The 144,179-nt window shown below is 43.9% G+C and overlaps 1 protein-coding gene across 5 annotated transcripts; it reads left to right on the top strand.

Annotated features, from left to right (window-relative positions):
- The first annotated feature begins 54,383 nt into the window (after window positions 1-54,383).
- On the top strand, window positions 54,384-130,082 carry LOC140212120 (ras-GEF domain-containing family member 1A-like). Of its 5 annotated transcripts, none has more exons than XM_072282685.1 (15): window positions 54,384-54,676; window positions 105,413-105,592; window positions 106,290-106,409; window positions 110,762-110,899; window positions 115,374-115,460; window positions 116,780-117,001; window positions 118,864-118,938; window positions 120,879-120,974; window positions 121,804-121,906; window positions 122,415-122,494; window positions 124,440-124,535; window positions 126,178-126,273; window positions 126,387-126,510; window positions 127,563-127,635; window positions 129,266-130,082. In XM_072282685.1, exons 2-15 carry the CDS (start codon window positions 105,419-105,421, stop codon window positions 129,288-129,290), a joined length of 1,509 nt encoding a protein of 502 aa, XP_072138786.1. In that variant the 5' UTR covers window positions 54,384-54,676; window positions 105,413-105,418; the 3' UTR covers window positions 129,291-130,082. The 5 variants fall into 5 exon arrangements, with proteins under 5 accessions (XP_072138786.1, XP_072138785.1, XP_072138788.1 ...); XM_072282684.1 differs by lacking the exon at window positions 54,384-54,676 and adding an exon at window positions 99,026-99,219; XM_072282687.1 differs by lacking the exons at window positions 54,384-54,676; window positions 115,374-115,460 and adding an exon at window positions 99,026-99,219.
- The last annotated feature ends 14,097 nt before the right edge of the window (window positions 130,083-144,179 follow it).

Here is a 144,179-nt window from a genome sequence, read left to right as displayed (position 1 = left end):
TTCCATCTGCCATTTTTTGCCCATTCTTCCAATTTGTTTAAGTCCTGCTGCAATTGCATTGCTTCCTCAGCACTACCTACCCCATCACCTATCTTCATATCTTCCGCAAACTTGACACAAAGCCATTAATTCCATTATCTTGAATTGACTTTATTTCTTACATCCTTCACATACATGAGGACTAAAAATATTTACGATACATCTCCATCTAAATGTACAAGGTGCAATCATAGTAATTTATAATAAATAGAACAGTGAATGTAATATAGAGTACACTGAAATCAGCGTGAGTTGCAGAAGCTGTCCCAGAGCCTTTTGGTCCTGGATTTTATGCTGTGGTACTGTTTCCCGGATGGTAGCAGCTGGAATAAGTTGGGATGGCTTGAGTCCCCAATGATCCTACGGGTCCTTTTTACACACCTGTCTTTGTAAATATCCTGAATCATGGGAAGTTCACATCTACAGATGCGCTGGGCTGTCCGCACCACTCTCTGCAGAATCCTGCAATTAAGGGAGGTACGGTTCCCATACCAGGCAGTGATGCAGCCAGTCAGGATGCTCTCATTTGTATCCCTGTAGAAGGTTCTTAGGGTTTGGGGGCCCATACCAAACTTCCTCAACCGTCTGAGGTGAAAAAAGCGCTGTTGTGTTTTTTTCACCACACAGCTGGAGTGCACAGACCACGTGAGGTCCCCGGTGATGTGAATGCTGAGGGACTTGAAGCTGTTTACCCTCTCACCCCAGATCCATTGATGTCAATAGGAGTTAGCCCATCTCCATTCCTCGTGTGATCCACAACCAGCTCAACAATGTGAAAAGTAGCAGTCCCAATACTGACCTCTGAGGAACACCACTAGTCAACCAAAACAAGACCTTTTTATTCCCACTCACTGCCTCTTGCCTGTCAGCCGTTCCTCTATACATGTCAGTATCATTTCCTGTAACACCATAGGATTTCATCTTGTTAAGCAGCCTCATGTGTGGCACGTTATGAAATGCCTTCTGAAACTCCAAGTGAATGACATTCACTGCCTCTCCTTTGTCCACCCTGCTTGTTACTTCCTCAAAGAACGCCAACAGATTTGTCAGGCAAGATGTCCCTTTACAGAAACCATGCTGACTTTGGTTTATTTTATCATTCGTCTCTAAGTACCCCGAATCCTCATCCTTAATAATAGACTCCAACACTTTCTCAATCACTGAGGTTAGGCTAACAGGCTATAATTTCATTTCTTTTGCCTTCCTTCCTTCTTAAAGAGTGGAATGATATTTTCAATTATCCATTCCTCTGGGACCATGCCAAAATCAAATGATTCTTGAAGATTCAGGACCAATGCATCCATTATCTCCTCTATTACCTCTCCCAGGACTCTAGGATGTAGTCCATCCGGTCCAGGCGACTTATCCACATTGAGAACTTCAATGAGAATGGCTTGGATCGAAATGCTGGAGTATCCATGGCATGGATCGGGACACGGAGAACCTGAGCACAAAACAAACACCAGACGAAATCATGAGTAGGCTTGCGATTGAGCACGGAACAGCAGTTCAGGTGCTCCTTAAATGCTCAGTCCTTGTTGCCCAAAACATGATTGTCAATTAGCGGGACTGTCCTGAATCTTTAAAGGGCCGCGCCAGCTATCCGTATTCTGGGGAGTTAGAGCATCTAAACCTCGGAAGCTGGCACAGATGGGCACGCATCGTAACAAAGTGACTGACTGGAATGATTGTTCGTGCCAGATGGGGTGGTTTGAATATCTCAGAAGCAGATATCTCCTGGGATTTTCACACACAACAATCTCTAGAGGTTACAGAGAATGGTGCAAAAAACATAAAACATCCAGTGAGCAGCAGTTCTGGGGCAAAAATGCCTTGTTGATGAAAGAGGTCAGAGGAGGAGGGTCAGACCAGCTCAAATTGACAGAAAGGTGAGAGTAACTCAAATAAATACATGTAAGAACAGTAATGTACAGAAGAACATCTCTGAATGGACAGTACATTAAACTTTGAAGTGGGTGGGATACAGCAGCAAAATCAGAATCAGAATTCTTGAACTTTTTGAAGCAAGAGGGAACTTCTGATTGTAGCAATGAGAGATTGAAGATTATGAACATACACTCAGGGGCTACTTTATTAGGTATAGAAGGCACCTAATAAAGTGGCCACTAAGTCCATTTGTGGGTGAGTGTTGTGGTTGAAACTCTCCCCTGTATTACATGGAAGGTCCATTAATTACCTTTAAAGTGCCAAAGGAAGCACAATTAGTGGCATTCATCCCCTGTTAGGTTATTCCAACCGCATTCCAGACCCAAGCACATAAAAAGGCTTACACTCCAGTCTGGTAAACTGTTGCCAGAATGGAAGTACACAGAGAATAACGGAAGTTACTTTACAAGACTTTGAATAATGTGGATAAAGGAACTAGATTCCTGGGAGGACTGGAATGGAGACTGTTAAGCATTTAGCCTTTACGGGATCAAATTTGGTTCTAATAGTCAGAAACACCATGAAGTCAATACAAAATAATATTTGATTCTAATGGCCGGACACACTAAGAAGTCAGTAAACAATAACAATAAGGTAGTCGTAGTGACCTGTCCTTGGTGACACTTTTAGGATTTGGAATTAAACTTAGATCCAGCTTTCTCTCCCAGATTAAAATGAAAGGTCTTACAACACTACCTTGAAGATCAGCAGGGCTTTCTATTCAGTGTCTTGGCAAATACACGTGTAGCTCACTGGCCACTTCATCACAGATGATATAAGAAACCAGATGAGCACTTTAAAACTTGGGTGCAGAATTTTCATTTATCGATGTTTTACCCTTGATATGTTTGAGTTTTTCAATGCCATCCCTGAACACTGCTGTGGCATCATCCAGTATCTCTTTTAATTTGCTTTCGGTTGTCTCTGTTGCTGGGGATGAGGTATGCAAATGGTGCATGGATCTCCAGTCAAGTTACACTTGTCTCAGCCACTCACAGCTCGACAATGCTAACCCTCCTGATTTTACCATATACAAGCCCAATGTGGCTTGTTGGTTGTTGTATTTCACTGTTACAAATGTCATTCCCATAGGAATGATCTTTTCTCCTGTATAAGTTCTTTGTTGGATACCTACAGGCTTCAGTTCGTATCTTTAAAATACCATTCAAAATCATTTTGTGGAATGCCAAAACAGCCAATCCAGTGTCCAATTCCATTTTAATTAATTTGCTGTTCACTTCTGGTGTAAGACATATACTTGTCTATTGTTAGTTTTCACAGTTAAATCTCAAGGCTACTCAATCCTGTGTCACTCTCATCATTATCAGATTTTTCATCAACAGTGTGCAGATGAGTGCTCTTTTTGAAACTGCAACTTGACTTTGTCTCTTTTTCTCTTGCCTGTGCAGTCTATTTTTTTTATCAACCCGACATGTTCTTTGTATGTGTCCTACTTCATTGCCTTTTCTGCAAATTTTGCCATGAGATCTGCATTAGTCTGGTATATGTGAGCCCCTGCCACAACAATAACACAATTTGTTTGGCCAGGCATGTTTCTGTCCAGACGTTGCTATTTTGCTCATGCTCTTGTTCATCCCTGACTGCAGCTGAATTGCATCCCTGTCTGCTGTTTCCATAGATACAGAGATTTCCACTGCTCTTTAAATACAAGTTGTGCTTCAGTTAGAAGCCATTTTTGAATGCATTCTTGTAATATTCCACAAACTAAATGATCTCTCAGTGCATCATTAAGCCCATCACTGAACAGACAATGCTCAAACTATCTCTTCAGTTCAGCCACATACACTGAAATGGATTCCCTTTCCTTTGATCCCGCTTATGAAACCTTAGGCATTCCGCAGTCAGCAACGATTTTGGGTCAAAATCTTCATGATATCATCAAACTCATTTCTGCTGGTTTGATTGGAGCATTTTCTGCAAGTTTCATCTTTAAACCTGCATTGGTCTGGTGAGACCCTGCCACAAAGGTAACACAATTTGTTCGTCCAGGCCTGTTTCTGTTTAGACTAGGGGTTCCCATCCTTTTTTGATGCCATATACCCCTATCATTAACTGAGTGGTCTGTGGACCCTGGTTGGGAAACCCTGTTTAGACATTACAATTTTGTTCACGCTTCCTTTCATTCCCGACTGCGACTTAATTGTGCCTCTGTCTGCTGTTCTAAAGCGATTTGAACTACTCTTTTAAATGTAAGTTCTGCTTCAGTTAGGAACTGTTTTTGAATGCTTTTTTGTAAGATTCCACAAACTAAATGATCTCTCAGTGCATCAATAAGCTCATTAATGAACAGACAATGCTCAGACAATCTCTTCAATTCAACCACGTACTGTAAGCTAAAATGGACTCCCCTTCCTTTTGATTCCACTTATGAAACCTAAAGTGTTCTGCAAACAACAATGGTTTTAGTTTTAAATGTTCCTGCATTACTTTCCCAATATCAGCAAAGCTCATTTTGACTGATTTGGCTGGAGCAGTCAAACTTCTAAGCAAACTGTATGCCTTTCCACCCAATGCACTCAGCAAAACACTTACTTTTCATTGGCCATTTCATTTGCTTGAAAATGCTGCTCAATTCATTCTGTGTATAAAATCCAGTTATCTGTTGTGAAATTGAATGCATCTATCTTCTTGACGTAGCCATCCATTTCTGCTATTTTAAAATTTATTATTACTATCACCCAGTACTCCTTGTTTATAAACCCATGAAATCCATACATTTTCTGACTTTTTTTTCTTAACTCAACTACCTCTCTTCTTTTCCAAAGAAAACACATGCTGCGCTGTTTTTACTCAACCATTTCTCTCCTCTTGCAAAGAAAGTGTTCTGGACTTTTTTAAAAAATCAAACGTCTCACGGCACTTCAACATGTAGGTAGTCTCAGGTTCATTTAAAACTTCCTCGTCACCACTGTTATGTTTTGTAACTCCGAATCACTAAGCAAGAGAAAAACACGGAGCCAGGAGATGAGTGTTTACCTCATTTTTATTTTCAGCGAGGCGCATGTTTATGATGTGGTGGCGTAATGACATATAGCATTCATGTACTTTTACATATAATCCGTAATGAATTATGTAAACAAAGAATGCTTAATCAAACAAAATATTTACAATATTTCTCAAATATTACTGAAATATTAAATCATAACAGATGGATTTCGTGAAGCACTGAGCCACGTCCATAACTCTACAGTTTCTTGCGATCTTGGGAAAGCAGTTTTCATCCCAAGCTGTGATGCAAATCTCTAGGTGTTAAAAATGTAAAATAACACAGAACCCTTGGATAGATGAGATCCTCCCACGCTTTATGTACACTTAGCAGAAAAAGGTTAGGACAACTCCTTGAAGCTGCCTATACTATTTAGAAGCGAGTTTATGTGTTCTTCACTATTAATCAAAATGACATGTGTGACCATTAACGATAATGTGTTATGACAAGATTTACAGTCTTTTATTGAAGGTCACAATGGTCCTAGAGCTGCCTGCTTAGCTCTGTGTCTCTGATCACTGCTGCAAAGGATGACACCAGCAATGTGGATGGGAGCAAAAGTTCTCACAGGACCTGTGTTCTCTCAATTGTGCTGCAATAAGTTCCTCCTGGTGTCATTTTTAGGTGGGATGTTGGCAGGCCACTTCGGATACAGGAGGAGGATATTTAGCCCATTCATCCCGTTCTGTGGTTGCATTTATCTCTGAGTTGCAGGAGGAAACCAGAGCAACCAGAGGAAACTCACACAGTCACAGAGGTCCATGTAAACTCCATATATATAAGCCGTCAGGCAGATCAGCACCTCCACCCATTAACCACCTCGTCACCCCTATATCCACATCAGCCACTCCACTCCACAGCCCCTCAGCACCCTTCATACCACAAAGTACGTAACTTTACACTTATCACTCCACACTTCATACCTGCACTGACACAGTCACCATCCTACTGCGTTTTCATATGCCCTGCTGAGTTCCTCCAGCATTCTGATGCCTGCTTGTGCTTCAATTTCTTCATGAATCCAGAGGACTGGAAAATAGCAAATGTCACTCCACTCTTTAAGAAGGGAGGGAGGCGGAAGAAAGGAAATTATTGACCAGTTAACCTGACTTCAGTGGTTGGGAAGATATTGAAGTCCATTATTAAGGATGAGGTTTTGGGGTACTTGATGGTGCATGATAAAGTAATCTAAAGTCAGCATGGTTTATTTAGGGGAAGTTTTTCCTGACAAATCTATTGAAATTCTTTGAGGAAATTACAGACAGGATAGACAAAGGGGAGTCAGTGGATGCTGTTTACTTGGATTTTCAGAAGGCCTTTAACAAGGTGCCACACATGAGGCTGCTAAACAGGATAAGAGCGCATGGTATTACAGGAAATGTACTAGCATGGAGAGAAAATTGTCTGACTGGCAGGAGGCAAAGAGTCAGTATATAGGGGGCCTTTTCTTGTTGGCTGCTGGTGTGCCACGACGATCAGTGTTGGGACCGTTTCTTTTCACGTTATACGTCAATGATATGGACGATGGAATCGATGGCGTTGTGGCCATGTTTGCAGACAATATGACGATAGGTGGAGGGACAGGTAGTGTTAAGGAAGTGAGGAGTCTGCAGAAGGATTTAGACAGATTGGGGGAAATGTGCAAGAAAGTGGCAGATGGAATAGAGAGCAGGGAAGTTTGTGGTCGTGCACTTTGGTAAAAGAAATAACACATAAACTATTTTTTTCTAATCAGGGAGAAAATTCAAAAATCAGAGGTGCAATGGACTTGGGATTCCTTGTGCGGGATTCCCTAAAGGTTAACTTGCAGGTTGAGTCAGTGGTAAGGAAGGCAAATGCAATGTTAGCATTCACTTCCAGAGCACTAGAATATAAAAGCAAGGACGTAATGTTGAGAATGGTGAGCACTGGTAATCCTCACTTGGAGAACTGTGAGCAGTTTTGGGCCCCTTACATTAGAAGGGATGTGTTGATATTGATGAGGGTCACGAGAATGATTCTGAGAATGAATGGGTTAACCTAAAGGAGCTTTTGATGTCTCTGAATATTGAAAGATCTGAATAGAGTGGACATGGAGAGGGAGTTTCCTATAGTGGAGGAGTCTAGGACAAGAGGGCACAAACTTAGAATAGAGGAACACACATTTAGAACAGATGAGAAGGAATTTTTTTAGCTGGAGGTTGGTGAGTCAGTGATATTCATTGCCACAGATGGCTGTGGAGGCCAAGTCATTGAGGTATATTTGAAGCAGAGATTGATAGATTCTTGATTAGTCAGGGCATCAAAGGTTATGGTGAGAAGGCAGGAGAATGGGGTTGAAATGGATAATAAATTGGCCAGGTTCAATGGGCTGAATGGCCTAATTCTGCTCCTATGTCTTATAGTCTTATATTTATATTTATATTTATTGTGTCTTATGCTTATTGTGTTGTTTGTGCTGCATCAGATCCGGAGTAACAATCATTTTTTTCTCCTTTACACTTGTACTCTGAAGAATAACCATAAACAATCTTGAATCTTGAACCAAACATCGGGATTAAACTCGTTCCACCGTTTACATACACGGAACACTGTGCTGCTCCTGTGTTCATTAGTCTGCGTCACGCATGATTGAAGGTCAGCTTGACAATATCAGAATTTATTTTTGCAGATCTGTCAGGCCACACATAAAGGGAAGATGTGGCGGCATAATAATAAATTCCATTTTTGTGGTTGCTGCTTTGTGTTAAGGCCTGTGCCGACAATGCCGTGGCTCTCAGCCTGGTGCAGAAGGCAGAGGTGCCTCTTCATTACACCAAGTCCTAGGTTCAATTCTGACCACAGGTGTTGAATGGCGTTTGCTCTTCTTGTGGGTTTCCTTCCGGTTCTCTGGTTTCCACCCACATCAAAGCACGTATAGCTTGGTAGGGTAGCTGACCTTAGTGTGCTCGAGGGTCATAGAATCTGTGGAGAGTTGATGGGAATCTGGGGATAAAATGGGACTATTGGAAGACCAACATAAATGGATGGTTGATAATCAGCATGAATTTGGCAGGCCAAGGGGCTGGTTCTATACTGTGTCTTTCTATAACTCTATGTTAATGTTACAGAGTGGTGGAGAAGGGCTGTTCACTCTACTTTGCGACCTTCCTCGATAATATTACTAACTGGTGCACAGACTGCTCTCCCTCGCAAACCCACCTCCCCCCCCCTCAAATGCCAACCATCCACCAATCCTGTCCCTGCAAACCCTGCCCCTCCAAACCCCCAACACCCTCGTCCCTGGCTCTGGGTGCACACGCAGCAACACAGGCCTAGAGTCCAAGTGTGCATGTGTAGGCCCAAGATTAGGTGATATGGAGTTTGTAGCTAAACCCATGGAAGTAAAGTGATTTTCTTGAATTGCCAGCTCATAGACCTCCCTGGTGTTGTCACAAGTCACAGCACTCCCTGCAGATCAGGCTGCAGCAAGCCTGGAGTTGAGGCCAGCAAAATAGGTTCCATAAACCTATCATTCAATAAATCAGAATCAGCAACAGATTTAATAGCCCTGGCATATGTCATGCAATGTGTTGTTTTGCAGCAGCAGCACAGTGAAGTACATTATAAAAACTATAAATTACAATAGGAAATTCATATACACTCACTGAGGTCTTCTGCTGCTGTAGCCCATCCACTTCAAGATTCAACGTGTTGCATGTTCAGAGATGCTTTTCTGCACACCACTGTGGTAATGCATGTTTTTGCCACTCAATGAACCTTTTTCTTTCACTATTCTCTGTAATGATAGAGACTGTGGTGCATGAAAATCCCAAGCTCTCAGCAGTTTCTGAGACACTCCAACTGCTCTGTCTGGTACCAACAATTATTCCAAGATCAAAGTCACCTAGATCACATTTCTTCCCCATTCTGATGTTTAGCCTGAACAACAACTGTACCTCTTAGTCGTGCCTGCATGATTTTATGCAGTGAGTTGCTGCCACATGATTGGCTGATTAGATATTTGCATTAATAAGCAGGTGTACAGGTGTACCTAATAAAGTGGCCACTGAGTATATATTACACATTTAAGTTACAATGTAGTGCAAAAAGGGAGCAAAAAAAAAAATAGTCAGGTTGTGTTCATGGGTTGATTCATTATTAGTTCAGAAATCTGACAGTGGAGGGAAGAAGCTGTTCCTAAAAAAACATTGAGTATGTGTCTTCAGGTTCCTGTACCTCCCCTCTGATGGTAGCAATGAGAAGAGGGCATGTCCTGGGTGATGGGAGTCCTTAACAATTGATGCCGTCTTTATGCGGCACCACACTTTGCGGGTGTCCAGAATGCTGGGGAGGCCAGTGCCCATGTTGGAGCTGTCTGACTCTCTGCAGCTTTTTCTGATCCTGTGCACCGGCCCCTCCATACCAGACAGTAATTGCTGCGTATGTGCCTTTTAAGAACTGCGATATATCCTCTGATTCACTGCTGAATTCACCACTGGTGTTAACTGAGCGCTATTCCCCATCTACAATGGAAGCTGGGTTGACAGTGCTATCCCTGTCGCTCACCTTGTTAAACAGCGACATGGAAGAAAATACAAGCCCAACATTACCTGGACGATTATATCTCCCTGTCCAATGTTGAGGCAGTGCTGCACTATCAGAGATACCAATCGGAAATTAAGTCATCGTATTGTGAAGAAATTTTAACAATATGAATTTCTCTTCAAAAATGCTGTCTTTTTCTGTTTTTTTTATTTGGAGATGCAGCACAGTAACAGGCTCTTCCAGTCCAATGAATCTTCACTGCCCAATTACACCCATGTGATTAATTAACTTAATAACCCAGAAGTCTTTTCAATGAGGGAGGAAAAGGGTGCACTTGAATGAAACCCATGTGATTATGGGGCAAACACCTTACAGACAGCATTAAGAACTGAAACTGGATTGTTGACACTGTAGTAGTGTTATGCTAACCGCTACACTACCATGATACCCACAATTGTTCAGTGATTTATGTGTTGTTTCTTCCCCTGTGTCCTGCCCAATTTATCTCTCAACAAATAATCTGCTCTTTGACTTGCTCTGAGCTGTGGGAGCTTGCTGTGCATTCCCCCCCCCCCCCAAAAGAACAGAGCCACTTCAGAAAAAGTAGGCGCTGATTGAAAAGTGTTCTGGGATGTGCTGTGATCGTGAAAGGTGCTACAGAAGTGGAAGTTCTTTCTTTGGACTTGCCAGTGGGAGGTCATTGGCGGCATGTGACCTCTCACCACTGGGACAAATGTGGAGTTCAAGTTCAACTTGTTTTCTAGTGAGACGGGAGCTATTGAGCTGGTGATGGCTATTAATGACTCAATTGAACGTGCTGCCAATGGTACCTCAGACCTGCTTCAGGGGCAGAAACAGTGGCTGGCTTCTTACATCCAATCCTCCTCTTTGTCCTTCCATTAACCAGCATGACTGCCTTCTCTCCTGCATAGTTTGTCCAATTTCTACGTGAACATTGTGGCCTCAAGCTGACTTTATTTGGCCCAGGTCCAGATGCTTGGTTTAAAAGATTAACTTTATTTGTCACACGTACATCAAAACATCAAAACATAGAGTGAAATGCATCGTTTGCGTCAAGTCGAATCAGCAAGGATTGTGCTGGCGACAGCCTGCAGGTGTTGCTCCAACATAGCATGCCCACAAATTACTCACCTAACCCACCTGTCCTTGGAATGTGGGAGTAAACTGGAGCACCCGGATGAACCGAGGTGGTCACAGGGAGAATACACAACGCCTTACAGACGGTGGCAAGAATCGAACCCAATCGGTGATTGTCGGTGCTGTAAAGTGATTGCATGAATCACTGTGTTACTGTTTGCCTGGCTGCCCATGGCAGCTTAAGCAATTTTCTTCTGATATGAGGCTCCAGTAAGTTGTCACGCTGTTTTGGAAAAGTTCAGCTTTCACATCCATATGCAGTTACCAATAATGGGTTTTACTTCTTCCTACGTTCCCAGATCAAGCCAGAGCGACTCAGAGAGAAGATGGTTGTGGTTCAATCACAAGATTGTACTGTCTTGCACAATAAATTTGCTCAGATGCAAAATCAAGGTTCAAAATCAGATCTCACCTCAACGCTGGAGCAGATATTCTTGACAGGTGGCACTCCCACACTCTCTTAGGGGGTGAAGAATAAAAATTTTACCCCATCTATTATCTTGTGTCAATGTTTATCAAAGGCTTCAGGAAATCCATGGACTGTAGGTGTTTAGTAAACCTGTCAGAGAGGACTGTCCTCCTTGACATTCAGATGCCTACTGCTATGTAGCTTAATGTTACCACCTAACAAATGTCTAATCAGCTCACAAGTTCCCATTTCATCCTGTTCTCCAGAAAAGGAATCAGAAAACAGAAAAATATCAGCTTCAGTCTGGATAATTTCATCTGGTAAATCATCAGGATATGTAACATCAGCGGGCAAAAGCAAGAAAGATTTCAATTTTGATAGCAGTCCTTATGACTTTACACTCAGTGGCCACTTTATTAGGTACACATGAACACCTGCTCATTAATGTAAATATCTAATCAACCAATCATGTGGCAGCAACTCTATGCATATAAGCATGCAAACATGGTCAAGAGGTTCAGTTGTTGTTCAGACTAAACATCAGAATGGGGAAGCAATGTGATCTAAGTGACTTTGACTGGTATGATTGTTGGTGCCAGATGGAGTGGTTTGAGTATCTCAGAAACTGCTGATCTCCTGGGATATTCATGCACAACAGTCCCTAGAGTTTACAGAGAAGGGTACAATAAACAAAAACAAAAACATCCAGTGAGAGGCAGTTCCCTGGGAAAGATGTCTTATTAATGAGAATGGTCAGAGGACAATGGCCAGGCTGGTTCAAGCTGACAGGAATGCGACAGTAACTTAAATGACTACACATTACAAGAGTGACATGCAGAAAAGCATCTCTAAATGCACAATATGTCAAACCTTGAAGTGGATAGGCTGCAGCAGCAAAAGACCATGAACAGACACTCAGTGGACACTTTATTAGGTACTGTACCTCTTGTACCTAATAAATTGGCCACTGAGAGGTAGGCTGTTCCACACCCAGCAAAGTTGCTGTGATGTTAATCACTGATGGAAAAATACAGTCATATATGACGCATCAGTTCCTACCAAGAGCAATATGATAAAGATTACATAATCACTAGCAAGGCTGGATTTAATGGAGTGCAGAAACAGGCCCTTCAGCCCACCACTACTACGTCGACTCAGGCCTAGGGGGCTGGCGTTGGGCATGATGATGGACTCTCCACTTCTCCCTCTCCCTCATCAGTGTGTTCAGTTCATCTACATTAGCCACGCCGCTGTCTTCTAGGAGCGTGTTGACCACAGTCTTGCGAGGGCGCCCAGGGTTCATCCTCGCTTGGGCTCCCATATGATGACTAGGCTGGCAGGTAGCTCGGGGTGGCGTAGACAGTGCCCCGCTAGTTGTAGTCTTCACGCCTCCATTTTAGTGCTGAGCATCGGTAGGTCATCATAGAGCTCGACGTTCGTCACGTGCTGTTGCCAACTCACATCAAGAGCCATCCAGAGCATTCGTGTATAGCAACCACAGAGTCATAGCAATCATAGAGTCTTGATGAGTGTCCACGTCTCGCATCCGTACGTGAGAATGGACTCTATGACTGCTATGAAGATTGTCTTTTTAAGCCCTCTGGTCAGGTTCGACTTCCAGATTTCCTTCATGTCATTCACAGCCCTCCACGCCAGCGCCTGCCATATCTTTATGTCCTTCTCTGAACTCATCATTCTTGACCCGAGGTACTTGTAGTCAAAGACTTTCTTAATGGTATCATTCTTTACAGTCTTGAGAGTACCTTCGTCACAGTTAAGCACCATGTACTCTGTCTTTTTAGCGTTTAGGTGAAGTTCAACTTCATTGCACGCAATTTCCACTTTTGTCAGTAGCTGCTGTGCTTCCTCCATCTGGTCAGGGAACAGGACTATGTCATCTGCCAAATCGAGATTATGTCAGGTCAGGGCCTTTTGCCTCGCTACTGGTACCACGTAGCCCAGTACCACCTGTCTCGGGTTGGGTTGTCGGCAACTCAACCGGCACACCCCCTGGTGAACTTCGGTTAACCAGGGAGGAGGGTGTGTAGGCACCCAGCAGGACTAAAAACAAAACCTGTCAAAGGGCGAATGAACTCTTTGTGAGTCAACGGCCACCCACTGTCTGTGTGAGGAGTGGCGCGCCACACAGTCTTTCGTTTCGCATCTTGCAAGGCATTATTATTAAGGCATTAGACCACCAAGTCCATGCTAACTATTAATCGTACATCAATCCCATTTAATATTATCCCCATATTCTCAACAGCCCTCCCCTAGATTCTAGTTATCTACACACTAGGGTCAATTAGCCATGGCCAGTACTAATCATGTCTGATACAAGAGGACACATGCTTAAGATGTGGGGGGATGTCGTTGGAGAGTTCAAAAGAGATGTGAAAGCAAGATTTTTACACAGAGAGTGCCTGGAACATGATGATGGAAGCACATACGATAGAGACATTTAAGAGGCTTTTAAATAGATGCATAAAAATGCAGGGAATGGAGAGGTATTGATTAAGTGCAGGCAGAAGGGGTTAATTTAATTAGGCATCATTTGCAGTTAGTTCGTGGGCCAGAGGGGCTGTCCCTGTACTGTACTGTTCTATGTTCTAATTAATTACTAAACATCATATCTTTGGGACGTGGCAGGAACCAGAGGAAATGTCTATGCAAACTTCACACAGATGCACCCAAGGTAGGGATGGAACCCAGGTCCCTGCCATTGTCGACAGCGGCTCTACTTGTTGCGCCACCCTATCCTCCAGATTCTTGAGTAAAGCCTGAACCCTCCATCCTTTTGACAAAATTGAGAGTGCCATCCAGTGAAGTGAGGCCCACCCAATGATTCATTCATGTAAAGTCATTGCTAAAATTATATACAGTAAATGACCTCAATTTTAAAGATATTTATTTTCCATTTCATGCTTGTTGTTTAGAAGGCTACTAACTACTGGAACACTTAAGCCTGCCCTCTGTCCCTCTTCCTCATCAATTGCTTTGGCCTTTAAGCTAACAGTGAACCATCTGCTGAGGCCTCCCACCATCAAAGCAAGTGTTTTTTCTGACAAGGATTAACCAGCACAAGCATTCCTTGACAAGGTTTAACCAGCCATTTGGTCATATCACTCCACAGTTCTCTAATAAAACTGTAACAGATGTAATAAGAGTTCTGCCTAACCTTGGAAACACAAGGCAGTGCTCGGATATCAAGTCTGCTGAAACATCAGATGATAATGGATAGCCTTTAGGCAGCATTGAATTCAAAACACAAGAGGTTCTGCAGAAGCTGGAAATCCAGAGTAACACATACAAAATGCTGGAAGAACTCAGCAGGTGAGAAAGCATCTTTGGAAAGGGATAAGCAGTTGACATTTCAGGCCTAGTGCCTTCATCAGGACCTAATGAGCCCAAAACATTAATTGTATATTCATTCCACTGAACTTGTAAGGTGTTATGGGTCATTTTCTGATGTAGGTGAAGCCACATTCAAACAACAAATATTTTTGATTTCTGATCTGGGATGCATCACCTACTGCCCTCGGGAACTTTTCTTCAATCTATCAATAGAGTCAGTCCCTTGAAACTTTGCTGGCAGATATCAAAGGCATTTTTCCAATTGTTCTTCAAAGATCCTGCAGCAACCTCACAGTTCCTATCTTGACAGCAATCATTCCTCCAGCTCAGGTTTTAAGGTGTTTTCACTTCTTCATCTGCCAGGGCTTTAAATTTTGGTATTTCCTCTTCAGACTCACTACTCTGTTAAGACACCTCTGATTGTTGGTCATCTATCCTCATACGAGGTACAGTAGTGTAGTAGTTAGTGTAACGCTATTACAGCACCAGTGAGCTGGATTCAATTCTGCCGCTGTCTGTGTGGGGTTTGTACATTCTCCCCGTGACCGCGTGCATTTCTTCCAGGTACCCTGGTTCCCTCTCACGTTCCAAAGATGGGTGTGCTAGGATCAGTAAGTTGCAGGCATGCTACACTGTCACTGGAAGCATGGAAGTATGCACCCTGACTGCGTTGACACAAATGATGCACTTTACCGCTTATTTCAATGTTTCAATGACAGTACTGTGCAAAAGTCTAAGGTATGTATATACAGGTAGGGTGCCTAAGACTTTGCACAGTACTGGGTTTGGCAACATGGAGTGCAGAAAGAGTTTGTAAACCTGGCGGGAGCAAAAGATGCTGGGAATATCGAAGGTGGGGCACCACGGGAGGGGTATAAGACGGGTAGCAGAAAAGGAGTGGCAGGGATAGTGGTTGGCAGATACACCCAGCCCCGAGACACTAGGCAAGGTTATTTGATTCCAATCAATTGGTTTATTGATCATTACAGAATATCTCTCTGGTGCTTCCCGCTCCCTCCCCTCTACCTTCCCCTTTTCCAACCATGATTCCCCTCTCCCTGCCCCCTTCCCACTCTCTGTCCACAATAGAAACCCACATCAGAATCTGGTTCATCATCACTCTTAATGTCATGAAATTAGAAGTTTTGCGGCAGATGTAGCAGTACAGTGCAATATGTAAAATTACTACAGTACTCTGCAAAACTGTTAGGACCCTATATAATATATATATATAGGTATAGACAAAGATATGTTCCTAAGCAATATATATGTGCCTAATGTGCCTAAGACTTTTACACAGTACTGTACATGTGACAAATAAAGCTAATCTATCTTTATCTCCTCACATATCTCATTCTCACATTTGATCCCAGAGAATGTTCATTGAATTATTTCCCCTTCTGGGCTGTGGATGTTAGACCAGTACAGCTACCCAAGAAGGATGTGTATCAACTTTTGAAAGATTAGGGAATTAAGGGTTATGGGGAATCGGGACAGAAGAGGGTTTGAGGCATGGGGCAGACACGATCATATTGCATGGTAGTGTAGGCTTGAGGAGCCAAGCATTCTCCTCCTGCCTCTATTTCCCTCATGCTCTTGCATTAAAGGCAGTATATGAATGCAGGTTGTTGTTTTGAGGCTGTTGGATATTGGCCATTTGGCACTGTAGAACATTTCCATGAATGGATCACTGGCACTCTGACTTGGAAAGCACAAAGCTGCACATGGCAAGCTGTAAAGAGATACCACATTGTCTGAACTGAGAGGGTCAACATTCCAATTACTTAAGCAGGGAAAGAAGTGTTAGATTTCCATCAGAGCTGTAATGAGCCAACAATTTCGGGTCTGAAATACATTGCATATCATTGTTATAAAATCCACTGTTCCCAATCACAAAACCTTTATCCAATAGCCATTACGAGAAATGATTAAACGTTTACTGGAAATTACACACAGTCGAAAAATGATAGTGCTAAAATCAACTTAATGCCAATTTTTGCAAGTTCGGTTTCACACTGGAGGGGGAATTCCCCCACTTTGGCCCAAAGTTGGACAAGTTCCTAATATCTAGTAACGTTCACACAGAGACGCCATCACCACGGCCATCATTCGGTGAGTGTCTGCTAGATTTCATCCTGTGTTCATAGAGATTCATTGAAATTGTAAAACTACTATTGAATGCTTTCCCCAGTACACAAGGCAGGCCAGTGTTAGTGTCACGCCACAGCAGAAATATGACCTTCTGTCATAGAGTCTGAGAGATCACACGAAGATTTACTCACTAGTGTGTTGTTCAGTAAGGATAGAATCAGAATTGTTTCTGAACAATACAAGGCTAAGCCTAACTTTAAAGTATTGGGAGGAAAGTATAGTGGGGATGTCAGAGGTGGATATATTATACAGAGAGTGGTAGGTGCTGCCAGAGGTGGTGGTAGAGGCAGATATATTTGGGGCAGATATATTTGGGGCAGATATATTTGAGACTCATAGGTATGCACAAGAATGAAAGGAAATGGCCGACTATGTGGGAGAGAAGGTTATATTGATCTTAGAGTAGGTTAAAAGATCAGAACAACATCATGGGCTGAATGGCCTGTAACATGATGTACTGTTCTATTTCTATGTTCTGTGTAATACACATGTTTGGTAGGGAAATTCAGGACTGTTATTAGGATCTCAATCACAAATAAGTGATTATTATAATCAATGGATTCAGGAACTGAATGACAATATAGAGAGGTGTAGGATACGAGGAGGTTTTAGGTGAAAGTTAAGAGTTGCTTGGTTCTTCCTCTGGTTGACAGATACCAAGTATGGGATCTGTAGGAAGCGCAGGATGGGGTCCATAAGCAAGCAACGGTTAGACTTGAGCTTTCCATTCATGAAGAAAACATGCATGTCAACTTGATAATGTTCTGATGCAAATCTAGCATGCCAGTCATAAACACAGGAGATTCTGCAGATCCTGCAAATCCAGGGTAGCACACACAAAATGCTGGAGGAACTCAGCAGGTCAGGCAGCACCTGTGGAGAGGAACAAACGGTTGACATTTCAGGCCGAGGCCCTTCATCGGGACTGGAAAGGAAGGGGAAGAAACCAGAATAAGAAGGTTGGTGGGAGGACGGGGAGAAGTACAAGCTGGAAGGTGATAGATGAGTCTAAGTGATAGGGAAGGTGGGTGGGTGGGGAAGGTGGGAGGTGATAAGTGGAAAAAGTAAAGGGCTGAAGAAGAAGGAATCGGGTGGGTGAGGAGAGCGCACTTTGGAAGAAGTACTCGGCCATGTGGGTGTTTTGATAAGACCAACAAGAGAACTCAGTGACAGTGTGTTCTCACAGTGAGTGGACAGCTCCAGGCTTCGTTTCTGACTTCTGCCGTCACCTTTCCGTGTGACTATATGAGTTCCCCGGCTAATGGGTTAACGGTTATTGTAACTTATCCATAGTGTGTGAGGATGTGGGAGCTTGTGGATAGTTGGTGAGTTTGTGAGGGGGGGATAGGTTAGAGGAAAGTAAGCTGCAGAATCAGACTGTTGCTATACACTGTGAGGTAGTATACACATGATGGAACAAATGGCCTTCCGTATTTTAAGAAAATAGAAATAAATATACCAACTGTCATTCATGATTTGCAGCTGCTGGAGCTATGAAGTAACAGACACAAAATGCTGAGGGAAATCTGCAGGTCAGGCATATCTATGGAGAGGAACGTTTTTGGAAGGAAGAGAGCAGAAGCCAGAATAAAAGAGTGGGTGGAGGGGGAGGAGCATGAACAGGCAGATGGTGGGTGAATCCAGGTGAGAGGGGAAAGGTAGGTAGATAGGGTAGAGGGTGAAATGAAATGATGTGAGCAGCTGGGAGGTGATTGGTAGAAGAGCCAAGGGACTTATGAAGGAATCTGATAGGGACTGTGGCTGCTTCCTGAACCGGTGGGATATTGGCTTGGTTCCATTGATTATCATAGCAAATGGACATCAATGACAACAAAAAGCAAGGAGTCATTTCCAGGCAATGCAACACCAACTGATGAATAATGAAGGTCAGTCTGAATTGCTCCTCATTTGCTTACATCTGGTGAGTAATAACGGAACAAACACTCAGTGGCCACTTTATCAGGTGCACCTGCACGCTTGCTCGTTAATGCAAATATCTAATCAGCCAATCATGTGGCAGCAACTCAATGCATAAAAGCATGCAGACATGGTCAAGAGGTTCAGTTGTTTTCAGACCAAACATCAGAATGGGGAAGAAACGTGGAATGTGGAATAATTGTTGGTGTCAGTTGGGATGCTGATCTCCTGGGATTTACATGCACAACAATCCCCAGACTTTATAGAGAATTGTGGAAAAAAACAAAACAAAACATCCAGTGAGTGGCGGTTCTGTGGGTGAAAATGCCTTGTTAATGACAGAAGTCAGAGGAGAGTAGCCAGATTGGTTCTAGCTGACAAGAAGGCAACAGTAATTCAAATAACCACATGTTACAACAGCGGTGTGCAAAGGAGCATCTCTGAACGCACAACATGTCAAACCTTGAAGCAGATGGGCTTCAGCAGCAGAAGACCACGAACTTCCTGTACTTAATAAAGTAGCCATTGAGTGTATACCAAAGGCTGCAATTCAGTGACATGACGTATGCAAAGGATGGATGATACTTTCCTGCCCAGACCTATTATGACACTAACCTCACCCTCCTGAGAATAAGAGCTAAGCAATCAGCCCTAGCTCAGCAACCATATAGTTCGACTATTACTGGCGCTGGAAGGTGAACTGACTTATAAAATATTCACTGGGTGGATTAAGAGCTATTCACTCCATCCACACTCCAGCCTCACAACGCAGCCTTCAAGATAAATGCTGAGGGAGGGGAAGCTGAAAGGGATTCCTGACTCTGGTTAGCAGAGTATTAAGGTTTATTTATCAAACATTTATTTATTTAGTTGTTTGTTTGTTTGTTTAGAGAAACTGCACGGAACAAGCCTTCCCTGCCCAATGAGCCATAAACTGGTCTAATCACAGGACAGTTTACAATGGCCAGTTAATGTTTTAACCGATACACCGATGAATGACGGGAAGAAACTGGAGCACCGGAGGAAACCAATGTAGTCATGGGCAGTACGTACAAACGTACAAACATCTGGCCCAATGAGCCCATACTGCCTAATTACACCCCTGTGACCAAAGAAGCCTACTAACCCATGTATCTTTGGAATGTGGGACGAAATCAGAGCACCCAGATGAAACCCACTTGGTCAAAGGGAGAACGTGTAACCACCTTACAGACATGGGCAGGAATTGAACACAGGTTGCTGGCGCTGTACTAGCATTATGCTCACCACTACCCTACCATAATGCCCCAATGTGGCAATTAATATGGTGCCCTTAATTCAGGAATAGATCCCAGGCTGCCAAGAACCAATCGTAAAACTTTCCTTTAAGTAGTGCGTATGCGCCGGTCGTGCATGCAGCCTGTTACAGCTGTTCCGATTAGTTTTCTTACTTTTTTCTTCCTACTTTTTTAACTTACTTTATTTGTTGTATTTTTTTCACGGTAACACGTTGAAGCTGCACCCTCTCTAACATGCTGGTGAAGAGAGTTTTATTTGGGCTTTTAGCGCTGGAAATAGTTACATTCGGACACGTCTCGTTAGCGGGGCAGCAGTATGGTTGCATTGTTTATTCCAGGGACCAGCTGATTGCGCTTATGCTGGCCGGTTCAGTGAACAGAGCGGCGGACACTCCTGCTGTAATCTGGAGGAAAACACACAGAAGATGCAGGGGGGATCACAAAGGCGAGGAAAGAGGACCGGGTCGAGACAACAGAGACTTATGGAGAAGAGGAGTTCGGTGGGTAATAAAATGGACGAGTTCACGGCGCTAGCCAGGCGTCAGAGAACATTTCGGGAGTGCAGTGTTATGTGCTTCACTGGAACGGGGCTGCACGAGGACATACCCAATCAAAACTTTTCTGAAACGTCGACTGTACCTCTTCCTAGAGATGCTGCCTGGCCTGCTGCGTTCACCAGCAACTTTGATGTGTGTTGCTTGAATTTCCAGCATCTGCAGAATTCCTGTTGCTTGCGTTTTTAAAAAAAAAACTTTTCCATGGATGGCTTCCAGATTGTTCGGGCTGACTGGAAATGCACTGAGAGCAGTAAACGTAAAGGAGTTGGGGGCTTGCTGTTCTGGTTATAAACGAATGGTGCAATCATGATCATATTACGATCGAGGAACGTGTTTGTAGACCGGATATTGAACTTTTTGCTGTTGGACTCTGGCCATATTCCACCGAGATACAACACTGGGCGTCATGGAGGTTGTTCCTGCCTGTAGCCATCGAACTTTGCAGCTCCTCCCGTGGAGGGTCAGACACCCTGAGCCAATAGGCTGGTCCTGGACTTATTTCCATCTGGCATAGTTTGCATATTGTTGTTTGATTGTTGGTGGTTTTGTATTGCTATATTTATGCTCTATTCTTGGTTGGTGCGGCTGTAATAACGAAACCCAGTTTCCCTCGGGATCAATAAAGTATATCTATCTATCTATCTATTATTGTTCATTTTAACAGTCCAATAGAAAAGGAGAAATAAAGAAAATTGTCTATTTGACTCTTTCACATCACTATCAGACTTTCAAACCACTGTCTTACTTTTGAAAGGTGACTCATGTGATGTGCAAAACGTGGTAAATTGCAGACAGCAACCTCCTTCGACCATCAGTCAAAACACTACCATATATCAGTGACACTGGAAAAATTGTCCAGCTCTTCTGATGAGATTTTTTTTTTACGTTTAACCTCTGAAGGAGGATGGCTTGCAATTTGCCATCAGAGCTGTGAGATGCTCCTCTCATGGGGCAGGAATCCTTCATTACAAGTCTGGAGACTGATACTCTCTCTGCTCTTTAAAACTAATGACTAGGTCAACATGAAGAATGTAAGAGTTAAGATTGGATATCTTGTGTTACAGATTGATTGCGTTAATGCATGGCAGAGGCTAAACCCACACTGCTCTGTTGACTAGCCAAGTGCAAGTACACAGAATTAAAGAAAATTACTATAGTCTATTTGGGCCAGATCATACAATGACTATAGTCATAGAGTACTAAGGCTCAGAAAAAGGCCCTTTGGCACACTACCTAGTCTGTGCTGAATGACTGTTCTGTCTAATCCCATTGACCCACACCCAGACATAGCACCCCCATACCCCTCCCATCCATATACTTATCCGAATTTCTCTTACAGGTTGAATCGAACCAGCATCCACCACTTACACAGGCGCTCATTTAACAGAGAGAGCCTGTGGCATGTCGCATTGGGCAGGGTGAACGATTAGATTTTCTGTACTCCTGACCACAGTCTCCCTTTGGGGGCTTTAAATGCTTGCTTGGTGGATGGAAGGAGCTGATGCTTTTTGCTGAAATAAGTGGGGGAGGGAAGGGTCAATGCTTTGCTTGTGTGTGGGAGTGGAGAGAAGGGGTTTTGGGGTTCTGTTTTTACTGTCATTCATTCTTTGGGGTATTCTTCTGTTTGTGTGGATGTCTGCGAAGACCAAGAATTTCAGGATGTATATTGCATACATTCTCTGATATTAAATGGAACTATTGAACTATTGAACATTATCACTACCCTCTGAGTAAATAAGTTCCTCCTCATGGTCCTTTTAAACATTTCACCTTTCACCCTTAACCCATGACCTCTAGTTCTAGTCCCACCCAACCTCAGTGGATAAAGCATGCCTGCATTTACTCTACCTATCCCTCCATCAAATCTACCCTCATTGTCCTATACTCCAGGGAATACAGTCCTAACCTAGTTAGCCTTTTCCTTGTAACTTAAATCCTCAAGTCCCAGCAACATCCTTGTAAATATTCTCTGTACTCTTTCAAAGTTATTGATCTTTTCTCCTGTAGGTAGGTGATCAGAACTGCACACAGAACTCCTCATTAGGCCTTACCAATGTCTTACAAAACTTCAACATAGCATCCCAGCTTCTTACTCAAACCTTTGATTTATGGAGGACAATGAGAAATATATCAGCTAAGTGGTTAATAGTTGTCAAGAGATCAATCTTACTTTCCTGAACCTTTAAACAAAGAGCCAACCCCAGAACAGCGGCCACAGACTTTGAGTTCTGGAGGTGATGGCAGACAATCTACTTTGTAAGACAGTTACTGAATTGATCAAAGGTTCTTCACCACATCCACAAATCCAGAAAAGTACTCCTTGTGACAAAAGTAAACTAGTAAAACTAGTAAATGCTGAAAACATCTGCAAAAAGTCAATATTACAGGTTGTCTCTGACAGGTTTAGGGAACCTTAGTTTTCGAGAGTTATTGAGGCCATTAAGGAGAAGCAGGAGGTGCATCTCAGGAACAGATGAGAAACATAATGGGTTTAAAATACAGGAGAACAGTTAAGAGGGAAATCAGGAGAGCTAAAAGAAAGCATGAGGTTGCTCTTTTGACACAGTTATAATTGGGGAAAAGAGACAGCAGGGTAATTTTAAGTAACAGAGAAGTTGGAGAGATTGATAGACAAGGCAAAGGAAATATCTATGAGAAGGTGAGACCAGGTGGAATGTGTAAATAGTGCAAATCGTGCAAATAGCATAAATGTGTAAATAGTGTAAATGTGTAAATAGTGCAGATAGGGGGTGATTCTTCTCTGTCTGGATACTTGTAGTCAGATTTCACCCTGTCAGGGATACTACCTTCGTGCTCTCCATCTTCCATGAATTTAAGGTTTCCTTTTTTTCATCCCTCATTGTCTGTTCTGATGAAGAGTCTCAGACCTGAAGCATTAACTCCTTTTCTCTTTCGATAGACGCTGTCTGGCCTGGTAAGCGTATTCCAGCATTCCCTGTCTTACTTGTTTCCCTGAATCTTCTTTTTTTTTTTACTTTTAAAGGAAGGAGAGTGTTGAGAGTTGGTTGGGGAAGTGGGAGGTAGTGGGGGTCCAGAGCTAAAGAGCTTTAATGGTTAATCAGATATCCTAAATGATTGTGGAACAAATAAATTTCAGATTTCCACCATTTGTGTGCTTTTGTTTTAGTTTTAGTCATTCATTGATACACACTTTGTTTTCCAGTTACATTTCATTAAGCAATTGGAATTTATCCACCATGGTGTCAATTGGTTTGTTCTTGCTGAAATTCTGGAGTTTTGTGGTATCAGAATGACTTGAGGACCTTTTGGTTGGCTATGAACAGTATGCAAGACAAGCTTTTCACCAAACCTCAGTACATGTGACAATAAGAAACCAATTCTAACTCCAATTCCAATTAAGGCTGTTACAATTGATTCTGTTAACATCTAATAACATACTAATCTAGGTCTTGAATATACTCAGAGATTGAGTTTCTCCAGCCCTGTTGGGTAGAGGACTCCAAAGATTCTCTACACTCTGTGACCCTGTTTTGAGGCACCCCAGCTGGGAAAAGACCACTCCCATGTCAAGTACTGCAATTAGGTAATCTCTCATTTTCCTAAACTCAGGAGAGTATAATTCCCAGTCTGCTTAGTCTCTCCTCATAGGGCAGACATCATCCCAGCAAATTAATTTATATACTTTTTATTATTTTAATTTAGAGATACAGCGCAGAACAAGCTATTTTGGCCCAAAGAGCCATACTGTCCAACTCCTGTATTTAGCACTAGCCTAATCACTGAACAGTTTACAATGACTGATTATCCTACTAACCAGTGTGCCTTGGGACCATGGGGGGAAACTGGGGCACCTGAAGGAAACACACATGATTCACAGGAAGAACGTACAAACGCCCTAAGCCCTGAGTGCAATAGTGTCTTCCCTACTGCTATGCTACCATGGCTACCATATTCTGAAGAACCTTCATTACACTCCCTCTACATCAAGCAAATCCTTCCTTCGAGAGGGTGAAAAGACATGTACCGTATTTTCTAAATGCAGTCTCACTAGCGCTGTATATAATGAGGGCAAGAGTCCTCTTGTACTCAAATCTTCTTGTAATAAAAGCAAACATACTGTAGGCTTCATTGCATATGTTGATGTTGTCACACTGTTATCATTGGAAACAGTGACAGAGAAGTTGCTGGTGGAAGATTCAACAGTAACTTTTCAAAGTCAATTAGATCAACACTTAAAGATGAAAAATGTGCCAGGCTGTAGGAGTGGGAACAGTTGGAGAGCTCTCTTAAAGATGCAGCACAGACACGATGGGTCAAATGGTTTCTCTTCAGAGTTCTGACTGATTGCTTTACCATCTGGTATGGAGGCACTAATGCAAAGGATCAGAAAAAGCTGTCAAGAATTGTAAACTCAGCCACCTTCATGGGAACTAGCCTCCACAACACTGAGGACGTTTTCAACAGATGATGCCTCGAGGAAACAGCATCCATCTTTATGATCCTTCACCATCCAAAACATCTTCTCTTCTCATTAACCTCATCAGAGGGGAGGTACAGGAGCCTGAAGATACACATGCAACGTTTTAGGAAAGGCTTCTACCTTGCTGCTATTGGATTTCTAAATGGTTCATGTACACATGAACTCTACCTCACTATTTTTGCTCTCTTTTTTGCACTACTTGTTCATTTATTTATCCTTTGTGTACTATTTATTTATTGGTCAATTTATTTATCTATTTTATATCTGTTATTGTATCTTATTGCAATTTTTATTACGATCTACACTGTACTGCTGCAAAGCCGCAAACTTCATGACATAAGTCAGTGGTAACAAACCTGATGCTGATTTATATCAGCTTTTGATTCCATTGTTCCTGGCTCATTCGCTACTTGAGATACATTTAGTACTGATTCCAGAAACTGGCCACCTGATCAGTGCCCCACAAGTCCCGACCTCTTGTGTCAGGGTCGGGGCAAGTACTCTGATAATACACTCAGATTCGGGTTAGGCCAGACTGTGCGGGCACAGTTAAACCAGCACAGGAAGATGCACTTGATATTATCATCTCTGTGCTCTGCTCTTGATATATATATTTGGTGCTCCATCCTCAGAGAGACTGTATACTTGAGACTGCTTGTATTTACAGTGGTAACTGGGTCAGGTTGGAAATGGATGAAGTTATGTTGTTAGATTGGGGTATGATCAGCTTCAGTCATTTTGGAATTTGGTCTGGTTTTAGAATCAGAACGAGATCTGTAATTACTCTCTAGACTTACAGTATCCCTTCAGGAAGGTAACAGGTTATAACTCCTGTTGGAGTTCAGCAAAGTAGATAGGTAATGAATCAAAATCAGAAATAAGATCAGAATCAAGTTTATTACCACTGATATATGTCCCGATACATGCAAAAAAATTATATAAATTACAGAAATAAGTAAATAATGCAGAAGATGAATAATCAGGTGGATGTTATGGGTTCATGGACCATTCTGAAATCTGATGGCAGAGGGGAAGAAAATGCTCCTAAAACATTGAGCGTAGGCTTCGGGCTTCTGTACCTGCTTCCCAATGGTGGTAACGTGAAGAGGGCATGTCCTGGATGGTAAGGGTCTTTAACGATGGATGCTGCCTTCTTGCCGCACCTCCTCTTGAAGGTGTCCTCGATGGTGGGAGGCCTGTGCCCGTGATGGAGCTGGCTAATCCTGCGACCCTCTACAGCCACTGGTGATTCTGTGTATTCGGAGGCTCCACAGCACAGCAGACGCTGATGCAACCAGTCTTTAAGATCTCCACCATATACCGGAGCAGAAGAGATTTTCAACAGACTTTGCATGACATGCCAAAATTAGAAAATGCATACAGCATTCAGAGTACCAATAGAGAGGCAAGAACCTATCGGGATGAGTAACCTTTATACATGAACACATGGATGAAAGAGAAAGAGGAAAGATTAGATTGATATGAGAGAAGTTTAAAAGGTTGGCACAACATCATGGACTGAAAGGCCTGTACTGTGCTGTACCATTCTATGTTCTATCGACATAAAAAGTTGGTATTGAAAGAGAGTTGTTATATTTGGGAGCATTATTTTGAAATATTTCTTAAATTGATTGTAAACTGTTTAGATAATTCAATTAATCTGTAATGATGCAGATTTGTTGTGTTAGTAATTTGTAATTGATTGTCTACTGTTAAGATCTGACACTGATAATGGACGTTGGCAATTAGGAGATAGGAAAGGGTGAAGGAAACCACTTGGTCCATCCTAGTTTCTCTATCTAGCAGTCTGTCTAATCGTAGCATGTGTGAAGGACATCCTGAATTTGATCCATACCTTAGCATCACCTAGTTTGAATTTCTTCCCTTGACATAAGGGGAAACGGTGATGTAATGCTGAGGCTATACAAGGAATTCGTTAAACTGGATATGGGCTGAATGGCCTTATTCTGTTCCTGTGTCTTATGGTCCTACGGCCTTAAGACACTTGGTTATGCCTCAATTTGATTTTGATGTTTCAGGTCCATTTTCTCCCCCTGCATTGCAGTAATCTCTATCCCTCCTTATCCCTCTGAAGTTATCTCTGTCATTCCTTTCATGAACACCCCCAGGTATTTGAAACTTTTTGTCTTTTATGCTCCTTTATATCATCTCGTGCTTTATTTGCTTTATCGATCAAAACACTGCAGCATCATCACAAGGGCTTACTGTAGACACTGAGCTGTTAGTATAACGGATTGCTTTTAGACCATTACCATTTTGCAATTGATTTAGACAAGCCGGTGGCTGTAATTCAAGCACAGACTCTTCAATAAGAAGCACATGAGATTACCGTCTTTAAATAGAAGTGTTTTCTGAACATCACACCTTTTTTGCTTGCATGGGTGCATATGCAGCTATGCGACAAAACTGCAACTTTTCTGATTTATTTAAAGGCGGCTGTGAAACAAGTGTTCCTTCCTTTCCACCTTTATTTTGACACTTCTGCATCAGGTTATAACCGGAAGTGTGAATCCTGCTCCCAACCAAACTAGCCTGCCAAGAGAGCAACCGTGGCCACCTCACCTGCTGTGAAGGCACTCGTGGCTCAAGATACACCCTGAATTACCTCAAAATGTTCAAAACTGAGTGATAATTTAGTCACCCCAAGACGTACACTCAGTGGCTACTTTATTAGGTACATCTGTACACCTGCTTGTTAATACAAATAACTAATCATGTGGCAGCAACCCAATGCGTAAAAGCATGCAGACATGGTTGTTGTTCAGACGGAACATCAGAATGGGGAGGAAATGTGATCTAAGTGACTTTGACCTGGAATGATTGTTGGAGCCAGACGGGGTGGTTTGAGTATCTCAGAAATTGCTGATCTCCTGGGATATTTATGCACCACAGTTTCTAAAGTTTAGAGAATGGTGCAAAAAACACAAGGCATCCAGTGAGTGGCAGTTCTGTGGGCTTAATGCCTTATTAATGAGAGAAGTCAGAGGAGAATTGACAGACTGGTTCAAGCTGTCAGGAAGGTGGTAGTGACTCAAATTAGATTGCATATCAACAGTGGTGTGCACTGGAGCATCTCTGAATGCACAACATGTTGAACCTTGAAATGGATGGGCTACAGCAACAGAAGACGCAAACATACACTCGGTGGCCACTCTATCAGTTACAGAAGGTACCTAATAAGCTGAAAACTAAGTGTATATACACATTGGGATGGTTGACGGTTGATAGGTGCTATATAAGTACCCTCTTTCTTGAATTTGCATACGTGAGATAACCAAACAAAATGCTGGAGGAACTCCATCTGTCAGGCAGCTCTGAGGAAAGGAAATGGCAAGTTGACATTTCGTTGAGATTCTTCATCTGGACACTTCATCAGAGAAGTTGAAGGTCCTGACCCAAATCGACAACTGCCAATTTCCCTCCACAGATACACACTCTAAATGCTGGAGGAACTCTGCAGGTCCTCCCACAGTTGCTGCCTGACCCACTCAGTTCTTCCAGCATATGGTTTATTGCTCCAGATTCGAGTGTTTGCAGCTTCTTTTGTCTCCATACACGAAATACAAGCAATTACTGAGACAAACTCAGTGGCTACATGAGGTGTTTCCTTGGTGTTTCATTAACTTCCAACTTGCACAAACTTCAGAGGACAAACCGTTCACCTCATGAATTCCATCATCATTTTGCAGATTCATGATGCTCCATCACACTACAGAGGGAGTGCACCACTCCCAGTGGTAAGACATTTACTTGAGTTCCCACCTGCATTCTCAGATCCTATGACATTATTTTGAAGAAGAACACCACATTCTTAACATCGCAAACACGAGGAAATCTGCAGATGCTAGAATTTCAAGCAACACACATAAAAGTTGCTGGCGAACGCAGCAGGCCAGTCAGCATCTATAGGAAGGGGTACACCCGAAACGTCGAATGTACCTCTTCCTATAGATGCTGCCTGGCCTGCTGCATTCACCAGCAACTTTTATGTGTGTTACATTCTTAATATAGCAGTTAGTGTAGCACTATTTCAGCTTGGGGGCATTCCGGAGTTTAGAATTCAGTATTCAGTTCCCACATTCTCTGTAAGGAGTTTGTGCATCCTCAACGTGAATGCGTGGGTTTCCTCCCGTTCCCCCCACCCCCCCACAGTCCAAAGGCCGCCGCATTAGCTGATTAGTTGGTCATTGTAAATGGTCCTGCTAATGTTAAGTAGGTGGGTTGTTGGGCTGGGCAGGTTACTGGGCCAGAAGGGCTTGTAACGTGCTGTATCTCTAAATAAACAGAACAAGGGAGATGATTGTGCTAGGTTATTGGAGAATTAACCACATTGATGTTTGCGGGAACTTGTTACACATAAACTGGTCATCACATTTCCTACACTGGCATTACATGTTTAAAATATTTAATTGGTTGTTAAACATATTGGGATGTTTGACAGTTGTGATAGGAGCTACACAAATGCACTTCTTTCTCGAATTTGTGGTTGTTTTTATTTCTGCTTTTCTTCCTTTTCTCCCTCTCTCTCTCATTCTGTCTGCCTCTTCCTCTCTCTTAGTATTTCTCCTTGTCTCTCTCTGTCTGTTTCTCTCTCCAGCTCTCTCTGTCTTTTTATTTCTCTGTCACTCTCTGCCACTCAGTCTTTCTTTCTTTCCCTCTCTCTCTCTCCCCACCTCGCTCTGTATCTCTTTGTCTCTATCTCTATTTCTCAGCCTTTTTAACTCTCTCTCTCTGTCTATCTCTGTATCTGTCTCCCTCTCTCTCCACTTTTCTCTGTCTCTCTATCTCTATCTCACAGCCTTCCTGACCTTCTCTTTGTTTATCTCTCTCTCCCTCCCTTTCTTCTTCCTTTTTGTTTTCTTTGAGGATATTACAACCTGCAATCTATTCCACTGCTCATGCAATCTGCAATCCCCAACCCAGACCTATTAGCAGAATGAGTTAGTCCATTTACTAAATCATCACCTCATCTCAAGTGGCCAATAAATATTCACACCCATTGTGGTGAGGACAACATGATTCGTGTGGATAATCCATGTGTTGACAATGAAGAAAATCTTCCTGGAAGAAGGGCTGATCAGTTGCTTGACTGACTTCCTGGTGAATGCCTCAGCTCTCTGGAACCACAGTTAGAAGAGTAAAAGTTCAGAGCATCAGATATGTTTAAACGTAAGCTTGCCAGCTTCCCATCCTCCCATCCATGGCCAGAAGCCAAGAATACTACCGGTCAAGTTAAGGAATGATAATCCCTTTTACTTGCTTATGCGATGTGGGTGTTATGTGCAAGATGAGTATTCACTCCCCATTTCAATTTGCTCTTGAGAAGCTGATGAAGAGATATCTTGAACGATTCCAAGTAGTTGTGAGGAAGATACTGCTCAAGAACTATTGGGCAGGGAGTTCCAACTTTTAGACCCACTAATAATAAGAGGAAAGCCAAGCTTGAAGTCAGGATGCCCATGAAGAATCATTGTTTTTGTTTGCAGACAGTGCACATTGAACTAATGGTGGAGGAACTGAACATTTATTGTGCTAGGCTGGATACAGATCAGGCAGCTTTGTCCCAGGTGGTCTTGATCTTCTTGAGTGTTGCTGGAGCTACAGCAAATGAAGACTATTTCAGAACACGTCATTCTGCTGAATGATTAAAAGACTATAGAGGGTCAGAAGATGTCACTTGCCACAGGACACCCATCCTCTGACCTGGATTTGTAGCTATAATATTTACACAGGTAGATTTCTGGTCAATGGTGGCCCCTTCTGTCAATGAGGGGAGTCTCACTCTCTCAAGAGTGAGCAATTTGACGATCCTTTGTCAGAAATGTTTACTCTCTGGCATTTGTGTAGAGCAAATTGATGGCTTTCTCCCATGGATGACTCATCTCTTGACTCACCTGACCCTCTCCACTAACTACAAGGCGCAGGACAGGTGTGTGACGGAACATTCACTATTTGACTGAATGAGCACAACATCAAAAGTGCTCAAGAAGTTTGACATCATCCAGAACAGAATGTCTGCTTGACTGGCAGGACAAACCCCACCCTAAATGAGTATTTCCTGGTGCAAAGTGGTTTCAAAGTATTAAAATTAGTTTATTATTGTCACATGTAACAAGATACAGTGAAATGCCTGTCTTGCATGCTGATCAAATCATTACACAGTGTACTGAGCTAAAATAAGGGCAAATAATAACAATATGCAGTGAAGTGTAAAAGTTACTAAAAATGCATTGCAGGTAAATGATTAGATTAGATTAGATTATGAGGACACGCAGTCCTCTTTTATTGTCATTTAGTAATGCATGCACTAAGAAATGATACAATTTTCCTCCAGTGTGATATCACAGAACACAAGACAGACCAAGACTGAAAAACTGACAAAAACCACATAATTATAACATATAGTTACAACAGTGCAAGCAATACTGTAATTAGATAGGAGAACAGACCATGGGCATGGTAAAAAAAAATCTCAAAGTCTCTCAAAAGTCCAACATCTCATGCAGACGGTAGAAGGAAGAAAACTCTCCCTGCCATGAGCTTCCAGCGCCGCAAACTTGCCGATGCAGCATCCTGGAAGCACCTGACCACAGTCCGACTCTCAGTCCGTCCGAAACCTTCGAGCCTCCGACCAGCCTTCTGACACCGAGCACCGAGCACCATCTCTGCCGAGTGCTTCAACCTCAGCCCCGGCCGCCAGCAACAGGCAAAGCTGAGGATTTGGGGCCTTCCCCTCCGGAGATTCTCGATTGCGCAGTAGCTGTGGCAGCAAAGCGGGCATTTCAGAAGTTTCTCCAGATGTTCCTCCGTGCTTCTTTCATCCATCTCCATCAAATCAGGATTGTGCATGGCCCCTATTTAACAAATACAATATCATTTCACCGGAGAGGCCGTGCACGCTGTGTCGCGCCATCAACTTCTCCTCCTGCCATTTTGATTGTAAATTGTAAGATCATAATGAGGTAGATTGTGTGGCTAAGAGGTCCATTCAAGAGTCTGATGAAAGTGAGATAGAAGCTGTCCTTGAGCCTGGCGGCAAGTGCTTTTAGGCTTTTGTATTTTCTATCCCATGCGTAGGGAGAGAAGAGAGAATGTGCGGGATGGGTGGCGTCATTGATCATGTCGCAATGTGTATCATCTCTACTAAATTAACTGAAGCAACTTGTTGAAATTTCTCCAACAACACATATTCCAGCCTACAATCTCCGTAACCAAAGACAAGGGTAGCAGGTTTCCTTCCAAACTGCATCTGTCCTGATTTGGAACTGTATCCCTTTCGCTACATCATCTCTAGGTCTAAATGTTGCTTGGTGTCATTCTACGGTTGACTGAACCAGTCCTCGTTGTTTAGAGATGCTGCTGAATGACCCTTGGTGAGTCACTGGGGCTTATTTTGTAGATGGCATGCAGTACCGCATTATCACAGAGGTCGTGAGTTGAATTGAGCTTTATGCACTTATTGGAGAACATTTCCATTCAAGCCTTAACATAGAGATAGACTCATTGATGAAACATCTAAAGTTGTTTGGGTCTAAGTACAGGTAAGGTAGCCACAATAGGTATGATTGATCTTTGGTTTTATGTTCCGCAATGTTTTTAAGACTTGGCTAAAAGTGGACTTTGTTTTGACTATCACACTTCACACTCTCTGTGAAGTTAGTCGAAGTTTGGATGTGTAATCAGTCTTTATTCTCAGCAATTTCTCAGTCCAGCTTTGACAAAAATGTTGACTTAGGAAGTATGTGAAAGTTAACTTGTCTAGCAGAGTTTACAAAGGACACACTGCTGAATTGTGCTACTGTATGATTATATAGTGCGCATTAAAAACATGTAAGTGTCTAGACTGCTAAAGGGAAGGGTAAAGTCTTAAACATTGATAAACAATGCTAAAAATCAAAACTATCAACTACTAAGGTGATTAGATAATTTAAGGAAAAGCTAGATAACTACATAAGACATGGCAGTGTAGCAGTTAGCACAATATTTTACAGCATCAACAATCCAGGTTTAATTCTGCTGTGGTTTGTAAGGAGTCCCTGTGACTGTGTGGATCTGCTGGAGGAGGTGATGGGGGAAGGTACAATTACAACATTTAAGAGGCAGTTGGAAATATACTAGCATGGAAAAAGCATAAAGAGATACAGGCTAAAGGCAGGCGAATAGACTCAGCATAGGTCAGCATCATAAACAAAAGAAACCTAATGGGTCCATTTTTGTGCTGTATGCTTCTCTGATCCAATTAAATTCATCCTATCAAAGGCCTGGCTACATAGTAAAAGCAGCATACTCTACTCTGCTTCTGAAAAAAATATTAATTTTATTTGTCACATGTACAGTGAAAGGCATCATTTACGTCAATGGCCGCACAATCCGAGGCTGTGATGGGGCAGCCCACAAGTGTCGCCATGCTTCCGGCACCAACATAACATGCTCAAACTTACTAACTCTAACCCTTCCATCTTTGAATGTGGGAGGAAACTGGAGAACCCGGGGGGAAACCCATGCGGTCACAGAGAGAATGTACAAACTCCTCGCAGACAGCAGTGGGAGTTGAACGCGGGTCACTGGCAATGTTACACTAACCGCTGCACTGCCGTGTATAAAAATCAAATGAAGGAATTTTGGGGGCAGATTCTAGCTTGCTCTTACAACTGTAAAGCATGTTTGGTAATATAAGATGGAGATGATGTTCTATATCTTGGCATCTCATAACAGGACGAGCCCCTAATCGTGGCAGGAAATCAAATGCAGGGCTGAAGACAGACTGAGGTAGGAATGGAGGTGGGCGGATTCAGGAGAACAAGATACCAAGGCTGCACTCAATGAAGTTCATTCTAACCAGGGTCTGGGTGAAGAATGGAGTGGGTAATATTCCAAAATGCGCTGGGCACCAGGACAATATTTGACCCAGTCAAAGGTTGCTAAAAGGCTAGTACTCCCTTGTGTTTGGAGGCATTCAGTGCTGTTTTGCATCTGATTTGAAGGAGCCAAACAGGAAATTCTGGGAACAGTTAACACAGGCATTAGGCATTGGAATGAGAGGTGATTTTCGGAAATAAAAATTATACAGTGTGTTGACGAAATCTGGTATGTGTTTCAAAGATGATGGGAGCAGATTCAGGCAGAATTCAAAGGATGTTGGTTAAAGGGGAATAATTTTGTGTATGCCAAAATACTTTACAGCCAGCAAAAATACTTTAGAAGTGTAGTTTACATTGCGATGGAGGGACATGTAGCAGCCAAATTACCCATGGCAAGCTACCAGAAGGACCAAGAACAAGAGATTTCATTGCACCTGGGTGAATGTGTCAGTAAATTTACCTGAATCTGAATGAGGGAAAGGGGGTGAATGAGGAGGGAAAGTGAGAGGCAACTGGAACTAAGTCGAAATCTCTTTTAGTGAACCAACACCCACAGTCAGTGGTCACCTTATTAGGTATCTCCTGTACCCAATAAAGAGGTCACTGAGTGTGTGTTTGTGGTCTTCTACTGCAGTAGCCCATCCACTTCCAGGTTCAACATGTTGTGCATTTGGAGATTCCCTTCTGCACACCACTGTTGTAATACGTGATTATTTGTGTTACTGTCACCTTTCTGTCAGCTTGAACCAGTCTGGCCATTCTTCTCTGACCTCTCTCATTAACAAGGTGTTTTACCCACCGAACAACCACTCACTGGATGTTTTTTCTTTTGTTTGTTTTTCACACCATATTCTGTAAACTCTAGGGACTGTTGTATGTGAAAGTCACAGGAGATCTGTAGTTTCTAAGATACTCAAACCATCCCATCTGACGCCAACAATTTTTCCATGGTCAAAGTCACTTAAATCACATTTCTTTCCCATTCTGATGTTTGATCTGAGCAACAACTGAACCTCTTAACCATGTCTGCATGATTTTATACAATGAGATGGTGCCATATGATTGGCTGATTAGATATTTACATTAACAAGCGGGTGTGCAGGTGTACCAAATAAAGTTGCCACTAGAGGCTGATTTATACTTCTGCATCAAATCGATGCCATAGGTACGGCGTAGCTGCAAACCTTACGCAGAGCCTATGTGGATCCCTACACCGTAGCCTGATGCGCACCTCTCCTAAAATGTAACTACGCGTCGCAGCAACGCAGACCACAACAGCTATGATTGGTCCGCTTGGCATCGCACTTCCTCCTACGCTGCAATAGCTTCCCATTGGGCGACTGAAGGGCAGGGAAGGAACTCTGGCTGCAATGCTTTCCATAAAGCTTTACAGACCTCCGAAATTATGGAGGACATATTTCGCTTTTACGAGAAAAGAAGCTCGCTTTAAACTTGTTTACCCCGAGAAAGTCTACCATGACCATGAAGCCTTGCGTGGGCAGGCGTGTGCGCATGCGCGACGTGCCCGAATTGCAGAGCGATGCAGACATACCAACACACAAGTATAAATGCTCACAACACACGTTACCCACTTGCGTAGGCTACGGCATCCATTTGATGTATAAATCAGCCTTAAGTGTACAATAATTGTCTCTTGCTGTGATGTATCATCCAATGCCTCCAAGGTCTGAGAGGTAAGGGCAGACAGGGAAAATGCGTAGACACAATGGATTGCAAATGCTGTAGTCTGGAGCAAAAAAGAACAAAATACTGGAGGAACTCAGCAGGTCTGCAGCATCTGTGGAAAAAATGTACAGCTGATACTTTGTCTCGATCCAAAACATCATTGTCCATTTCCCTCTGCATATACAGGAGGGAGTCAGCAGTTGAAGTATCCTTCATCTAGCTGTGGCTGTGCCCAACCCCCAACACAACCTGCAATTTATTGAGAACAGATCAGCCAGTTTGCCTTTAAGTAATGAGCTATCCTCTGAGGACCGCCTCCAATTCCATCACAGCCCATTGGGAAGAGGTATTGTCGCCTGATTGATGTGCCTGACCTGTTAACCTTTGGTTCCTGAAAGAGCAAAGCAAGATCGTAGTTAGGGACTGTCCACAAATCCCACTTCAGATTTAGAATGTGGGAGCAGGTAGCATGCAAACGTGGTTACTCTTTTGCATGGGCTGGAATTCAAGAGGGTGACAGAAGTTCAAGCCTTCTGTGCTCTGTTTAAACAATACAGTAAGCAGGATATAGACAGGAATCTTCAGACAAGTGTACCTGAATCTACTCTTACTGTAACAGTCTAGTTCTCAGTTCCAGAAATGTGAACACAAAATCCTAGACAGCAGAAATGAGAAAGTTCTGTCAGACACCAATTTTCCTATGAGTCATTAAAACCAAAGTCTCATCTGCTGTATCAGGAGAACATTAATGATCACTGCTCTTCATCCTCAATTCTCTTCAATGTTGTGGCCAAAATGCATTCATTATCAGCACAGATTTAATTCGCTGCTATTTGTGCGAGGTTGCTGTGCAAAACGTGACTGCTTAGATTCCCACGTTACAACACTAACCATAGTCCAAAGGCTGTAAAGTGCTCTGGGATGTTTGGAAGCCACAGAAATTGTTAAACTTTCCAACAGCCTCCATGTCACTGTCTTTCTTCCACTCTGCATTGGCTTCCTGGTGGAAACCCTGTAACACCATTGTGACATCCGGAGGATGTGATAGATTATACAGCCGTAAGCTCCTCCTTAACCTGTTTCTTTGCATCTCCATCATACCTATTTTCCTCCTGAAAAATCATCCTTTTTTGTCACAGGTCTCCCTTGGTCATGGTTATGATTCTTGTCAAGAAAAGTTTAAATACAAATCTGCTGTCACCAGCAAACATCTCTGTGTATCCATACCATCCTTCTGCAGGGCAACCCCACATCTCAGTCTTTCAAAAGCAGGCAAGTGAACTTCCTTTAAGACACAAGAGACGGCAGATGCTGGGATCTGAAGCAACAAAGAAACAATCCACTGAAGGAATTCAACGACAGTGAAAAGAAATGTCAGAATCAGCTTTATTATCGCTGGCATATGTCATGAAACGTATTGTTTCAGAGCAGCAGTACAGTGCAATGCATAACAATAAAAACTATAAATTACAGTAAGAAGCATATATAAAAAGAGAAAATTAAATTAAATAATCGTTGCAAAAAGAGAGGAGAAAGAAAATGCTGCAGTAACGTTCATAGGTCCGTTGTCCATTCAGAAATCTGATGGTGGAAGGGAAAAAGCTGTTACTGAAACATTGAGTGTGTGTCTTCAGGTTCCTGTACCTCCAGCTTGATGGTAGCAATGAGAAGAGGGCATGTCCTGGGTGATGGATGCCACCTTCTCGAGGCATCGCCTTTTGAAGGTATCCTGGATGCTGGGAGACTAGTGCCCATGATGGAGCTGGCTGAGTTTACAAGTTTCAGCAGCTTTTTTCACTCTTGTGCAGTGGTCCCTCCATACCAGATGGTGATGCAACCAGTTAGAACGCTGTCCACCGTACATCTGTAGAAATTTACGAGTGCCTTTGGTGACGTTATCAATTCACCTCAAACTCCTAATTAATGGTCACTGTCATGCCTTATTTGTAATTGAATCAAAATGTTGGTCCCAGGATAAATCTTCAGTGATGTTGACACCCAGAAACTTGAAGCTGCTCACCCTTTCCACTTCTGAACCCTCGATGAGGACTGGAGTGTGTTCCCTCGACTTCCCCTTCCTGAAGTCCGCAATCAATTCCTTGGTTCTACTGACGTTGTGCGAGGTTGTTGCTGCAAAACCACTCAATCAGCTGAACTATCTTGCTCCAGTATGCTTCCTCATCACCATCTAAAATTCTTCCAATAGTTGTGACATCGACAAATTTGTAGATGCCATTTGAGTTGTGCCTGGCCACACAGCCGTGGGTGTAGACAGCGTAGACCTGTGGGCTAAACAAGCATCCTTGAGTTGCGCCATGTTGATTGTCAGCAAAGAGGAGATGCTTATCGCAATCTGCACAGACTGTGGTCTCGCGGTGCGCAATTCAGGGATCCAGTTGCTGAGGGAGCTACAGAAGCCCAAAGATTTGGACCTTATTGATTATCACTGAGGGTATGATTGTGTTGAACACTGAGCTGTGGTCAATAAACAACTTACTTGTATGTAACAAAATAACAAAGTGTGCAAATACAAACAGAAGAACAAACACTAATAATTATAGATAAATAAGTAATAAATAATATTGGGAACATAAATTATAGAGCCCTTGAAAGTGAGTCCATATTTGTTCAGTGTTGAGGTGGGTGAAGTTATCCATTCTCGTTCAGGAGCCTGATGGTTGAGGAGTAATAACTCTTCCTGAGCCTGGTGGTGTGGAACCCAAGGCTGCTGTAGCTGCTTCCCAATGAGAGGCAGTGAAAAGAGAGCATGTCCTGGATTAAAGGGGTCCTCAATGATGGATGCTGCCTTCCTGTGACAGTGCTTCTTGTAGATGTGCTCAATGGTGGGGTGGGCTTTTCCCGTGATGGACTGGGCTGTATCCACCACCTTTTGTAGGCTTTTCTGTTCAGGAGCAGTTATGTTCCCATTCCAGGCCGTAGTTTCCAAACCAGTCAAGGTACACTCCACTGTGCACCTATAGATGTCTGTCAAGGTTTTGGATGACATGCCAAATCTATGCAAAAACATCTAACAAAGCAAAGGCACTACCGTGTCATCTTTGTAATGCCACTTACTACTGGTTCCAGGACAGATCCTCCAATCCAAGTTAGTCCTTAAATTATTTCTTTGCATCTGCCTTAACTGCATTTGCAATATATTCTTCACCAGTGACTATGTTTTCCGTCCCCAGCCACTTCTGCATCCATGTGTAACTCCTTCCTTAATGCCATCTGCTTTCATATTCACAACGAGCTTCTTATCTGGACTTTAGCTGACATGCACTCAAAATCCATTTCTACCTCCACCGTATCCCTATATTCATTCCCAATGATTTCCTCAAAAAATTCAATTAAGTTAGTCAAGCACAACCTGCATTTTAAAAATCCCTCACTGATCGGAAGCTCCCCTTTCACCCAGTACCACATTTTCCACTGAAGAAATACATGTGACCTTACGACTGCAATTACTTTAGAAGTCTCGTCACTATTGCGTTGTGATTTGACTATAAATTTTTCACCCATACTACTTCGGTTTAGGAGTTTTGGGTCTTTAATAATAGTTTACAAAATTAGACAGTTTCAATAATTAATGGAAAATCCACCTACTAGACATTTTAACTGTTAAGTGCAACTAAATCAGAATCAATAGCAATGACAATTAAAGACTGACTCAGACTTTAATTATATCTTTATTTTCGTTAATAATACCTTTTGTTTGTTGCCTCAAATCTGTGAATTCAGCCTTCTGACCTTCCCTCCACTGTAAAGCACTGAGCGGCAACTCCTGTAAACATATGAGATTATTCAGTGGTCTGTAAGAATATTTCCAAAGTCAGGTGTGGCATTCATAATGCAAGCTAAATGAAAATGCAAATTCTCTAATTGGTAATTGATTTATTATTATCACCTGTTCTGAGGTACAGTGAAAAGCTTTTACTTGCCTGCCATGCAAACAGATCATTTCAAAGATACAATGGACTGAATTCTAATAAGAAGAATTAATTACTTCTTATGCACCAACACATTTTAATTCAAATTTTTTCCAATGTTATACATAAATGAAATCAATAACTTGGCTTATTATTTCATATGTACTGAAATACACTAAAAGGCTTCTTTTGCATGCCACCATACAGATAATTTCATCATATCAGTGGTGGTATTTAGTAGTGCAATCACGCGAGTCACGTCTGATGCTCTCCCAAGGGGTTATTCTCTTAATGTAAAACAGCTGTGAGTGATTTTGTTTAATGTCGGGATGCTGATACACGGGCAGCCCGCACACAGACCTTGACAGATCGGGGTCAGGGTCCAGTGGCACTACATGCAAGATGACTGGGGACCCTTCACTACTGCAGCCTTCCTCTGCCACTACTGACATTGGGATGTGTCATCTTCCGCCAGCTCCACCGTTGAGGTCTTGGTTGGATCTCTCTTTGTCTGGAACCTCCTCCTTGATCTTACCACCATGGGCTACCCTACCAGGAGCTAATCTCCAGGCAGCATTGGTTTTGGGATCTCAAGAAATCACAAGCCTCTCCTCCACAACAAAGTGACATTCCTCAAAGATCATATGGAGGTACAAGAGAAAAATAATAACAGAGTACAGAATATAGTGTTAAATTTGCATAGAAAGTACTGAGCAGGTACACAATACAGTTCAAAGCCACAACGAGGTACAGGTCGACCTTCACTAATCTGGTGCCATTGGGACCTGAGGAGTGCCGGATTAGTGAAAATGCCAAATTACAGAAGGATCATGTTAAGCAGAATCAGTGCCGGATTATCAAAGGAACCGGATTACAGGTAGTCGGATTAGTGAAGGTCGACCTGTAGACTGTGAAGTCAAGAGTCCATATCATTTTACAAGAAGTCTATACAATAGTCTTATAACATTGGGGCAGAAGTCGTCCTTGAGCCTGGTGGTACATACTTGCAAGCTTTTGCATCTTCTGCCTAATTTGGGTGTGGTGGGGGGGGGGAAGAAAGAATGCTTGGAGTGGGATGTACCTATGTTGGCTGCTTTATCAAGGTAGACAGGACTGTGGACAGAGTCTATGGAGAGGAGTTTGGTTTCCATGAGGTGCTGAGCTGTGTCCACAACACTGCAGTTTCTTGCGGTCTTGGGGAGAGCAGTTTCCATGCCAAGCGCTTGGATAGGATTTTCCAGTGGTGTATCAATAAAAAATAGTGAGGGCCAATAGGGACATGCTGAATTTCCTTAGCCTCTTGATGAAATGTGCTTTTCAGGTCATTGTGTCTATGTCATTGGACCAGGACAAACTAGTGGTGATTTTTACAACTAGGAACCTGAAGCTCTCTACCAAATCCACTTTAGCACCGCTGATGCAAATTGGAATGTGTGCACCGACCCATGGCCTGAAGTCAATGACCAGCTCGTTTGTTTTTCTGATCTGCTAAGCATTTATCAACAAGGATCTTGTTTGGTAAAAAAGAATAGAAATTGGTATTTCAGTTGCTATTTGGGAGAGTTACTTTTTGGTTATTTTTGGTTTAAACTAAAAGAATTCAGGGCCGATTTACGAATGAACACAAGTCAGTTTTCATGCAGTAATGATATGACAAATAATTCTTCAATGTTAATGCAATATTGATTTTATTAGATGTGGAATGGAATACAAAGGTTGGGGTATTTTGCTGCAATTTCTAGATGTTAGTAGAAACATACTCAGGGAACTGAGCAGTTTTGCACTCCTTAAGAAAGGAAATATTTTCATTGGAAGCAGTTCAAAGTTGAGTCTCCACATAGATTCCTGAGACAAAAATGGTTTCTTACAAAGAAATGGTAAGTTGGCTGGGTGCGTTTGCATTGGAATGAGATGTGATCTTATCTGAGAGGACTTGTCTGGGTGGATGTTATGAGGATATTAACCTCTCAAGGGTGGATTGTAGAACTAGGCAGCCACTAATTTCAGACAAGGGGTTATCCGTGGAGATGAGGAAATTTTTCTTCTTTCTAGATCAAGAATCTTAGAGATTCATTCACTTATCACGTACATTGAAACATACGGTAAAATTTGGCGTTTTAACAACCTTACATTGCGTTGGCTGTTAACACAACACATTTCACTGTATGGTTCAATGTCCATGTGATAAATAAATAATCTGATTCTAAATCTCTGTTCTAAGATTCTTAATCTAAAGAGAAGAAATTTCTCTTCATCTCTGTGTTAAGTGGATATCCCCTTAACCCCAAATGTACAGTAAACTTTGGAGGAATACCAGAGAAATCTTCTTATACAGCGATTGGTGAGAATGCGGATTTTCTGGGTACTTGGAGGGAGAACTATAAAGAGCTGACACGGTTAAATGGTGGGAGGAGGATTGTGTAAACTCTGCCAGACACCTGTTGGGCCAAGTTACCTTTGTCTGTGCTGCAGTTCTATGTAAACAGAAGTGGCAGGATCCACCTCAAGTCTAGAGAGAGGTTTGAACCCAAATCCATCTGATGTGCTAAAATGGTGCTGAAACCCACACTATGAATTAGGTCACAGTGATAGACAATGCAGAATATTTATAAATCGTGTCAGTCCAATGTTGTGTCTTCCATCACCCTTTTGTTCCCTCCAAGATTCCAAGCTGTCTATTTTAGATGTTAATAAGGGCCTTCAACCATTTGCAATCAATATACTGTTTTGATTTTAGTGTCTGAACTTCTGCACACTACGTTATACATATTCAGTTTTATGTTTTGGCACGTTGGCCAGTTTGCAAATGTGAATAATTATGCTGTTCTGTGACTCATACCGATTTAATTTCCTGTTGACAGCAGAGGTCTGTTTTCACATATTCACCATCAACCCTTTCTAAGAACTGTTAATTCGAACGTGTGTGTGTGTGTGTGTGTGTGTGTGTGCGTGTATATATACATGACTATGCCTGTGAATATCTGTGTACGTGTGTATGTATGTGTTTTGAATGAATGTGTGTGTTTGTATGTGTGCGTAAAGGCATCCGTTAGTCTTGCGAGACCATGGATCTGCGCCTGGAAAGTCTTCACCCTCCAGGGCGCAGGCCTGGGCAAAGTTGTATGGAAGACCAGCAGTTGCCCATGCTGCAAGAATCCCCTCTCCATGACACCAATGTTGTCCAAGGGAAGGGCATTAGGACTCATACAGCTTGGCACCAGTGTTGTCGCAGAGCAATGTGTGATTAAGTGCCTTGCTCAAGGACACAACACGTTGCCTCTGCTGGGGCTCGAACTCACGACCTTCAGGTCGCTAGTCCAATGCCTTAACCACTTGGCCACGTGTACATTTACATAATACATATATGTATACGTATGGGGCGGCATGGTAGTGTAGTGTTTAGTACAACACTTTACAGTACCAGTGACCCGGGTTTAATTCACATCACTGTCTGTAAGGAGTTTGTATGTTCTCCCGTGACTGTGTGAGTTTGCTCTGGGTGCTCCAGTTTCCTCCCACAGTCCAAAGACGTTATGGTCAGTAGGTTAATTGGTCATTGTAAATTGTCCCATAATTAGGCTAGGGTTCAATCGGGCGATTGCTGGGCAGCACAACTCAAAGGGCCGGAAGGGCCTATTTAACACTGTATCCCAATAAATAAATAAAGAATAGATTTATTACATTTATGCGGTAGCATTGTACTGTTGCCACATGAGCAACATACTTCACAATATATGCCGGTGATATTAAACCTGATTCTCATGCTTGTAAGTACGTGTGTGTGTGTGTGTGTGTGTGTGTGTGTGTGACTCTGATGTCTGTGTGTGTGTGTGAGCTCATGTGGTCACAAGGATCAGCTCAACTGAACGCACTCTGGCTATGTACAGTGCATTGTTGATACACTGCTTCAAGAAAGGCTGAATCAGGAATAGAAGCATCCATCAGTAAACAACCCCCTTTTGCATTTGAAGATAGACAAAAATAAAGACTTACCCTTCTGTAATGTCTTCCACATCCTTTTTAACTTCCCTAAATAATTACAACGAAGTGTGCATCTGGAGGCTGTTGCAGCCAGATTTGATAATGACCAGGAAACAGATTACAGATAGCGAGAGATAAATATTGACCAGGACACTAGGAATAACTCCTCTACACTTCTTGGAAATAGTGCCTCCGGTCACTTGTATCCACCTGATGAAGCAGACAGGAAACTTAAACTAACACATCACCCAACAGAAAACACAGAACTCCCTCAACCAGAGTTCTGTGCTCAAGTCTCCATAGGGGGATTTGAGATCACAACCTCTGAGCTTAAAGGTGAGTGTGCCACACACAGAGCCAATACTAAAAGAGTAAAAGGAATATTTACATTAATATATTTCATAAACAATTGAACATGACTCAAGTATTTAGAAAAATAAGGAAAAGAATCAGCTGGATAATTTTTCCTGCTCAGTGTATTGCAGGGTATGATCCGGCCAGTTGTGACCTGGGAACAGTTACACTGAAGCAGAGAAGAAGATGTTAAGCTCAATGGTCCATGCAAGTCTTTACACTCCACAACAGTCTCCCACTGCTCACCCGATTTCAAACAACTGGCTAATACGAGGAGCAAAATTTAGTATGAGGGGAGGAAAGTACGGAGCGGATGTTTTTTACGCAAAGTTGTGGATGCTTGGAACGTGTTGCCCGGATGGTGATAGAGGCTGATATATTAGGGACATTTAAGGGACTGTTGGATAGGCATACAGATGATAGATAAATGGAGAGCGATGCAGAACGGAAGGGTTAGAGTGGGTTAAAAGGTTGGCACAGCATCCTGGGCCAAAGAGCCAGTATGGTGCTGTATTGTTCTAGGTTCTTAACTTGGATCTGCAGAATGGTCTGTTTCTTTGTCCAGACTACAGAGAGCTACTTGGTACTTTGCTTAGCATTCAGACTACATTCCCAGGAAAAGGAAGGCTAATGGAGTCTGTGCTAAAAGGTGTCACAATAGCATTATGTATAAAAAGCGCAGTATTACTGGCAGTACCGCTGTGCCAAGAACCTAGGGGGAATCCTGTAATGAATCACCCACAGCTCATCTGTGTTTTAAATCAGCGCCCCCTCAGTTTTAAACAATGCTGCCCAGTTCAGAATTCTTCTTCAAGAGAAAACATCTTCATAACTGCCCAATCTATACCTTATGTGCTTCCATCAAGTTATAGAACATAGAACACAGAGCATAGTACAGGCACTTTGGCCAAAGTGAGCTGAACTTTTAATCTATTCCAAGATCAATCTAACCCTTCCCTCCCACATTGTTTTCCATTTTTCTGTCATCCATGTGCCTCTCTAAGAATCTCTTAAATGCCCCTAATGTATCTGCCTCTTCGGCCACCCCGGCACTGAATTTCACATACCGACCATACACCTTGTGTAAAAACATACCCCTGACCATCCCCTTCCCCCCCCGCCAGACATTCCTCCAAACACCTTAAAATTATGCTCCTTTGTATTAGCCATTTCCAGGCTAGGAAAAAGTCTTTGGCTCTCCACCTGATCTGTGCCACTTATCATCTTGTACATCTCTATCAAGTCACTTCTCATCCACCTTCACTCCAAATTCCTTCTCACTCTTCTAAACTTCAGTGGATGTAAGCCGAGCCTATTCATTTTTTCCTTATTAGGCAATCCATTTGTTCCATGTATCAAATCTAGTAAATCTCTTCTGAATTGCTTCAAGTTCATTAACATCCTTCATTGAAAAAGGAAGCCCGTGCTGTATGGAACTCCAGAAGTGATGTCGCCAATGCCCTGTATAGGTGAAGCATAACTTAACTGCTTTGGTATCACTTCACCTTACAATGACCCCAGCTACCTGGTGCACCCACTTACTGTTTTTCTGTACACCATGTAGCAGGGCTCCAGTACATTCTGCATCTCAGAGTTCAGTAATCTGGTTACCTCACTTCATACGAAAAGACAAGTGAGCAATCAACCAAGATTCCAACAGTCTGTTTCCGTTGGCTCAGGTGATTACATAAGATTCCATGGACCTAGTGAACAGGGACTGGAGAGCTTTGCTTGTGATCTGGTCAATTCCTGTTCCTCAAACAATACTTTCTGAAACTACATAGCAATGAGCCAAACATCTAACTGCATAGTTTCCTTGCGAAAAAAAAAATCCAAAGTAGCCTACTAAAGAATACCCAGTACACTTCAAGTTGAGGCATCAAGACATTTGTAAAGAGTGAAATGCTACAAAAGAGCATTTTTCTTTCCATAACATTTCAGGGAATTGTGATTCTGCATGCATATCACAGGGAAAAAAATAGAAGATATGTGCTTTAATATCTGTACTTTATTACAGGCCCATGAGTCTGACACCAGTTGTGGGTAAGTTATTGGAAGATATTCTAAGGAACCGGATACACAGTAGAAGTATTTGGATAGACATGGACTGATTAAGGATAGTCAGCATAGCTTCATGCGTGATAGGTCATGTCTAACCAATCTTATAAAGTTTTTTGAGGAAGTTACCTGGAAAACGAATGTTGAGCTCTATGACGACCTACCGATGCTCACCACTAAAATCGAGGCGAGAAGACTGCAACTAGCAGGGCACTGTCTGTGCCACCCCGAGCTACCTGCCAGCCTAGTCATCATATGGGAGCCCAAGCACGGGAGGATGAACCCTGGGCGCCCTCCCAAGACTATGGTCAACACGCTCCTAGAAGACAGCAGCGCGGCTAATGTAGATGAACTGACCACACTGTTGAGGGAGAGGGAGAAGTGGAGAGTCCATCATCGTGCCCGACGCCGGCCCCCGAGGCCTGAGTCGACATAGTAGTAGTAGTAGTAGTAGTACCTGGAAGATAGATGAAAGCAAGGCAGTGGATGTTGTCTACAATGGACTTTCGTAAAGCATTTGACAAGGTCCTGCATGGAGGCTGGTCAAGAAGGTTCAGTCGCTCGGCATTCAGGACGAGGTAGTGAACTGGAATAGATATCGGCTTTGTGGGAGAAGCTAGAGAATGATCGTAGACGGTTGCCTCTCTGACCGGAAGCCTGTGACTAGTGGTGTGCTGCAGGGATTGGTGCTGGGTCCTTTGTTGTTTATGCCAAACAATGATCTGGATGATAATGTGGTTAACTGGATCAGCAAATTTGCGGATGACACCAAGATTGGGGGCATAGTGGACAGCAAGGAAGGCTATCATGGCTTGCGGAGGGATCTGTGTCAACTAGAAAAATAGGCCACAAAATGGCAAATGGAATTTAATACGGACTTCGGTAGTACCAGCCAAGGTGGTTCTTACACAGGGAATTGTAGAGCATCAAGTAATGTGTGATAGAACAAAGGGATCAGGGTATATAGGTACATAATTCATTGAAAGTGACATCACAGTTAGATAGGGTTATAAAGAAAGCTTTTGGCACATTGACCTTCATGAGCCAATGTATTGAGTACAGGAGATGGGATGTTATGTTGAAGTTGTATAAGATGTTGGTGAGGCCTAATTTGGAGTATTGTGTGCAGTTTTGGTCACCTACCTACAGGAAAGATGTAAACAAGGTTGAAAGAATGCAGAGAAAATTTACAAGGATGTAACTGGGCCTGGAGGACCTGAGTTATAAAGAAAGATCAAATAGGTTAGGACTGTATTCCTTAGAACATAGAGATTGACGGGAGGTTTGATGGAAGTACAGAAAATTATGAGGGGGATAGATAGGGTAAATGCAAGCAGGCTTTTTCCTCTGAGGTTGGGTGGGACTACAACCAGAGGTCAAGGCTTAAGGGTGAAACGTGAGAAGTTTAAGGGGAACATGAGGGGAATTTCTCCAGTCAAAGGGTTGTGAGCACGTCGAATAAGCTGCCAGAAAAAGTGGTCCATGCCAGCTCAATTTCAATGTTTAAGAGAAATTTGGATAGGTACGTGGATAGTAGGGATATGGAGGGCTATGGTCCAGGTTCAGGAGTAGGTAGTTTAAATCGTTTTTGGCATTGACCAGATAGGCAGATGGGGAGATGAAGAAGAACAGAGAAATTATCCGCTAACATCCTGGTCAATATTTACCTTTCTCTTAGCACTACAAAATGTTCATGAACCAGCTAACAGAGCTGCTGTCTCAAAACACCATCTTGACTTCAAGTGCTTGTGGGTGTGGACTTCATACTGTCGCCCTGTGACTGTGTGGGTTTCTTCCAAGCTCTCTGGTTTCTACTCATTTTCCAAATATATGCAGGTCAGTGCACTAATTGGCCACTGTAAATTGTTCCTAGTGTATTGATAAGTGGTAGAATGGGGAGAATAAATGGATTAGGATGGGTTAATGTGAAAATGGATACTTAATGGCCAGCATAGACTTGATGCTGGGACCGAAGGTCCTCAGAATTGGAATCAGATTTATTATCACTGGTGTATGTAATGAAATTTTCAGCTTTGCAGCAGCGGTACAGTGCAAGACATAAAAAAATTACTATGTTATATAGATAGAAAGGCAGACAGATAGTGTAAAGAGCAAAATGACGTAGTGTTCCTGGGTTCATGGGCCATTCAGAAATCTGGTGGAAGAGGGGAAAAGGCTGTACCTAAAATATTGAGTGTGTGTCTTCAAGCTCCTATACCTCCTCCCTGATAGTATAAATGAGAAGACATGTGCAAGGTGCCTGTTCTATGATGTACCTCTCTATAACTCCACAGCCAGTTTGGAACTATGGTGGCTTGGTGGATAGTATTCTTGGATCTGAGTCAAGATTAAGAGTTTATGACTTCTCCCAGGGGCTTGTTCATGAAAATCTACCCCATCCAATGCCAAGAGAGAGAGGCACTGACAGAAGTATCATTTTATCAAACAGCACATTAAACCAAGACACCCTCTGTCTTCTCTAGTAAAAAAGGATTCTATGACACTGATTCAAAGTATAGCAGGAGTAGATTCCTAATTATAATGAATGGCCTTCAACCTGATTCAATGACTCTTTTTCTGCTCTGACTGACCTGCCAAGTATTTGTTGCATTGTCTCTCTTATTTCAAACTTCCGGTATCTGGGCCTCTGATCTCCAGTCCTTGGCCCCAGATTCTCAGGCTGACAGACATTGGACCTCTGGCCTCCAATTTCTAAGCCAGACTCGCAGATTGGTGTAAATGTTTCCAAGCTGCATTGGGACACCCTAAGAAAGGATATTGTCGGAGCTGTTTTGTATATCCTATGAACCTGTCCAAAGTTACCCACCATACTATAAATGTATCTCTGAATTTGTAAGAGAAGCCAGTAAATAAAGAATGTGTATTTCTTTGTAGCTTGCACTGCCTAGGAAGAACAAGATTGATCTGCGGGGAAATGTAACAGTGCAATATGTGCAGAGAGAATATTGTACTACATGGTACCAGAGAGGTGGTGTTACCTGTAACCTTATGGGCTTAACTGCTCCCTCTGTCCTGGGCTGATGTATGGTTTCTCTGGGTATTCATGAAGAACAAGCAGCCATTTTTAGTTTTAGTGTATGATGTTTAGGAATTTCAGTAAGCAACCAAAGGAAATGTATTCTAAAATCATATCCATAGTTATCGCCTGCAGTGATAAATCGATGTTACCATTACCCAGGAATTCTGTGTCTGTTGAACGCTCATATTTATAGCTCTGACCTACTGTTGTATGATTTCCTGTCTTGACATGAGATTATTAGAGAACCAAAAAATAACATTGACAATCTATTTCTGGTACAAGCAAGACAAGTTGCCAGCAAGGTTCATTGCTCATTGGGTTAAGATTGGTTCCTTGTTTTCCCCACAATTAAACTATTCATAATAGAGTGTGGACCTACAGTGTCAGATACTATGATGGATTTCTACACGAATGAAAGATGGGGTAGAGGGAAACTATTTCTCCTGAAGTAGGAGTGCAGGACCAAGCAACACGGTAGCATAGCAATTATTTGCACGACACTATTTACTGCTTGGGACATCGGAATTCAGAGGTCAATTCTGGCATCCCCTGTAAGAAGTTTTTATGCCCTTCCTATGAGTACAGGGGTTTCCTCCAGGAGCTCCAGTTTCCTCCCACAGTCCACAGACATAACAGTTCGCAGGTTAATTGGTCATTGTAAATTGTCCTGTGATTAGGCTAGGGTTAAATAGGTAGGTTACTGGGTGGTGTGGGCTCATTGGGCCAGAAGAGCTTGTTCTGCACTACTTAAATAAATAAATAAGTCAAAAGAGCTGGAGGAAAGTGTCATGTCTGGAAGCACAAAGTGTGGCAGACAACTTGAAATCTATTCCCAAAAATGCTGTCGAGGCTGGAAGTCAATTGGAAATTTCATAAACTGCTATTGATGTACTTCATTAGGGCTGGTTAGATCCAGGATGAGTAAGTAGAGTTTTGATAGTGGTTGGTCATAAACTAATTGATAATGGGTTAGCCTGCAGAGTTTAAATGATTAACTCTGCTGCTACCCTCTTCTGAGTGATTCACATCAGATCTTTCAACCATTTTAAGAACTTCAATTAGATAACCCATTAAGCAATGGGATTATAGACCCACAGGGAAGAATTTAAGCTTCATTTCATCTTGGTCATTTCATTTCCTCTCATATCATTTTCCAGCTGCAGAAGATTATGGACTCATACTCCGTATCAGGAACATGAAATCTGGGCTGACATGCATCTGGCCAGCTTGCAGTTGTTGAACGTGTTGATAGAAGCCTTTTCCATAGACAGAAGGGTTAGATTGATTGTGGAGTAGATTAAAAGATTGGCACAACAGCATGGGCCAAAGGGCCTGTGCTGTGCTGCACTGACACATCAGACACATCTACAAGGAACGCTGTCGCAGGAAAGCAGCATCCATCATCAAGGACCCACACCGTCCAGACCATGCTTTCTCCTCACTACTGCCATCAGAAAGGAGGTACAGGAGCCTCATGTGTCACACCGGTAGATTCAGTAACAGTTATTACCCCTAAACCATCAGGATCTTGAACCAGAGGGGATATCCTGACTATCAGGCTTGAGCAGGCAGTCAACTCCACCCAGCTAACAAGAGTCACCTGCCACTTATTCCATCTTATCACCTGCAGCCTATTTAAACCCAGCTCTCATCCACATCCTTGTTCATCCATCAAACAAGCCAGCCTCAAGCAGTTACTCGTAGCCTTCAGTTACCTTATTGTGTTAAATATCCACTCTCTCTTGTTTTATGTCCCCTCATGGCTTGTTATTTTGCAGTTTATTATTACAGTGATCGTTTACTGCTAAATTGTCTCCACTGTTCTGCTTTTGGGTCAAGCCTCCTCCACAATTCCTGACAGGATGGGCGCACCATCAAGTGACCTGGCAGAATTTCCTTGCCTAAAGGAACTCATCCACTGACATGAGTACACCATCCAGAACTAGCAGGAAACCATGGACCGTCTGTTGGCATTCTCAACCAACTTTTGATCTCAATAGAGCAACCCTGTGCCAGTCAATCCCTTCCCTCGAAGCCCTGAATTCCAGTGCCCAAACGCTTCAACAGGTCTCCGACCTGATGCGACAACTTCCTGTCCCAGTGTGCCTTGTACTTCGAGCTGTAGCCATCTCTGTATTCCACCGACCAAGCCGAGATCCATCATCTCTCTCTTGACTGGGCAACTCTGACCTGGGCTGACTCTAAATGGGACAATAAAACCATAATCTGCAATAAATATGAGGAATTTACTTCTGAGATTACTGGATTTTCAGTTTGGACTATCTACAGAGCCTATCTCTCACCCTTTCTGCATCATTGACGGACATCCATTTTGGTCTGTGATGGCTAGCGCGCACACGTGGCCTATGCACATGAGGACCACTATTCCATCCAAATCCTGATTGACTCACCCAATACTCCTCTCATCTTGAGTTAGCCCTTGCTCTCCACTCATGACCTTCACTTCACCTGGTCAGCCGATTCACTGCTGAGTTGGGGACCCACCTGCTAGACCACCTGCCTGCAACCTCAGTTAACTTCACCCCATAAATCTATGGAGACGGAGGAAATCCTCAACTTCACTGAACTCTCACAGGACACCGTGACTTAGGCATCACCTTCAGTCAAAGTGAAACCAGCACCCTGCCACGTTACTGCACAATCGACCTCTTCCTGGGCACTAACCTTCCAGGAGGCTATCTGTTCTCCCTCTCCCCTCCTGAGATGCAAGCCATGAATGATTGCATCACAAAAGCTCTGCAGCATTGCTTCAGTTGACTATCCCAGTCCCAGCAGGTGTAGGATCCTTCTTTGTCAGAAAGAAAGATGGGGGTCTCTGTCCCTGCATTGACTAGCATGGACTTAACAAAATCAGAATTAAGAACCACTACCCTCTCCCCTTGATAGGTAGTGCATTTGAAACACTCTGTGGGCCCAGATCTTCACCAAACTGGATCTATGGAATGCATACAACCTGATCTATATCTGCCAGGGGGATGAGTGGAAAACAGCATCCATAACACCCACTGACCACTATGAATATTTGGTGATGCCCTTCAGATTTTCCAGCAGTCCTGGTATTTTCCAAGCCTTGATTCACGAGATCCTCCGAGTTATGTTGCACAGGTATACATTTTTCTACTTCATTGATATCCTCATTTTCTCCAAGAATTCCCAACACCACATCTGTCCCATCCATTCGGTCCTTCAGCATCTCCTTGAAAACCATCTATACTGCAAGTTAGAAAAGTACCAGTTCCATACCCCATCCTGGAATCCTGGAATACATACATCCTTTTAACACATAACCATGGATCCAGAGAAAGTGTACAGCAATCACTGAATAGCCCCAAGCATGCTCCCTCAAACAGCCACCGTACCTCTTGGGCTTCTCCAACTTCTACCGTAAATTCCCACGGACCCAGAAAAAGTATGCACAGACTCCTGCAAGCTCTTGCCATGGTTTATAGGTCCCTTTAGGATTACCCATTGCATCAATCCCTTCATTTACCATCTCCTAGCTACCACTGTCCCTCAAGATCACACCCACCTTCCACATGTCTTGCCTCAAGCCCATTGCCCATGGACCATCAGCCCACCTGAGGGTGTACCTCTGGAATGTGATCCAGTGTACACGGTTCACTAGTTAATGGATTTATGTTGTGGTGGATGGGATGTGCAGTACGGGGTGACTGGGAATGGTATAGCTCTGAAGAGAGGTCCATTTTCATCTTGGATCCAATGCTTATAGAGGAGTTCCACTGGAGCCATCCGGATCATCCTGGGCTTGTTGGGTACCAGTTGTGGGGGAGGGGGGTCCTGTCAGACTTACACAAGAGGTACCTCCCAGTCTCCACCCAGGTGTTACCTGCCACTCATCACCTGCAACCTATTTAAACCCATCTCTCTTTCACAGTCCTTATCAAACCAGCCAGCCACAACTAGTTGCTCTGAGCCTTCAGTTACCTTGTTGCCTTGTTGTTAAGTATCCATTCTCCCTTGTTTTATGCCCCCCATGGCTTGTTATTTTGCAGTTTATTACTAAAGTGATTGCTCACCGCTAAATCTTCTCCACCACTCTGTGTTTGGGTCAAGCCTCCTCTACATTTCATGAGATTCACTCGACTTCACTCACGCCAGCACTGATCCCACAACCCATAGACTTACTTTGAAGGACACCTCAACTCATGGTCTTGATATTTATTGCTTATTCATTATTATCTTTTCTTTTTTTATTTATAGTTTGTTGACTTTTGTTTATTGGTTGATTGTCTTTGTTGTGTGCGGTTTTTCATTTATTTTATTGTTTCTTTGTATTTACTGTAAAGTGTCCACAAGAAAATGAATCTCAGGGTAGTATATGGTGACATATATGTACTTCGATATCAAATGTATTTTAAATTTGAACTTTGTTTTACGTTCTATAGATGAGGTGATTGTTAAGGATCCTCTCAGATTGTTGAAGTTATCAGTCGTTATCAACCATTGGTGGGCCATAATTGTTATTTGTTGTTCTGGCTTATATTTGTCTAGCCACCAATTTTGCCTAAAACCTATCAGCTTGTCATTGATCTAGCCGTTGTTTAGATCATTGAGTATACAAAGTTAGCTGCAGTCTGCCACATCAGAATGAGAGCTGATGAGTGGTAGAATTTGGAGAAAGCTGATGGGAATGTGTTAAGGATAAAATGAAAGTGCTTAGTGGTTAATATGAACTCAGTGGGTTGAAGAGCCTGGTGCTGCTTTGAAAGGATTAGTAAATACCCACACCTCCTTCAATCTGTTCTTGAACAACAGATAGGTGGGTATATGGAATGAGATGGGTACAATTAGTGCATTTAAAAGGCATTTGGACAGTTACATGAATAGGAAAGGTTCAAGGATATACAGGCCAAATGTAGAAAAACGCTCCTAATTAGTCTGGGCATCAACGTTTTTAGAGAGAAAGCAGGAGAATGGGATTGAGAGGGATAATAAATCAGCCATGATGGAATGGTGGAGCAGACTCTATGAGCTGAACAGCATAATTCTGCTTCTGTGTCTTCTTGTCTTAAATCAGACAGTTAGGCAATGGCTGGCATAAAGGAGTTGGGCCGAAAGGTCTGCATCTTTGCTGCATCGCTCTGAAAGGACAGGAAAGGAATTTTCTCACAAGCTCATATTTGGAAAACAAGGTTATGGAGGCTTCTCAGTCCATTTTAAGATGATCCTTAATCTTGGCCCTAAATTTAGATTGCGGGAAGCTTACAGCTAATGCAAAACGAATAAGTAAAAATAAAGGAACGGATTTGGCAGGATTGAGTAAGCAAGAAAGAGCTGATTAGAGTCAGCGAGAAGCCCCACATGAAAGGCAAGGTGCATGCCCAGGATTTGATGCTTAAATTATTTTTCTGTGCCAAAGCAAGAGGTGCTTCCGCGGATGGGGAGCTAAAGGTGCTACCTTAGAACAAGTTGGGTATCGTTGGGGAAGAAACGATCGTCTCTGTTGAATAGTCACCGACAGTAAGGAGGAGGGGACTGTGAGGCTGAGCGTGTTGAGAGCCGGAGAGGAGGCAGGAGCCGAAGTAACCAGGTACAGCAGGCTGAATCTGCCCAGCGCTGCCGATGTGTTTTCTTTTCCGGGGAAATACAACACGCCGAATCTCGGCATGTGGGCTGCAACGCGCTGTCACGGAATTAACCCTTTGCAAGCTGCAGCCCAAGGGCTGAGCCGAGCGCAAATTGTTTATTTACATCCGCTCGTTCTCTCTTTCTTTCTCCCTCCCTCTGCCTGCATGCGCAAGAATGGAGCTCGACCGTGAGGAGTTGAAAGGCTGGTCCGTGAAATGCACACTCGCGGGCTCAAAGTGTGAGCAAGTTCTCGGTTGATGCAAGCCACGAGGTCCGATTTCCCCCCGGACGCGGTGCGCAATTGTTGGATCCACCGGAGAGCAAGAGGGATCCGCTTCATGAAACGTTGCTTCAGGTGAGAGCCAGCTGCCGGTCTTTTTAAACTTTACAACTGCCCCTGTGCATCCATTGGAACCTATTTTTTGTTTGTTTGTTATTATTCGTCTCCGCTGTAATTGTGGGGAACATCTCTTTGCAGCTTTTCATCCGCTGTGATATTTCCAGGCAATTATTTAATTATTTTTGTGGCTCTGTGTGTGTGTGTGTGTGTGTAATCCCCCGCTAAACCTGTCCGCAGATTGTGCTTCCCTGAGAATTGCAGCAATCTCTGGCAGCTCCCAGTCACCCGGCGTTGGCTGACTCCCCCAGACCCGCTAGAACAGCGCAACTTCCCCGTTGTCTGTACCGGGGAGCTGTGCAAAGCTGTCAGGCAACGTAGAGCAGGACCCAGTTTCCCTCTGTATTTGACAGGGTACCCTTTTGGGTCTGGGGGGGAGGAAGAGCGAGCTGCCAGGAATTCGAGCAACTCCCTGCACAATGTTATTTAAAACACAACTCTCGTCGCAATCGTAGATTTGGATCGAGCTTGTGGTTGTCTGAATGATGTCCAGTTTGGCCCACTTTGGACATGGTTATCCTGCCCCTTTATTTGACAGACAGCTCGTATGTGCAGAGTGATTGACTATCCTCGTATGAATGGGCGGCAGTCCCATGTCGCCCCATCATGGCAGCTGGGGGGTCAGGCGGAGCTGCGGCAGCCCAGGTAGGTGGCTTCCTCTTGTCTGTCTGCTGGGGGGCGCGCTGCTTTGACTCGAGGGCAGCCTCAATACCCGCATCTCCACATGGGAAGAGTCTCTCCAGTTCAGCTTGTCTCGGGGATGGGGTGGAGGGGGTTAAGAGTGTGTTTGAGTCTCTGTTGGTTTTGGGAGCGAATCTGGTTTATTGCCTCTCAGTTGAGGGGCATCTGCTGGTGTTGGTGGGAATGACTCCAGGACTCTGTTGGTATTGAACAAGTGATTCCAGGACTACTGGTCTTGGAGTAATGATTATTGGACTCTGCTGGTGTTGGGGAAACATTCAGATGTCTGTTGGTGTCCAGGAACATCTCCAGATTCTGCTGGTCTTGTAGGAATGACTCCAAGAATCTACTGCTCTTGGGAGAGAGATTCCAGTTTCCACTGGCCTTGACAAGACAGATTGCAGGATTACTACTGTTGGGGTAATAATCATATGACTGCTGATGTTGGCAGGAACAATTTCAGTTCTCTGCTGCTCTTCCAGGATGGATCCTTGAACCCTGCTGTCTTGAGGTAATGATCGTAGGACTCTGCTGGTGTTGGGGGAGGGGCATAGATTCTGTTCTCTGATGGTATTGGGGAAAAGATTCCAGTGTGTGTTGTTAATTGTTGAATATCTGAGACACTGCTGTTCTTCAGAGAGAGATTCAAGTCTCTTCTGGTCTTCATGGGGGAATTTGATCCCAGATTCTGCTGGTGCTGGAGGAAAAATTCCAGGATTCTGCTGCTGCTGGAATCTTCCCTGAATATCCTGAATGTTGAATCTATGGCAGCAGCTTTGTGAATCTGCTGGTTTTAGGACAGATCATGGGCTCTGCTGATAATGGAAAGTGTAAATTCCACTGGTATTGTGCAAGCTTCTTGCAGGCTATGCTGATGTAAAAATAAAAGCAGGATCTTCTTTGCTCAGTGGGTGGTGCGAGTGTTGAACAAGTTGCCAGCGGAAATGGTAGCTGAAAGTTCAATTGCGACACTTAAGGAAAGTTTGGATATGTACATGGATCAGGGAGGGGGCCGGATATGGAGATCTATCCTCTGAGGGAAGAGTTACTCCTCAATGTAATCCTAAATAGCATTCCTCATATTTGAGATCTGAGAGCCCGAATTTTCAGCTCTTCATCCGAAGGAAACATCTTCTCTAAATCTACCCTCTTGAGGCCTCTGTAAATCTCAATGAGGTCATCTCTTATTGTTCAGAGCTCTAGAGACTGAGGTATAACCAATTCAATCACTCGTTAAATGATCCCAGGAACCAATCTCATGTGTCTTTGATGCACTCCTTCCACACTAAGTGTAGATTTTAAGGTAAGAAGACCAAAATTCCTTACAGTTAAGTCAAGGTGATGTCCAAGTCTTTGAGTCTTGGTGGTGGTGGGGGGGGGAGGGAAGAAGCAATGGGACAGAGAGCTCATCATTGGTCTGAAAGTTCAAACTTCCACGAGCTTTATGATAAAAGGATTTGGGCCCTGTTGGACTAGTGAGGAGAAGAAAAAAAAATCTGAATTAATGGTGGAGGTGGAGTCTGGTTCTCATGAAGCTCCAGATGAAAGGTCTTGACCCAAAATGTTGATTTCCTCCAGATCCATCCATTTCCCTCCATAGATGATGCTTGACCCACTGAGTTTCTCCAGTACTTTGTGTGTTGTTCCAGATTCCAGCATCTGTCATCTCTCATGTTTCCAATTCTCATAGATAGCTTTGCAGTGATTTCTTCCCCTTAATGTGTCAGTTACCCCAATGAGGCAAGAGGATGTATCCAGTTCCCTAATAGTCTGGTGTCTGTTTTACCTGATAAACTTTGTCATGGGGTAACTAGGAGGCTCTGGGATTGTCTAGGACAGGGGTTCCCAACTTGGGATTCACAGACCCTTCTGTTAATGGTGGGGGTCCATGGCATGAAAAAGGTTGGGAACCCCTGGTTGAGGAGAGCAGGTGCATTTCATATTCATTGCATAAATGGGCTATACACTTTTATTCATGGTAGAGGGAGATGTATAAAGGAACTCCCAGACAATTTTGCTTTATAATTGCTGTAGATATGAGGGTTGGTAGACCCACAATGAAATAATTTTCCAAGTCATTTACAGCATTGCCATCTCCAGTGTGGACAATGGCTGTCAGGTTTGTCAATATCAGCCTGAAATCAAAGTACAGTAATGGATTTCAAGTTATTAGATCTAGTATGGCATTCATGAACATGTTTCTGGAAATCTGTTACAAAAAACAAAACTGTTGGGAACAGCTTGTTTGTGAGCATCTGTGGAGAGTTGATAGTTCAGACATTCTATCTGTTTCTGTCTCCATAGGTGCTGCCTGACCTGCTGAGTGTTTCCACTTTTCTTTAGTTTTATTTCAGATTTCCAGCAACTTTGTGTTTGTTTCATGAAGGAATTCATAAACTGCTTACCCTGGAGAGTGTTGAGGGGGCTGAGACTTGCCACTGCAGGCAGTCCCTATTAGAGATCTGCTTGGCTTTGAAATACAAATGCCATCCAGCCCAATCATTGCCAGAAATAGAACATTTCAAACATGTTATTGACCTGCTTGAGGATATTGATCAAGAACAGAACAGATTGAATCATCAACCCAAGAGATTCTGCAGAAGTTGGAAAGCCAATATAACGCATACAAAGTGCTGGAGGAACTCAGCAGGTCAGGCAGCATCAGTCCTGATGAAGAGTCTTGGCCCAAAACATCATCAGTTTATTCCTTTCCATAGATACTGCCTGACCTGCTGAGTTCCTCCGACATCCTGTATGTGTTAGATTGGCTACTGATAAGCAAACCACCCTGATTTGGGTAAAGTGCTGAATCAGCTTACCATGACCCATTCCCACATCCAAGTCCCTCATCAAAATGTTTTATACACCCCGTCTGGGTGGGGGGGGTGGAGGTACATCCCTACCAAAGGAGGTGTAAGGTGCTCTTTCCCTCTGCTAGCCTGCAGGTCACCTTTGGTTGAGGTGTTGCACCTGCCTAGCGCCCCAATCAGGGACACGTGAAGCCATGGAGAAGGTGGTGGATGGTTGTATGAGCAGCTGGTGCAGATCACAAGTCCTGGTTATGCGATCACTAATGCCACTCAGACAGTACCTGAAGAGTATTGACACCGGCTGGGGTCACCCGTCTTGTAAAGACACTGTCCAGAAGAAGGCAATGGCAGGCCACTTCTGTAGAAAAATTTGCCAAGAACAATCATGGTCACGTCATATGACACAGCACGTAACGAACAAACAAACACCCCACTGGCCCAAACCTGTCAGGTATAGTCAGTATCCACTATACTCAGGTCAGGTAGCCAGCCGCTTTCTCTCCTGACTGTTCAGTGAGTGAAGTGTATTCCGTTGCTTAGTGATACAGACTGGTGCCGTTGAAGAAACACTGGAGACGGAGACAGGAATGTGCTACTGCCTGGGTGAGGTGAAGCTGGGTGGGTGGAGGCTGATGCAGCAATAAAAAGTGAGAAACTTTCAGCTAGGTAGCGCCCGGAACATCCCAAGGCTTGTCACACAAGACGTAGGAGCCAAAGACCATGTGGCCTCTGGAGCCTCCTGCACCATTCGTGGCTGATCATTCTACCTTACAGTTACTTTCCTGCACAACTTCACTCAAAGGGTCATGAGAATGTGGAATGAGCTGCCAGTGCAAGTGGTACATGCCACGTTTAAGAGAGGTTTCGATGGGTACTTGGATGATACGGTAATGGAGGGCTATGGTCCAGGTACGTATCGATGGGAGTAGGCAGTGTAAACGGGTCAGTAATGAGTAGATTGGCTGAAGGGCCTGTTTCCGTGCTGAACTTTTCTATAACTCTTTATCCCTTGTTTCCCATAAAGTCTAACTATCTTTTGTCATTGAGTCACAGAGAGACTTCCCTTGAACACTAAAGAAAATGAGATTAGGAATTAGTTTTATTTGTCATATGCATATTGAATCTTGCAGTGAAATGTGTTTTTTGAGTCAACGACCAACATGGTCCGAGGACGTGCTGGGGGCAGCCCTCAAGTGTCGGTATGCTTCCACCACCAATATAGCGTGCCTACAACTTACTAACCTGTAAGTCTGTGGAATGTGGGAGGAAACTGGAGCACTTGGAGTAACTCTATGAGGTCACAGAGAGATCATACAAACTTCTTCAACTCTAATCACTGGCACTGTGAAGCGTTACAATACCCATTCTGGTGATGGAGGAACACAGCAGGTCAGGCATCATTGCTGGAGGGAAAATGGACAGTTAATTTTTGGGTTGACACCCTTCATCTGGACTTCATTATCCTCCACGGATGCTGCCTGACCCACTGAGTTCCTCCAGAATGCTCAGCCCTTAATTATGGAATGGGTAGTCTAATTCTAGAAACCTTGGTCAGGGGCAAGCATCATTCCTTCATCCACCCTCTCAAGCCCTCTTTGAAATTTGTACATTTAAATACACTCACTTCAGTTCCCAGTCTATTTAATCTGTCGTCATAGAACATACACCAACACATCCCAAGAATCAATCTTCAAATAAGTGTTATTAAGGGGAAAATTACATTGTGTTTCATGCAGAGATATTATGATGGATGAATAGAAATTTAGTGAAATGGATAGTATTTAAATAATGAAGGTAGAAAAGGAGGCAGATGTAGAGAAGGAATTCCAGGGCCAAACATGATGAAGCAATTAATCCTGGGGACAGGTAGGAGGCTGGGTTTAGAGGAGCACAGAGATCGTGGAGGATTATAGGGCTGGAGGAGATTATAGTGATTGGGAGGGGAGGTCCCACGGAGAGAGTGGAAAGCAACAATGGATCACTTGAGACAAATGGTCTAAGCTATTGCAGTAAATTTAGCAGAGACAGATCCTAGCTTGTGAGAGCTGGAATTGTTGATGGTCTTTGACCCTGCAAGCAAATGTGTACTGTACCTGGAGTGATCGCTAACTGTGCCGGTCCTGCACAGTTACTAGACATGCCTCCTCACGGCTCCAGAGACTCAAGTTCATTCCTGAATGCTGGTTCTCCCTGGGTGGAGTTTGCACTCTCTCCTTGTCATAGATTACATTTCCTCCAGGTGTTCGGGTTTCCTCGCACATCCTAAAGGCATGTGAGCTGCTGAGCTAATTAGCTGCTGTAAATTGCCCCTCGCATGTAGTTAAATGGTAGAATCTGGAGAAGGGGCTGAGGAGAACGAGGGCAGAATAAATGGAGGAGTGGGATTTCTCCATGAACTTGGATAGACTCGGGGGTCCGAATAGCTCTCCTTCTTGGAAGGAAATGTGTAAATCCAGGGTGAAGTGGGATGATCCTATACCTGTTGACAGCACACAAGAAAAGTGACAGTATGAGACAGCCTCAAATGAGGCCTCCACATGATAACTCTCCAAGTGCTTTCGCCTTAACTAAAGATAATGGTGGCAGTGATGAATCCATCACCAGTTGGAGCCAGATGTTTGGTGTTTGCAGGTTTTCCCTGCTTCTTGTTCTTTGGGGGTGAGGGAAACAGCATCCCAAGAGGGTGAAATGCTGATTATATCCTTTTTTGGGGAGATAAGGGGTTGGAGCTGTTAACTGAACCCTCCCACTCCAACCAGTGTCAGGAATTGTTTGTCTATGGAGGCTTCATCGTTGTGTAACTTCACACTCTGTGGTTTCTTTGTAATTGCTCCGTAACCTCTTCCAGCTCGGTGAACTTCTGTGAAGTCTTCAACTCTCAGGATCCAGTCTCTCGTATATCACCCCCCCCCATTTCCTTTGATCTTCAGAGGTCTCCAGAAATGGTTCAATTGTTCAGTTTAATATCAGAGAATGTATAGTGTACAACCTGAAATTCTTACTCTTCACAGACATCCGTTAAACAGGGAAAACCCCAAAGAATGAATGACAGAAACATCAGAACCCCAACACCCCCTCCCCCCCACAAAAAAGCAGCAGCAAGAACATCGACCCTCCCCCTTCCGCCTCCCCCACGTGCACCAGCAAAAGCACTACCCCCCCCATCACGCAAGCAATAGCAAAGACCCCAAAGAGTCCTTGAACTAGAGTCCATCAAAAACTACAGTCCATCCCAACACTTCCGTGTCTTAGACAGGCTCTCTGCCCTAGCAAGGGAGAGAGGGAAATCACTCTTACAACAAGGAGAGCGGAGACCAGTAACTTGCTGTTTCTGTTACAGTCTTCTGTGTCGCTTCTTTGAGTCCCCCAACTCGAGGACCGACAGGCTCTCATTCACCAACAAAAAGAGAGAGGGAGAGAGGATCGCTCGAGTACAGGGACCTTCTCCCAACAGCAGCACACACCACTGCAGTCTCAATGTTTCCACCAGGCTGTCTTTTTGGTGTACAAGAGCATCTGGAGGCTTTCCATGGGAAAGGCAATGTATTGACTGACCCACACAGAGTCATTACAACAGGTGACTAGGACATTCATCAATGAAAAGAGAACAAAAGGTAGGGAGATGGAGAGGCTTAGAGTGAGAATGCTGGTGCCCTGGGACATTGGATAAAGATATAACTATCAGTGGTGGATTAATTAAGTTCAAGGATGAGCAAAATGCTGTAATTAGAGAAGGCAAAGACCCCAAAGGTTAAAGATGAGCTTTATTTGTCACATGTACATTGAAACATACAGTGAAATATATGATTTGCATCAGGGACCAGCGCAGTCCGAGAATGTGCTGGGGACAACCCACAGGCATCGCCATGCTTCCAGTGTCAAAATAACCCGCCCACAACTCACTAACCCTAACTCTTATGTCTTTGGAATGTGGGGGGAAGCTGGAGCAGCTGCAGAAAATAAACGCCGGCTTGTGGAGAATTTACAAACTCTTTGGAATGAGTTTGTTCAATTCCAGTGTTGGAACTGAACCCGGGGTCCTGGCACTGTAATAGCATTATGCTAGCCATTAAGCTACTGTGCCAGCTGTGTAATCAAGATGGAGAGAGTTACAGAGCTAGGGAGGAATGAGGCCACAGTGATTTGAAGACGACGATGAGAGGCATTACACTGAGCTGTTAAGAAGTCAGTATGGATTTGGTGTTAGAATGTGGCTTCTGGATGAGCTTGTGTTTATCTGAATGCAACATATGATGGTGTATCCCTTTAAAATTATCTGTCTTTGATATGATGCCACGGCTCCATGCAGAGGAGTATTTCTAGACCTTGGCTTACAATCAAAACATCCTTGATTGGCGGCATCAAGCAGCAACCGGTTTGGATTAACGATCAAGATTTCCAAGTTCACAAGCCAGTTATCTCTCCCTCTGCAGTGTCTAATTTTCATGTAGATCCGTCCTGAAATCTGTGAATTCTGACTTGTCATTTTTCAAAATGCAGCATGGTTTCTTTTCCAGCTTTTCTCCCACTCACAGACGTGAACTCCACTTCTCTCCTAACCAGCCGAAAATTGAGATAAGATTCCCTCTGCACTTAATCATCCTAGTCTCTATAGAGCTGACTACTGCCTTTGATGGCGCGCACGTGCATGTGTGTGTGTGTGTGTGTGTGTGTGTGTGTGTTTATGGAGAGTGTTCGTGTGGGGTGTATGTACGGGTGTCTATAAGAAGGCCATTTAGCCTATCGCAGTCATACTGTCAACTCATAGTTATGCAGTGTGAAGACAGGCCCTTCGGTCTGACTCATCCATACCAACTGAGAGCGATGTCTATCTACACTAATCCCATTTTCTTTTTGCCCACTTTCCTTTCCTACCCAAATTCGCTTATACACTTTGATTGAACCGGCCTCTACCATCTCCTTTGGCAGCTTGTTCTCTATTCCCAATACCCTCTGTGTGGCAAAATTCTCCTCAGGTTTCCATTAAATTTTTCCCTGTTCGCCTTAAACCTGATTGAGGGGAATCTGAAGTGATACAGAGTTCTGCTGCTGTGTTTCAGCAGGGTTCAGTGATATGAAACCGGATTCTGACTGGGATAGTATCAAGTGACCACAGAACCCACGGTGTTGACTGGATATCTCTGAGGGCCAGTTTTAGAACTCAGGTAGGACACTGTATAGAGGAAATTACTCCCAAAGTCCTATAGCAACACACACAAAATGACGTGATGAAGGGTCTCACTGTAGGTGTCGATGTTTATTTCCCTCCATAGACGCTTCCTGACCTGCTGAGTTCCTTTGGCATTTTGTGTGTGTTGCTCAAGAATTGTAGCATCTGCAGAATCTTTTGCGTCCCTAAAGACCATAAGGCTTAAGAGCAGAATCAGGCCATTTGGCCCATCGAGTCTGCTCCGCCATTCAGTCATGGCTGATTTTTTCCCCCTCTCGACCCTATTCTCTACCTATCTCCCAGTAACATTGGATGCCCTTACGAATTAAGAGCCTATCAGCCTCCGCTTTAAATATGTCCAATGACTTGGCCTCCACAATCTTCTGTGGCAATGAATTCCACAGATTCACCATTCTCCGGCTAAAGAAATTCCTTATCTCTGTTCTATCTTTCCATAAATGTGAAACGGACAAAAGCTGGTGGAACTCAGCAGGTCAGGCAGCATCTGGAGGGGAATAAACAGTGGACATTCCGGGCCGAGACCGTTCATAAGGACTTGGTCTCAGTCCAAGACATTGACTGTTGATTGTTCTCCACAGATGCGTCCTGACTTGCTGAGTTCCTCCTGCGTTTTGTGTGTGTTGCTCAAGGTTTCAAGCATTTGCAGAATCTCTTGTGTCCCTAAAATCTATACGACAATAAGACATAGGAGCAAAGTTAGGCCACTCTGCCCATTGAGTCTGCTCCACCATTAGATCATCTTCCCTCGCAACCCCATTCTCCTGCCATCTTCCTTCACAACCCCATTCTCCTGCCATCTTCCCTCGCAACCCCATTCTCCTGCCATTTTCCCTGGCAACCCCATTCTCCTGCCATCTTCATTCACAACCCCATTCTCCTGCCATCTTCCCTTGCAACCCCATTCTTCTGCCATCTTCCTTCACAACCCCATTCTCCTGCCATCTTCCCTTGCAACCCCATTCTCCTGCCATCTTCCTTCACAACCCCATTCTCCTGCCTTCTCCCCGTATCCTTTTGATGCCCTTAATACTATAGTCTTGATTTGAGTGATTCTCCTCCACCACAGAGAGGGTCTCTATGATATATTCTTGTTTCTGTTTTATGCATCATAAGAACAGTAGTACAGGCAGTCCCCTGGCTTCAAACACTCTGACTTATGAACACAATCGAGCTGCCATTATATTATTACATTCAAAATTCCAATGTATGTTCAAATGTCTGTCTATGTGAATGGCAGAATTAGATTTCCCTCTCTCCAATTTGAGTAATTATTCTTTCTTGTCAGTCTTACGTGCTCTGGATGCCACTCGTTACAAAGCTGGAGGTATGTTTACCATGTCAAACAAATATTGTGTATTTTCCAACCTATAGACAAAATTTACTTCTGAATGTCTGTCAAGTGAGCCTTCTCATTGCTTGAGATCAGCCACAGATTGTATGGTCCCTCGAGCTTGTACTGCCATTGATTAAGGTTGAGATCCTGATTTTCAAACAGCCTTTCTCTCAATTGACCAAAGTCTATATACGTTTCAGCAGTGAGAACATTTCAGGAGGAATTCATGGTTTCTGAACTGGTTTGGCATGTCCTGGGATGGAGAAGGATGTGAGGTGAAAATGTGCAATGGTTCTAAGCTCTGGAAATGACTCCCCTTTCTTAATGACACAGCATAGTAACAGGCCTTCTGCCCAATGGGCCCATGCTGCCCAGTTACACCTATATAACCTGCTAACCTGTATGACTTTGGAACGTGAGAGGAAACCAGAGCATCCAGAGGAAATCCATGTGGTCATGGGAAGAATGGTACAAACTTCTTACAGAGAGCGACAGCTGTGTACATACATCTATTGATGCTTCTGGGACACATCTTCAGTGATGTTCCTGGAATCATCAGGTGTTTCGGGTCTTTCAACATCATACAACCTCCTCCAGGTGACCCAGCCGGGGCTGATCAGACCCCAGCTTGTGTCCAGATGGCTAGCTACTTATGACTCCATGGCTCCCCTCTTTTGAGCCACAGCCATCTTGAGGCCCTCACTGCCGCATCGGTGGTACTGCGAATGGCTCTCCTCTTCCTCTCTCCCTCGATGCCCAAAATGCTGAAGGCTCTAACTAAAGAACAGGCTGTGAATCCCTTACAACCAACCTCCACTGGGCTTGCAGCTTCCTATCAACCCCACCCTTCACCATTGCTTCCAGAATTTGGTTAACATCGTCCACAGTGCTTCCACAGTGAAGTCATGTTAGCTGCAGGCCATCTGATCCGCCTCCTGTTAGACTTCATGTTCGAGGGATTAGTTTGCAGCACTTGGAGGTTCCGGGCACTATGGGGTGACTCCAGGCCTGGCACCTCCTTCATCTCACCAGGTTGGACACCTGCGCGTTGTGCTGCTCCTGCTCCCGCCAAACACTTCATCCTCGCTTGGTGGATCTTCAAGCCGCAATCGTTCTTGCAGATTTTGCCACATGCACACTGCTTCCTCATCGTCGTTTGTTCATTGCCTGGGTCTGATGTTGCTGTGTCCATCCGACTAGGGTGCTCATCCTCCCCCCCCTCTCGGGCACCCCTGGGGGTATCTTTTCCTTAGATTCTTTGTAGCTTTTGTGGGGGTCCTCCTCTCAGAGGACGCAGATTGGGTTGCCAGCCCGTTCTGCCCTGGTTGCCGTCTCTCTGGGCTGTCACTGACTCTCCAGTCGTCACCACTCTTTTTGTGGTTGTCACCCAGTCTTTCCAGGTTGTCACTGCAGGAAATTCTTCTGCTTGAATTTTAAGGGGCTTGAGGCACAATGTTGCTGCCTCAGTAAAACAGCCAGCATAATCAAAGACCCCACCCACCCCTGGCTCCTCTCCTCTTTGCTCCCCCCCCTCCAATTAAGCAGAAGATATAAAAGCCTGAAAGCATGTACCACTAGGCTCAAGGACAGCTACCCCCTGTTATAAAACTATTGAATGGTTCCCTAGTATGATAAAACGGAATTTTTACCTCATAATCTATCTTGTTATTACTTTGCACCTTATTGCCTACCTGCACTGCACTTTCTAGGTAGCTGTTGCAATTTATTCTGCATTCTGTTATTATTTTACCTTGTGCTACCTCAATGCACAGTGTAATGACTTGATGTGTATGAACGGTATGAAAGGCAAGCTTTTCACTCCACCTCGGTACATGTGATGATAATAAGCCAATTCCAATTCCACATCCTTTGAAAATGGCTTCTGATCAACCAAGCAACAGGAAAAGATTGTATGTCATGCTAAAGGGTTTGTAAGTGTGGGGTGTTAGGATAACCACACAGACAGGGCATCACAGTAGCATAGCAGTTAGTGCGAACCTATTACAGTTTGGGGCACTGGAGTTCAGAGTTCAATTCCTATGCATCTGCAAGAAGTTTGTACGACCTTCCCATGAGCGCGTGGGTTTCCTCCAGGTGCTCAGGTTTCCTCCCATATTCCAAAGGTGTACCAGTTCATAGGTTAATTGTTCATTGTCAATTGTCCTGTGATTAGGCAAGGGTTAAATAAGTGGGTTGCTGGACCATGTGGCTCGGTGGGCCAGAAGAGCATGTTTCACGCTGTATCTGTTTAAGTCAGGCAGTGTCTCTGGAGAAGAACAAATGGTCAATATTTTGGGATGAGACCCTTCATCAGTGCCCTCCATAGATGCTGCTTGACCTGCTGAGTTCCTCCAGCATCTTGTGTGTGTGTTTTGGGATATTTCTAATAGATTTTTCAAAGTGTTCTATAAAATGTATCTCTTTTGTTCTATTGTGGAGACGACAGGCATTTGGCTATCCAAACCTCTCTCCAGCGTACTCTTTCCTCGTTTCCTACTCCTGTAAACATGGTTATTAAAATCTCTACTGCTTGTATTTTATTTCTCGTCAAATCCTGTTTCCTTTGCTGGCTGACTGATATTAGCTCCAAACTGAGCAATTCTTTGATTGCAATATTGGCAAAATGGATGCTCAAATTTCTCACTGAAATTATCCCTCCCTATCTCTGCTACGTCCTCGAGTCCTGTACCTCACTGAGATGCATGTTCTTATCCAGTCTGGATGTCTGATCATGCTGAATTCCAATGTTGAGCTCCAAGGCTCTGGAATTCCCTCTCCAAACATCCACTAGAGCACTGCAGCACAGGACAGGCTGTTTGGTTCACCTAATCCATGACAAATTATTATTCAGCCTACTCTCACTGACCTGCAGCTGGACCATAGCCCTCTATACACCTGCCATCCATGTACTTCTCCGGATTTGTCTTGTATGTTGAAATGGAAGCAGCACCCAGCACTTCCGGTGCCGGCTCATTCCACACTCTTGCCACCCTCTGAGCGAAGTTCCCCCTCGGGTTCCCTTTAAACATTTCACCATTCACCTTTAAACCATGACTCATCAAAGCTGCTGGTGAACGCAGCAGGCCAGGCAGCATCTCTAGGAAGAGGTACAGTTGACGTTTCGGGCCGAGACACTTCGTCAGGACTAACCGAAGGAAGGGCTAGTAAGAGATTTGAAAGTGGGAGGGGGAGGGGGAGATCCAAAATGATAGGAGAAGACAAGAGGGGGAGGGATGGAGCCAAGACCTGGACAGGAGATTGGCAAAAGGGATACGAGAGGATCATGGGACAGGAGGCCCAGGGAGAAGGAAAAGGGGGTGGGGGGGGAAAAGCCCAGAGGATGGGCAAGGAGTATAGTCAGAGGGACAGAGGGAGAAAAAGGAGAGAGAGAGAAAGAATTATGTATATAAATAAATAACGGATGGGGTATGAGGGGGAGGTGGGGCATTAGCAGAAGTTTGAGAAGTCAATGTTCATGCCATCAGGTTGGAGGCTACCCAGACGGAATATGAGGTGTTGTTCCTCCAACCTGAGTGGGGCGTTTGTTTACAGTAGAGGAGGCCATGGATAGACATATCAGAATGGGAATGGGATGTGGAATTAAAATGTGTGGCCACTGGGAGATCCTGCTTTCTCTGGCGGACAGAGCATAGGCGTTCAGCAAAACGATCTCCCAGTCTGCGTTGGGTCTTGCCAATATATAGAAGGCCACATCACTTTAAACCATGACTTCTAGTTCTAGTCTCAGCTAACCTCAGTGAAAAAACCCTGCTTACATTTACCCTACCAGTATCTTCCTCTCAGTTTTCACTACTGTCAGTCATGCAAGTCCTGGATGGAGACTCAGGAATACTGTCGCACTCAGATATAGAAGAATTCTTCATTACTGTTTGCATAACAGTTTTGTTTTACCAGTAAGGGTTGTTAGCTGACCTCTACCCTCTAGCCTGTTTGGCGTGGATGACCCTACCAAGAGCAAAGGCCCAAAGCTCTGACTCCAGCCAACATAGCCCTCCGGGTCATTGAGTCACCAAAGTTTCCAATCCACGACAAGGTTGTGGTCCTCTTGGAGGATGATACACATGAACTTTCACCTTATTGCCCAAGGTTTTGCTCCAATATCTCCTTATGTATCTTGGCATGAGTATTAGTATAGTGACCCTGCTCTGCTGGAATGTTTAACTGCATTAATGGAGCTCCGTAAAGAGAAGTAGTTGCTGGTGTCGGTGCTTGGAGCAAACTTTACATTTAATTTTGATGAAAATTCTGCAATAGTAAGTTCGAGGTAGCAGCTGCAGAGAGAAAAAAGGCTAATTGCTTCTCAGCATAAAGATGATTGTAAGGCTGCTTACCAGAAATAATGCTGGCTGTTAAAAAATGCACAGAGAAAAAATGGTGTGCAGGCTACGTAAACTCCATCATCTCGGCATTAATGATGCATGTTGTTATTGTTAAAGGTGAAGTCCTCGACATATTGCAGCAACATTAAAGTGTCACCAATAATTGACTGCCTATTGAAAAACAAACAGTCCAGTGTATCAGAAATTATATATTAATCTCTTTTTAAAAGTCTTTTATTTTTGCAGCTTTAAAAGCCATTCCAATGGCTTTACTGAGCTGTGATGGCTTATTGAATTTCCTTCCATTTACCCACTGGATGACTATATATGTGTGGCGTTTTATGTTAAATGAGGGTTTCCCTGGTCAGCACTTCAATCCCAAACAGCTTGTAATATAATTTTCACAGTGTTGAGTGTCTTGGCTTCCTGGATTCTGTTTGGAGTCCAGAGAGACAAGGTATAAGTGGAGTTCACTCATACACTGCACACTCGGAGTAATTTCTCACCCCCCCCACCCCCACCAGTGGACAAGAAGAAATTAAGAAGGTTATCAAGCTCAGCTCATTTCCCCACCAGTGCTCCCTTCAGTCGTGGGCTCCTGAGGGAAAGTCCTGAAATTATCTCCAACGACCCTCTTCTAATCTATAAGATCTCTTCTACATCTTCTACACCTTTGGGTGTATAAGATAATGAGAGGCATAGAAAGAGTGAGTAACCAGATACTCTTTCCCAGGGCAGAAATGGCAAATACAAGGGGGGCTTCGTTTTAAGGTGATTGGAGGAAAGTGTAGGGAGGTTGTTGGAGGTAGGTTCTTTACATAGAGAGTGCTGGGTGTATGGAACGCTCTGCCCGGGGTGGTGGTAGAGGCAGATACATAACAGGAATTTTAAGAAGCTCTTAGATGGGCACATGGATGATAGAAAAATGGAGGGAAAAGTTAGAGGGAAGGGTTAGATTGATCTGAGAGCAGGTTAAGAGGTCAGAACAATATCGTGGTCGTGGCTTATGCTGTGCTGTAATGTTCTATGTTCTATCTTCTAACACTCTTGTTAATGCCATGGAATTCAGGAGACTGTGGAAACTGGTACTGGGATTTGTTTATCCACTAGAACTCATCCAGTTCTCTTTCAAAAGCTTGTGGTAAATCCATAATGCAAGATAATCCAAAGGTCAACAGCTTGATAGAACCTCAAGGAAAGGATCCCATCAGCTTTCTCTTTATGCAGCCAGCATCAAAGTGCTCTTCCTTAAATAGTCTTGCCAGTTGTAATTAGAGATATTTCGAGAGGTATCAACAGTACACCACAAGTGGATAACAGGCTAGAATTCTGGACTATTGACGTGCAGTCCTAGCGGATGAGGTAATTAGATCAATCTGAAATTAAAGATCTGCTCAAATCAGTTACAGTAAACACAAACTATTCGGACTTCTGTATAAACCATCCGGAACACAGAACACAGAACAATACAGCACAGGATTGGCCTGGCAGCATAGCGGTTAGTGTAACCCTATTATAGCACCAACTGTAAGATCGGCGGGGGGGGGGGGGGGGGTTCGATTCCTGCGGCTGTCTGTAGGGAACTGGTACATTCCCCCCCCACACCCAAATGGGTATTCTTCCAAACGCTCTGCTTTCCTCCCACATGACAAAGAGTGAGGGTTAGTAAGTTGAGGGCACGCTACGTTGGGCCAGAAACAGGGCAACGTAGGCCAGCTGCCAGCACAATCCTCGCTGATTTGATTTGACACTGGTGACACATTTCACAGTGTGTTTTGATATACATGTGACAAATACAGTTGGTCGCTTTCTAAGGAACTGGCTCTTCAGCCGACAATATTGTGCTGAACTAATTCTGCCAATGATGCCTAATTAAATTAATCTCGTCTGCCTTCACATGGTCCCAATCCCAACATCCTCTGTACATCCTTGTGCCTTACTGAGAGTTTCTCAAACACTTCTATCACATCTGCCTCCACCGGGCAGTTCATTCCAACCTCCCAGCAGTCTCTGTGATTTTAAAAAAACCTACGCCATGCACATCTCCTTTGAATTTTTCCCCTCTCACCTTAAAATGACGCTGTCTAGTATTAGACATTTTGAATCTCGGAAAAGTACACTTGGTGGCCACTTTGTTAGGTACACCTGTACTCCTGCTTATTGATGCAAGTATCTAATCAGCCAATCGTGGCAGCAACTCAATGCATAAAAGCATGCAGACGTGATTACAAAGTTCATTTGTTGTTCAGACCGAACATCAGAATGGGGAAGAAATGTGATCTAAGTGACTTTGACCGTGGAGTGATTGTTGGTTTGAGTATCTGAGAAACTGCTGATAGAAAGATAGAAAATTTACAGCACATTACAGGCCCTTCGGCCCACAATGTTGTGCCTAGCATGTAACTTACTCTAGAAGCTGCCTAGATTTTCCCTACTGCATAGCCCTCTATTTTTCTAAGGTCCATGTACCTATCTAAGAGTCTTTTAAAAGGCCCTATTGTATTTTCTTCCACCACCATTGCTGGTAATGCATTCCACACACCCACCATTCTCTGTGTGAAAAAACTGACATCCTCCTTGTACATACTTCCAAGCACCATAAAACTATGCCTCCTCGTGTTAGGCGTCTCATGTTCTCATGTGATTTTTGTGCACAACAGTCCCTAGAGTCTACAGAGAACAGTGCAATAAACAAAAACATCCAGTGAATTGCAGGTCTGTGGGTAAAAATGCCTTGTCAATGAGAGAGGTCAGAGGGGAATGGCCAAACTGCTACAAGCTGACAGGAAGGTGACAGTAGCTCAGATAACCATGTGTTACAACAGTGGTGTGCAGAGGAGCATCTGTGAATGCACAACACATCGAACCTTGGAGTGGATGGGCTACAGCAGCAGAGGTTCCACTCTTGTGACCACTTTATTAGGTACATTCCTGTACCCAATAAAGTGACCACTGAGTGTATGCCAGCTGTCTACCGCTTCCTTTCATCTGTTTCAATAACATACTTCAGAGAAGGAAATCTGCCGTTCTTACCTGGTGTGCTCTATACGTGACTCCCTACACAATCCCCCAATCTAGGGGCAATTAGGGGTGGACAGTAAATTCTGGCATTGCCAGTGATGCCCACATCCCCTGAACGAATAAATACGCGATGACCTCTTGACCTCACTCTTGCCCATCTGCCATTGGCTGCTGGCAATGATGACCTTCTTTGGCCCTCCCTTTACCCTAGTCTGATGGGTAACCGATCCTTCTCTACCAAAGGTAGGTAAGGGGCCGTGAGCTTGAATTACTGCCCCCCTCTCTGAGAAAGGCGGCTCTAGATGGAATCCTGACTCAGCACCTCCCAACATGAGTGAGGAAGAGCCAGGCGTAACAGAGGGGTGAAGGGCAAGCCATTTTGTGCTGAATGATTACAGACTAACCAAAGTTGCATGTTCGTCCTTATGGGGAGATTAGTGTCGTACACATACAGTCATTCAGAGGATTGGCGAAAGAATGTCCATCATTATATTATTAATTCAAGTGCCAAAGTAGCGTAGCAGTTAGCGTGACGTTATTGCATCGAGGGACGTTGGAGTTTAATCCCAGTGTCCTCACTAAGGAGTCTCTGTACGTCCTCCCCAAGGAATGCGTGGGCTTTCTCCATGTCCTCTGTCCACGCAGCAAAGACATGCCGGGTAGGTTAATTGGACATTGTCAGTTGTCCTGTGATTAGGTTAGGGATAAATCAGAGTTCTCAGGGCTTGTTGAAGCCCCAGAAGGGCCTATTCCACACTGTGTTTCTAAATAAGTAAAACAAATAAATAAATAAGTCAAGGTGGGTGACACTGTGCTACAATAGTTAGACTTGCTGCTTGATGTCTAGAGGGACCTGGGTTTAATCCTGACATCTAATTCTGTCTCTCTGCAGGCCAGGCAGCATCTGTGGAAAAGAGTACAGCCGACGTTTCGGGCCAAGACCCTTCGGCAGGACCCTTTCAAAGGACCTCTGCCTGAAACTTTGACTGTACTCTTTTCCACAGGTGCTGCCTGGCCTGCTGAGTTCCTCCAGCATTGTGTTTGTGTTGCTTGGATTTCCAGCATCTGCAGATGTTCTCTTGTTTGGTTCTGTCTCTGTCGAGCTTGCATGCTCTAATCTCACTGTCTGGGTTTCGACTAGGTGCTTGAATCAGAATCAGGTTTAATATCACTCATATATGTCATGAAATTTGTCTTGTGGCAGCAGTACAATGCAAGGTATAAAAAGTCACTCTGAGTTGCATTAAAAATAAATAAATAGATAGATAGGTAGTGCAGAAGGCACATAGCAGGCCAGATAGAGGCTCTTCTAGTCTTACCTACTCGCTGACACTGTGTGCCAACACAATCACTGCTGTAAGTACCCTGTCTACAGGTCAGAGTGCGGAGCAGTGAACAGGCCACTGTGTAGACATGCTGGACTGTTATTCTCATTATCAGGTAAAGAAAAGACTTAGAGAACAGTGATAATGTTCTGGTAGTTCTTTATAACCTCCAGGGCAAGGTTCAGGGGAGTATAGAGTACTACCAGAACATTATCACTGACATGATGTAGAAAACAGAGCTAGCAAACTATGACTGCAAGCTTCCTCAAATATAATAATGCCCAGATAATCCACATCAGTGATGTTAATCGAGGGTTAAGTGTAGGCCTTGGGGTGCCGGGAATAATTCTGCTGCACTTCAATAACATATCACCATGCAATCTTATATCCTCTCACCCGAAGCTGTGGGTGGGGTGGGGGTTTAACATCACAGCATAAAGTACTGCAATAAAACTCTGATAATCTGACACCCTCAGAAATTCGATGAGGCTAGACTGGAGAATTTTCCAGACCATAAGATATAGGAGCAGAATTAGGCCTTTTGGCACATCAAGTTTGCTCTGCCATTTCATGTTTGCTGATTTATTATCCCTTCAACCCCATTCTCCTGCCTTCTCCCCGTAACCTTTGACACCCTTACTAATCAAGAACCTATCAACCTCCACTTTAAATATACCCAATGACTTGGCCCCCATAGCCATCTGCGGCAATGAATTCCACAGATTCACCACCCTCTGGCTAAAGAAATGCCTCCTCATCTCTGTTCTCAAGGGGCGTCCTTGTATTCCGAGGCTGTGCTGTCTGATCCTAGACTCTTCCCCTCCATGTCTACTCTCTCTGGATCTTGCAATATTCGATAAGTTTCAGTGAGGTCCCCCACCTTATTCTTCTAAACTCCAGTGAGTACAGGCCCAGAGCCATCAGACGCTCCTCACAATTTAACCCTTTCATTCCTGGGATTATTCTCGTGACTTTCTCTCGGCACGCTCCAATGACAACACATCCTCCTTAGATAGGAGGCCCAAAACTGTTCATATTACTCCAAGAGCAGTCTGACCAGTGACTTTATAATGCCTGAGCAGTACATCCTTACATTTATATTCTAATAGATTCAACTCCACTTAGAGCGGAGGTGTTGCTAACCTTGGCATTATATAAGAAACTCTGCTGAAATGTAGGATTGAGACTATATTTCCATATTAATGGCATAGAAAGTACCCATTTCAGCACATAAGGTCTTGCCAATTAGAGCAATCCCATTCAACTAGAGATTTTCCCTGTGACCTGGTCTCCCCATATTCCCATCCCCATCAAATGCGTTGTTATCATTCATTTTGAGAGGACTAGAATATAAAAGCATGGATGAACTGCTGAGGCTTTATAAAGCATTTATCAGAAACTATTTGGGATATTGTGAGCAATTTTTGACCCTGTGTCCAAGGAAAGATATGCTGGCCCCAGAGAGGGTCCAGAGGAGGTTCACAAAAATGACTCCAGGAATGAAAGACTTAACATGAGGAACGTCTGATATCTCTGAGCTTCTACTCAACGGGGTTCAGAAGGACAAGGAGGGTTCAAATTGGAACTTACTAGATACTGAAAGGTGTAGACAGAATGGATGCAGGGAGGATGCTTCCATTAGTAGAGGCTCTACTACTTCCATTAGGCTCGGATCTGAGGATACAGTCTCAGAATACAGGGATGTTTCTTTAGGATGGAGATGAAGAGTTTCTTCATAATACTCAAATTCATAATGGTGAGTTTGTGGAATTTGTTAACCACAACGCCGTGGAGCCCAAGGCATAGGTGTATTTAGTGGTTGTTCAGTTGCCGATTGGAAAAGATTTAAGGTATATGGGAAGTTGGCAGGCAACTGAGATTTAAAAGAAAAGTGTTAACCATGATTAAATGGTGGATCAGAGTTGATGGGCTGAAAAGCCTAATTCTCCTCTTATATCTTAAGGTCTCATGGTCTAACTACCCACATATTCCACCATTCACCTACTCATCAGGAGCAATTAACAGTGGCCAATTAACCTACTAACCTATGCCCATTGGGATGTGAAAGGAAACAGGAGGACCTTGGGGGTGCTGGGGGAGAGTCCAGGCATTCCCAAGGAGAACGTGCAAACTCCACACAGACGGCAACTGACGTCGGCATTGCATGCGGGTCTTAGGAGCTGCGTTGCAGAAGCTTTGCCAACTGCACCACTACAGGGTCTCCTCCCTTGGATCAAGTGATAGTGGATTTAATCCAAGTTCAGACCTCGAACACGTAAACTGGACTACTGGTCCAGGTGAGGTCAGTGTCAATGTGGTCAGGCAGGTAGCACCCATCAGTGGAGTATCAGACACAAACCAAGCTGCTTCATGGTGAAGGACACATCAGTCCCAAGGAAGAGACACAATGGCCTGGCCAACATTCATCACTCATTTCCATCAAAATTCTATGCTTTTTTCGCGCTGACTGAGACCTTATTGTGTCTCACTTGCGACAGGAACCTGTTTAAGCACAATTACTCTGGCTGATTGTCTAGCTGATGCATTTTTGAGTTGTTTGAGAGACTTTATTGGGAGTATGCTTCCTTTTTAAGTCTGCCCAACTTGCAGGAGCAGATTCCGTGTGCACTGACTGGAAGGGTCTCATGTGACATAGCTTGGGCACTGGGGTTAAAAGTTAATGTCCAGTTGCTAATGCACAGATCCGCTGAGATTGGCAGTAAATCTGAAATCACACAGCTCACTTGAAGGAGTCACATAGGGGTGGGGATCTTCTGAATAGGGTTAAAGTAGGTTGTTGACCTAATTTGAAGAGGTCTTTACCATCTGTTCAATGTTGTTGATGTCTTCCACAAAACTGTGTGTGTGTGTGTGTGTGTGTGTGTGTGTGTGTGTGTGTGAGTGGGTGTATGTGTATTTGTGAGTGGTTGTGATATGTTTGTGAGTGGGTGTGTGTGTTTGTGGGTGTGCATATTTGCGAGTGGTTGTGGGTGTGTATATTTGTGAGTGGTTGTAATTTGTTTGTGGGTGTGACTGTGTGTGTGTGTGTGTGTGTACTTGTGAGTGGGTGTGGTGTGTTTGACTCCATGAACAAGCGAGTCTGTTTATGCGTGAGCTATTGTGTATGTGGAATGCATGTGTTAGGGAATGTGTGGTGCGAGTGTGTAGTTGTAGGAGAGAGCGAGAGAGAGAGAGAGAAAATGTGTGACTGGGAGGTGGTGCTGATCTGTGAGCGATGAATTACTCAGCAAGCCAATGACGAGCACAGGGGGAGAGGGACAGGAGCTGGTGTTGTGTGTTGTGTTGTGTGACAGGGTCTGACTGCTCGTTGGAGCTGGGCTTTCAGCTGCTTTCCCTGAAAGTGTGACTCAGTTAACATAATACAGCCACAATGGAAAGAATGGTAAAGTGAGCTCAACATGGTAGCAAATGGAAGATTATGGTTCAGAGGATGAGTCAGTGTTTTGAACAGAGATTTTGACAGTGCTACACTGTCAGATCAGAGAGCTGTGCAGAGGATGACACCATGTGATGTGCACCATCAACTCCTGTTAGTTTTGGCAGCTCTCTAGCTTTCTTCTTCTTAGGCAGTCCCTCAGCATCAAGGATGCTTCCAGTGCAGTAGACGCCTTTGCCCAATTCACTTCTTCCACTGGCCTACAGTACACACCAGCCTTCAGACAGCTTGACCGGCAAGCTCTTGGTTCAAAGGCAAGGAGGTCCAAGGTGATTGGAGACCAGGTTGCGAGCACACACTGATACATTCAAACAGAAGCATATTAAATAAGTAGTGCAGAAAGAGAGCTAAACGTAGTGAGGTAGTGTTCATGGGTTCATTGTCCATTCAGGGATTTGATGGTGGAGAGGAAGACACTGTTGAGTGTCGGTCTTCAGCCTCTCAGATGGTAGTAATGAGAAGGTATATAATGGGTGGTGGGAGTCTTTGATGATGGACGTTGCCATATTTTAATTGGCTAATTGTGATTTGTAAGTGATTACTGAACTTAAAGTGATTTCAGTATTGCTGCTAAGACGAAACTTCAGATATCTTCTTCATAGCATGATTCCATGAAGTCAGTTCATTATTATTATACCAGTCGCAGTGTTGTTGAGGAGGGATCATTCTCCGAGACATTAGAAGAACTTCCTGTCTTCTCTCAACTTCCCTTATGCTTATTGTAAAATATTGGCTTTCTTTGTCACGTGTACCAAAACGTACAGTGAAATGTGTTATTTGCGTCAACAACCAACATTGTCCGAGGACACGCTGGGGCAGCCTGCAGGTGTCACCACACCATGCCTATATCTTACTAACCCTCATGCCTATGACTTACTAACCCTCATGCCTTTTTGGAATGTGGGAGGAAACCAGAGCACCTGGTGTAAACACACACGGTCAAAGGGAAAATGTGCGAACTCTTTACAGACAGTGGCAGGAATTGGACCAGGGTCGCTGGCATGGTAAAGCGTTAAGCCAACCTCTACACTTCCTCAGGCTCTCAGATGCCTTACTTCCACTCCGGTTTTGTGGGCTCTGAGGTAGGTGCTACTGAGGCCAGTCACAGATGGGGCAGCTGCTAGGGGAGTAGGTGGGTGTGTAGTTTGGGAGGTGCGTCGGTCTTTCTGTAGTTTCTGCTAGGCCTCTGGGTGCTCCTTATACATGGGCTGGCGGTTTCTGGTATCATTCCAAATGTCCTTTCTCATGGACCAGAGAGCCCCATGCGTCAGTGGGGATTTTGTACTCAAGCAAGGCTCTCTGTATCAAAGAACTGCGTGAGTTAAGTGGCACCAGTCGGGTACAGCATGCTCCAAGCCCTGTCCATTGTGTGTGGTGTACACAGTGGATGTGCTGTTCCTCTCATTGTCACTCGATAGATTTACAACGCCGTGCGTCTACTGAGCATTGACTACAGGTCCTCATGTTAGTACAGCGCGCTCTGCAAAACAAAAACAAGGTGCTTTCGGAGAGCGCCGTGGGGCTGAGCAGGAAGCTGAGTTAAAGTTAAGTGAGGCATGGATGCCGTGTCGCAGGAAGTGCTGCGCAGGGGATTGCGGTGTTGTTATGAGTAAGAGCTCTGGTCATATTGGTGGAGAGAAGGGAGGGGGAACCAGACTGTTACGGGGTTTGGTGGGGGGGGAAGACAAGCTAGAGAAGAGAATGAAGGAGGTGATGTGATAGGGGGTGTGGCCAACTTTGTGTTTGAAGGTGGAAAGATTTTTGCAGCATGAAGCGTTGACTTGGCTGCCGCTAGAAAAATAATGTGAAGGACAGAAAATGCACTTAAAATGCTTGACACATTTAAAATGTGTGACGTTGTTGAAAAAGCCGAGACGAGTCATTTCAAAGCAGCAATTATGGGTGATTATTAAAAGGCAGTCAAGCCTCAGTTAAAACGTTGTATTAACTCTGCAGTGACATTGCTGCTTTGTATAAATAGCTGGATAACTAGGATTCCGGTGCTTCTGCCCAATGACTCTGCTGTGTTCCTTCTATAATTATTCATTGCAGTTATTCAGCAACTCCCCACAAACCTGGGAACTCTACCAAAGTTCAAAGTAATTTTATTATCAAAGTACGTTTATGTCACTATTCACTACCCTGAGATTCATTTTCTTGCAGGCATTCACAGTCGAACAGGGGTACAACAGCATAAATGAAAAACCACACACAAACAGAGACTGACTCACACCAGGAAAGATAACTGCAACAATTGCATTGGAACCTCACCCCTTGTAGATCCCCCTCCAGTTAACACACCACCCTGACTTAGGACAAAGGACAGTCACACTGCAGTGCAGACCCGTCGGCCCACAATGTTCTGCTGATTTTTTTTGTATTTTAGAGTTGCAGTGTAGTATAGGCAGTTCTGGCCATTTGAACCAGGCCATCAGCAGCCCACTGACTTAACCCGAGCCCAATCACAGGACAGTTTACAACGACCAATTAACTTACTAACTGGCCCATCTTTGGACGGTGAGAGGAAACCAGAGCACCCAGAAGAAATCCATGCATTTCCTGGAGAGGACATACAAACTCCTTACAGAGAATGCCAGGATTTAGCACCGAGCTCTGACACTCCACACTGTAATAGCATCACACTAACTGCTCACTATTATGATGCCAAATTAACCCTTCCCTCACACATAGCCTTCCAATTTTCTTTCATCTATGTGCCTATCTAAGGGTTTCTTAAACGTCCCTAACGCATTTGCCTATACCACCACCCCTGGCAGGGCGTTCCATGCACCCACCACTCTGTGTAAAAAAAAACTACCTCCGACATCTCCCCTACACTTTCCTCCAATCAGCTTAAAATTATGCCCCCAGTATTAGCCATTTCCACTCTGTAAGAAAGTCCCTAGCTGCCACTCTATCTATGCCTTTACCATCGTATACACCTCTGTCAAATCAATCTTCATCCTCCTCCAATCCAAAGAGATAAGTCCTAGCTCGCTCAGCCTCTTCTGAGAACACATGATCTCAAAACAAGGTCCCGTGGAGATATGCTGCTGGTGCTTCATAATTACTGAGCCTATACTGTGACGCTGCCAGTCAACACCACCTTTGGACCTACCTTTATCACAGCCTGCTTCGGCTCAAGTAGGTATCTCGCCACCATTTTCTCAATCTAGCACGTGCAATAAATGCCAGCCTTCCCACGTATAAAATAAATTGTAAGTGGTAACATGTTTTGCAGAAGGGGCACCACTTAAAGATTCAGGGTTGTTCAATGCATTTTCTGTACAGGAGAACAAAATAATTATTACTCCAGATCTGATGTAGTGCCAAACAAAACAATAAGATATACAATAGTTGATAAGGATTAGCTTAGAAATAGTTAACAATAAGAGCACAATAATAAAAAAAAAACACTATAGCTTATATACGTAGATTGACTGTATGTTCAATAAGTAATGCTAGGCACAGGAGTGTCAGAACATAAGATGACTCTGATGGGAAATGAGAAATTAATGGTGGTTGGGTTCTGGAGGGGTGTGTTAGTGGGTGGAGGTGTTGATCAGCCTTACTGCTTGGGGAAAGTAACTGTTTTAGAGTCTGGTCCTGGTGTGGATGCTACGTAGCCTCCTCCCTTATGGGAGGGGACGAACAGTTCATGAGCAGGGTGAGTGGGATCCTTCATGGTTACTGGCACTTTCCTCTATATATGTCCTTGTGGTGGGGAGGCTGGTGCCAGTCTTGCGTTGGGCAGTTTTGACTCCCCATTGCAGAGCCTTCCTGTCTGCCGCAGTGCAGTTTCCGTTCCATGCAGTGCCGCAGGATGTTAGGGTGCTCTTTACTGCACACCTGTAGAAGGACATAAATATAGATGTGTATAGCCCACTGCAGCAGTATTGTGTAAGGCCAGCACCAATGCAGTGGTGTACGACAGGAGCAGCGTTGCAGCTGAGAGCTGTGTGAGAACAGCACCAATTTGGTGATGTATTGCAGAAGTGGTACCATTTGTGCTGTGCAGGAGCAACACCAATGCAGTAGTGTACAACAGAAATGGCACCAATGCAAGACAGTGCTGCGTGGGAGATGTACCAATGCTGCAGTGCACTATGGAGGCAGAGCTACGTGGCACTCAGCAGAAGTAATATCACTGAAGCACACCACTGCATCACAGCAAATGCAGAAGCAGCACCAGTGCAGCAAGGTATCCTATGGCAGTTCCACTGTTACAGCTTGGTGCAATACAGAGGTAGCAGCAATGCAACGCAATACTCAGCTGGAATTGCTCTGATTCTGTACACCAGTCTGCAGGAGATGAACCAATAGTGCATGGCGCTGCGGATTGTCACCTGTGATGCATAGATAATCTGCATAAGAGGCGTCAATGCAGCATAAAACTGCTTTACGATGCTCAGTGATGGCGGCAGAATGATTGCCCCCTTAGCCGCACAGCTGGGATGCGCAAACACATTGTGGGCACATCAGCGGTCTCCTTATTCGCCCGGCAATAAGACGGTAAGAGACCTGAAGGGCTTGGGGATGGCACACAACACTTGTAGAAAGTACAAAGATAGGAGACTAACACAACAGCTCCAGCACAGGTATAAACCCCCAAATCACCTCCTTTGCTGAGTTGTTTTATGAGTCCCTGATATCCAGGATGTGGAAGTCTTGGAACAGGAACAATGGATGATTGGCTCCACCGTGACATTACAAAGGGGTGTGGCCCTGTGATTTCGTGCTCTCTTGCAATTTTAGCCCTTTTCACAACACCCATTTTAATCCATCCCTACTGCTCACTGTGACCTCATCTAACAAAGCCTTGAGCTCTGGAATTTCCACCCTAAGCTTCACTGCGTGCTTTAAGGTACTTACCTCTTGGACGTCACTTAATATCATTTCGTGTCAAATTTCATCAGGTCTGATTATCCCTCCTCTGAGGGATCCTGGGACATTTTGATATTTTAGAGATGTTATATGAATGCAAGCACTTGTTATTGTTGATGAAGAATGTTGGACACAATCATCCTCTATCTCAATTAATCTTCTTCAGGCAGTGAGTGGGAATGACATCTCACACACTGGAGAAGGGGTCAACTCTGTGAAACAAAGAAAACCACTGTAGTCTATGTGGACTTCTATTTTTAAATCCTCTCAGTTAGACCAGATAGACCTGTTCCTGATCAGGTCTGGTCCTACTTCACTGTGATAACACCACGCGATGCTCTGCATATTAGTGTATTTTTTGCCATTGCACGTTGTTTATGAGGTTAACAATGAAGGCGCAGGAACTAATAAGCCAGAACAGCACTTGGCAAACGCACACGGAAGTTGGCAGGTTGTCAGATCTCAACAATAGCATCGTAACTGCCAAAATGTTTATCACATTCCTTTGCATAACTCCAGAAGATCAGTAAGGAGGCCAGGCATAGGAAGAAAGCAATGTAATATGAAGAATTGCTCCATAGTGCACAGTACATGCACCACTGCCAATGATCTCCCACTACTGCTGATAGTGTAAGGGACCACCCCCCCCCCCCCGGTAGAGAGACACTGATGTCACACTGTTGGCTCATGAAGGCTGAGGCACAGCCCCTCATACAGTGCATTAATTTCACACCGTTTGTTATTGATGTTGGTTTATTATTGTCACAAGTACCGAGATACAGTGAAAGGCTTGCCTTGCAACCTGTTTATACATCATTACACTGTGCTTTGAGCTACGTTAAGGTAAAACAATAACAATGCAGAATAAAGTGTAACAGCTGCAGAGAAAGGGCAATGCAGGTAAATAATAAGGTGCAAAATCATAGTGAGTCAGATTGTGAGGTCATGGGTTCACTTTGTTGCACTGGGGCAGTGCAAGTGAGCTATACAGGCAAACGAATTCTGAATCCACACACAATACTGGAGAAACCCAGCAGGCCAGGCAGCATCTATAGAAAAGAGTACAGTTGATGTTTCAGGCCGAGACCCTTCAGCAGGATATTTTGGCAGTCCTGCTGCTGAAGGGTCTTGGCCCAAATTATCGACTGTACTCTTTTCCATAGAGGCTGCCTGGCCTGCTGGGTTCCTCTAGCATTTTGTTTGTGTTACTTGGATTTCCAGCATATGCAGATTTTCTCTTGTTTGTGTCTGAGTCCGCACAGTGGAGTTTCCCTGAATTCCATGCCTCCTGACGTTCTGAATGAGCCTACCATGGGAACCTTATGAAATGCCTTACTAAAATCCATACACACCAGGCACCAGTTCCATTCTGTATACCAGCACCAATTATTAGAAACACGTCTGAGTGTTAACATATTGAATGACCGATCCTGGGCCCTGTACATTGATGTTGGTCATCATTATTATGTGCCATGGGTGATTTTGGTCTTCCATCTGTCATGATCATGCGTGTTCTTGGCAAATTTTTGTACAGAAGTGGTTTGCCATTGACGCCTTCTAGGCAGTGTCTTTACAAGATGGGTGACCCCAGCCACTATCCATACTCTTCAGAGATTGTCTGCGTGGCATCAGTGGTCGCATAACCAGCATTTGTCATATGACCATCCACCACCTGCTCCCAAGGCTTCACGTGACCCTGATCAGAGAGCTAAGTGGGTGCTACACCTTGCTGAAGGGTGACCTGCAGGCTGGCGCAGGAAGGGAGCACCTTACACCTCCTTTGGTAGAGACGTATCTCCACCCCACCACCCATTAGTCTTGGTATTGATTCATTATTGTCACATGTAGCATCATACAATGAGAAGTTTGTCTTGCATTCGGTTTTTATGGATCAAATCATAACACAGTGCTTTGAATAAGGTGAAAGAATGTCAATGCAGAAAAAAAGCCTAAAGGCTACCAAAAAAGTTCAGTGTCTAAACAATAAAGTGCGAGATCATAACAAGGTAGATCGTGAGGCCAGGAGTCCATCTTATTGTACATGAGGTCCATTTAAGAGACTGATAGCACTGGGATTGAAGCTATCCTTCAGCCTGGTGGTAGATGATTTCAGGCTTTTGTATCATCCCTACGCCAGTCTGAGTGTTTGTTAAACATCCGTATTGTATCTGCCTCTATCTTAACCAAACTTCTTGCCATCTAATTTAAAATCTCTGTGCCTTTGTATCAAAGCAGTCTTACAAATTCTTGTTGAACAACTGAAAGCTCTGACACCGGGGTTGCTATGTAACTGAAAAATCCTGTGGAACCATTGTTACAGGTGAATCTTGTTGAACATTAGAGCAATGCAGGTACATTAGGGCACGCACACCTTTACAAACCGAGTTAATTGCACAATGCCAGGAACTTGGTCAAAGGTAGCTTCCCGATGCTTTTTTGGAAAAGGTTTGTTGCCTCTTCCTGCTTCTGGATGTTCCCTGGCTGGTCTGCAGATCCCATCAAGCAGGAGGTACATTATCCACCTTCTACAACCCTTCAGCAGAAGGTGGGCTAACCCTCTGATATCTCGCTCAGTGTTTGCCAGTGTCATAACTAGCCTGTGCTTTCTACTGCTGCTCCAAGGGATGCTCCCACCTGTTTTACTTCCGCGCCTCTTTCGTCAATTTGGTGACAGCTGCTCAATTACCATTATTCCACTGACTTCATCTGCCTGTCTTGTATTGGTGGGTCACAGTTAAAATTGTATCAAGGTACAGGCTCAGAACCTCTGCTTGGTATTAGTGACATGAGTAAGAGTTCAGTCTGGAGGAGGTGGCGTGTGACGTTGGCATCCTGTTGATTTGATTGATGTTTGCCGGCTGTTATTGGAATAAGTTACTGAATTAGCCACGCACCACGTGTCTTAAGTGTTTGAATTGTGCTAATTCTGAATAACACTGTTGAACCACTGAGCAGATTGTTGATCTGTCAGCATCTAGTGGGGAAGGTCAGGCCGTGGGTTTGGTACGAATGCTCCACATATAATTTCTTCGCAGGGGGGTTGGTGTCCAAGGTTTAACTATTCGATCACCAGAGTCCAGTTGACTGGACCGGGGGCGCCTGCGAACAGCGGAGAGTGTCAGGCATCTGTTCTCCTATGGGTTTGTTCTTCTAGTTGTTCATTTACAGGATGGAAATATAACTGGCTATGGCTGCATTAATTGCCCCTACACTTTTAACCCTGCTCTGAGGATACAGTTAATGGTAATCTGCAAAATGGCTCTGTATGCAAGTGAAAGGAGGCAGATTTCCTTCATGAAGAACATTAGTGTACCAGATGGTTTTAACAATAGTCTCCTAAACTCATAGTTACCGTAACTGAGACAAGCTTTATGTTGAATTCTTTATTTAATTACTTAAATTTAAATTCCCCAGCTGCTGTTGTGCGATTTGAACTTATGTTTCATGGTCAAAATATTGACAGTTAATCCAGTAATCTAACCCTTGTTGCTCCTTCTCAGTATTCTATGTGTGTGTGCATATGCGTGGGTGTGTGTGTGTGTGTGTGTGTGTGCGTGTCTGTGCATGTATGTGTATGCTCATTATGCATCTGCATGTCATAGGATCATATACCATAAAATCAGGCTCCCTGGCCTACCACAACCATGTTGACATGCCACTATATACCATAAAATCAGGCCCTTTGGCCCAGCATTATCATGCTCTTCTTTTTGCCCATCTTCATTAATCGCATTTCCCCCCATCAGGGCTGTATCATTCCATGTCCTGTCTAATTAAGTGTCTAAAAGCCTTTTAAACATTGTGATTGTATTTGATTTCACCACCTCTTCTTGCAGTGAGTTCCAGATGTCAACTATTCTTTGTGTTAAAAAAAATGATCCGCTAGATTTCCTTCAGAATTCCTTTCTCTCTTCGATCCATTGCCACTCGGTACCCCAGCTGTGGGAAAAATATTTTGACTGACTACTCTGTCTATGTCAGGCTTGCACAGGCAGGCACCTCACAGTCTCCACTTACAGAAGATACCTACCGCTCATTTCCAACACATCACCTGCAGCCTATTTAAACCCAGCTCGCTTCCATAGCCCTTTGTTCACCCATCAAACCAGGCAGCCTCAACCAATTCCTCCTAGCCTTCAGTTGCCTTGTTGCCTTGTCCTGTTAAGTATCTGTTCCCTCTTGTTTTGTGACCCCTTGTGACCTGTTATTTTGCAGTTTATTATTAAAATAATCACCCACTGCTAAATTGTCTCTGATGCTCTGTGTTTGGGGCAAGCCTCCTCTACATTTCCTGGCAATCTGATTTCCTCTACTTTACATGCCTCTCATAGTCTTACATACCGTACTTCTGTCAGATCACTCACAACCTTATTCACTTCAGGTCCTTATTCAAGTCCAGCTTAACCGCTCTGGCTGAAAAATCACACAGACATTTAAGAACAAGAGAAAAGCTGCACATTCTGGAAATCTAAGCAGCACACACAAAATGCTGGAGGAACTCAGCCGGCCAGGCAGCATCTATTTCGGGCTAACCTTCTTCTCCAGTCCTGCCATACTTTTTTCCGTAGATGCTGCCTGGCCTGCTGAGTTTCTCCAGCATTTTGGGTGTGTTGCAGAAGCTTAGATAGGCATGTGGATGAAAGGAAAATGAGGGGTTATGGGCTAGTCAGAAGGAGAGGTTTAGATTGATCGTGAAGTAGGTTAAAAGGGTCAGTACAACATTGTGGGCCAAAGGGCCCATACTGTACTGTACTGTCCTCTGTTCAAATTCCTTCCGTTACTGAGGTCCTCCAATCCAGGCAGCATCCAATCAAATCTTCTCTGTCCTCTGTCCAGTGCCTATGTGTGTTCACTTGGTTGTTTGTGTGTGTGTGTGTGTGTGTGTGTGTGCGCGCACGCGCGTGCATTTGATCATCTGTGCGTGCCAGTCTATTCACTTGTCTCAGTGTACATAGTGAGCGTGCATATGTGCACAGTTACATTTCATAACCTGCCTTGTAAAACCTCCTTGTCAAATCTCCTTGTCATACCACATTTCTGTGTGTGGATTTCATAATGCTGATCTAAGAGGAATGCTAACAGTTTGTTTGAAAGTATTTACTGGAGGAATTTGCTTATTGCACAATGAACAATGAAATTATCTAGATCTGAAATGCATTTCGCAAGGAAAGTATTGTGTTTGTTTAGCAAATCAGCGAGTTGTTTTCCTGATCATGTCTCAAAGCACTCTGAAAGCTTGTGAGGGTTGTGTATCAAAGCATTTTGCACAAAATAAGGTCCAAAAAAATTAAACTGTTTCTTACTGAGAAACACACACAAAAAGTTGGAGAAACACAAGTCAGGCAGCATCTATGTAGAGGAATAAACAGTTGATGATTTGTGTCGAGACCCTTCATTAGGCCTTACTGAGAAAAGAATGTTGAGCATCTTCAATAAAGTATTGAAAATATCTTGCCTTTCTTGACAGTGCAGGTACTTGGTATAATTTGCCTCATTTGTACATATGTGAAGGGCAGCTTACTAGTACGCTTTCAAAGATTAAAGATGACCTTTGTTGGTCACATGTACAGTACATCGAAACATGGAGTGAAATACATCGTTTGCGGCAGTACCCAACACAGTCTGAGGATGTGCTGGGGGCAACCCACAGGTTTTGCCAGGCTTCCAGTTCCAACATAGCATGCCCACAAATAACTAACCCAACTCATATGCCTTTGGAATGTGGGAGGAAACCAGAGCACCCATGTGCAATGTACAAGTTCCTGACAGACAGCAGCGGAACTGAACCCTGATCTTCTAACCGTAGTATCCAAGATGTCTTCAAGGAGCGGTCCTGAGAAAAGTGGTGTCCATTACTAAGGACCCCCACCACCCAGCACATGCCTCCTTCTCATTGTTCCCATCAGGAAGGAGGTACAGAAGCCTGAAGGCACACACTCAGTGATTCAGGAACAGCTTCTTCCCCTCTGCCATCTGATTTCTGAATGGACATTAAACCCATGAACAATACCTCACTTTTTATTATTTCTGTTTTTGCACTACTATTTTTAACTTAACTATTTAATATACACACACTTACTGTAATTCATTTATATTTTCTATATTTATCATATATTATGTTGTACTGCTGCCGCTAAGTTCACAATTTTCACGCCATGTTCCAGTGATATTAAACCTGATTCTGATTCTAACCCGTACGTCTTTAGACTGTGGGAGGAAACTAGAGCACCCGAAGGAAACACACGCAATCATGAAGAGAACTCCTTGCAGATATTGGTGGAAATTGAACACTGATCACTGGCACTGTGCTATGTGTAGTATGTTTGGGTATTGTACAGACGGAATAATGCTCCTCTGACCTACACGACATCAACCACAAACTTCCTAAATCTGTGCACTAATTTAAGGGCATTTCCCTGGGAAAAAGTCCAAGCCTTTTTCTTCTGTACAGTCCGATTGTGTTACACGTACTCCATTTTTAGTATCATTTCTCCGAAATAACTTTGAATTTCGTCCCAGTGAAGAAAACCCTCCAGCATTAAGCATCATCTCCTTCTCTGTACCTTCATACATCTCCTTTAATCTGCCAGGGCAAACCCCTCCCACATTTGCCACCGGTGTGGTCTCCAGTGCCCCTTTTCCTTCCCCCATTTCCCTGCATCAACATGAATGGTACCCAGATCTGATCACTGAGGACCCCTCTTTATGTTTTGACATTGCGGAAGGAACCATCTCCCTCTGTACCCTGACTCAGCTGGCTATTCTCATATTTAAGAGCGCTGCACTTTGATCTTATAATTGCCTGTGTGTTGCTGTGTCAGAGGTCATGGCTGATGTCCATGTAGATTAAACCTATTCGACTCCCTCACTGCTAATGCCAGCTGACAATGTTATATCATCAAAGCACTAAAACAGGCTCACCAAGTGACGTCTTCCACCTGTATGGCTGTGTTGGTAAATCTCCTCTATCTCCCTGACCCTTGATGCTACCCTGTCCTTTCTTGAATTTCCTAGTGTTAAAGTCCCACATCAGCTCCCCTCTAACTTATTGAGAGCACGTATCACGTAACCGAGCAAGCCCAAAGCATTAAGAAGGCATCAGGGAGGCTGTAGACTTGAAATCCCAGGTTGTCCTTATTTCTGGTTTGAAGTCAGGTGCACTGTTGATAAATTGTCAACTGTTGTTGACTCAAGAGATTCTGCAGCTGCTGGAAATCTTGAGCAACTCACATAAAATGCCGGAGGAACTCGGCAAGTCAGGCAGCATTTATGGCTGGAATTAAACGGGTGACATTTCAAATCGAAGCCCTTCATCAGGACTGGAAAGCAGGGGGACAGAGGACAGAATAAGAACACAGGAGATACTGGAAATCTGGGGAAAACACACACAAAACGCTAGAGGAAGTCAGTAGTTCAGGCAGCATCTGTGGAAATGAATAAACAGTCGATGTTTCAGGCTCAGATCCTCCATCAGGACTGGAAAGGAAGGGGGATGATGCCAGAATAAGAAGGTGAGGAGAGAGGAAGGAGGACAAGCTAGAAGGTGATAGGTGAAACAAGATGCAAGGGGGAAGGGGGATAAAGTAAGAAGCTGTGAGGTGATACATCAAAAAGGCAAAAGGCTAGAGAAGAAGGAATCCTATAGGAGAGGAGAGTGGAGCATGGGAGAAAGGGAAGGAGAAGGGGCACCAGGGGGATGTGAGGGGCAGGTGAGGAGAAGAGAGGAGGTAAAAGTGGGGCCAGAGTGGGGAATTGAAGATGAGGGAAGGGGGAGGGAAAAAAATTACCCTAAGTTGAAGAAATCGATGTTCATGCCATCAGGTTGGAGGCTACCCAGATGGGATGTGAGGTGTTGCTCCTCCAACCTGAAAGTGGCTTCATCGTGGCAGAGGAGGAGGCTATGGACTGGCATGTCAGAATGGAGATGAGAATTGAAATAGTTGGCCAGCAGAGAATTCTGCTTTTCGTGGATGGACTGGAGGTTCTCCACAAAGAGGACCCCCCAGTCTTTGTCAGATCTCAGAAGCGTAAAGGAGGCTGCATTGGGAGCACCGGATACAGTAGATGACCTGAACAGATTTGCAGGTGAAGTATTGCCTTACCATGAAGGACTGCTGGAGCCGTGAATGGAGGTGGGGAAGAAGTGATAAGTGGATAAGTGCCAGGAGGGAGATTAGTGGGGAGGGATGAATGGATAAGGGAATCATGAGGGAGCAATCCCTATGGAGAGTGGGGAGAGATAAAAATGTGTTTTGGTCAGAACTAAGAAGGTGGGAGGAGGGGGTAAATTACAAGCTGGCAGGAGCTTTACCCAAAATGCCTACTGTTTATTTCCCATGATAGATGCTGCCTGACTTGCTGAGTTCCTTCAGCATTTTGTGGGTGTTGTCAACCATTAGTTCCTCGATTTCCTTTGCCTCCAACTTTGTTTCAACTTTTTCAATGACTCCTTTGTTTCACCTTTTCCTCTCTCTTCAGCTGAACTTTCATGTTCAGTATTTCTCTGAAGACACCGTTCAAAGAGCGACTGATTTCACAGGCCCCATCTTCACACTGAAATTCAGTTTGAACCGGTTGAACTCTGTCAATGTCCCAATCTCTGATCTGCCACTCTGTGGTAACTTCTGCATTCATTGGTGTGGATTCCTCATTTCTTTTAATCTCCTTAACTCCTTTTTTGAAGATGCTTCTCAGATTGATTTGGAAGCCTTTACAAAAGGGAATTATTTGGAGTATTTTCTGGTTTTACATCACCATGCCTCTTCAACCACAATAATCCAGAATTCCATTGTCTCCTTTGACATCTGCTTTTTATAGGAAATTGTTACTTTCTATTTTTATACTTATCGAGATCCCAGCCTCTTTTTCTCCCTTTCATCTTTCCTGTTTAACTACATTTGTATTAAGGGATTTACGGGGATGAATTTCCAGCTGTACCAATATATGTCAGTCCATTGTCCCAAGTCTATCCTTATTCCATTATGGCTAGTTTAAACAGGCCATTCGGCCCAGTTTGTCCTTACTAGCCAAGTTGCCTATCTGAGTTAGTATATATTTTACTGCATTTTACCCAGTTCCTCTAACTCTCTATATCCACGTTCCTATCCAAATGTCTTTTAAGTGTTAGAGTTGTCTCTACCACTTCCGCTGGTAGCTCTCTCCTTCTACCCGTCACCCCCATCTGAAAAAGTTGACCCTCAGGTCCCCTTTAAACTTCCCCCTCTCACCCTAAAACAATGTCCTTCATTTTTAGACTCCCGTGCGGGGGGAAGATAAGAGCATGACCATCCACCTTATCTATGCCTCTCATAATTTTTAAATTAACTGGAAGGTCATCCTTCAACCTCCTATACTCTAGGGTAGCGGTCCCCAACCACCGGGCCGCGGACCAGTACCGGGCTGCAAAGTATGTGCTACCGGGCCGCGAGGAAAAGATACGATTTGGCGATATGAGTCAGCTGCACCTTTCCTCATTCCCTGTCACTCACTGTTGAGCTTTAACGCATGCGAGGTCATTACCCGCGCGTCAGCCATGTCAGCGCGGGAAGGAGATCAACTCCTCGAGCTTGCAAATGATGATGGGCTGAAAAGTATGTTTGACATAACATCTCTGCTGGCATTCTGGATCAAGTCGAGGCTAAATATCCTGAGATAGCCACGAAAGCACTGAAAACGTTGCTTCCATTTCCAACATATCTCTGCAATGAATGCAACGAAAACTAAATTGCGAAACAGACTGGACATAAGGAACCCCCTTCGAGTATCGCTGTCTCCTATCACCCCTCGATAGGACCATCTTGTTGCAGGGAAACAAGCCCAGGGCTCCCACTGATTCAGCGATATTGGAGCGTTGCAATGATTTTATATGTTCATACGGAGAAAATACGTGCTGTGTGTTTAATATCCAAACGTTACTTAAAATGTTATGATGCTATTGACTTATTTAACCATATAACAATTACAGCACAGAAACAGGCCACCTCTGCCCTTCTAGTCCGTGACGAATGCTACTCTCACCTAGTCCCACCGACCTGCATTCAGCCCATAACCCTCCATTCCTTTCCTGTCCATATACCTATCCAATTTTTCTTTAAATGACAATATCGAACCTGCCTCTACCACTTCTACTGGAAGTTCATTCAATACTTACTTCAAGCTCCCCTGTCCTCCCCGATAATTGTCTTAACACTATATTCATGCAAGGAAAATATGCACAGTGTGTTTAATATTAAATTCGTTAGATAAACCCTTTTAAAAACGAAATTGAGTGTATTAGCCACTTATCACCTATATTCCAGTCGTGATTAGGATCCCCCCCGAACAGAATCACCAAAAACGATTTGTAGAAAAAAATCGGCACGTACATGCATGCGCACTGGCACCCGCGCAAGGCTTCATGGTCATTGTAGTCTTTCTTGGGGTAAACACAACGTATTTGACTGCTACTCTTGTCCGTTGGCAATGCTACCCCCCCCACCGAAGGGTCGGCCAGTCCGCAAGAATATTGTCAATAATAAACTGGTCCGCGTTGCAAAAATGGTTGGGGACCCCTGCTCTAGGGAAATCAGTTCCAGCCTATCCAGTCTCTCCTTCTAACTCAAGCCTTCTGGTCACAGGGAGAGTGTGTAAACTCCACACCAACAGCACCAGGGGTCAGGGTTGAACTGGGGTCATGAGTTCTGAGTCCGTGGACAGGGAGCAGTTTTATGCAAATTCAGCCCATGAAACACTCACCCTAACCACCTAGTTCACTACATATCCTTGCACATGCCTTGTGTTAACCTGTTTATATAAGATCTTTCTCATTAATCCCCCTCCAACCCACTCAAAATCCCTTCCCCAGCCTGAAACCCACTTCAGATATATCGAACATTTCAAAGCTCAGCTGTCAGCAGTCTTGCCTTTCGGGGTTGAAAGTTGTTGTTCTGGCATGGATAACTTCACTCACCTCAACTCTGAACTGATTCCACAATCTGCGGTTTACTTCCATGGACTCTACGGCTAACGCTCTCAGTATTATTTAATTACTTATTTGATTGATTGATTATTTTTGTATTTGCACAGATTGCCTTCTTTTGCAAATTTGTTGCTTGTCAGTCTTTGTGTGTAGTTTATCAAAGATTCTATTGTATTTCTACTGTGAATGCCTGCAAGAAAATGAATCTCAGGGTAGCATATGGTGACGTGTATGTACTTTGATAATAAATTTATTTTGAATGTTGATTGAGTCCCCCTCCAGAGGGTTGGTGACAAAAATGAGTGCAGTACGAGGGGAGTTCAGCTTTGCCGGTGGTGCCATGGCTAACCCACAGCCTTCTCAGATGAAAGTAAATAACAAATAATAGATTGTTTGCTATTTGTGGGACTGTCCAGTGTGCTAATTCGTTGCTGTATTTCTCGTATAACTACACTTCAGAAGCACTTCATTAGTTGTTAAGGCCTCAGGGTCTGAGGTTAGCTGTGGGCTTTGTTAAACCTGGGGTGTTTCCACTGATTCACCAAAAATTCATGAAGGGTGCCATAAGAATGTAAGTGCTTCATTAGATTTAATGACACAAAATAAATGTTGATTAAAAAAAACTTGGAGTTTTTCCTTCAAGTTTGGTTTTGTAATGAAATTTGGGAGAAGATGGCATCCTCTCTCTCTCCAGATCTGAGGAAGATTTGTGAGTGGGGGAATTCCTGGCGTCAAAAGGATCTCCTCCATTGAGGCCAAGGATGGGGCGGAGAGAGGAGACTGGAGATGCAGGCAGTGGAAAGGGGCCACGTTCTAGTGCATCACTGTGGTGCGTGGTGGCATGTCATGACCTGGTGGCCAGGAAATAAACATTGCTGCTGTTTTCAAGGTGTTTTGAAGCACAGATTATTATAATTTCAAGTTCAAGAGTAGCAGACACTGCCCACGGCAAAAATACCTAGCATCTATATATGGACTGAACACCGGTTCCATGATGCTTTTACTTGCAAATGTGACTGGAACATGAAATCAATAACTTCTGATGTCAGAGCCAAATGCCAGGAGTAACGTGTCAGCCACATGAGACACATAAGGCTTGGTGTTATATACTTGCTTTTGCATGAGGAGGTAAACTATGTGCAGTTAAGGCACCATCACTAAATTGCCGGTACCTTCCACAGGTGTTATAAGAACAACAACCTTAAATATCAGGAAGGAATTACCTTGTATGCTTTGAAGGAGAAGTCTATAAGGCTGTTGAGGTCCTGGGGGAGGAATGGCATGTTATGGGTTGGTGTTGGTGATGGCAGTGGAGGAGAGACAAGTGCGTTATGCTTTCAAATCTAATCCAAGCAGGTCACAGGTATACGTCTTGTACAGGGACCACACAGGAGACTCTCTTCAAGTACTCAGTAACTCTCTGTTGCCCAGTTTGCTTCCTTGCTACCAGCAGTTCCATGGACCCTGCCTCATATTTCCCCACCTAGCTTCGGGTCTTCATAAATCCTGGGAAGAAAGGGGCAAGGAGAAATGGCAGAGGGTGATAAAGGGCAGCACAGTAGCGTAACATAGTTACACTGCCAGCGACCTGGGTTCAATTCCAGCACTGTCTGTAAGGATCTTGTATGTTCTCCCGTATCCTCATGGGTTTCTTCTGGGTTCTCCAGTTTCCTCTCACATTCCAAAGATATATGAGTTAGTAGGTTCATTATTCAGATGTGTAATTGGGTGGCAGGGGGTTCACTGGGCCAGAAGGACCTGTTACTGTGCTGTATCTCTAAATTACTTTCTGCAGAGTCCTGCATCTTCATTGCTGTTTCCGTAACAATTTTTGTTTTGACCAGTCTGCTCAGGGTTGTTAGCCTGAACTGAACCCCCCGAACCTGGAGGACTGGTGGACCGCTCTTAGTCTGGCCTCTACCCTTTGACCTGACTTAACAAGAATCAAAGTACAAGACCCTGACTCCAGCCAATATCGCTGTCTGGGTCATTGAGGCACGCAATCCTCCAAACCCTATGTGGTCCTCTTGGAGGTGTATCTCTAAATAAATAAATGGCACCAGCCCAGTTTATAGAATAATACAGCACAGAAACAGGCTACACACATAAAAATTGCTGGTGAACGCAGCAGGCCAGGCAGCATCTCTAGGAAGAGGTGCAGTCGACGGTTCAGGCCGAGACCCTTCGTCAGGACTAACTGAAGGAAGAGTGAGTAGGGGATTTGAAAGTTGGAGGGGGAGGGGGAGATCCAAAATGATAGGAGAAGACAGGAGGGGGAGGGATAGAGCCAAGAGCTGGACAGGTGATTGGCAAAAGGGGATACGAGAGGATCATGGGACAGGAGGTCCGGGAAGAAAGACGGGGGGGGGGGGAACCCAGAGGATGGGCAAGGGGTATATTCAGTCTGTTTATTTTATTCCTACCTGCTCCCAGACTCTAATCATTGTCTGAACTTATAGCCATCAGTTAACCAACTTAATCTTGATGGTGTGAGGGAGGCAACTGAAGCACCAAGGAAATCCCTACTGTTACAGAGAGAGCATGCAGACTCCACGCAGTCAGCACTAGGCGTCAGGATTGTTGTTGGAGCTGTGAGGCAGTAGCTCTACTGACTTTACTTCCTTGCCACCCATAGTGCAGCAACCTCACACCAGCTAGCTTTGAGTGGACCCCTTCCATCGGCCTGGGTGGGAGGAAAATGGGATATCATCTGTTGTCACTTGTTGAACAACCAGGTTGCTTTCTCATGGGTTGCAGCACTCCTTGATCTTCAGCTGAACTTAAATCTCTGAGGAATATTCACAATTCCAGAATGTTAGGAGGTACGAATTTACCTCTGTAAAGTAAGAAGTTGATGTAAATAGAAACACTAAGCGGCTTAAGGTCATTAGGCTGGGTAATGATGTGCAGGGTTCATTAATCTCATCAGAAGAGGACATCACACGTTAAGTGCTGAGAAGCTGTTTCGACAGCTGGATTGTTTTTGTTTGACGAGGTTGGCCACTTAGATTGGGGTGAGGAAAAAAATGCCTTCACTCAGGAGGCTGTGATTCGTCAAAGGTTCTACCCCAGAGGGTCAAGGATGGTCAGGAATTGGAGAGATTTGGGAATCAGGTGGGGAAGCAGACTAGCCTTGATGTAATTACAGGGTGGAGCAAGTCCACAGGGCTTAATTAGTGACTGCTCCTCATATTTCTCATGTTCTGATGATTGTTTTTAAATTCAGATGGTTTAATACAATTTCTACATAAATTGTTCCAAGAAGTTATAACGTCAAACGCTGGGTGTTGCTGGGTAGGACTGGGTTATTATTAATGTTGTTCATCAGCTGTTAACGTTTAACAGTCATTGCACTCTGAAATACACAGAGCATTATGATGATGCAGTGTGGAGGAGAATTCGCCCTTCTTCACTGAAACACCATTCACAAAATTTAGCCACATTCGCAAGCAACACTACTATCCAACCACTGATGTTTGAATCATGCAGGATACCACTTTCTCCCTCAGCCCAGGGCGGGAGTTGCATTATCAGCACTGCCCCCTCTCTCAGAAGGGCAGTCCAACCACACTCTCAGTTTCAGGCACTAAATGGAGGAAATAAATATCATAAAACAAGCACTTTATTTAGTTTTGTTTTCGTCAGCTTGGTTCTTCCCAGCACACAGGTGGTTGACCCTTCAATGAGGGTGCCTCAAAGCTTAGAGAGCACATTTATTTTTCATTATCAAATTTACATAATAGAAGATTAATTGGGCTAATCCAATAACATGTCATACCCAATTAGACTAATAGTTTTACTTGCCCAAGTTCAATAAAGCAGTCACTTTCTGTTATGCGGGAGAATTAGCTGATTTTTACATGTAGATGGGAGTTAATGAAGGCAGTTTGTACATTTGGTATTCCTGATCAGCGAATTATGATACCCTTTAACTTTCATTACTGCCTGTCAGGTTGGCTCTGTGTCACTTCAGGTCTGAACCAGAAACGTGAGTGCACAGGAAGGTGCAGTGCGCAGGGTGAAGTGTGCTGTCAAAATTGCCATTTGCTGCATTGTTCAGAACCCCAGGATAGGACAGCACAGAAGGAGGCTGTTTGGCCCATCATGCAAATCCTAGCTCCTGGTCTGCCTGCTCATTTTCGGCATGGCACGATAGTGTAGCAATCAGCGCAATGCTTTATAGCAACCAGTTGTAAGGTCGTGGTTCAATTCCCACCGCTGTCTCTGAAGAGTTCTGCCCGTGACTATGTGGTTTCCTTCAGATTCTCTGGTTCCCTTCCACATTCCAAAGACGTACTGGTTAGGATTAGTTGTGGGAATGTTACGGTGGCAGGGGAAGCGTGGCAACACTTGCGGGCTGCCCGGCACAATCCTCACTAATTTGGTTTGACACGTACGACGTATTAAGTTATATGGTTCAATGGACTTGAGATAAATAAAACTAGTCTTTCATCTTTAACTTGACGTATAATTTATTTTTTTGCAAGACACTGTTCTGGCCAACGCAAATGACTACTGGAATCTGGAGTAAAAGTGTAAACTGTTGGAGGGTCTACTTAGGCAGTCATGTTGTACCACAAGATCCAACAAAGTATGAATGAGGTAAATAAAGTGGGATTTCTATTTGTTGGTGGTTAGAATCGCGGCACTAGTGAAGGCATTCAGCCCACTATCTATCAGGTCTTGGTAAGGGATAGGGGCTGGCGGAATGTTGATTTGGATTCCTAAATCAGTGTGGCTGTGGGAGTGTGCACATCTTCCCAAAGGGGCAGATGGAACTTCAGACTAAATCCTAATCTGAAAACCTAACAATGCTTTATAGAAACATAGAACATAGACCACCACAGCACAGTACAGGTCCTTCAGCCCACAATGTCATGTCAACTTTCACTTAACCCTTCCCTCCTACATAGCCCTCCATCTTTCTATCTAAGAGCTTTCTAAAGGCATCCGTTAGTCTTGCGAGACCATGGATCTGCGCCTGGAAAGTCTTCACACTCCAGGACACAGGCCTGGGCAAGGTTGTATGGAAGACAGGCGGTTGCCCATGCTGCAAGTCTCCCCTCTCCACGCCACTGATGTTGTCCAAGGGAAGGGCATTAGGATCCATACAGCTTGGCACCAGTGTCGTCGCACAGCAACGTGTGATTAAGTGCCTTGCTCAAGGACACAACACGTTGCCTCGGCTGGGGCTCGAACTCACGACCTTCAGATCGCTAGTCGAATGCCTTAACCACTTGACCACGTGCCCACAAGAGCTTTCTAGCTATCTGCTTATCTAAGAGTTTCTTAAATGTCCCTAACATATCAGCCTCTAGCATTACCCCAGGCGGGATGTTTCATACACCGACTACTCTCTGTGTAAAAACTTTCTATACTTTCCTCCAATCACCTTAAAATTCTACCCTTTGTCTTAGGCATAAAGCCTAGTCAACAAATTCACAAGGACAATTTATAAATTCCTGAACCTCAGTTTTCAAAAGTTCAAAGTTAAAAGTGAATTTATTATCAAAGTACATATATGTCACCATATACAGCACTGCAATTCATATTCATGCAAGCACACGCAGTGAATCCAATACCCTGGTTCTGTGTATGAGTGATTAAATGATGGGAATACATTGGGCGCCAACAGAGCCACGCATTAAGAAGTCCTTTGGTTAACTATTTCATGGAGAGTAACAAGTGGGGGAGGTAGTCGTGTTTCCAGTCAGGAAATGCTTCTCCATTCAGGTGTGTGAGATCAAGAATACAGAAGAGGGAGGTGGTAAATCAGTCAATAAGAACAGCAACCTTCATTTATACAACAGCTTTAACACAGCAAAGCGTTTCTCTGTCGGAGTCAATTAAATAGTAATATGTTGAAATACTGAGGCAAAGAAGCAACAGAACAGATAGGGTCAAAAGCTTGGCGAAGATGTGGGATACAATAAATGCCTTAAAGGAGAAAAGGGTGGCAGAGAAAGTTTGGGAGGAAGTCAGAGTGTTTGATAACACGAGTTGGAGTTGGGGAAAATTTCCAATATTTTTCATTGAAGCTTCAAAATAGAGAAGCATTACAGTTTTGATCAACAGTGAGTCAAAAACCTTCCTACGCTGATTGTAAATGGGGGAATTTTGAGATAGTCCCTATCGTGGGTGTTCTGTTGTTCTGGCTGCCGCTTACTATCTAGGAGGTGCTAGAGAACATGATCTTTCTCAAACAGTGGAGTGCAGTCTCAAACCTGTTGGGTTGGTTACTTCGCAAAGGAGGCAGTAGAGGGGCGAGTAAAAGTGGGAGGGGCTAAAGTCTTATTTACAAAGTCTGGGACTATCTCACATACAGTCAGTACGAGCAGAGAGAGTGAGAGAGAGAGAGAGAGGGGCAGGGTAACACCACCGGGAATTTTTGTTTGGGGAAGTTAATTTCACTTCATCTGTGGCTCCCGGAGCAAAGCGTGTTCAGTGTCTTACTGAGCCACAACGGAGAGAGAAGTCAAACCTGTTACTGCGGAGGATGAGGGTAAGGATTCGTTTTCATTCGCTTCATGTTTGAGTACTAGCGTTAAGTCCTTCAAATTTTCTTTTCAGTATTCAAACTTCTTATAAACAGAATCTAACTCATATACTCCTCAGCGTTAACGTCTGTGTCTCTGGTACACACTGTGATCTCTCGTTTGGTTAATGTGTACTCTATGTTCCTTTGTACCAGTTCCTATATGTATACAGTAAACACTAAGCATTCCAATCTGGAGCCGTGTGCTCTGTATGTGTGTACAGATAGGGCAGGGTCTGTTGCCTTTTCCATTTGTTTTAACATAAAGAATAAAAATTAGGCAGGTTGCAAAACAGGTGCATTAACTAAAGACTCCATGACAACCAAAGCTCCAAGATTAACTACTTCTGTATGTTGGTTACTGGGTGAAAGGGGACTAGTTTGTACTTTACATCTGTTAGCTCCGGTATAAACACTCGGTAGATGTGGATGGGTTTTCCCCGCCTTCTCCTCCGTACAGCCTCCTGTTTGTCCCCGTTGAAACCCCCTATACATGTGGTGAAAAGATTGGTCCGAGAGAGTGACTGCAAAACTGAGAAAAATCATCACGGTAAAGGCACCTGATCCAGGCTAATAATTCATTGCGATGGCGGGGGAGCACGGCACTGTCAGAGGTGTGACCTTTCTGGTGAGACGTTAATCCGAGGCCCTTTTAGATGGATGTGTACGATCCAGTGGCAGAATTTTCAGAAGAGTACGGCAGCTTTGTTGCTGTTGCTGGTGCTGGTCCGTACTTAGTCCTGGAAAACAAAATGAAGTAACTAGCTCCTTAATATAGTTACTGCATTGGGGATCTTGCTGAACATCATAGGGTCTGCTGCTTAAGTGTGGAGCTGGTACAGGCCGCCCAAATAGCAGAACTGTTAATTCTCCCGCTCTGTTTAACTCATTGTTTGCTGGACTGGCGTCCGATGTGCTCAGTTCCCAGTTCCTCACAGTGTCGATAACGGTAAAGGCTTTGTATTACTGTCCCGCATCACAGCCCTGAGTGAGCTGGGATCGGCCGCCAGCTTCAGTCACTGTTTACAGTCGCTCTGTCAGCTGACTGGTTCCGAGAATGCTAGTGAGCATGTTTGGATATATTCAGTACGAAACTGTGAACCGATCCCCTCAGATGGAACTCCGGGTCGAGAAGAAGACTTGCGTTTAAATTGTGCTATCTCAGTCTTGGTCTAACTCAAAACTCCTTCCTTCCAGTGAGGAGACTGCAATTGCCGTTGTGATGTGGGGAACGTAGCTAATAGCACAGCAAGATCCCATGAACGCAAGTGTAGTCATGAGCAGTTCGTGCGTGCTCTCACTTTGGTTTGATCCAGGATTCAAGTTTATTTGTGTATCGATATGAGCCAGAACATCAGGGAAACCTGTACCTCATTCAAATAGTGCCACAGGGTAACCGAGGTTCAACAATGCAATATTGCATCGCACTGCTGTCAGTCTAAATCGGGGGTTCCCAACCTTATGTATGCCCTGGACCCCCTGCCATTAACCGAGAGGTTTGGGAACCCCTGATCTAAATGCTGTGCTGATTCCCAGGTGGAGTTGAATCTCACAATTTTATGCTATTATTTAATAGTGTTAATAGTCTCTGGCAGATAGGTTGGACTGTTGATCTCACAGTCCATCTAGTCATGATCTTGCACTTTATCGTTTACCTGCACTGCACTTCCTCTGTAGATTTTATACTTTATTCTGCATTGTTACTGCTTTACCTTGTTCCACCTTAATGCACTGTGCAATGATCTGATCTGTATGACCAGCGTGTAAAACAAGCTTTTCGCCGTATCTCGGTACATGTGACAATAATAAACCAACACCAATTCCAAAGAAGCGAGCTGGTGGTGAATTATACTGTACCTGATCCCAAACACCGGCACGTGATCCCCTCAAAACCTTGAACGCTCCCCACTCTACACACCGCACGCAACTCGGATTACAACGCCCCGCGTTCATAAATTGTTTTCAACAAAGGGTTACGGCACACCAGGTGCTGTGCCATCATTTTTTTTTTCTGGAGCAGGCTACGTACGCCGAGAGCATGTACGTGTAATTTTTCTCCAGCCACCTCCTGGCCTTGCCAAGACGAAGTGAGATAGTTGTGTATTTTTAACTTGCTGCATTCACAAGATGTTTGACGAGCTGTGGGCAACGTTCTGGAATGTGAATGAAGCAGACTTTCTTCCTGTATTGGTCAATAGAGGATTGAAAAGTAATCCGGCTGTTTTTCTTTTTATTTGCCCCTTTGTATTTCCACCAAGACTGGAAGATGATCAATGTCGTGGCATGGCACTGGTGGTCATTGTACATCTCTGTCAACAGACACATAATTCCAGCCCTCCCTGTCCTTCCTTCACTAACTATTCTGACTTCAGTCAAGTGGCCTTGACTTAATTTTATTCCAACAATTAAATGTTGAAATGGAAGTTCACCAGTACCTTGCACATTCTTCCTGTGACTGCATGGGTTTCCTCCAGGTGTTCTTGCCTTCTCCCAAATCCCAAAGCCATCCAGGTCAGTAGGTTAATTAGTCGCTGTAAATTAGCCCGCCCAATACAGAAGAATCAGGGGAAGTTGGTGGGCAGGTGAGAGAGAACAGATCTCAGGGTGGAATGGGATTGCTCTGAGAGCTAGTCTAAATCTGATGGGCCAAGTGGCTTTGTTCAGCATGTATGTATGAGTGAGGGCCGATGGGATAGTCTGTCTGCAGTCCATTTGGTTTAAGCTCCACTGGTGGGCTTTGGCTGATGGTTTACAGCTACCTGTAATGGAACAACAAAGCCTCTCATGACTTGGACAGGAGGCTGGTGAAGATGTTGTTCTATAAACATGTTTGTACAATAACACAATACAGTTTTATTTCCAGGCTTCTGTGTTCAGTACACACTCGCTGTGCATTGGAATTGGAATAGTCACTTCTTGTTGGGTCCTGATACAACCGGATAGTCAACAATTAATATCAGATGTGGAGCAGTTGATTTTACTGTGGAAATGGAGAGGGGAATAGGTTCCAAACTGAATGTTTGCCGGGTCACGTCTTGCTTGAGGTATTACTCAGTTTGCAGCCCCTAAGAGAGGTGTCCTGTTGGACGTCTGTACTGAAGGCCATTAGTGCTCAGAATGTGCTGTCCACTTAATCCCACCCGTTTCTTGTTACCCACTAAAATCTTTCCATTTTAAGTGATATAACCAGCCCTATGATTTGCGAAGGTTTGTGCTCACACTTAACTGGCATAGTATTGTTCAACCGCTCCGTCAGATACTTGGATGTCGGTCGGGAAACAAAGTCTTCCTTCACCCACAAGGGGGCGCCCCAGTTGGGCAGCGAGCTTTATGTCCAGAGGGTCACAGATTCCATTGTTAATTGGGAAGTGTCCTATTTCTTTAAAAATTTTTAGGGACTTTCTTTTTCACTTTTTTTCAGCACTGGGCTGTGGATCAGGAAGTACTATTGATGAGGTCAGGGTTCCTGCTTGTGTAGCCGAAATTGTTTTCTTTAATCTGCCCAATGTGTTGGCTCTGTGTTTTGGTAGTGGGGCTTTGTATCCTGTTGCGCAGAGCACACAATGCAGGACTTAATCCCGGCTGATAAACAGGGCCAGGGAGTGGTTTGGGAATCATTGTGTTATCCAAAAAGGGCTTGTCCTCTGGTGTCCAGGCAGGGTTCTATGGGTACTTTTGTAAAAGGCACACACTCACCTTTCTCTTCAGAATATTGGGAAAAACCAAAGCTCTCTTCAAAGCTGTTCCTGCAACCATAACATGCAGCACTTGTACAGAGCAAGATCCCAATACAGAGCGAGAAGCACCCAGATAACCTGCTTAACTCTGAGAGAAAAGCACAAGGACAGACTACTGGAAAGCAGATTAAATGCAGTGCATGTTCTTGACTTAAGAATTGACCTGATTTCTTTACAAGAATGCACTTTCCTGCACCTGATTGGATATAAATTTGATGATGTTCCATTGATAACCACCTCCTGTCTATACTCTATATTATATGGCAGAGAAAGAGTGCCAGGGGTGGGGGAGGGGTGGCACAGGTGCCTACATACCCAGCATTGAGACACTAGGCAAAATCACTTGATTCCAAACAGCTGGTTTATTGACCATTACAGAATGTCTCTCAGATATCTCCTGCTCTCTCCCCTTTCCCTGCCCCCTTCCCACTCACAGTCCACAGTCAGAATCAGATTTATCATCACATATGTCATGAAGTTTGTTTTTTTTTGTTGTGTGGCAGCAGTACAACACAATACATGAAATTACTATAGCACTGTGCAAAAGTTGTAGGCACCCTAGCTATATATATGTGCCTGAGACTTTTACACAGTACTGTATAAGATTTTTTTTCTAGTAACCATGTCATTGAAAACTTCTCTGCCCAAGTCTTCCTTGTCACCTAAACCTAATTTCCCATCATCCTCATGCCCTGGCCTGCCCTGGCTTCCAGTTAAACAATGCCTGAAATTTTGTGTTTTGTTTCCATCCTTGTTTGGAAATCCTTTCATGGTTTTGCCTCTCCCTACCTCCATATTCTCCCTGCCTCACATCTCCATTCTCATCCATTGTTAGCCTCTTGGATAATCCCTGATTGGAATTGGCTTTTGCTGCCCAGATATTTGTTTCCGAAACACCCCTCCCAAACCTTGCTGCTGCTGTGACTATTTCAATGAAGCTCTTGCTCACCTTCCTGTAACATGGTCCATTTTTTTGTATATTAACGTTCTTGTCAAGCTTTTGTGTCATCTGCTGCAATGGACTTTTGGACATGAATATGAGTTGCCCTCTTGCCCTGAGACATGAGTGGAGGGATGTGCTTCTTGTGTACTATACATCAACAAGTGACTCAGGAACTCAGTCTCCAGTGTGACTCAAAAATCAGCCTGCCCTTGTCACTTTGGCGCCAGTGCTTTGAACTGAAACTGTAGTGGTTGTTTTACACTATGATCATAAGACCATAAGATATGAGCAGAATGAGGCCAGTTGGTCAATCGAGTCTTTTTGCCTCTCAATCCCATTCTCCTGCTTTCTTCCTGTAACCCTTGACACGCTTTTGAAACAAGAACCTATCAAACTCCGCTTTAGATATAACCAATATCTTGGTCTCCAAAGTCATCCGTGTCAATGAAATTCCACAGATTCATCACCTTCCTGCTGTAAAAGTTGCTCCTTATCTCTGTTTTAAAGGGGCGTCTTTCTATTCTGAGGCTGTGTCCTCTGGTCCAATACCCTCCCTCTATTGGAAACATCCTCTCCTCGCCCACTCTATCCAGGCCTCTCAATTTGTAGTAAGATTTAATGGGATCCTCTCTTTTTCATCTAAACTCCAAGGAATGCCGGCCCAGAGCCAATCAAATGCTCTTCATGCATTAACTCTTTCATTCCCGGGAACCTCCTCTGGACCCTCTCCAATGACAGCACAATGAGTAGTCTATGAACAGCAGTCAGTGAAGGCTTGACCAACAAATAAAGGTCATTAGAAAGTGCAGGAATAGTATCCAAAGGCAATGGGACTCAGGTAGTGGGATGAACCAAGTGAGAAAGGCTTGGCACGAGACATCTGCTGGTAAGAGTTGAAGATATAGACAGTGGTGAAAGAGCACAAGTCATCATTGTCTTAGCCAGGAGACTGTAGGAAGCAGGATGGTAGCCATTGTCTGTGGGAGCTTTCTGTGTACAGGTTGACTAGACGTCTTCCTACATTTACAAGACTCTTAGATATCACATGTAAGCTACAAAAATGGAGGGTCATGGGCTATGTGGGAGGGAGGGATTGGATTGATCGTGGTGTAGGTTAATATGTTGGCACTGCTGTACTGCTCCATAGTCCATATACAGCGTTCTTCAACAACGAACATACCCTCTTACCGCCCCAATGTATTGATATGGATGGCATCCAAAACCAAAGGTTTTTTATTGTATTGTATGTGTGACAATAATGAATGGATTTTCGATTTCCAGGCACATTTGTTCATTGTCATTGGGAGCTGCTTGTGTAATTGGCTGCTTAGCTTCCCTGCTTCACACTTTCGTTTGCTGTCAAGCACTTTGGGTCTTTCCAGGTCACGAGTGGTGCTTCAGAAAAGCAGGAGTTTCTCGATGGAAGGAGGAGTGAGGCAGGCCTAAGTACTGATGCTTTCTCTTTTTTTTGTTTCTCTAGGAAACTATGCCCCAAACACCAATTTTCCCAAGCATGCTTGGTACCAGTTGTAGTGGACATGTGCAGCCAGACATGGAGGAGAAATGCGGAGACCCAGTTTACCAGGATGGCAGCCTAGTGTCGGGGTCCCTCGAGGTACTGATTGAGCACCTAGTACCCACGGTCGATTACTACCCTGATGTAAGTATTCGGCATGGGTTAATCCCCTCATTTCTTCATCAGCTGGAGGTTCTGTTCCTTTAAGTTAAAGAGATTTAGATCATGGCTATGTTGGTATCAGGGTTTGAATTGGTGACAGGAAACAATTTGGATGAGAAATGGGTGACCTTCCCCAGGATAGTTCAAAATCAAAACTCTGCGGATGTTGAAAATCTAAAATAAAAACATAAAAAGCTGGAATCTATCAGCAGATTAGGCAGCATCCATGAAAAGATAAACAGGGTTAATGTTTCAGATTGAAAAACCTTTTTTCACAGCTACTGTGACCCAAGTTCACCTAATCTGGGGTGCTCTCCGTGTGGAGTTTGCATGTTTTCCATGACGAGGGATTTCTTCCACTGCTCTGATTTCCTCCCACATCCCAAACACGTGTGGGTTGGTAGGTTAATTTGCTGCTGTGAATTGCCCCTAGTGGTGGAACCTGGGAGATTTGGTAGGAACGTGGGTATTTTAGAATTAGATTAATGTAAATAGCTACTTGATTGGCACTGACATGATGGGCAGAACAGCCTCTCTCTGTGCAAGACTTAGTCCTGTTAGATTATTGAAATTATTTACACTGGGGTTGCACGTCAATTAAAATCCTGCCCAGTTTGAAACTCAGATGATTGTGAAACTGGTCACTGAAAGGATATCTGTTCCCTTCTCTCCCACACAGCGGACTTATATCTTCACCTTTCTCCTGAGTTCCCGCGTCTTCATCCATCCTCAAGAGTTGCTGGTGAAAGTCGGGCAAATCTGCACCAAGCAGCTGGAAACAGGACTGGAGGCAGATAAGGTACAGAACAGAGTGCGAGAGCACATTTCCCCTTCAACCATGCCTTTAGTTTTGTCAGAGGCAGGAACATGCTTGTAGCTAGTACTGTCCCAGTGACAGCTCCCCTGTAATGGTATTTATCTGAGTGATTGGTCCCAGTTCGTAAAACCATAGGAGCAGAATCAGGCATTCAACACTTTGAACTTGCTTTGCCATTTGATCACGGCTGATTTATTATCCCTCTTAATCTCATTCTCCTATCTTCTCCCCGTAACCTTTGACGCCCTTACTAATCAAGAACATATCGAACTCTGCTTTCGATATGCCCATTGACTTTGGCACCAAAGCCATTGCGGCAATGACTTCCACAGATTCACCACCCTCTGAAATGCCTCCTCCTCTCTGTTCTAAAGGGGTGCCCTTGTAAGGGGCTATGGGAAAATGGCAGGTAGGTGGAGATGAGTCCATGGCCAGATCAGCCATTTGATCATGGCTGATTTCTCATCCCTCTTAATCCCATTCTGCTACATTCTCCCCGTAACCTTTGATACCCTCACCAATCAAGAGCGTATCGAACTCTGCTTTCAGTATGCCCAACAACATTTTAACCTACTCTGAGATCAACTTAACCCTTCCCTCCTATATTGTTCTCCATTTTTCGACTTCCTTGGGGTATTCATTTGAAAGGCCTCGGGCTTAACATTTGTAAACCTGTGTGGCTTTTGTTTTAATCCAAATTCCTCTCTCCTTGCCAATGACTTAAACCCCAGAAAATGAAAGATGAGAAAGAGACTCCTAGCAACAGAGCTCCAATCTTGCACACGCTCAGTGACGGGGCGTGTGAGGAAGGTTTCATATGTGTTTGTGACAGAGAGTCAAAACGCCTGCGTCGGCAGCTAGGAGTGTGAAATCTGTCAGCTCTGATGAGCTCACTCGCTGGGAATAATCTGTGAGACAGAAATGTTGGTTTCAACAATGTCCTTGCAGAATATGGAAAAGCTCTGCTGGGTAACAGAAGGGAGCTTTAACAGTGCTTGGGTTAGATCTGTGCCTGCCTCTGGCAGATGGCTGTGAGTCATCTGTTTGTGTCTCCAGTATCCCAGAAGCACACAAAAAGAACCTGCATTGATTTGCTCCTTTCACATTCCTTCTAGCATCCCAAATGAAGTAATTGAGGATGTAGCTACTGTTGCAACGCAGGACGCGGCTGCTGATTTATGCACAGCAAGCTCCCAAGAGCAGCCATGTTAATGGACAACCGGCTGCCGTGCCTCCTGCAGTGGCCACTTCTCCAACTCCCAGTTGAATAGGGTGGCATCGTTACTGTGATGCTTTACAATGCCAACTGTAAGACCAGGGTTCAATTCCAGCTGCTGTCCGTAAGCAGTTTGTTTGTTCTCCCCATGACTGTGTGGCTTTCGCCCAAGTGCTCTGGTTTCCTCCCACATTCCAAACGGTTAGGCTTAGCGAGTTGTGGGCATGCTATGTTGGTGCTGGAAGCTCGACTACACTTGCGGGCTGCCCCCCAGCACATTCTCAGAGTGCGTTGGTTGTTGACGTGGATGACACACTTCACTGTGTGCTTCTATGTTTTGACGTACATGTGAAAAATAAAGCTCATCTTTCATCTTTAAATGCTGGGGTTTGATGTTGCAATTCACCAGTGCTCAGGCAGTGCATTCCTGACCCGAATCATTTGCCGTTTTAATGAAAAGAAAGCATTTCCTTCATGTCGCTTCTGGCTCTTTTGCTCTGTGGCCTCTGGTTCTTGGCATTTGTGCCAATGTACATAGTTTTTTTTTCCCATCAGCTCTCTCTAAACCCTAAGGACTGAACAAGGAAAAGATACGTAAAGTGATCAATGGGAGGAGTTAAAGGAGGAGGGAGGAAGAAATGCTTACAGAGATAATTCCAGTGCTTAGGATAAAGTTAGCTTGAACATTCAGCTGTCACCTCTCAATTGTAACAACATAAAAGATGCATCTTTAAATTTATGAGACAGTTGCAGTTCAGGTTTACCTTTACAGGTCTTTTAAAGACTCATAGACCACTACAGTACAGAAACAGGCCCTTGGGCCCATCTAGTCCATGCCAAACTATTATTCTGCCTAGTCCCATTGTGCTGTACCTGGACCATAGCTCTCCATTACTCTACTCATCCATGTACCTACCCAGATTTCTCTTGCCTGTTGAAATCGAACCTGCATCCACCACTTCTGCTAGCAGCTCGTTCCATGCTCTGAGTGAAGAAGCACCCCCTCAGGTTCCCATTAATTATTCACCCTTTATACTTAACCTATGACCTCTAGTTCTAGTCTATCCCAACCTCAATGGAAAAAACCTGCCGTACCCAGTATTGACAAAAACCCTTTTCTATTTATGTCATAAACATGAGAGTCTCAGCAAATGCTGGAAATCCAAGTCTTGTCATCACTTGGCTAAATGTCTAATGTACAGAATCATCTGTATTTACGTAGCACTCCTCATTTTTTTACGACACCTCCAAAGAGGTAGGTGCTTGGACCATACTGTCAGGGGAGGTGATAGACACATAAATCATAGAAACACTTAAAGAGGAATTTAGACAGACAAAAAAACATGCAGGAAATTACAGACCATACGCAGGCAGATGGCATTAGTTAGGTTGGCATCATGGTTGGCACAGGTATGATGGGCCGAAGGGCCTGTTTCGTTGTTCTCTGTTCAAAGAGATTTAGAGAGTAGCTTTTCAAAGAGTAATCATTGTTGTCATACAGAAAACATATCAGGCAATTTACACACGCCTTCAGATAACAGTGCAATAATAAGCAGATTAACTTGCTGATTGATAGTCGAATATTAGCATGACATCAAGAGGAATCTCCCTTTCCCTTCTCTGTACTGCCATGGGCTCTTTCACTTCCTCCTGTAAAGTCAGACTATGCTGGAGTCCCGGACACCATATGGGATTTGATTTTTAGCATCTCCAACACTCCATCAGTCCAACGTTGAAGTATTGGCCGGAATTTGTGTGTCAGTCACTGGAGCAGAACTCAGATCCACAACCTCCCAACCAGAGAGTGCTGGTGACTGCGGCCCTATTGACATACAAATCAGCTTTAGTAGAATGAGGGTTGAATTTCAAGATTAAATATTTACTCTCTAGTCTAACCCTCTCGCAGGGATTGTAGTTTATTTTATTAACTTCTGTTGATTCCCAATGCCAATTTGTCACAAGTCAAAGGAGGATTAAAAGGCATTCCTTCCTGAATCCCTCATTTGATGTTCTCATCTGCCCCTTCAGTGTTCAGTATCCAGATACAGGTTGAGGTGAATGTTTGCCAGCATTTCTCGCCTGGCGAGAATCCACAGCTGCTTGCAATGACGTCAAAGTGTTGTGAACATGCAGTGCTCTGTGAAAGTTGATCAAGGCATGCTGCCAACATCAGGCAGCTTTCTATATTACAACAATACCCTCTGGCCCACGGTGATCTCTGCAGTGATAACAGACTGCCCACAGCAGACAGTACCTGTAGCAGAATTCATCTGTCTAATCAATTCACTGCCCGTTGCCCTGTTAGTAATCAGACACAGCGATTCTGCACTGTATAATGTTTGAAACAGGTTCATGTGCTTGAGGACGATTTGCATGCCTGTGCACTTGAACTCAATATCCCTTTCTCGTGATATACTGCACATGCACAGAAAGGTCACCTGCCTCCCAGGATGCCTTCGACTCTTCAGCATTTGCGTTCCCTTCGGGATGTTTTTAAAGTTTGGAATGACCGAGGTGACTGCAGAGGTTTTTTCTGATGCACTAATGGGTATAAGCCCTTCAAGATGGCTTCATAAATCTCTTTAGGCTGGAGTAACACATACAAAATGCTGGAGGGACTCAGCAGGTCAGGTAGCATCTATGGAATGGAATAAACATTCGACATTTTGTGCCAAGGCCACTCATCAGGACTGACCCTGAGAATGTTTAATTGTTGAGAACCAGTCAGATAAACGATTGTGAATCGTTAAAGGGTAAATGTTGTTAAGAAAAATGTATTTCAAATAGGTCTAGAACTGCAGCCTTGTTGCTTGTTATTCCTTTGTAATACATTTGTGGTCTTATCCATACCTTCACTATCACACCTATCCCCCCAGACCATCCTGAGACCTCTGATCTCCTGTGCATTTAGTCTACACTGCACGCAGATGCTGTTAGTTAGTTTGGCCGTATGTTAATTCTTAATGCCTCAATATTGCCCCCTCCTCCCCCAGTTTTTGATCCTTCCAAAATTTGGTTTGCTATCCATGAAGCCTCTGAGATGTTTAACTATGTCAAAGGTACCAGATCTGAGCACAGTGTTGTCATGAAATTAACCTCCTGACTTGTTGTCTTGCAGGCGAGGGTCAAGGAATTTGTCCCAAAGATCATCCAGCTTCTGACTGAGTGGACAGAAACATTCCCGCATGACTTTCAAGATGAGAAATCGATGAAAGAGCTCAAGGACATTACTCACCAGATAGCACAGTGCGATGAGGTAAGGGAAAGCAAAAGGCCAAATTTTCACTATTCATGATGTGTTTATTTATTTTACTTTATTTATTTTTTGTATTCAGAGATAACAGCCCCTTCTGGTCCAGTGAGCCCGCACTGCCCATTTACTACCAAGTGAGCTGTTAACCTACTAACCCATACGTCGTTGGAGTGTGACAGGAAACCAGAGCACCTGGAGGTCATGGGGAGAAGGTACAGATTCCTTGCTGACAGCAGTGGGAATTGAACTCTGATCGCTGGTGCTGTAATAGCATTACACTACTGTGCCACAACCAACCCTCCCCCACAGAATTGGAAGTCTCCAATCTAGACGTCAGTGGAGAGTTCAGTCTTTGATTATGTTCAGAGATTGATAGATGTTTTGATACAAAGAAAGGCAGGGGAATCAGAAATGGTTCTGGATTTGTAGTAGATTGCTGAGATCTTACAGAATGGCAGAATATACTGAAGGGTCCAAATGGCCTTCTCTGACTTCTTGGGTTCTTGATTTAATGGTCCTCCTACATTGTGAGACCTTTTGGTGGAGTATTTTCATTTCCATGCATTAAGCTGCTGTATATTTCACTTGGGTCCCAGTTTAAGTTCAAGGACAGTGTTCTGTGGAGACAAAGGATATGCTGGATCTATGTCCTTAAAGAAGAAGATGGCAAAGGGATATTTATGAGAAGCTAGGAGGGTTTGCATGGAGAAATGGGAGATGGTAGGAATCGGGAAAGCCCTGACTGAATATGTGTAATCTGAAGGGCCAGTGAAGGTTGATTCTACTGTAAATTTCTAAAAATGAAAGGGATGGATACCTGTAATAACAGAGGTTTTAGGATGTGGGGAATGAGACTAATTGGATAACTCAAACAACAGGAATTCTGTAGATGCTGGATATTCAAGCTACACACATCAAAGTTACTGGTGAATGCAGCAGGCCAGGCAGCATCTCTAGGAAGAGGTACAGTCGACGTTTCAGGCGGAGTCCCTTCGCCTGGACCCTGATGAAGGGTCTCGGCCTGAAACGTCAACTGTACCTCTTCCTAGAGATGCTGCCTGGCCTGCTGCGTTCACCAGCAACTTTGATGTGTGTTAATTGGATAACTCATTGGGAACATTGACACATGCCCAGTAACTAATGGTCCCCTCCATCACTAACATTTCATGATATTGCTACCAAACTCAGATTCTGAGTGAAGGCACAACCAGACTTTCATTTTACTGCCAATCACGTTGCAGCAAGTGCAGGACAAATCATCCAACAGCATCTGACCTCTAGTTCCCTCATCCCACCCCTTCTCATCTCTGCCAAGATCAATTCGCAAACCTGCCTCTGCAGTCTAGTAGACTTGCAGTACCTCTGTCCAGGAGAAATCCAATTGATAATTCCAGCAGTGATTTCCAGTTAACTGAGCTTGAGGATCAGCTGCTTGGGGAGGGAGCAAAAGGTTGAATAAGTTGTGTTTTACTAGACTGTATTTTTCTCTACTTTGAGTGAACACTCTTTCACTGCATTCGAATATCCCCAGGCTAACAACGATAACATTTAATAATGAAGCAGGGAAGAAATACATCAGCACTATATACACAAGTGGAAATTAAATCCATTTCCAGGCAGCCCAGCAGGCCTAAAGCCATAAATTGTGAACATAAAAGCAGAAGAAATAGAAACAAGAGTATGCCATTCTGCCCTTCACTCATGCTGTTCCATTCAGGAAGATCATGACTGACCTTTTATCCTTGGCACGTTTTCCTGCAGTAAATTCATGTCCTTAATATCTGAATTCTCATCTTAGTGTTCAAATCCTTCCATGGTCTCTTCCCTCCCGATCTCCATAGCCTCCTCAATCCCTACATCCTGCTTAAATCTGCTTCTTCCAGTGCTTGTCTTTCTACACAGTATTGCTTCAGACAGCCACTGGTGACTGTGCCTTCAGATGTCAAGTTGCTGTGTTCCGGAGTTCCCTCCATTAACCTCTCCGCTCTCTCTTGCCTCTTTTATAACTTTCTTTAAGACTTATCTCTCTGAGTTCTAAGGCCATCTGCATAACTCATTCACTATTTGCTCCACAATGTTCCTGCAAATCACCTTGAGTTATTTCACTTCGTTAAAGAGACTATGTAAATGAAACATTATTGTCAAAACAATTTTAGATAAACACTTGAATTCAGTTTCAGATTAGGGGAGTCCAGGCATTCTAATGTAGAGTTAGTGTAGAAACCCTCTGAAATCTATAAGTCTAGGATGTCAGATCATAAGAGAATAAGACATAGGAGCAGAATTAGGCCATTGTGTCCATTGAGTCTGCTCCGCATGGCTGATTTATTTTCCCTCTCAATCCCGTTCTCCTGCCTTCTCCCTGTAACCTTTGACACCCTTTGTATTAGACCATAAGTATTGGAGAACTTATCAACTTCTGCTTTAATTATACCCAATGACTTGGCCACCACAGTCATTTTTGGCAATGAATACAACAGATTCACTACCTAATGAAATTCTTCCTCATCTCTATTCTAAAGGGACGTCCTCCTATTCTGAGGATCTGCCCTCCAGACCTAGACTCTTATCACTATGGGGAAACATCCTCTCCACACCATTCAATGTAGACTTTGCAATATTCAGTAGATTTCAATGAGATCCCCCCCTCATTCTTTCAAACAGCAGCGAGCACAGGCCCAGAGTCATCAATCCCTCCTCATTCCCAGGATCATTTGCATGAACCTCTTTGAGAATGTTGGTTCATCATGGGACACTGGATTTATTGTACACTTGAGAACAATGAGGAATCTCGCAGTAGCACCTTCTCTATTCCTTCACAATGCAAGACATAGTGAAAGGAGACATGGCCAGAGTTGTGTGGTGCTGAGTTTGACAAAGATGCAAAACAAATAAGTCTGCAGTGCAAAAATGCATATAAAATGCCACCGCTGCATTCCTGGACTCTCATGTCTCTGGAATCACTTAGAAAGTTGACTTTCAGGATTATTTCAGCCTCGGATCACTGTGAGGGAAATAACTTCATCGCTTTTTGGGATGACCTCTCTTCCTTATTTGTATCTTTAATATTCCTCCTTCCCCACCAGTATGAGATGTAGCAGTGGTGAAGGGAAAGTAGAGAGCTCCATGGCAACCAAATGAAAGAGATTCTTCAGGGCCACGTAACAAACCCCAGGATCATAACATTGAATAGTTTCCAACTCATTGCTGTTTGGGTTACAGTCACTGAAGGGTTAATTCACTGGTGATATTTTGAAGGTCTTTGGGAAATATTTGTCCTGGTGATGTAAGAGAAATGGAGAAATATCAGCTATTAGTGGAATGTTTGGGAAAGTGAAGCCAGCACATTCTGTCTTAGAATTTTAAGAAATTTTTCTCCCCCCTCCCACCTCTCCAACAAAGAATATAGCTCTTTCGATCTCACTGTGACCTTGCCACAATCAAAAGGAAATGGCCTGCTCAGACCTGCCCGATGAAGTGGTGTTTGAAAGGAAATGACAAAGGCTAAGATGAAGTAAAACAGACTGGCCTTGTGTCCCGCTTCCTGCCTGCAACCCCCAAGTTTCCTCTCCGCCTTCCCTCAGAGCCCGACTTGTGCAGTCAATCCCTCAGCAGCAGGAACTTTCTACAAGGCTGCCTGGTCTTATTTTGTAGTAGGCCATTTTACACTAGATAAGGCCATCCTCCTCAGCACACTGACATGCAGCTGCAACTGACAATTAGGAAGGCAAATAGTTTTCGGGCTGTACATTGGATTTACGTACAAGATTGGGATGGCACGGTAGTGTTGTAGTTAGCATAATGCTTTATAGTGCCAGTGACCTGGGTTCATTTCCCACCACTGTCAGTAAGGAGTTTTCTCATTTTCTTTGTGACTGCGTGGGTTTCCTCCGGGTGCTCCAGTTTCCTCCCACGTTCCAAGGACATACGGATTAGCAGGTTAATTGGTCACTCGGGTACAATCGGGCGGTGCAACTTGTTGGACTGGAAGGGCCTGTTACTGTAATGTATCAATAAGTCAATCAATCAAAGAGTAATGGCTACACTGTGTGCAATGGAGCATTGAGTGCAATTGGCACCTGATTATCTCCCAGAGAGATGCTTATAATATTCTGAGGGGCATAGACAGCCAGTACCTTCCTTTCCCCAGAGCTGAAATGTCTAATACTAAAGGGTATACATTTAAGGTGAGAAGGGGTACGTTCAAAGGAGATATGCTGGGAAATTTTTTTACACAAGAATTGGTGGGTTACTGGAATGCCCTGCCAGGGGTGGTAGTAGTGGCAAATATGACATAGCCATTTAAGAGTCTCTTAGACAGGCGTATGAGTATGCAGAGAATGGTGGGATATGCGCCTTGTGTAGGCGAAGGGATTAATTTGCTGAGGAGCTTAATCACTAGTTTAATTAGTTTGACACTGCATCGTGGGCTGAAGGGCTTATTCCTGTGCTATGCTGTTCTATGTTCTGTGTTCAGTTCTGGTCGCCCCCCATTACAGAAGGGATGTGGAGGCTTTGGAGAGGATGCAGAAGAGGTTCACCAGGATGCTGCCTGGATTACAGGGTATGATTGGAAAGATTGGACAAACCTGGGTTGTTTTCTCTGGAGCATCGAAGGATGAGGGAAGACCTGAAAGAAATTTATAAAATTTTGGGAGATGTAATATGGTAGGGGTTTTTTCCAGGGAAGAGATGTCAAATATTATAGGGCAGACTTTTAAGTTAAGAAAGGGAAAGGTTAAAGGAGCTGTATGGGGCAGGTTTTGTTTTTAACCCAATGGGTGATGGGTACATGGAAAGAACTGCCAGGGGAGGAAATAAAGATGTTACTTTTAGGGGCTTTTAGATAGACATGTGAACATGTAGGAATTAGGGGACTGTGGACTATCAGTAGGCAGAATAGATTTAGTTTAATTAGGCATCATTCTGGCACAGATATTGTGTGCCAAAGGGCCTGTTCCTGTGATGTATATCTCTATATTTTACTGTAAAGATGTTGTACCTCAGTGAGAATATCCGAAGTATTGTGTACGGTTTTGGTCTCTGACCTAATAAAGGATGTCTTGGCCTTGGGGAAACTTCAATATGGGTTCACAAGGTTTGTTCCTGGGATGGCAGGTCTGATCCAGAGGAGAAATTGTATAGGCTAGAAGACATCTGCTCTTTAGAGTTTAGAAAATTAAAGGATTATGCTATTGAAACTTACAAGAAAATTCTTAGAGAGCTTAAAAAGTATGAAAAGATGTTCTCCCCAGAACTTCGTGTCACCTTCTCAAAAATAAGCAGAATTTGTATATTGTTCTTACAATGGGCAAAATGCACTTGGTTAAAGACCACAGTCCACGATGCATACACATGTATGTCACTTTATTTTCCCTTCTTGTATATGGAGCAGGTGGGCAGCTTGAGTTCTACATAGACCACAACAGTTCAGGTATCAATTCCATATAGCTTAGGCAGTGTTAAACGTTTACACATCATGGTAGCGTAGCAGTTAGTGTCAGGCTGACAGGTTTGCAAGCGTTCTGAAGGAAGCCTTGAGGAAACAAACCTTAGGGCAGCATGGCTGCATAGAGATTAGTCGAACACTATTACATCGCCAGTGACCTGGGTTCAAGTCCGCCGCCATCGCTAAGGAGTTTGTACATTCCCCCTGTGACCACATGGATTTCCTCCGGGTATTCTGGTTTCCTCCCACATTCCAAAAGTGTTAGTAGGTTAATTGGTCACAAGAGTATAATTGGGCGTCATGGTCTCATTGGGCCAGAAGGGCCTGTTAGTGTGCTGTGTCTCTAAACAAATAAAAATAAACATGGATGTGTAAACCTTCCTCATATTGTACTGCTTCCATCTGACAGAGTCTCCCTTTGGCTCTCCTATTAGGAAAATTCCACTGTGAAGAAAAGCATTAGCCAGATGACCCAAAGTCTGATCCGCAACCTCTCGATCCACAGTCAGTACCAGGAAGCGCGGGAAATAATCAAGCCGTCGGTCACGGATAAGCTGCCCATCCTGAAAGCCAAGACTCCGTCCAGCCAGAAGGACATACTGAGCGTGTGCAATGATCCCTGCGTCTTAGCACAGCAACTAACCCATATCGAGATGGTATGTGAACATTAGTAAATTTAAAGGAGTTGGAGGAACTGGACAATAAATTTCAAAGTCTTTGAAAATAGACACAAGGAACACTGCATTAACTAATCACACTCTGCTACCGTTCAAGAACAGGATAGGGTGGGGAGGAAGTAAGAAGCTGCACAAGAGCCCAAGTTCTAAGAATCATTAACAAAACAAAAACAGACCATTCTGCTCTGATCCAGTTCCCCTCATGGACCCCTGCCCCTAAGGAGTTTGTACGTTCTCCCCGTGACTGCATGGTTTTCCTCCGGGTACTCTGGTTTCCTCTCACAGTCCAAAGTCGTACCGGTTGGTAGGTTAATCGGTCATTGTAAATTGTCCAGTGATTAAATCGGGGGTTGCGGGGTGGTGTGGCTTGAAGGACCGACATCTCAATAAATAAATACACAACTATCTCCTGTACCTGTGAACAAGTTGGTCACATTTCACATATAAACAACTTAGTCACTTTTCAGTAGGATTCAGAAACGGGCTGTAAGTGTGAATTCCACGTGTTAATTTAGCTGCTGCATGCAAAAAGTGTGAAGTGCTCTTTTTCATTTCAAACCTCCCTTTTAATTTTGGTTATAGACATTTTAAAACCTGCACCCTCTCCATACCATTTCAATGAAAGATTGAGGGCAGCAGAACTGATTTACCTGTTCCTCGCCCTTAATAATGTAGAAGAGGGGTGAGTGAGATAAAGATCTTTTTATATACACCCACTGGTACACCTGTACACCTGCTCATTAATGTAAATGTTTGATCAGTCTATCATGTGGCAGCAATTCAATGCATAAAAGCATGCAGACATGGTCAAGAGGTTCTGGTGTTGTTCAGACCAAACATCAGAATGAGGAAGAAATATGATGCAAATGACTTGGACCGTGAACTGATTATTGGTGCCAGATGGGGTGGTTTGAGTATCTCAGCAGCTACTAATCTCTTGGGATTTTCATGCACAACAACCTCTAGAGTTTACAGAAAACGGTGCAAAAAATTCCAGTGAGTGGCAATTCTGTGAGTGAAATGCCTTGTTAATGAGAGCGGTCAGAGGAGAATTGCCAGACTGGTTCAAGCCTATAGGTTGCAACCATAACTCAAATAACCTCATGTTTCAACAGTGGTGTGCAGAAGAGCATCTCTGAATGCACAACACATTGAACTTTGAAGTAGATGGGATATAGAAACAGAAGACCACACCAAGTTCCACTCCTGTATCTAGTAAAATGAACACTGAGTGTATATTGCTATACATTTATTTTTGTAATCAGTAGAACATGTTTAATTGGGTTTTTATCCTTGATTTAGCCTCTAACCTAAAAGGAACTTTTGATGGCCCTGGGCCTGCACTTGCTGGAATTTAGAAGGATGTTGGGGGATCTCATTGAAACCATTTTGAATGTTGAAAGACCTAGACACAGTAGATGTGGAAAAGATGTTTCCCATGGTGGGGAAGTCTAGGACAAGAGGGCACGACCTCGGGGTAGAGGGGCATCTATTAAAACAGAGATGCAGAGAAATTTCTTTAGCCAGATGGCAGTGTGTTTGTGGAATTTGTTTCCAGAGGCAACTGTGGAGGTCAGGTCAGTGGGTGGAGATTGATAGGCTCTTGATTAGCCATGGCATCGAAGCTTACAGAGAGAAGGCTGGGGAGTGGTGTTGAGGAGGGGGAAAAAAGGATCAGCTATGATTGAATGGTGGAGCAGACTCGATGGGCCAAATGGCCTAATTCTGCTCCTGTGTTTTGTGGTCTTATGGTAAGATGCAACAATGGTAATTTTGAGAGGAAGATATTTGCTGTTATTAATGAAGCTGCAAGCTAATTGCTCACTCTTTGTTGCATATAGGACCGATTAATGCACATCACCCCGGAGGAGCTGGTGCATATATTCAACCACATGGATTCAATGGACAATCATAAGGTAAGAGAAAGAGCAAGAGTTTTACCAATTCGTTATTAGGAGTTTGGCTCACAGACCACAAAGATTTTCTCTTGTTGGTCAAAAACAGGCAATCCGGGCATAAAATTAAAACCTGACCACTCCAAAACTGAACCCAAGCTGAGCTCGACGGCTTGACGTTTTTCAGTATCTTACCAAACCCAGGCATCACAGTAAGAGCACCGTCTCAAACATATCACTGACCTATTTGACAATGGAACGATACATACTGATCAAGAAGAGGAAATGTATATGGTCAGATGAAAAAAGGAAGTTCTGAAAATGCTCAGCAAGTCAGGGTGCATCAGGAGGAAGAGAAAGCGAGTTAGTCTTCGGAGCTAATAGACATGCTTTTAGACCTCAAAAAATAAATCAGAGAGGCACCACCTTCTCAAATAGAAACAGAGAAATACTGTATTGCACACAGACCTCCAAAGTTTGGCACAAAGGGATTGGAGGAGGCCATTCAACATCGGAACCATACTACAAAGAAACTGTATGGGGGGTGGGGGGTGCGATGAATCTAACTTCCGGCGAAGGGTCTTTGACCTGAAACATGAATTCCGTTTCTCTTCTCACAGATACAGTCTGACCTCTGAGCATTTCCAGCACTTTCAGATTTTATTTTAGATTTCCAACCTCTGCACTCTTTGATTGACATATGTGGTACTGAGTTAGTATAATACAACCCCAGATATTTGTAAAATGCTTTGTCACCTTACGCCAGTAAGTTAATAATGTTATACACTTCGCGGTCAGGTAGTGTTAATGATGTTTTGAAAGATGATAGTATATGACCATTAGACATAGGGGCAGAATTTGTCTCATCAAGTATGCTCCAGCATCCCATCATGCCTGATTTATTACCTCTTTCTCCTAGTCTCCCCCCTTCCCCCCGTAACCCCTGACACCCTTTCTAATCAAGAGCCTGTCAACCTCCTCTTTAAATGACTCAATGACTTGGTCTCCAAATTCTTTCGCCTTAATCACCACCCTCCAGCTAAAAAAATTTGTCTTTATCTCTGTTCTAAAGGGACTTCCTTCTATTCTTAGTCTGTGGCTTCTGGTCCTAGACTCTCCCACTAGCCTTCCAGTACTCAATTATGGCTTCTGGTCCTAGACTCTCCCACTAGCCTTCCAGTATTCAATTGGTTGCGGTGAGATTCTCTCCACCCCCTCCCATTCTTCTAAACTCCAGCAAGTGCAGGCCAAGAGCCATCAAATGATCCTCATACGTTAACCCTTTCATTCCCAAGATCATTCCCATGAACCCCACCTGAACCCTCTCCAATGCAGCATATCCTTTCTTAAGTATAAGGGGCCCAAAACTCCCAAGTGAAGTCTGAGCAATTCCTTATAAAACCTCGGCATTACATCCTTGCTTTTGCATTCTTGAAATGAGTGCACTTGCCTTCTTTACCACCGACTGGATCTGCAAGTTAACCTGTTATGTAATAAAATGCAGGTGAATCAGGGCCTAATAAAAGAGGCTGCGCTACATAATTGGAGATGTCACTGCCTGAAGTTGCTGTGTCCACTTTTCCAATGGAGCCTGAATGATGGTGAAGTGAGCCACTGCTTTCAGACAGACACATCCAGCGGGCTCTAATACTGATGTCTCACAGCTGGTGGTCCAGCAGATTGAAGCAATTCTAAGCTCCAGTTGTTCTGGTCTGCCTGCAACGGGCCGTTTTGTTTGATAGATTGTTGCTGAATCTTTGTTGTGGCTCCCAGTCAGGAATGTGAGCGTCCTGGAGCCTCTGATACATCAGCAAACAGCTGTAACGAGCAGGCGGGGAACCTGAAACCTCTGAGCTGCCCGCGGGCATTAACACCCTCCAGGGTCAGAAAATCATTAATCAAAACTCGGACTGGCGGACAGGCGCTCTGATGCTCAGTCTTTTATTCTGTTTCTTTTCAAGACCTGTCGCAGTGACATCAAAAAGACATACAGCTTGGAAGCCTGTGACAACTGGTTTAATCGGCTCAGTTCGCTGGTGGCCACTGAGATCTGCAGAGTGAGTTAACAGCGATGATTCTCAGTTCCCGACAAGCCAGTTAGTCACCCCAGCTGCCGCACTGCAATGCATGCCAGCAACGCTGGTGTTGCAATCGCCTGGCGTTGCTGCCTGGAGGTCGGAGGTGGGGAAGAGGGTTCTCTAACAAGCAAACTACTGTGATGGTGGTACAGCTCCTCGCTCTCGGGGTCGCTACACCTGTTTCACAGGTCACAGTTCAAGTCTCCACTGAACATGAGGCACCGCGTGTGCCTTGGCATGTGCAGCACATTGCGCTGGTGTGTGGAGAATAATGGGGTGAAATTATAATCACAGTCCAGTTGTCTCCATAACAAGCAGTCTGCCTACCCTTTTTACAAAACTATGAAAATTTATTCAGTCACAAAAATACATACAATAATCAGGGGTTCACAAATCTATTAACGATTTCAATTTAAAGTACGATTACTATTATCTACAAAGCACTCAATTCCCTGTGGGAGCACCATTTTCGGAATTCCGGCATTGTGCCCACAGAGATCACGTGCACCTTCTTGAAGGACGCTCAGGCACAAACATAACCCCTGAAGAGGGGCAGGCCATCAGGGCCTTCAACTACCTGCTGCCTTGAGCTGTGATTGGCCAGCCTGGCCGGGCCCAGCAGCAAAATCCACCAGAAGATCCCCCAAGAGATCCAGCACCCCTCACCCGCCCCGCGCGCGCGCACACACACACCCCTCCCCCCATATTGGGTGACCATAGATCCATAGATCAGGAGCACGGGGCTGAAGTGCAGCCATAACTCTACCATCCCCACACAGTCTCACAGGCTATTTCTATCCACTCGCAGGTTGGAAAAAAGAAACAGCGAACGCGTGTAGTCGAATTTTTCATCGACGTGGCAAGAGAATGTTTCAACATTGGAAACTTCAATTCCTTAATGGCAATCATATGTGAGTTTGCTCTCCAAAATTCTCTTCTTTCCTCTTCAGCATTCCCCATTTTACTGCTTCCACTGCAGGTTGCCATGACTTCAATAGCTTGGGCCCAAGTCCTGTAGTTCCAACCTTTAACTTCCTTATCCATCCCTTTTCCACTAAATTGTTCCTTAGAACCTATAACTAGGTTTTCAGTCGCTTGTCTGAGCAGTCAAAATGCCTGAGGAACTCAGCAGGTCAGGCAGCATCGATGGAGATGAATAAACAGTGGATGTTTTGGGCTGAGACCCTTCATCAGTCACTTGCCTGAATGCCCCTCGATGTGGCCTAGTATTTAATTTTGGCTGCTAACAGCCGTGTGAAGATGCTTGGTGTTTCTCAATCCATTAATGGTACTATGTCTGTGTCAGTCATTGTAAAATAAGAAGGGGCCTCTTTCCCCCATTCACTCCGCTGACATACAGATGTTCATGCAGAACCCCATTTCCTCTGCTGACTCTTCTCTCCCTTCTCCCCTTTGTAGCCGGCATGAACCTCAGCCCTGTGGCCCGACTGAAGAAAACTTGGTCGAAGGTTAAAAAGGCGAAATTTGAAGTCTTGGAAGTAAGTGCAGGTCAGGTGGAGGTGGGAAGAGTGGGGGGTGTGGACAGCACCTTTGTGTAATACGGCGGGGGCCGTTCCCTCAGGTGCTACGTGCCACTTGCAGTCGGAACTTGTGCTCTGAGCTTGCACTGTTGTAAATGGGAGGGCACCAAGTCGGAGCTGGTACTACTTTCTTGGGTGACTGGGAGCATCAGCTCCATTGCCACCTGACCGGCATGTCCTTCAGTCCTCCAGACTGAAGTTTGGCCAGGCATCCCTCAGTCTCCATCATTGGGAGACCCAGATGTTGAGGGAAGATGTCTCTCCATAATGGGAGATAGAGAAATAACTCCGAGGGGAGTGGGGTGGGGAGGGCAGAATGTATCTACAACCTTGAAGGGTAGAGGTTTGTAGGACAGGGGGTAGTTGATAATGAGGCCAATACCAGTGGGCTAATTCCTTTCTGCTTCACCGTAGGGCAGCATTTAACATGTGAGTGGTACTCTTACAGCTCCCAGGTTAAGTTTAATTCCCACCACTGCCTATAAGGAGTTTGTACGTTCTCCCTGTGACTACATGGCTTTCATCTGGCTGCTCCGGTTTCCTCCCACATTCCAGTGACTCTTGGTTCGGGATATTGAGTTGTGCGCATGCTACGTTGCTGCCAGAGACATGGCGGCACTCGCGCACTACCCCCTGCACAGTCCTCGGACTGTGTTGGTTGTTGATGGAAACAAAGCAGTCCACTGTATGTGACAGATTAGGCTGCCCAGTGAACACCATCCTGTGGCTAAGCTGAGATGGTGCTTGGGTTGAGGTCTACAGTCCTGCAAGGAAGTAATGTAAAAAAAACCCACCCAAACTGTTGCACACATGGTCTGCACTCTTCATCTGACCTGTGTCCCCTTCACTGTGGATATCCATTTCCAAAGGTAGATAGTTCTGTCTTGCACGGCCACGCTTGCGTCATAGGGAGGGTGTTCACCACTCCACCAGCTGTGTTTACCCGGCACTGGACTGAAACCATTTTAATGCGCTCACATTGCATCAACATCCTGTAATTAATCGAGGCAGCGGCCTGCATTAAGTGGGTCAGTGTCTCCTGTAAATCAGCACAAGCATAAGCTGTCATTCCCACAGCATTGATTTATGACTTGAGGTGCTAATGTTCAACCTCCCAACGAATCTTCGTTTCCCATTGCTCGACCATTGTGTTATGCTGTGCCTTTCATAGAATAGTTCAGCACAGGAAGAAGCCAGTTGGCCCATTCTGGCTCTTTGATACACCTTTCTAATCAATCCTTGCTTGCGTTCTCCTTAAGGCCCTTGCGATTTTAACCACTCACATACTTCATTTATTTACTTATTGAGATACAGTGTGGAATAAGCCCTCCCGGCCCTCCGATCTGCACTGCCCAGCAATCCCCCCGATTTAATCTGCGCCTAATCACGGAACAATTTACAATGACCAATTAACCTGCTAACCGTTACGTCTTTGAACTGTGGGAGGAAACAGCATCTGTGGGAGAAAACCCACACATTCCAAAGGGGGGATGTGCAGACCCCTTAAAGATGATGTTGGAATTGAACTCTGAACTCCGACACCCTGAACCATAATAGTGTAACGCTAAGCGCTACCATGGCACGGATTGCCTTCTGGACTTGGAGTGTACTGCCTTCACTCCTCTGGAAGCTGACTGTGCCATCTTTGATCGGGGGACACAGAGACCCAAATAGGTGTAACTCCATCAATGCCCAGGATATGAGTGTGACATAGAATCTGACAGAATCCAGTCATGTTTCCCAAATTAGGGCTTGGTTTGAAATTGAAGTTACGTACCTGGGGTAAAAGTCGGATGCAGTTGTATAATCACACACAGGAACGTGGATATGTACATATGTAAACAGATGCACATCAATGTACGCACACACTCATTTATTTTCTATTCTGTGCTCTGTTGAACAGAATCACATGGATCCTTCCAGCAATTTCTCTCACTACAGAACAGCTCTTCAGGGGGCTGTACAGCGATCCCAGACAGCCCACAGTAACCGTGAGAAGGTAAGTGGTGCAAAGTAACACAAAAATAATCCATGCAGAAAAGACTCATCCTGTCGTCCCTTCCCCAATCCTGCAGCCACCCCAGAGTTACACTGAATGGCTAAGTCAGAAATAGGCCAATCGTTTCCTGCCCTTTCTACCTACCTCATTTTGCCCTATTTGTGAAATCACTTCCTTAGTATGTGCGTATCAACCTTCCATTTAATTGGGCCTCAATTACTCGCTTTTCTCTGGGTGCAGAACATTCTGAGTATTTAATGGCAGAAGTGGCTAATACTAGAGACATAACTTTATGATTGAAGGAAAATATGATTGTGGGGCCATCAGAGGTATATTTTATTGCAGAGTGGTGGGTGCATGGAACATGCAGCCAGGGATGGAGCTAGATGCGGATACATTATGAAGAATTAAGGAACTCTTCGATAGGTACAGAGAATCAGTGGCCACTTTATTAGGTACATCTGTGCAGCTGCTCATTAATGCAAATATTTAATCATGTGGCAGCACCTCAATGCATAACAGCATGCAGACATGGTCAAGTGGTTCAGTTGTTGTTCAGACCAAACATCAGAAAGGGGAAGAAATGTGCTCTTAGTGGACTGTGGAATGATTGTTGGCGCCAGACGGGGTGGTTTGAATATCTCAAGAAACAGGAGATCTTCTGGGCTGTTCAAACCCTGCAGTCTCTGGAGTTTACAGAGAATGGTACGAAGAGTGAAAATAACATCTAGTGAGTGGCAGTTCTGTGGGCAAAAACACTCTTAATAAAAGAGGTCAGAGGAGAATGACTAGTCTGGTTCAAGCTGACAGGAAGATGACAGTAACTCAAAAAACCACAGTTACAAAAGTGGTGTGCAGATGAGTATCTCTGAATGCACAACATGTCGAACCTTGAAACAGATGGGATACAGCAGCAGAGGACCACAACGGGTTCCACTCCTATGGCCACTTTATTAGGTACACTGTCGTATCTACCAATGTGGCCAATGAATGTATATTCGTGTTCAATGTTCTTATGGATTTATTAATGAAAAATTATTTAGTGGAAACGCTTTTCTATTAGTTATCTTCATCAAACACTTTCTTACATTAAGGAACACTGCAGGAAGCAGCACATCACCAAGCAATCCAGGTCAGTTATCAATGGACAATAACTGCTCCCCTTGCCAATGATGCTTAATGGTCATCTCTGACCAGCAGTATCCCACCAGTGAATAAATGCTGGAAGAACTTGGCCAAGTTCGCTTTCCAAGTCTGTCACAGAAGGGAAACACAACACAGCCTGTTCAACCTCTCCTGATAATGAAGAAGAGCCAGAATTCATACCAGTCAGGCTGGATTTTTATCCCCCACACAAATCTCCATCCACATTCACATTCCTGTTGGATTTTTCTTTGCATAAAAATAGAAGCACTATTTGCATTCACAATGGTGGCTGCGTGAACTTCGCACCAATTTCTTGTCTGGCAAGTTCACTTTAATAATTGAGACATAAGAAGGCGCTCTGTGAAAGTGAGATAAGATAGAATAAAATATCATGATTCGCCTCTTTAAATTTCATTTAATTAAAAAAAAAGCTATTTCTGATTCAGCCACTTGAGGGAATAAATTGTTAAATGAGTTGTTTTTTTTTCTTCTTTAGGTTGTCATTCCAGTTTTTAATCTCTTCATCAAAGACATCTACTTTCTGAACAAGATTCACGCCAACAGACTGCCCAATGGGCAAATTAACTTCAAGGTAAGGAGCAATGCCAACATCACATGTAAGTTGGCTGAAATCAGTCAGACTTTTCATGATTCTAAACATTCTGAGAAAAAGTAGTCGATGCTTATTGTTTCTTCTTGATGCAGAAATTCTGGGAAATTGCCAAACAGATCAGTGAGTTTATGATGTGGAAACAGGTGGAATGTCCCTTTGAGAAGGACAAGAAGATCAAAAACTATCTTCTGACAGCTCCTGTCTACACAGAAGAAGGTAAGTATTTCACAAGTCTGAGAGATGGCATTGACTAATATTAGTCTTAAAGGGACAGGAGGCAGAGTTCAAGTAAAAACTTCCCTTTTGGCCTTCCATGGATGGAGATCTATATTACCAATATAGAATGGTCATGTGTCCTTTCAAGATAGAAATATTGCTCCTTTTTAAAATAGAAACACTAACACAACGGAAGTCCCTCGTTGCTTATTAATGAATAAAGTTAATGCAGCATAAGAGCTCTCCTCCTCTGAAAGATCTAAATTGGGTTCAAAAGGAGGTTCCATGCGAGGATTGGCTCAATCACAACTCATTTTAACTGGAGCTCATCGAATACGAAGGTTAAAGGAGTTGGACTGAAAAGTACTTGATACTGTTGGATTCAATTGTAATGTTCTTTTGGGAATTGGGCAAACATTGGAATGGAAAGCATTTTCAGGGTGATATGGATTCTTGTAAAGAGGCATTACATTCTTAATGGACAGCCAACAATTTGGACACTGTGCTAGGACTTAAAGTCTCTTGTAAAATAAATGGAAGATTACGAGAAAGTAAATCTCTGCACCCTCTGTAAAGCTTTCAAACCCTTCCTATAATGAGACAACCAGAACGGAACACAATATTCCAAGGGTGGTTTAACCCTAATTTTATAGAGCTGGAACATAGCCTAATGGCACTTTAACTCTATCCCCCAACTAACGAAGACCAACGCACACCATACGCCTTCCTAACTACCCTATGAGCTTGCGTGGCAACTTTGAGAGATCTACGGATTTCGGCTCCAAGATCTCTCTGTTCCTCCACACTGTTAAAAATCCTGCTGTTATTTTAATCACCTTAAAGTTATGCTCTGTCGTATTAGCTGTTGCTGCTCTGGTAAAATGATGCTGGCTCTTCACAACAATCCATATCACTCTGAAAATGTTTTTCATTCCAATCCTCCATAGAATACTACAACTGAATCTATCTCCATCACTACCCAGACACTCAAAGAAAGATTTACTCCTGTTATTGTTTACATTTCTAACTGACGTTCTCTCCCTCTTTCCCAGCACTTTACTTGGCTTCATTTGAGAGTGAGGGACCTGAGAACCACATGGAGAAGGACAGCTGGAAGTCACTCAGGTACTGAGACCTGTTCTTGAGGTGCTTCTTTAACCCTTTGTATACAGGTGCTGAAAAAGTTTGATTTGGGTTCAACCTGGGAACATAGCAAAAATCTTTCCCATTCATTGAGTTGGGCTTCTTGTCAAATTTGTTCTGAAGAACAGTGCAATTCTCTAATCAGGATTTTTACTGAAAGCAAAAGTTTGGAGCCAGTTCACTCCCTGGTGACCCCCAACAGGGTTGCATTAGAGCGGTGGCTCCCAACCTTTATTATGCCATTGAGCCTTACCATTAACCAGGGGGCTCTGCGGACTCCAGGTTGGGAACCCCTGCGTTAGAGGGAGATGCTTTTTGCTGAGTGGAATAGTTAAACTGGAGTGAATGCCTCCTCTCCTTTTATGGATGTAGTCTTAGAGTTTCAAGGCTTCATGCTTCGCTTCCACAGGAATGTAATGTCAAAATCCCAAGCGATGCCTTTATCTTGTAAAGTGACCCCTTTATCTTGGTGGAGACAGTTCCTGAGGTTTTGCCCAAATACATCTAAAGGTCACTGCCTTTGCTTGTGCCAGGCAGAGCCTGTGTCTGCTTGGATGTCGGCCTAGACATTTGGTATCTTAGAAGAGATTGAAGGGTTGTGTGCTTGGTATTGTTTGATCCTGATGCTTTTGCGATGTAAAGGTTCTTCAGAAGTCAAGAATGAGGCATAAAACTTGTTGCTTATGGTTGTTTTATTTACAAGAGAAAACAAGGAGAAACATAGAAAACCTACAGCACAATACAAGCCCTTCGGCCCACAAAGCTGTGCCAAACATGTCCTTACCTTAGAGATTACCTAGTGTTACCCATAGCCCTCTATTTTGCCAAGCTCCATGTACCTACCCAGGAGTCTCTTAAAAGAACCTAAAATTTCTGCCTCCACCAGCGCCACTGGCAGCCCATTTCACGCACTGTGCGTACAAAACTTAACACTGACATCTCCTCTGTACCTACTTCCAAGCACTTTAAAACTATGCCCTCTTGTGCTAGCCATGAAGAAAAAGTGTGCTGAGAGAAACAAAGGAAAGAGGAGATTAAAATGTAGTCATGGCCTTCTCATACCAGAATAGCAATAAACAGAAATTCTGTCGATAACTGTTAACCAATAAAATATCCCGATTCAAGTAATGTGACACCTGCCACTGAAACCAAGAGGTTTCCAGAAAATTGCAGAGGCAACTGCACCGTGATTCCTGGAAAATACAATGAACAAATAATGGGTAATTATCTAAAAGGGCAAGCAAGTTTATGAAAGTTAAGCTACAAAAAATATAACATTTCTACAGCTCATTCTAACAGTAGTAAATGAAAAGGCACCTTCCATTGACCATTGGGGTGAATAGTCACATCAGTTAGGGATACTTAAAATGCCATCAACCACCCAATATGAAGCCAGTATGCATGCAGGTTTAACATCTCATCTGAAAGGAAGGATATCTTGACACTGCTACAGTCCCTCAGCACTGCTCGAGAAGTTTTTCCTTTAGTCACTGGAGTGAATGTTGAATCCACATTCACGCACCTTAGACAAGGCAGTACCCTGTACTCCTGCAGATACTAAGTCTTGTACGGGTGAACATTCTAACATGCCTTTTCTTCTCTCCCTCGGCAGGGCCACACTTTTGAACAGAGCATGAAGCAACCACTTTGTGCACACCGGACTCTGCGAATCATTTGCACTGCATCAGACTTTAGCTCCATTTTGGAAGAGAAGAGACTTGGTTTGGTCACTTGCCTTTAAATTTGTAAATTTGATTTTGATTCAGATTCGGATCGTGACTGTACAGAGAGAAAGTGGCCGAATCTTGGGGCTTTGCTCCCACTGGCTGGGATATGTTTATTCAATGCCTTTTACAGCAGACATTGTGCTATGACTTAAAGTCACTTGTAAAATAAATGGAAGACTACAAGAAGGCAGAAGACTGACTTTTGCCATGGGGCAGGACCCTTTAATAAAGAGAAGCATCATGGGAGATCCCTGGCTGCTGTTTCTATGGATACTGGTAGAAATAGGACAATGGCAGCCTGTGAGAAATTCCTACTACGGTCAATTCATTCCTTGTTTTGTGACAATTTGCTGCTTCTGTTGGTGTGCGTGTGTATGTGTGCGTGTGTGCACGCGTGCGTGCATGTGTGTATGTGCACATGCGAGTGAGAGGATGAGAGATGAAGTGAGTTACGGGTATAAACAGAAGGGACTTTATTGCACCAGCCCAGAATCCTACTGAATTATGTAGGGGCGGGGGTAGAAGACAAAGTTTAAACGGACAAGATTATACAAGACAGAGAGGTGAACATCCAACACAGAGTATGTAATGATGTTTCTAAACTGCAGCTTGTGATGTACTGGATTGAAACAACGCCAGTACTGTGCCCATTGAGAATGTGCAGATTTAACATTGTGAATTATAACTCATGGTTTCATTGCTCTTATTGATTGAAGAGTATTTATTTTGTGCAGCGTCCATGTCTCACTTAGAATGAAGGACTCATTTTCTGCCCTACTGCACATGTTTTTCTGTATCACCTAAAGCAAGACAGTCCCAAGAACTGAGGAGTACCTTGAACCTGCTGTAGAGTCCATGACACTGCCTCTGCAACTCAACCTCATCTTACCACTGAGATTTGCCTCATTCGCAAAACCATCCTTCAATGAAACTTTATCACTTTGCAATTGTTTAACGTGCCTGACCTGCTGAGCACCTTCAGTATTTTCTGGTTCTTCTGTTAACATTGAAGTTTTGTTTAAATCAGACTCAACTCGTAAAAGATTTAAATAGTTAAATACCACATCAGATCTCAACATACACACCTAATTAATACTAGAACCACCCTCCCAGATGCTGCACAAGGGATCATGTCCAATTTGGAATATTGTGCGTGGAGGCTTATAAATGCATCGCCCATCTTTGGGGTTAGATGGAAAATTAGTGATAAGGAATTTGATTGATGGGGGTTTGTCAACTATGGGGGGGGATGCGGAGAAATAATCATTCCAGTTGGGGGAGAAGGTATGGGAAAGAGTTCCAAGGAGAATTTTAGTGTAGAAGTTGATAAACAGCTAGGAAATGATAGACAAGAGAAATGGAGTCTTTATCAGGGGTTTCCAACCTGGAGTCCATGGACCCCTTAGTTAATGGTTGGGGTCCCTGGCATAAAAAAGGTTGGGAACCCCTGGGCTAGATGGATTTTTAATAGGGAAATATTATTTCTGTAGCTGAGGGGCCTAGGTTATCTAAGTTCAGCCCACCAACTTAACTGTTCGGTTAAGCCTATTGGTACAAAATGAATGGCCAGAGAAACCTTGATAATTTAGATGTGTTAAACTAGTAGGAATGAACGTTTGATATTTGGCCTGGACACTGAGGGCCAATGACCTCATTTCTATGCTCCATGATTCTATAAATTCCTTATCGAATTGGTGAGACATGAACTAGTTTCAGCATCACACTATATCACTTTGCAGTGCCCAGGACTGGTGGTATCTTTCTTTCTTTACCGTAGGTTAAGGGTTGATTCTTGGCAATATTCCCAGAAAGTGGTATTCAAACTGGGTCTAATCATAATCCCAAGTATTCAGTAATATAGAATCTGCTCTAACAAAAACCTGAGAATAAGGTTATAGTAATTCAGTGGATTGCATGGGCAAGCTGGGAGACACAGGGACTTCTAAATGTGATTTGTGATCATCTCACTGTCCCTTCCTGGAATTCCTTAGTAACAAAATCATAGATGGTGGGAGATCCAATAATTATAGAACTTCAGCAAAACCAGTCATTAGATGTGCTCATTAAACACAGCCTGGGATGAGAATGAAAAGAAAGCAATTAGGTAGCTTTGAAGTGCTTGGTGGTGAATCCAAATAAATGAGATCCTCTCATTGAGATGTGTACAGGAAATGCTGGAAGCCTTCAGCAGGTCAGGCAGTACCTGGAGAAAAAGAAGGTTGAAAGCTCCTCACCAAGATCTGCTTGAATAGTTGATGAAAGGTCATCTCCCTCTCTTTCCCTTTCTGAAGGAGTCTTCGTGTCTGCTGTTTGCCCAGAGATTTCAAGCCCAAGAGCTCGTGCTAACTCTACCATTTATAATCGCCTAGCCCTGCCCCTTATGCACACATTGATAAAGTTTCAGGAACGTATGGCTAATGTCATCATAAAAAGCCGTTCTTCTCCGATATCCCGCCATGCCGACATCATTCCACTACCTTTGATGAACAGTATGTTACAGTGAAAAGATCGTTAGACATGTGCCTATGTGGAACGAAGCTGTCCATAAATTGTATTGGATTTAGTTACATGTACAATACCAGAAAAGTTTCTGTTCCAAATAAATCAAAGGTCGTTTTGTCCTTAGAGTCAGAGTCTTAGAACACTACAGCACAGAAACAGGCCTTTCAGCCCATCCAGTCCATGCCAAACTATTGTGCTGCTTAGTCGCATTGTCCTGCACCAGGACCATCCCCCTCCCATCAATGTACCTATCCTAATTTCTCTTAATTGTAGAAATCGAACCCTCATCCTCCACTTCCACTAGCAGCTGGCCACACTCTCAGCACCCTCTGAGTGAAGATGTTCCCCTAACGTTCCCTTTATGCACTTCACCCTTCATCCTTAACCTCTAGTTCTAATCTCAGTCAACCTAAATGGAAAAAAACTTGCTTGCATTTATCCTATCTATAACCCTCACAATTTTGTATACCTCTACCAAATATCTCCCCTTTCTCCTGTACACCAGGGAATAACGTCCTATCTTATTCAAACCTTCCCTATAACTCAGGTCCTCAAGTCACAGCAACATCCTTGTAAATTTACTCTGCACTCCCTCAATCCTATTGATAACTTCCCTGTAGGTCCTAGCTGACTTTGACATTATAAGCCATCCTGTCATTCCTGTCTCCGGTAGGAAATCTGCCGTTGGTTCTCACCACACCCTGGCAGACCCTGGGGCCTCCAAATATTTGCCCAAATAGTACATAAACACAGTTGAAGGAAGTCACAGCTGCATTTTTAAAACCTTTGCAAGGACGGTGCTTTATCTGGATTTATTGACTCATGACACCCAGTGAGATTATTGTACACAGTCAAGGACAAGCAATCATACAACAAATCCTCAAGGCATTTTCTGAAGCTCACATTTATAACTTGTGCATTTGTGACTTCTAAAGAAAACTTACAAGCACATCTGTGTGGTTCTGTGAGGTGGAGCGGTAGCTAAGGCCATGGAATGAACAACAGCTCCTTCTTAGAAAATGATGAGTTGGTTGCATGTGCAAAAATAGTTTGTGGGTTTCTACTTTGTTACCAAGGAACTGATACAACACCACTCGCAAGCTGATCAGTCAAGTTCTTGCTTCAGTGTCACTTGGGCAGATGGCTATCACAGAAAACAGGCTAGTATCACCACAGCTCCTTTTGTCTATCCTGCAACTAAATGCAAAGTCAAATCTCCATAGATATGTCCTCCTTCCTTTAAAAAGATAACAACTCACTTTGTTTTCTTGCATGGGAGACACTTTACCCCACCTTCAAAAGGAAAAGCAGCACTCCTGAAAATGAATCTTTTATTTTTTGTTTCCCCCGCTGGAGGGTTTATGTATTCAAAGCACTGAATGCATCATGCAACAGTCTCGATGTTTTAATTGTTGGTTTTTATAAAGATACAAATACAAAAAATAAATTATGTGAAATGAGAATCGTGTGTCTGCTTTATTTTTGTTTTCTTTCAAGCTCAAATCCCCAATTGCTCATTTTATGTTTGTTCCATGAAGAACATGACTGGACTTTATCTGGCAATGAATGGTGCCTTTGTCTTTGGAAGGGAAGGGTGGACTGGAAAACTCAACGCATTGCAATGGGTCTTCCCCCAGTAAAGGATGTCATTAGAGAAGGAATTGTTTCAATCCACCAGCACAGATGTGGCATCAGCAGTTAAATCAAGTGTTTGCACAAAAGGGAACTGCTGACCACAGGATTAATTGCACTTATTACAAAGGTCAGTTCATGTCATAACAATCGGCATTCATACAACGCCTTCAAAAGAGCATCAAAAACTGTATGAGACTGAGCCACAAGGAGATGACAGGTTGGACGTATGGTCACTGGGGTTGGTTTTAAAGTCTCTTGGCAGAGATGGAGAAAATTGGAGATGGAAACAGTGGTGGTTTGGTAGGGGTACGTTGGAATGGTTGGGATTTCCAGAATGTAGGCTGGGCCACAGACGATATAAGAACAAAACAAATGCATGCTCCCAGAATTAGAGACACTCAAAGATCTGGGTGTTGTGGGCTGAGAGAGATTACCAGAAAACAGGACCCATGAAGGAACTTATTGTCTATTGGGAGGTAAACTCTAATAACTTTAAAGATAACAGTCGATATTTCGGGCCAAGATCCTTCCAATGTATTTATACACAGGATGTAGAACAGTACAACACAGCAACAGGCTCTTCAGCCCACAGTGTTTTACTAAACTAATTTAACTAGTAATTAAACATGTAGCTAACCTAAACCCTATTGACCTCGCAATGTCTACATCCCTCCATTCTCTGCACATCCATGTACCTATCCAAGGGCCTCTTAAATGCCTCTATCGTATTTGCCTCCACTACCACCCCTGGCAGCGCATTACAAGCACCCACCGCTCTCTGTGTGCAAAATCTCTCTCTCACATCTCCTTTGAACTTATCTTCTCTCATCTTAAATGCATGACCTCAGGTACCAGATATTTCAGCCCTGGAAAAAAAAAGAAATTGGCTGTCCACATATCTAAGTCTCTCATAATCTTGTAAACATCTATCAGGACTCGCCTCAGCCTTTCCACTTGAGTGGAAACAACTCTTTGTTCAACCTCTCCTTACAGCACAAGCCCGCATCCTGTAACCCTCTCCAGCACCCTCTCCAAAGGCTCCACGTCCTTTCCATAGTGGGGCAACTAGAATTGAATGCACTATTCTAGATGCAACCTGATTAGAGCTTTATGAAGTCTTAAGATCTTACGTTCTACATGTTGGAAGGATAATCACCGAATCTCTTTCTACCTGCTCTTCTCTCTGAAATTCTTTGTCAAGCACTTGCTTTCAAATAGATTGCTCTGAAAAATTCTCATCACTCGTTTTTCCTTGTTTTGGTATTCAATGCTTCTTGCAGCAATGAGTTTTGAATTCCTGCCATTTTCTGTGTGTAGGAGTGTTCTCACAACTTCAAACACAAACATCTTGGTTCTAATTCTTGAGCTTCTTTACCAGTTCCACACTACCTTTCAATATTTTGAAAACAACAATCAAGAAACGTTCTAAATTCCAGAGAAAACAACCTCGGTTTCTGACAATCTCTACTTGCAGTTTAACTGCTGATGTCCAGGATACTGCTGCCAAGGTCAATATGTCTTTCCCAAGGCAAAGTGCCCAGAACTGTTCAAAGATCCCACAAAACTGCCATGCAGGTTGATAAGGTGGTTAAGGAAGCATATGGTGTGTTGGCCTTCAGTAGTTGGAGGACTGAGTTCAAGGGCACTGAGGTAATGTTGCATCTCTACAAAACTTGGGTTAGACCTCACTTGGAATATTGTGTTCTGTTCTTATCACCTCATTATAGGAAGGATGTGGAAGGTTTAGAGAGGGGGCTTCAATAGGAAGAACTGCTATTCTATCGTATGGCTGTTTAGTCTGACAGTTCTTTTGATGTTTTGCCTTCACTATTCTAAAGCAGTTTTTATTCATAGAATTCAGACATGTTCTTACTTTCCATCATTTTCTGTCTGAACCCACCAGCAGCTTCCCCCGTTTGTCTCTCCTGTACTCTCTGAGCCCTCCACGGATTCTTTCTCACTGTCACCAGGACGCTGACCGTCCGCACTTACAGCTTTCTTTGGAACAAAGTAAGCTGGGGTATTTACATTGTGAGAGGACAAGACAATCTCATCAGGAAAGATTTATTTCCCTTTGGGAAGAAGACTGAAACCAGAGGGCCTATCATTGTTATTTGGTGTAAGTATTGGAGAGAACATAATACATAGACATGGAACAGTAAAGAGTAGGCCCTTCAGCCCACGATGTTGTGCCGACCTTTGAACCTACGCCAAGATCAATCTAACCCTTCCCTCCCAGATAGTCCTATATTTTTCTTTCACCCGTGTGCCAATGAAAAAGACTCCTAAACGTCCCTAATGTATCTGCCTCTACCACTACCCCTTGGCAATGTGTTCCACACACCCACCACTCTCTATGAAAAAAACTACCTCTGACATCCAACCAGGCAACATCTTGCTAAATCTCCGCAACACTATCTCTGAAGCTTCCACATCCTTCCTCTATTGAGGTGACCAGAAATGAATACAATACTCCAGGTGTGGCCAAACCAGAGTTTGATCGAGTTACAACATTCCCTTTGGGCTCTTGAATTTATGGACATGGACCGCAAGATCATGCTGTTCCATCATACCTCTAAGAAACATGCCATTGACCCTTCCAAAGTGTATGGCTTTACATTTTTCCAGATTAAACTCCATCTGCCACTTTTTAGCCCAGCTCTGCATGCTATCAATGTCTCATTGTATCTTACGACAACCTTCTACACTATCCACAATACCACCAACCTTTGTGTCATCAGCAAACTTACTAACCCTCTCCTTCACTTCCTCATTGAAGTCACTTACAAAAATCATGAAGAGTGAGGATCCCAGAATAGATCCTTGTGGAACACCACTGGTCACCAACCTCCAGGCAGAATATGCTCCATCTACTACCATCCTCTGCTCTGGGGGGCAAGTCAATTCTGATTCCATGCAGACAAGTTTCCCTGAATCCCAGGTCTCCTAACTTTCAGAATGAGCCTATCATTGGGAGCCTTGTCAAATGCCTTACTAAAATATATATACCGCATCCAATGCTCTGCCTTCATCAGTTTGTTTGGTCACTACCTCAAAAAATTCAATCAGATCCTAAGACATGATATGCACCTCACAAAACTGTGCTGACTATCCTTAATCACACTATTCTTCTATAAATGTCTCTAAGTTATCCTCTCCAATAGTTTGGCCAGCACTGATGCAAGACTCACTGGTCTATAATTCCTAGAATTAGGCCTATTACCTTTCTAGCACAAAGAAATTATATTTGCATACATATGCTCTAATATTCTGGTACTACTCATGTGGCCAGTGAGGAAGCAAAGGACTTTACCAAAGGTACAGCAGTCTCTTCTCTCAATTCCCATTGTAACCTGATGTATATCCCATCCTGCCCCAGGGACTTATCTATCCTAATGTTTTTCAAAAGTTCCAGCACATCCACTTTCTTGGAGTTGACATGATCCAGCGTTATTAGCCTGTTCTTTGCAGTCCTCATGTTCCTAACAGTGCCTCTCACTGTGAAAAATGAAGTAAAATACTTATTAAGGACCTCTTCTACCTCCTCCCACTCCAGGCGCATGGTTTCTCTTTTATCCCTGATTGTTCCTATCCTCATTCTCATCATCTTCTTGTTCTTTACATACATGTAGAACGTCATGGGGTTTTCCTTAATCCTACTTGCCATCAGTCTTGATGAAGGGCCTTGGCCCGAAACGTCAAACATTTATTCCCACCCATAGATGCTGCCTGACCTGTTGAGCTCCTCCAGCACATTGTGTGCATTGCCGAGGTCTGTCCATGTCCCCTTCTAGCTCTAATAAGTCCCTTCTTAAGCTCCTTCCTGGCAACCTTATCATTTCCAAGAAACCTCTCTGATTTTTGCTTACTAAACTTCAAAGTAAACATATTATCAAAGTACATATATGCCACCATATACAACCCTGAGATTTGTTTTCTTGCGGGTATACTAAATAAATCCATAATAGAATCAATGAAAGACTGCACTAACTTGGACGTTTAACCAGTGTGCAAAAGACACAAACTGTGAAATTACAAAAAGAATTAAATAGTAATAATAAATAAATAAGCAATAAATATCAAGAACATGAGATGAAGAGTCCTTGAAAGTGAGTCTATAGGTTGTGGGAATATTTCAATGATGAAGTGGAGTGTAGTTACTCCCTTTGGTTCAAGAGTCTGATGATTGAGGGGTAATAACTATTCCTGAACCTGGTGGTGTGAGTCCTGAGGCTCCTATGCCTTCTTCCTGATGTGAGCAGCGAGAAGAGAGAGAAAGAGAGAGAGGAGAGAGGAGAGAGAAAGGGGGGGAGGGAGGGGGGAAGACAGAGGGAGAGAGGGAGAGAGAGGGGGGGAGAGAGAGGGGGGGGAGAGAGAGAGAGAGAGAGAGAGAGAGAGAGAGAGAGAGAGAGAGAGAGAGAGAGAGAGAGAGAGAGAGAGAGAGAGAGAGAGAGAGAGAGAGAGAGAGAGAGAGATGCTGTCCTTTCTTTGTAACTGCACTTACATGCTGGGATGCTGGGTCCAGGACTAGTCCTCTGAAATAATAACACCAAGGAATTTAAGGTTGTTGATCCTCTCCACCTCCGATCCTCTTATGAGGACTGGCTCATGGACCTCCGGTTTCCTCCTCCTGGTCAATAATCAGCTCCTTGATTTGCTGACATTGAGTAAGAGGTTGTTGTTAAGGCACCACTCAGCCAGATTTTCAATCTCTGTTTTCTTTTTCCTTCACTAGATGTCCATTTCTTTTGTCAGCCATGGTTCTTTCACCCTAGCATCCTTTCCCTGCCTCATAGGAACAAACGTATTCAGAACCCCATGCAAGTGCTAAACAACTTCCATATTTTCTTTCTATATTTTGCTGAGTACATCTGGTCACAATTTACGCTCCCAAGTTCGTGCTTAATAGCATCATAATTCCCCCTCACCCAACTAAGTACTTTTCCATACCATCGGATCCTATCCCTGTCCAAGGCTATACTACAGGTCAGCTAGTTGTGGTCACTGTCTCCCAGATGCTGACACACCAAGAGATCTATCACCTGAGCAGGTTCAGTTCCTAGTACCAGATACAGTATGACCTATTTGCCGGTTGGCCTGTCTACATATTGTGTCATGAGTTTTTCCTGGACACACCCGAGAAGCTCTAGCCCGTCTAAATAATATGCACTGAGGAGGTCCCAATTATTGTTGTGGAAGTTGAAGTCACCCATGACAACAACACTTTTATTTTTCCAAAATCTGCCTCCTGGTCCATTCCTCAGTGTCTCTGTTGCTATTGAGATGTCTCTAGAGTGTTCCAAATAGAGTGATTGCTCCCATCCTGGTTCTGACTTCCTCCAGCACTGATTCAGTGGACAGTCTCTCTACAACATCCTCTCTTTCTGGCTGATTAGCAATACCGCTACCCTTGCCTCCACTTCTTTCGAAACATCTAAAACCCAGAACATCTAGCAGCCATTCTTTTCCTTGTGACAGCCAGGTCTCTGTAATGGTCACAGCATTGTAGTTCCATGCTCTACGTTAATCACCCTTGTTCCTGACAATTCTCTCATTAAAGTAGGCACATTCTAACCCATCCAACTGACTGTATTTATATCCTACCCTTCTACACAGTCTCTCTGTGCGTTGAACCCACCCTCTGACCTATCACTCTCGTTCACCATTCCCCCTGCCAACCTAGATTAAACCCTCCCCAACAGCTCTATCAAACCAGCCCACAAGGAGATTGAACCCTCTCAAGTGCAGGTGTAACTAGTCACTTTTGTACGGGTCATAACTTCCCCAGAAGATATCCCAATGGTCCACAAATCGGAAACCCTACCTCCTGCACCAATTCATCAGGCACACAGTCATCTGCCATATCATCCTATTCTTACCCTCACTGACACGTGGCACAGGCAGCCGTCTAGATATTACCACCCTTGAGGTCTTGCTTTTTAGCTTCCTTCCTGGATGCCTATATTCCCATCAGGTCCTCGTCCTTTTTTCTACTTACCTCATCAGTACAGATGTGTACCACGACTTCTGGGTGCTCATCCTGCCTCTTAAGAATGCTGTAAAAGGTGTTTTTGCCAGGGAATTGTTGGGTCTGGAATTCATTTTCTGTAAGGGTATTTAAACCAAAATCTTTAGGGCATTTCGAAGGTGCCTGGATAATAGCTCAATGTGATTTCGGAGTGGGAAGTGAGAGTAACCCCAAGAGCTCAAACTCGGATGATGTGAACTTGAGTGACTTCATTCTGTGCATTTTTTATAATGCAATTATAATTCCCTGACTCCACTTTGAAAATTCATTCACTCATCTTCCTGTACTCTCACAGCATGTCCCCTCTAATAGTCCTTCCAAATTCAGATACATTTGTTTATCACATGTGGGGCCCTCTGTTGATCGGTGTCAACCATGGATTTTGTGTCCTAGCTCTCTCTGTGATACACAAGCCAGGGCAGTATGATATGGAGAGCAAGCTGTTGCCCATGCAGTAAGCTCCCCCTCTCCATTCAGCTGGTGATCCAAAGGAACAGCAAAGACCGATACAAATTGGCGCCAACAAAATCGCACAAGTTGCCAGTCAGTGTCGAACTCAACATAGGACTCCTCTGGATTTTTCCTTGAGGTTTAGTCATGTGTGCGTACAGTCACAGGACCTTCCCCAGGTGTGGGTATAGCCACAAGGCAATGGAGGTTCAGATCACAAGTTTCCTTCTCCTATTTTAGCTGCCAACCACAGCTCATGAGCCCCATCTGCCCGAAGCGGCTGTTTTTAAAAGTTCAGAGTAAAATCTATTATCAGGGTGCATACATGTCACCACATACAACCTGAGATGCTTTTTCTGTGGGCATACTTAGTAAATCTATAGAACAGTAACTGTAAATAGGATCTGTAAACTGTAAACAAACTGTGCAAATACAGATAATAAATGAATAGCAATAAATAACAAGCATGAAATAACAAGATAAAATAGTCTTTAAATGAGTATAGTTATCTGCTTTTGTCCAAGAGCCTGGTGGTTGAGGGGTAGGAACTGTGCTTGAACCTGTTGGTGAGATTCCTGAGGCACCTATACCTTCTACTTGATGGTATCAGTGAGAAAAGGTCATGGCCTGGGTGGTGGGGACCTTTGATGATGGACGCTGCTGTTCTACGGCAACATTTCATGTAGATGTGCTCAATGGTTGGGAGGATTTTACCGCTGATATACTGAACTAAATCCATTACCTTTCATAGTATCGGTTGATGTTGTGTGCTTGGATTTTCAGAAGGCCTTAATAAGCTATGAGCCCAGGGTATTATGGGAAAGATTCTAGCATGGATAAAGCAATGGCTGATTGGCAGGAGGCAAAGAGAGGGAATAAAGGGAGTCTTTTAGTGGTGTTCCACAAGGGTCTGTGTTGGGACCGATCCATTTTACATTATCTGTCAATAATTTGGATGATGGAATTGATGGCCTTGTGGCAAAGTTTGCAGACGCTATGAAAATAGGTAGGAGGGGCAGGTAGCTTTGAGGAAGTAGAGAGAATACAGGTCTTAGACAGATTAGGAGAATGGGCAAAGAAATGGCAGATGGAATATAGTGTCAAGAAGTTGTTGGTCATTCACTTTGGTAGAAGAAATGAGAGGGTTGACTATTTTCAAAATGGAGAAAATATACAAAGAACTGAGGCACAAGGGGACTTGAGAGTCCTTGTGCAGGATTCCCCAAATGTTAATTTGCAGGTTGAGTCTGTGATGAGGAAGACAGATGCGATATTAGCATTCATTTCAAGAGGATTAGAATACAAAAGCAAGGATGTAATACTGAACTTTATAAAGTACTGATGAGGCCAAACTTGGAGTATAGTGAGCAGTGGAAACACAAAATAATCTGCAGATGCTGTAAAAGATCAAAGCAACACTTTCAGTACGCTGGATGAACTCAGCAGGTCGGGCAGCATCAGTCAGAAATGTTGAGTCGACGTTTCGGGCCGGAACCCTTCGTCAGGACTGAAGAATGAAAGATGGGGAAGGATTTGAAGAATGCTTGTAGCTTCAGTTGATAGACCAGTAATTTGAAAGACAAAGGGGTGGGGAAGGGGAAGCATTAACGTCATAGCCTTGAAAACAATGGGTGGTAGAAGAAGGAGGTGGAACCATGAGGGAGCTGGGGGAGGGAGTAGAGTGAAATAGGGATCGAGGAAGGGAGGGGCAGGGAATTACCGGAAGTTGGAGAATAGTGAGCAGTTTTGGGCCCTTATCTCAGAAAGAATGAGCTGAAACTGGAGAGGGTTCAAAGGAGGTTCACGAAAATAATTCCAGGATTGAATAGCCTGTCGTATGAAGAGTGTTTGATGGCTCTGGCCCTGTATTCACTGGAATTCAGAAGAATGAGGGGTGACCTCATTGAAACCTATCAAATGGTGAAAGGCTTTGATAGCGTGGAAGTGCAGAAGATGTTTCCTATGATGGGAGAGTCTGAGACCAGAGGACACAGCCTCAGAACAGAGAAAATGAAAGCCCTTAAGTGGAGTCATTGGGACACCGTCATGACGATGTTTTTTAGTAGGTTTTCTTATTTTTACGAGGCCCAGTTGCTAGCTCGACACTCAACCCAACACGGATGGAAAGCGTGCAAGGGAGCCAGCCGGATTCAAACTCAGGAGCCTTTTCTCCGAAGACTGGCGCTGATGCCACTACGCCACCAGCTGGCTCAGAACAGAGGTGTATCCTTTTAGAATGAAGATGAGGAGGAATTTCTGGAGAATGGCAAATCTGTGGAATTATTTGCCACATGCAGCTGTGGAAGCCATGTCTTTATGTATATTTAAGGCAGAAGTTGACAGATTCTTGATTGATCAGGGCATGAAGGGACTTAGGGAGAAGGCAAGAGATTGAGGCTGAGAGGAAAATTGAATCAGCCATGATGAAATGGCAGCGCAGACTCAATTAGCCAAATGTCCTAATTCTGCTCCTATATCTTATGGTCTTATGGTCTTTCCAAATGTTGTCCTCAGCTCATTTATTCTCTTACTCTCTCTCCTCCTGCAGTCTGTTCCGCTCTCCCCTGCTCAGCACAACATCTCCCTTCCTGTGTCTGCTGCCAGCTTCTCATTGCCCAAATTAACACCTGCACGTCATCCCATTAGAGTTATAGAGCACTACATCAAAGAAATAGGCCCTTCAGCCCATCTAGTCCATGCCTATTATTCTGTCATTCCATTCTAGAATCCCCTCTGCTTTGTACATACACCATCTCAACTGTCCTCTATTCTCTCACCTCGGGAGGAGGGTGACTGGAGAGAAACACAAGAGATGGAAGAGAACCCTGTTTGATGGGGTTTAACATTATGTTTTAGACACAGTCTCCAACAGCACAGCACAGGAGCTGTAGAGTTAGTCAGCGTTGGAAGAGAGGGGGAAAGCAGAAATTTCCAATGGTTGGAGGTAAACGACCAGCTCTCTTCCATCTCTTAATCCTGTCCCAACTGGTGGGGCTGCCCGCTGTCCTGGACCTCTCGGTGGAGAAGGACATCCCAACCCCGCACCCCATTGGCCGCAGGAGTGTGCTGGACATCGCCTTCGTGCTGTGGTGCTACCGGAATCGCTATCAGTTTTCCATCTACAGCGTCAATGGCTACGGCTGTTACTGTGGCAAGGGAGGGGACGGCGTGCCCCTGGACGACTTCGACACCTGCTGCTTCAAACATGACTGCTGCTACGAGGAGGCGCTCCTCACTTCCTGCGGCCAGGGCACCAACATCTACCTGAAGCCCAGCTACTCCGTGTGCGAGGTGGGCAGGGCAGAGTGCCCAGAGGGCCTGGAGCCCTGTTCCAGCCATCTCTGCCTCTGTGACAAGCAGTTGGCTGAGTGTCTCGCCATCACCACCTACCAGGACCAACACGCCAACTACCAGAAGAAGCTCTGCACCGAGCCCAAGAGCAAGTGCCCCACCAAGGAGAAGATTGAGGTGGAGCGTGACACCAAGAGATAGGACGAGGAGGTGGGGGGGGTGGCTTTGGAACTGTCCAGACCCACTGAAAGACCTGCAAATGTTATCCAGGATTATTTGAGCCTCTTTCTGCCTGGCTAGCAATGCTACTCCCCCACCTCTTTTATTATCTCCCTCCCCGTCCCTTTTGAAACATCTAAACGCCGGAACATTCAGCAGCCATTCCTGCCCTTGTGACAGCCAGGTCTCAGTAATGTCCCAACATCGTAGCTCCATGTACTGATCTCTTAGTTCGTCACCCTAGATTTTCCACACGCTGCAAACACCTTTATGGGAGCTGCCAAATCCCCTGACCTTTCACTCTGGTTCCCACCCCAACCTAGTTTAACCCTCCCCAGTAGTTCAGGTGTAATGCCACTTTGGTACAGGTCATACCTTCCCTTGAAGAGTAGATGTTTGCATGGACAAGGCAGGGGGGGGGGTGTCTTTTTGGAGAGAGAAACTTCCTCCTCCCATTTTGACCATCCTCCAAATTTGTCCAGACAACCATTAAACCAGGGCCGGTCTGATAGGACAGTGTTCTAGATTCGCATAATCCTTTCCCTCACGAATGGCTTGGGTTGTAATGGAAGGTATTTGACTGTGAGGTTAAGCCTTAGTGAAGTGGGGTTGCGGGAGGTAGGCAAGGGATTTAACCGAGTTTATAGAGGGAAGGAAATATGAACTTTTCCCTA

Source organism: Mobula birostris, chromosome 18, assembly GCF_030028105.1.
Source record: "Mobula birostris isolate sMobBir1 chromosome 18, sMobBir1.hap1, whole genome shotgun sequence".
In the NCBI taxonomy this organism is placed as follows: domain Eukaryota; kingdom Metazoa; phylum Chordata; class Chondrichthyes; order Myliobatiformes; family Myliobatidae; genus Mobula; species Mobula birostris.
Note: the sequence above shows the minus strand (reverse complement) of the source record. Positions and strands in the feature narration are given on the sequence as shown.

What these genes read in the sequence shown, in the direction of transcription:
- LOC140212120 (XM_072282684.1), top strand. An exon ending in AACTAACCCATATCGAGATG is followed by an intron (nt 117,002 to 118,863) that starts GTATGTGAACAT and finishes TGTTGCATATAG; the next exon opens with GACCGATTAATGCACATCAC. An exon ending in CCCACAGTAACCGTGAGAAG is followed by an intron (nt 124,536 to 126,177) that starts GTAAGTGGTGCA and finishes TTTCTTCTTTAG; the next exon opens with GTTGTCATTCCAGTTTTTAA.